General features: G+C 41.8%; 1 long non-coding RNA gene and 1 pseudogene across 1 annotated transcript; one reads left to right on the top strand and one right to left on the bottom strand.

Moving 5' to 3' along the window:
* The first annotated feature begins 9,172 nt into the window (after nt 1–9,172).
* On the top strand, nt 9,173–100,732 carry LOC110071391 (uncharacterized). The gene is made up of 3 exons (XR_013543541.1): nt 9,173–14,315; nt 90,237–90,293; nt 93,251–100,732. It is a non-coding gene; the product is annotated as an uncharacterized LOC110071391 (long non-coding RNA).
* A 22,039-nt stretch (nt 100,733–122,771) lies between these two features.
* LOC110075457 (deubiquitinase OTUD6B pseudogene) lies at nt 122,772–124,233 on the bottom strand (annotated as a pseudogene).
* Nucleotides 124,234–130,411: the final 6,178 nt, after the last annotated feature.

Here is a 130,411-nt window from a genome sequence, read left to right as displayed (position 1 = left end):
GAAAAACATTTAAAAAGCAGCAAACATAAGGAAAGAACAAAGAACAGAAAACATTCTTCTTGCGAAGCATGGCCATAGGAACATTTGTCTTGTGAGTCATCAAGGCCCCCCATTTCCAAAACCATTTGTCTTGCGAGTTTTTGTCCTGCGAGGCACCACTGTAAAATAAAAATAAAATTTAAAACTATATTAAAAACAATAGCACAGTAGCAGTGGCTAGTGGCTGTGAGAGGCAGCCAGCACAAGGTTAGACAGGCACAAGACAAAGCCTCAAATTCAAGGATTCTAAAAGCCCATGTAGCCCTCCCTCAACAGATATACAACACAGTTAAAAATGGATTAAAAGTTTTCCCAAGAGGAGGCACACACTGACCCCCAAACCACATGACCACCACAATATTTAAATCAAACTCCAAAACTATGATCCACCACCTGATTTAATTCAGTAGTGTAACCACACCCTTAGCTATGCCTGTGCTCATAACTCTCCATGGCAAATAGAGTAACAAATGGTATCATTTTGGTGGCAAACTGCCACATGTCATGAAGTCAGCATATGCTTTATCTTTTTTGGGGAGTCACGTGACTTCATAACTTGCAGTAATTTGCTGCCAAAAGTTATGCTGTTTGTGTTTTTGGCCATTAGTTTTTCATGGGGTATCTGCCCTCACCCCATGCCCTCCCCCGTGGACACATGTGGGTGTCAGGTGGGCACAAAGAGGGAGTTGGAGACTCCAGGTGAGGGGAAAGTGCATGGACCAGATGAGCCAAACCTGGGTGAGAGAACGGAAGCCAGACCCTGTCAGCATGAGCCCAGTTTAAAGGAGGAGGAAGGGGAAAGGATTTATGAACAACTACAGAGTCTGTGACATTGGAGGAGGAGGAGGGGGAGGGGCCTGAGTGTTTTGTGCCTCAGGCGAGGATAGTGTGTTGACTGTGTATTGACCCTTCCATCAATACAGTGGTGCCTCGCTAGACGGTGATAATCCGTTCCACTGAAATCACTGTTTAGCGAAATCATTGTCTAGCGAAAAGCATTTCCCCACTGGAATGCATTGAAACCTGTTTAATGCATTCCAATGGGGAAGAATCATCATTGTCTAGTGAAGATCGGCCATAGGAAAGCCGCTTTGTGAACCACCAATCAGCTGTTTAAATAGCTGTCTTGCGAAGCTTAGGTCCCGAAAACACCTGTTTGCGAGTGTGGAGGGAGCTGTTAAAATCGTCGTCTAGTGAAAATCGGTTTGTGAAGCAGGGACCAAACATTGTCCAGCGAAATTTCCTCATAGGAATCACTGTTTTGCGAATCGCTATAGCGATCGCAAAAAGCCAATGTCTAGCGAAAAAACTGTCATGCGGGGTAACTGTCTAGCGAGGAACCACTGTACGTAAACTTTTGTGTTTTATAAGAATTTCAAAAGATTATGGGATGGAAAAAAATCCTTCAAAGTAAAATGCAGTTTAGGGCTTGGAACTGATACAATGTTAGTCATCTCGAAACACTTTAAATGTACCAAAATAATTGAGTGCAGCTGAAGGTCACAAAGTTTGTAAACATTTTCTGCCTGCTAAATGTGTGTCTATCTTTCTTTGAACCTGAGTGCCATCTTTCAGAAAAGTGTAAATATTTGAACCCTGGGAATTTTGTCGAAGTGTTTACAATTAAGTATCAAAAACAAAGGTACAACTTTCCGAAGGTTAAAAGATAATCAGAATAACAATATTATGTAAACAAATTGTGGCTGACTTAAGGAAGTTGAGCAGGACCAAAATTAATGAAGATTTAAATTGGGCTAGAACATGTAGACTTTCCTACGAGTTGAAAAACCTCACTTAGTGAAACAGAGGTAAGGGGAAATGAAAACAATTGGTAAGAGTTATAAATATGTGGAAGTAGGACACACAAAACATGGTGTAGCCGGTCATAACAAGATAGCTTTGTGTTGTGCTATATATGCAGAACACTGATATCATGGGACAAAGTAGCAGAAGCAGCAGAAAATCAGCAACAGAATTGCTTTCATGGACTTTTTAATGGGTGAGATTTTTATTCAAATATTTTTGTGTGTGTGTTCTTAGAGAATAAAATGCTTTTTATTTTATGTATTCTCCTTTTAATAACTTTTTTCTATGCATGTGCAAGATGTCTCTAGACGTTTTTAAAATCAAGATGTTTTTTATTTTTAAATGATGTATTCTAGAGCAGTAGTCCCCAACCTTGGGCCTCCAGATGTTCTTGGACTTCAACGCCCAGAAATCCTGACCAGCAGAGGTGGTGGTGAAGGCTTCTGGGAGCTGTAGTCCAAGAACATCTGGAGGCCCAAGGTTGGGGACCACTGTTCTAGAGAATTGTTCTCTGCCATTATGGGCTATTAAGCTTTTTCATTTTTATAATGTAACCTGAATACTCTAATTGTTCTTTTTTTTTTACTCCAAAGGGGATGATCCTATATTTTTTCTTAATTATGTACTTACTTCTTAAGTTCAGTTCTCATATATTTTTAAGCATATGTGCCTCCAGATTTTTTTTCATAACTGTAAATCTTTTGGATTGTACAACAATTTTTGAAGTATTTTTGTGCAAATGGGACATAGAAGCAATGCACATAAATAAAGCTTGTAGCAATGATGGTATCTGGAATTATTGCAACAGTAAAAAGACTTAGATCTTGGTAGTCAGATGAACACTCATATGATTGTCTGTGATTATTTGATTATTCTTTCTGGGGGTGGCGCTGCGGGCTAAACCGCAGAAGCCTGTGCTGCAGGGTCAGAAGACCAAGCAGTCGTAAGATCGAATCCATGCAATGGAGTGAGCTCCCATCGCTTGTCCCAGCTCCCGCCAACCTAGCGGTTCGAAAGCATGTGAATGCAAGTAGATAAATAGGGACCACCTCGGTGGGAAGGTAACAGCGTTCTGTGTCTAAGTCGCACTGGCCATGTGACCACAAAAGATTGTCTTCGGACAAACGCTGGCTCTACGGCTTGGAAACGGGGATGAGCACCGCCCCCTAGAGTCGAACATGACTGGACAAAAATTGTCAAGGGGAACCTTTACCTTTTTAAGAGAAATGCCAGCTGTGATGAACAATAGGCTTCTGATCTTTGCCCAGGGGTTCTATGTATGTTTGTAGGACTCCTATGGGAGTCAAGCACCCTAATCTGAGGACCCAGACCTGGATGCAGGTCCAGGTGGATAAAGAACAAGGACACAAAGTAAGAGTGCCAATTTTCAGCCTGCCATCAAACCTGTCTCCTGGAGGCCATGCCAGGCACCTGGGCCCCACCCTCTCCTAGTGAAGCACTTTTGGTGAAGGCAAGAAGGACTTGGGAGACACAGCAATGAGTGAGCGTCCAGCAAGAACCGCTGGGTAGCTCGATGGTTTAGGTGTTTGGCTGCAGGGCTAGAGATTGGGAGTCTGAATCCCCAACTGTACCTCCTTGACAGGAGCTAGATTTGATGATTGATAGGGTCCCTTCCAGCTCTGCAGTTCTAAGGTGGTGGTGGTGGTGGTGGTGGTGGTGGGTCTTATACAAGAACTTCCTAAAGGATTTTATTTGGCTTATGTCAGTGTTTAAAACTAGAAGCCAGCCACTGACTGTGAACTCCATGAGACCAGTGAACTGAATTCAGGCTTGGGCAAGGACCGGACTTGGCTGCAGGGCAGTGAAGCCTCCTTGCAAACTGTTGAGACAGGGGGTGTCAGATGCCCAAACTTTCCTTGTGCCCCCAGACCTCTATAGTCCAGTTCCAGCAGCTCTGAGGTTCTCAGTTTTATGGAACTCATACCAAGGAAGCCCTCCCTGCTGCCCAGATCCTGGGAGGGGGCGATGATGGTCATGTGGGGATGATGATTTGCAAAGAGTAAAGGATGACTAGTGGATGCTCCATCTTTGGGGACAAAAGATAAGATGTTATGGGGCAGGAGGGATCAGAGCCTTTCCTCCTGTATTTCCCTTGTCTACTTAAAGAAGGTAGGGGTTAAAGTGTCCATGATCCTCATCCTTTTGCCCATGCAACGATAATTGCCAAGATTTCAGGAAGGAGCTATTCCTCCCTTCCTTACCTACAGATACTGAGGATTAAATATGGGACTTCTTTCATTGAAAAAAATGTGCTCTGCTACTCAGCTACAGCCCCTCCCTTTGGTGCTTCCACTTCTTACAGGACATCTGGGATGCTGTTTGGGAGAGGCAGCATCGGTGTTGCCATGGCAATGGAAGTATGATTCTTGATGCATCAACTCCTTTGCTTCACAAAAGCTTTTGTCCTAACTGCTGGACAAACTAGGCCACCATCTGCCATGGACTGTTTGTCTGTGATGTTCATGGGGTGTAATATTTCCCTCGAGATTAGTGGTCCATGGCAAGAAGCCAATAGTTAATCCCCCAAACACAGGCAGTTCATGGACTGAGAAATGGAGGGTACCTCTCCTCACCAATTCAAGATTTCGGTCCCACCCCCACCCCCAGCCACACATACACCGTCAGGACGCACAAATCCTGAGAGCTGTGAATTTCTCTTCAGCTTTTGAAATGTGGACAGATAGAACTGCAGGTGAGGTGATGTTCTTGCAGCTAAGTGGGTAAACAGCGTGAAGCCAGTTTTCCATTTTGAACTTAATGAGAAAAGATACACTAAGGATAACTGAAAGTGGAGCACCTGGAGTGTAGTTTATCTGCCTGAGAGCCTGGTGCAGGATGAGCAGCTGCTGTTCTGGTTGCTGAAGACAAGTGTTTGCCTCCACTTTGTTCTGCTTGCATATCAGTTAAATACATCACATCTTTAAAAGATAGCCTCTGAGCACTCTCTCCTCTGCAGTCAGTTCACCTGTTTGTCCCTCAAGTAGACTGGAACTTCATGTTTTATGAAGTGGGGTTATAATTCAGTTTTGAACATTGGTTTTGGTAGAGGCCCAGTCTTTTCCTCAGTGAGAAGCAAAGAGACACCTTTACATCCTGTATATATATATTCATTGGAATATTTTGGATGTCTTTCTGCAGCATAAGATGCAGGCAACATAGATATAACATTTCATTTTCTCCAGTTTGAAAAAGAAGGTTCCAGTGACCACTATATTTTGTTCCCTCCTCCATGTGCGTGCACACACTTTTTTCATGTGCCAGGTGAAAGAGTGCCACCCAATGGCGAGTCACAGTTATGCTGACCATACTGTAGTCATTTGACACAAACCCAAGCTTGCCTCCCCATCCCCAGGGTTTTTTTCCAAACTCACGCAGACTCCCACCTACGTGGCAACAGAAAGATCCCTCTGTGTGCTAGCAGCTCTCTAAGTAGCATTTCCATGGTCATAGACCCCCATCTCTAGAGTCTGATGAGTCGGTGGCAAGGAGTCGATGGAGACTTTAGCAGGTGCTCAGTCCTTCAGCCTAAAACAAGAGAAAGAGTGTCATCTATTTGTTTATTTATTTGATCATCAAGGCTAAGTTAAAATGTTTTTTAAGCTTCCATATTTCCCTGAGAGAGATGTATGGAGGTGGGGTCATTAGGAATGTAAGGCCTAGTTCTTAATGCTATAGCAATTTTTTTGTCCAAATACTGGCAAGGATTATAAAAATTGAACACTCCTCTACACAAAAACCCCTCCCAGACAGAAAACAGCCATATTAGGGAAATGTCTAGCTAGAACCTATTCCACTGATGCTTGGTTTTTGACAAAGGTGTTTTCTTGTGCAGGGAACCACAATTTTGTAATGACTCGCTTTACATCCCCCACTTTTACAACCACCTCAATATTAGCTAGTGCCCTCATCCCAAACTCTGTCATATTCCCATTGTGACTAGGACTTTAAATCTGGCACAGCTATATCATCAAGCACAAGACCCAGAGACCACAGGTAAGAGAAGAAGCAAGAAGGTTGCAGAGGTCAGAGGGGAGTGTCCAGCAGAACAGCTAGAGAGGGGAGGTGTGTGAGAGAAGATTGTTTATAAGGCATGAATAGTCTGTTGAACCTAATGGGCAATTGGGTTTTGACTTACAATGGCCTGCTTTACAAATGTTCTCAGGGAGCCAATTAGGTGGTACATGAAGAGATCTCCTAGTTCCAATCTTGTGAATCTGGCCTACAATGTGATATGGCACAACCTAAAGTGAGGTTTATTATCATTTCAAAGAGCCATAGGTCATGGACAATCCTTCAACATGGGCTTGGAAGGCAGATTTATGGATCTCTGCTGTAACCCTCCACCATTCCATTGCAAGAAGAGCAGGATCAGATTCCAAAATTCTCTCAATAGGAGAGGGATGGGCGAATTATTTAGGCCTTCTAGATATTGCCAGCCTGTCAAACTTATCAGCCCTAGCAAGCCCTCATCAATTGTGAGGGATGATGTGAGTTACAGTTCCAGCAAGTCTAAAAAGGTGACAAGTTGACTTCCTCTCTATCAACAGCCTCAAATACCTCCTTCCTCAATCCCACCAGTACTTTGCATGACTTCCAGGAGGTCTTTGTAAGACCTTATTTCCAGTCTTTTTTCAGTCTCGCCCACAAATGTTCTTCAATTTAAAAAAAACCAGTATAATCAGTGATGTGATTTCTGACTCACTCTTTTCTGTGGAAAGCAACACATACTGTGAATTATTCTAAAATACACAAGCGGGAACATGACTGCTGTGTTCATCTCAGTCAGTGTTCCCTTTCCCCTCTGGGAATACTATGCTTGCTTTAACTGGGTCCAAAAATAGACATGTTACTGAGGAACAAACTGTTACTTTGCTTGCCATGAACATATTGTCAGATTTTCCCTAGGTCAGGTACATAACGGCATTTTATGTTTCTAAAACAAATGCTGCCCCACGGTACTCCATAACATGACAAATGATGCCATTCTGACTACAGAGGGAACTCTTCTTATCAAAGGCCTCTTGTAAACTATAGCTCTGCTGATCTCTATGTAGTGTTCAGATTCAAATTAAAACCTTGCCTTGCCCTTTAATAGGCACCCTCAACCTCTATTTAGTGTACATGAACTGCCGGATAGCGCAGTGTTTTAGGCATCTGGCTGCAGAGCCAGAGGTGAGAGTTTGATTCCCCACTGGGCCTCCTTGACAGGGGCTGGACCCAGTGATCCATCGGGTCCCTTCCAGCTCTGCAGTTCTAAGATGATATTCTAGGACTGTAAAAATATCATAACAAAACAAAGTACACATAGCTCAGTACTTTAGGCTGCAGAGCCAGGGCTGAGAACTAGATTTCCCACTATCCCTCCCTAACAGGGGGTTGAACTTGATGCTCCACGGGGTCAGTTCCACTTCTGCAGTTCTAAGATGATGATGATTACAGCAAGAAAAATCTTCTGACCTTCTTAACGCTGTTGCATAGCATGCTCAATAGATGGCAGCAAGCATCATTTACTAATAATATCTCAATACCGGGACTTGTAGTCACCCCCATATAAACACTGTTGATACACCCTAAGAAGGAATTCTGAGAGATTCCTGGGAATTATTATTAGCATTAGTTCCCTCCATGGAGTACTGAAAAGAAAATACTGGGTTCATTGCAAAGATGAAATTTACTGTTAAACCACTGTTAAAGTCTCCATTGTAACACTTGTAGTGCCCCAACTGTGGGATGTCCTTTCTCTTTAGAGGCTCCACTGGTGCCAACATTGGCATTACTTCAGCACCAGGTCAAGACATGCTTATGTATTAGAGCCTTAGAGGGGTTGAGGATTGTGGCCTGTGTAGGTTTTAGTGCAATGACGTTAATGTGTTTTCAACTGGTTGATTTTAAATATCTTATGTTTTATACAGTTCTGTAACCCACCCTGATAGAAATGAGAGCTGGACCATAAAGAAAGCTGAAGAATTGATGCCTTTGAATTGTGGTGCTGGAGGAGGCTCTTGAGAATCCCCTGGACTGCAAGGAGAACAAACCTATCCATTCTAAAGGAAATCAACCCTGAGTGCTCACTGGAAGGACAGATTCTGAAGCTGAGGCTCCAGTACTTTGGCCACCTCATGAGAAGAGAAGACTCCCTGGAAAAAACCTTGATGTTGGGAAAGTGTGACGGCAAGAGGAGAAGGGGACGACAGAGAACAAGATGGTTGGACAGTGTCTGCGAAGGAACCAACATGAATTTGACACAACTACGGGAGGCAGTGGAAGATAGGAAGGCCTGGCGTGCTCTGGTCCATGGGGTCACGAAGAGTCGGACACGACTAAACGACTAAACGACGACGAACGACGAACCCACCCTGAGATCATATGATATAGGGCAAGCTATAAATGCTTTAAATAAATAAATAATAAATAAATAACAAATGAATATATATATATATATATATCACACACACACACACACACATGAATTAGTATAGTGACTTCAATTCATCCTACCTTGCCTTCCTTTTTAAAATGGTGGACAAGAGAAACTGAGTTGTGACAGTATATTCTTGTAAGCAGTTATTCACTAATGAGAAATTAAGCTTATCCCTTTGAACGAATGTTATCAATGATCATCTTGCACAGAACAGATGCACCACCTGATTTTCTATGCTGTGCTTAGGACTGAGGGTAATCCTGATGAAGCAATATCTAGGGGCCTCTCTGTGCTTCCTCAGAGATGAGCCAGCTTATGCACCCTTCAGCAGGTTGCCAAGCCTTGGGGCTCCAACAGAAGGAGGGAGTGGTAAACCACAGTGGCATACCTCATACTAGGAAACCTTGCCCAACCTCGCCACAAGATAGAATGGAATTCTTTTAGTCATCATCATCATCATCATCATCAGGTAGTAAGGCTAGTCCCTTCTGTTTCTCCCACTTTAGTACTTCACCAGTAGAAGCAGGGCTATAACCAGGGTAGAACAACAAGGGTGTCACCCTGCGGTGACAAATCTGTAGGTCATGGCTAGACTTCCAGGAATGGCCCAAGAACATGGTCTGCCATTATAGGACTGGATGGTGGTAGTCCAGCGTCCAGGGTGAAGTGCCAGTTTTTGGTAGACTATGTAGCCAATAGCTCAGGCTACTGAGAGACAGCAGAGGGTGATGGTTGGTGCACTGTGCCCCAATGAGGCAGCAAAGGGCAGGTTTATTCAGAGCTCAGTAGACCAGGCTGCTAGGCTGGACAGAAAAGTCCGTTTATCAAAATATATGGCCTATTAAACTGGATGGAAAGCTCAGTGAGTTAGGGAGTTAGGGATAGTCTGGTGAGCCGGAGTTTGGGAGTTTGATTCCCTACTGTGCCTTCCAAGGGAAGAGCCAGCCTGTATGGCCTTGACCAAGCTTATATTAAACACAAATCAGCTTATCAATATATATGGTATGTTTTTGTACATCTAATAGTGCTGCTGATCACTCATAGAGGAGGGAGAAACTGGCAAGGTGGTAAGAGCTGTAATTACTTCTGGCATTACAGTGGACCCTCTACTTACGGAATTAATCCGTATTGGAATGGTGGCTGCAGGTCGAAAAGTCTGTAGGTCGAGTCTCCATTGACCTACAATGCATTGAAAACCGATTAATCCCGTAACCGGCCGTTTTTGTTCCATTTTTGTTCCATGTTGGATTTTTTCTGGTCTGTAGGTCGATTCTCTGGCTGCAAGTCAAACCTAAATTTTGCGGCCAGAGATGTCTGTAACTCGAAAGGTCTGTAAGTCGAGCCATCTGTAAGTCGAGGGTCCACTGTATTTTCACAACAGGAGTTATACAGCTGATTTGGGTATACATTTTGTACTGCTTGCCTTGGGGCCCAAAATAGCTTTGGGTGGAAAACACATTGCTGGCAATGATCCTTCTTTTTTCTCAACAATTGAAGGTGCAAGAGATAGAACTGAACCTGCCCACTAGAAGTAGTAGTAAAATTCTGATTTATCCTGACAGAGAGTTAAGCATTTTTTTTCTACATAGAAAAAAATGATGCCTTCTGCTGTTGAGTGCAAAATCATCTTCTTTAAGAAGACTGTGAAGACTATTGCAACTATTGGTCAAGGTGGAAAATAAATTGTTTTTTAGGTTTCAGTATTCAGGTTTCAGTAGCAGGCTGCTATTGAATTTACACATTTTCAAATGTGCTTTTTCTTTCTTTTTCTCCGATGCGCCCTACCATGCAGTGAGTCACGCATTTAAAAAAACAGCTGCATGACATCTATTAATATTATAATTCAGCAACAATTGCTATAAATGGAGAAGTGCTTTACATCATTAGTACTAGCATCTAGACTTTTTATTACACACACATGAAAACTCCTTCAAGTGTTTTTTATCATTTTCCAGTTTAGAGGGTTAGAAAGTAGGGGACGAAGCCAAACTGTAAGCCAATCTAGACCAGAAGGGGGCGCTCTTAGTCTTCCATCTAAGCAATCGCTAAAAGGGTTGGTCTGGAAAATCAGGAGAGTTTCTGTGTCTTTGTTTCCTCAGACACAAGAATGTAATTTCCTCTCTGAGGTCTACTGCCTTTAAAAAGCCTACCAAAGTATATGTGTGTATACACATAAGAGACACCTCCTCACAAAAAATAAAAATAAAATAAATATTCATAGGAGACAGACTCTAGGAAAGCTATTTAATCCCTCAGGGTGGTGGAGGTGGGGCCAGTGAACGCAGCCTTCATCTCTGAGTAACATGTGAGGGAAATGCCTAAACAGGAATGAAACATCATCCATAATTTGTGTTTCCTGTTCCAGCTCATCTATGATGCATTACAAATGACCAAGTACCTTTACCAAAGTTGAATAAGTACAGACATGTAATAAAACCTATGGTAAAAAATCTGTAGCCAGTAACCATTCTACGTGAAGCTGCTCTGAGATGTAGATCACATTTGCCTTTGAATTTAAAGCAGTTTAGCTCTCAAATGTATCCAGAATACTCGGGAGGTTGAGGCAGCTCAGGTTCAAATTCCATTTCAGCCTTGGTTGTAATTGGATTTGGGCATATATCCAAATATGATATGGACATCCAGTCTATACCAACAGCTGAACCAACAGCACTGTCTGCAGTATAAAGTACACCAAAGTGAGAAAAACTGTACAGGGAAGAGTAAAAAAAATACCGGGAATGGGGAGAAGAAGAGAGAGAGAAAAGGAGAGCCATCTACTAATATTCTGGAAAGTCTAGTAGCATCAACATATGTTGTAAACCTGTTATATTTATTTAAAAGGCATTGCGTAGTCATATAACCATGAAATAACTTTTGGATACTATTACTCATTTGTGTATGCTGTGGTATCATAGTCTTTAATTCTCCCTAGAGCTAAGTAGCTCCTGACACAACTCCACCCTGTATTTACTTAGCCAAATAAGGGACTAAGTTTCTTCTAACTGTTGTCGTATACAATTACATCTCACAAATATCTAGGAGTCAAGAAACAGAGAGCCATGAAAGGTCTTGCAAGTCTGTCTTCTTGGAACAAAACTCTAGCATTTTGTCATGACTTGGATAGCTTGAGACAAGATAAAATGGAATTTCCCTAGCATGGAGGGTCTGCAGAATAGATGTTAGATTTAGAAAAGAAAATCTGTGTTTCAAATTGAGTTATCCAGCAATGTCATTGCAAGGTCTTTATGGTTCACATTAAAGTTGACAAATACATCATCAGATTTATTTATTTTTTTAAAAAATTTACACAGGAAAATATATTTACATTTTCTTCATGTTACAGGTCAAATGAGGACTATCATTTCAACACTCTTTCACTCAGATGGGACATTTTAATCTCCCAGAGACATATTTTATAGGAGAATTCAGAAAGAAAAAAACCCCTAGGCCTACTAAGTTACCTAGGTTGCCTAGGCAGGAAATTTAAGTCATTGTTACCTCAAGAGCTATAAGCAATGACTTTGACTTTCAGCCGATTGACAATTTTTTCTTTAACAGGCAAAACCCATCATGTACAATCACAGTCCCAACAACCTGGTTGCTTTTTGGCACTGCTGTACTTGTTTGTCTCAGCCACTGCAATGCATCGTTACAAAAAAAAGTTTGATGATATTATTCAGTGCATTGTAATTCTGAGCAGTAGAAATGATACACTCTGGCTGATCATAGAATGGTCCCAGGTGAGGGATATTGAAATTCTTAGTGGGTTGAGGAAATATGAGACATGTAAATGTAACCATTACCCTACTAATCACTCTCGCTATCTTAGAATCTCCATGGGATCAGAAAATGTCCCAGAGTTGTTTTTGGTTGTTGTTTTTTTTTAGACAGGTGTGTCTCAGAGCTTATACAATCTACTGCTTTGGACTATATCTCCCAGATTCAGTGGTTTTACTAGCTAGGAAGCTCTGGGAATTGCAATCCAAGCTCCCTCTGTGTGTGTGTGTGTGCATGTGTGCGCATGCGCAACATGACCAGTTGAGGCTTGTGTATTCCAGAATAAATGGAAAGCGGAGGAACTGCTGCCTTATCTCTATGCACCTCGAAGGAGCCCCACCCTGAGATATTTACAGCTGAGGCTGCCATTTTTGCAATGTCGACAGCCCCAGGCAGTTATGACTGCTATGACTATGTTAGCCTTGTGTCAGTGACACAGACAAATGTTTTGCAGCCTGTAACTTTAGATGTATATATGACCTTGCCTTTGTGGTTTTTCTGCCATCTGTTCCTCAGCGGAAACACTGGTCTCATTCTGAAAATATTCCCTTTATGCTAAGGCAAGTCAGATTTTGCCACTAGCTATGTATGGCTAAAACTGCACCCATTTGAATTTATTATTATTTTTTAAGGAGGGCTGACTGTACAGGTCCCAAGAAAAAACGAACAAACTCTGTATTGTGATAATAGGCAACCAAAAGGTTCCCTATGACGCTCTGTGAGCTTTTAAGATCATCAGAGTTCTTTGTCAGGCAAGATATTATAAAGAGGGTGGGTTGAAGTAACACCATACCTGCTTTTTGTAACACTACACCTGGTGAAAAGACTTGGTGATCTTGAAAGTTGGCATGGATTTTCCTGCCTTTTTGGTTGTTCTGTTCGTCTGTCTGTCTGTCTGTCTGTCTGCCTGCCTGCCTGCCTGCCTGCCTGCCTGCCTGCCTGCTTGTTTGTTCATTTCACTGTTATTTTTGCTTTTTGTCCAGTGAGCTCAAGGTGGCAGACATGGCTTTCCTCTTCCTCACTTTATCCTCACAACAGCCGTGTGAGGTAAGTCCGGCTAGACATCATCCAATAAGCATCATGGCCAATGATGGATTTGTACTGCTGTCTACTTATTCATGATGCTCTGACCACTATACTGCACTGGCTCTCTCATAAAGGTACTTGCACACTGGGAATTTTGAAATTCATTTTTATGGGATTTGTGCTTGACTAAATTAGGTGAGGGATAGAAGGTTATATAGATGAATATGATACAGACATAGGTTATAATCTAATGAGCGGCAGATTGTTGTGTTTAAAAAATAGGCTTTCCCCCGTTTCCCTGTCATGTCTATGAAATACTGCTTGCAGACAAACAGTGGACCAGAACAGTGACCTAGCAATTATATTAATGGAGGGCCACTTTGTAAGCATCTCTTTGTTTTAACTCTGGCTCCCAGAAAGTCAAAGCAATGTATAGACACCAATGGGAAATAAGTCAGTGATCAATGCAGCTGCCCGCAGCTGCCCCTGCTCTTGGAAGAGATCTTTGTTTCCTCCCTCCCATCAGCTCCCAGCCAGAGGATGCTCTATCTTTGTCAATATCCCCCAGGCATGCCTGATGAATCTCCATTTGAAGTATGTAGTTTATGACTCATAAATACTTGGGTGTGTTGAGGGGCGGGGGGGGGGTTTAACAGCCCTCTGGGAGAAGCAGCAGTATTTGGATGGTGGCTGTACACATCCTTCTTAAGCTCTCATCTCTGCAACACAGAAAATGGGTTTTAATGGTCATAAGCAGATGGTGTTCACGGTGGAGAACTAATATGTTGGAATATAATTCATGTTGAACAAGACAGACGAAACAAGTGGCTACGCATCACAGATTTTTACTATTCCACCTTGACTCGTTTGAGACCGTGAAAAAACATACAGCGGTAATTTTTAAACATAGGTAAACTACTGAGGGTTTAGCAAGTTAATTTGCCCATACAGAAACCAGCCACACTCTCCGAAGGTGTGTAAGTGCACCTAGGTCAGACAGACAGCATTCCAGTAAAATGGGTGGTTTAACGTTTAACTTTTTAATGAAGAAAAATGTGACATTTCAAAAGTCCAATCTCTTCTACATGCCTTTGTTTTCATTTTAAATTACACATTTATTTTCTTTGGACAGAGTTTTTTTCCATGCAAGTTAGAGATGAGAACGCCTTACCCTGACCTCCATGGATGGGCCACCTTGAGAAGCCCTGAGAGAGAAAGGCAACTTGTGAGTAGTTGGCGAAAAAGTTCTGAGGTGTCTCGCCTTCTTGATGTTTCAGCATAAATATGAGAATTGCATCCTTCTTCCCCAAGACCTCTGTGCATTCCAGAAGATGGGGAGGTGGCAGGAAACCATAAGTGGATTATGGTACATACAAATATAGTTGGCTAGTACATAAAGCCAATATGCTTGTAGCAAAAAGCAGCAGAGGAGTGGTTTTGTAGCACTTTTAAGACTAATTATGTCTGTGACTACACTGGCCCTTTTGGAGCAGGCTGGTGGGGTTTAAATAGGATTACTTGAGGTTGAGGAGAAGGAGTGATATGCAGCTTGGTGGGATCTTCACATCCAAATAGCATACTGACCTCAAGTGACATCTAGCTCTTTCCAATGTCAATTTCACATATGTGAAATGAGTTAATAAACAAGCCACTTCAGGATATCGGCAAATTGAACATTTCCCCTGGCCTTCTACAGAATGGCACAGATTGATTTTTTTTAAAAAAGTCTTGGCCCTTTGTGTAGATCTGATCAAAAAAAATGCCTGCAGCTGTGGTTTTGATCGGCACTTCACACAAAGACAAAGAAAATATGATTTTAAAATTTTAATCTAAATAGTTCATCACATCAGTGATGGCCTACCAAAGGCAAAATTTTAAAATTTAAAATGTATACTTTTAAAAAACCAGTTGCCTTACCACTTCTGAGAGGAGCAGACCAGTGTTCAATTTGTTGATATCTTGAAGTACCTCAAATATTAAGCCACTTCACAATACTGGAAACTGAGAGAGGAAGGAGCCTTGGCAAGTTGGAGAGCTAAGGCTCAAATTTGATCTGTTCCCAGTAATCACATGAGCTGGAAGTGGACCAAACTAGGATGCACCTACCCACACCAGAAAAAACAGAAGCAAAAGGTGCAGGTTTGGGTGCTCTGGAGGGCAAATTGGTCTGTTGTAGCAATCAGCTCATCTGATCACTAGGGGGAAAAAAAGAACAAACCAGTGCACAAAAAAGCAGGACAAATGTCTGTCTGATCAAGTTCGCATTCATTTTACCATGAGCTTGCATGGATCATCCATTCCAATTCACAAAAGCTCATGAGAATAAATTTGTTACCTTACAGATACAACAGAGCTCTTTTTATTTTCCTGATTATATTCTGCTGAAACAGACTGACATGATTACCTCACTGAAAATTGTTCCAATATTTGTGGAAGCTCACATGTTTTACCTCTCAACCATGAAAAGCTCCAGATCAAACAGTAGGATAGGCATGGCTTGTGCTTTTTTCTCTCCCCAGTGAGCTGCTTTTTTTAAAACTATGACTAGGTTAAATTGGGGCAACAACGGACAACAGAATCTATGATCTCCTGTTTCCTATTTTCTTGACAATTGGTTCTACAGCTGACAAAGCCCCCTTTTCTGCTGTTTATTGCTCATACTGAGAATAAGAAAAGATGGTTGAGCAAAGTTGTACTTCTTTCTGCAAGAAAGGAGAGCTGCATTACATACATTACAAGTAAGAAATTATATATTGTACAGATAATTGGTAAAATAGTTCTAATTCTTTACGTATTTCTTTTTAGTGTAAACACTAAACTTTTGTACAAGAAAGCAGATGCAAGGCCAGATATTGGCCTACTGAAGACTTAGCAAATGCAATCTTGACATTTTTGCCATTTCACAATGATTCCGTACAGCCAAATACAGTTAATTGTTGCAAGCTGGGTAGGGTGGGTGGCACATAAGTTAATAAATGAATGAATGAATGAATGAATGAATGAATGAATGAATGAATGAATGAATGAATGAATGAATGAATGAATGAATGAATGAATGAATGAATAAATAAATAAATAAATAACATTCAGCTATTAAATACTGCTGGTAAGGAAGAAGTTCCTGTTCTGACCATATGTGCAGTGAGAATTTGGAGTGTGAACAGCATTGACCTTAAATGCTCACAGTCTTTTTCAGCTAACTCAGCAACTGGTCTTTGGGGCAACATGAGTGAGGAGAATATGCTGTGACAAACCTTTAAATTAGATGCCATCCTAACTAGAAATTACAGTGGTGCCTTGCTTGATGAGGATAATCCGTTCCAGCAAAATCTCTGTAGAACGAAATCATCATCAAGCGAACGTAAAAAACCCATTGAAATGCATTGAAAACCGGTTCAATGCATTCCAGTGGGCAAAATACCTCAGTATCCAGCGAAGATCCTCCATTTTCTGATGCCTGTATAGCGAGGAATCCATCGTAAAACACAGTGGGGAGCCATTTTGCACAGTGGGTGGCCATTTTGAAAACCTGATGATCAGCTGTTTCGATAGCTGTTAAGCGAAAAATCAGTTCCGAAGCAGGGAACCGATCATCATTAAACAACAACAACAAAAACCCCCATACAAACATTGTTTTGCGATCGCTATAGCGATCAAAAAGTACTCATTGTTAAGCGATTTCCTTGTCTCATGAGGTAATCGTCAAACGGGGCACCACTGTAGTACTATAACAAACGTGTACTATAAAAACAAATCTAATATTTTAATTGGTCTTTTAAAGGAAGTTTGGCTGTATGTTATTGTAGACTACATTAATACCTACAAAAATGTGGGTGGGAGCTATGCTGGACAGTGGTTGATTTATCTTTGTAGCATAACCCAGAAAAATTGTGAGTTCATTTATGTATGTGAGAGGCAAATGGAAGCAAGCATTAAGCTGCCATAATAACGGATTCAATGAATAAGACTTCATGATAAAAGCTAATATGAAACATTGTGGTGAGGCTAGTGGTATTTCATTTTTAAAAATTTAATAGCCATGTAGGATATATACAAATGTGGCGGAAGATGATAACAAGTCCTCAAAGTGTATGTTGACATGTACACTAAAATAATTTTATGACCAACCACATCTGTCAAGGGGATGTTTTTTTTGCCTCAAATCCTTTTCTTAGTTAAATTAAGAAACAGTTACAGAATATTCCTACCCCAGAAAACATTTTGATCTACAAAGGGGCATGCATATTCATAGGGCCAGTATTTATGAAGCATGTTATAGGCTTATCCCCACGGGGTGTAATATCCGCTTTTTTGACAAGCATTTTTGTTGGGAAGAAAGAGCTACTTTCTTCCTCAAACATTCTCCTGTACCTTCAAATCATCATTAAGCTCTGTTGTGTTTTCACCCACTCTCTACTGCATAGTGAATATGTAAGATCAGTAAAGTCTTTTGGTCATGGCATCAACATTACGTCATACTGATCCCAGAGACCGTTTTTTTTAAGTGAAAGGGGAGTTACAGGTTTTTAAAGAAATGAATGAATGAGCAAATTAATCAACCAGAACAACAAGCTGCATTAACTCTCTGTGAATTGGTAAAGTATGATTCAAGTTCACATTAACAGGCCAGAAGCTTACAATTCAAGAGTTGACTTCTTGAATTAGCTGCTGGGTAACACATTAACACGTATATAAATCCCATTGATTCAGTGGCTCTACTTCAATTGAGTCCAACAGATCACCATTTTGGGGAAAGCTAGTTCAAACATTGGGAAAGGAGTACGACAAGGCTGTATATTGTCCCCCAGCTTATTTAACTTATATGCAGAATACATCATGCGGAAGGCTGGACTGGAGGAATCCCAAGCTGAAATTAAGATTGCCGGAAGAAATATCAACAGCCTCTGATATGCAGATGATACCACTCTGATGGCAGAAAGCGAGGAGGAACTAAAGAACCTTGTAATGAGGGTGAAAGAGGAGAGTGCAAAAAACGGTCTTAAACTCAACATCAAAAAAACTAAGATCATGGCCACTGGTCCCATCACCTCCTGGGAAATAGAAGGGGAAGATATGGAGGCAGTGACAGATTTTATTTTCCTGAGCTCCATGATCACTGCAGATGGAGACAGCAGCCCCGAAATTAAAAGACGCCTGCTTCTTGGGAGGAAAGCGATGACAAATCTTGACAGCATCTTAAAAAGCAGAGACATCACCTTGCCAAAAAAAGTCTGAATAGTCAAAGCTATGGTTTTGCCTGTCGTGATGTATGGAAGTGAGAGCTGGACCATAAAGAAAGCAGACTGCCAAAGAATTGATGCCTTTGAATTGTGGTGCTGGAGGAGGCTCTTGAGAATCCCCTGGACTGCAAGGAGAACAAACCTCTCAGTTCTAAAGTTAATCAACCCTGAGTGCTCACTGGAAGGACAAATCCTGAAGCTGAGGCTCCAGTACTTTGGCCATCTCATGAGAAGAGAAGACTCCTTGGAAAAAAAACCCTTGATGTTAGGAAAGTGTGAAGGCAAGAGGAGAAGGGGACGACAGAGGATGAGATGGCTGGACAGTGTCTGCGAAGTAACCAACATGAATTTGACACAACTCCGGGAGGCAGTGGAAGATAGGAGGGCCTGGCGTGCTCTGGTCCATGGGGTCACGAAGAGTCGGACACGACTAAATGACTAAACGACTAAACAACGACGACGAGTTCAAACACTCCACGTTTGTATGTAAAAATGGACTGTTTCAACCGGCTTTCCCCAATGTGGTTACACTCCAGATCTGCTAAAGTAAAATATAAGCAATCTTTTATTAATAGAACATGTAAGCATATCACCCAGTTTTATTTAAAGAAAAACTCTTCCTATCTCAGCTGATCTAGTCAGATACAAGCCCTGTAAATTAATACATAGAAATTACTAAGGCTCTACAGTATTTTTAGCAGATGTCTTCCCTTGAACTAAACACATTCCCATAAAAAGATTTTGTATCCTGTAGACCAGTGGTCCCCAACCTTTTCCGAACCACCGACCAGTAGGTGGGGTTGTGCATGGGTGAGGCACTTGCATGTCCACACATGGGCAGGCAGGGCATTCATATGTGCATGTGTAGGTGGGTGGGACATGTGCGTGGTGGGCGTAGGGCACATGGGGTGGGTGGGGCACCTGGGCACGCATGCGTGGGCTGGCAGAGACCCGTGCATGTATGCATGTGTGGGTGGGGGCACCTGTGCATGCACACGTGGGCAGGGCACCCATGCATGCTTGGGGGCCATGCATGCATGTGGGAGGGCATACATGCATAGGGGCTGGAGATCGGTCTCTGCTGCCTGGTCCTGCCAGGTCCATGGCCTGCTACTGGTCTGCGGACCGGGGGTTGGGGACCCCGGCTGTAGACCCTCTTGACTGCTGCCATTGGTTCTGTCAACATTCAGGATGCTCTTTGTTATGTAAAGCTTGGCATTCTTTTTCCTGCTGGCAATGCAGGCATGATATTGTGCAGTAATATCAGGCCATTTCCTGGACTTTTGAATCATGGATACAGAAGCAAAATATCCCACATTCATAAACCAGAGATTTTTTTTTAAAGAATTGAATAACTACTAGGGAGCCTTGAGCTTTGGGACCTCCCAGCTAAGCACGGTCTGGGACAAAGTGTGAGAAATGGAAGTCAAAACCATCTGAACCTCTTTCCGGTCTTCATCTTTCCCTTCTTTCATGATGGCTGCTAGGAAACCCATTTGACTTCTCAGTCTTGCAAGATAACTTGTGTCCTACATAATCCCATTTTACCTTATTGTAGGTTAAGTTACAAGATAATGGTTTATTAAGATCAACCAAACACAGGGAGAGTGGAAAATAATTCACAAGTAACACAAATGAAATAAAGTCATTGTTTGTGTACAGAGAAACTGCTTCTTAATGCTCAATTTCTTTTTTTTAGAAAACCATCAATGGCGCACACTTTGTAAGGTACAATGGACCACGTTTCCCCTCAAGCTGCAATTTGGGAAGGCAATTTAGGCAGCCTTGATTGAAAGAACACTACATTCAGTAGTATGAGGCGAACTGGAAAAACGTCTTCTGCTCTGCTGGGTAATCATATATTCAGAGCGTAGGCTGACTGTTATTGTCTGTCATCCAAAAGTGCATGCTGGAAGAAAATAAAAAGTGTTTCCCATAAATCTTTATAAGTCAGAACCACAAAACTGTGCAAACATTCAGACTGCTTTGGGGGTCTAAAATATAGTGTCAGATTTAAAGCACTGTTATTACGTATGACAAGGTATTTCTTCACAAAAGGAGCAATTGGTGTTCACTGCTAACTTTCTGATACCCTTTGTGATTGTGTAGTGATATGGTCTGCTCTGCCCATTCTTTCTGAACAGATCTGCTCAATTTCTTACACTGAACATTATTTTTAAAAAACCAAACAAACCACCAGCCCCAAACCAAAACAAAGAAACCCACCAAGAACCTTAGCGGTAGGTTTCATGATAAGCAAATTTCTATCATTCTCCATCTCTGTAGTTTGTGAAATGAAAAGGAAATGAAAATGAAAAGGAAAATCTGAGAATATAAATAGTAATACATACCCCAAAGGCTGAATTGTTACCAAATGTGATTCTCTGCAAGCTCCATATGTGAGTGAATGGAAATGAAAGTTAATGAAATATCATCAACAACAAAAAGAGCAGCATAAACTTCACCTCTGGATGGCAGTGAAAAAGTTAATGAAGGTCAACTTCCTCACCCAGTCAAAGGCAGCTTGTGGTTCTTTAACAGTCAGAGCATGGGCAATCCATGTTGAGTTTTTATTAAATCAAACAGTTTTTATATATTTTGTGGAACCTGAGACATTAGCTGAAATCCTGTTGCACACGATGCATGAGTTTTAGAGTAAAATGCCTCAAATGCCTCCATAAGCATCCATTATACACTGAGTTGTCTGACTTGGCTTCCAACAGATATGGATATTACTTAACTACAGGCAATTTAAATCTTTCATCTTTTGCACAACGGTGCAATAGGATTTCAGCATTCTCTGTGTATAGTACTACACACTTTAACATTCATTGCATTAATTTATTTATTATAACCAGGGAATCTGGAAGACTACAGTCCAGGTCCTCTTGAAGGAAAGTTATGATCTAATGGAATTTCCTGTGTTCGTCCAAGACTGCAATTCCCAGTATTCTTTGGGATAAATAACCAGAATAGATGGATAGGAAATCAAATCCATAGTATAGCTATTCTCTACCTGTTATAATTTTTTTTTTAAAAAAGCAACAATTTTGTAGCAGATACTCAAGCATTTTACAAGTAAGATGCTGGAATATATATATATATATATATATATATATATATATATATATATATATATATATATATATATATATATATATATATATATATTTGATACAAGTTACATTTTGATGCTACTGATGTGTCTGCACTGATTACTGTTAATCCAAACAGCAGGCAAGGGAGCAGCAAGTTCAGTTTGCGGGAAGCCATATCTGTTGGCAGGTTCATCCCTACTGCTTAGTCAAAAAAGTTCAACATGCTAGCCTTCAGAGAAAAACAGTCCCTAATCTTAAACCACTACATACAGTATTTACTTCCATAGGATAGTTGTTGCAACAAAACCACAAAAGGTCTTCCTTCACTTGAGAGACTAAAAAGTTTTATTTAGCCTAACCTTTCATAGACTGGGAGCTACTTCATCAGATTTACCTGATGAAACCTTATACCAAATAAAACTGGGTGGACTCCAGATATGCCTATCTGTGTGCAAATACAAATTGCTACCCTCAGGCCTGCTGCATGACTGTTTGGTGCTTTTGTCACCAGGCGGAATGAGACAAATGCTTCAGGCAGCCATTGCTGTTGGGGCAGGAGCGGAAGCCTGCCATTTGGAGTCCACAGCTGTCCCCTTCTGCCAAGCAACTTATCCTGGGGGGCCCAAACCCACTTGATGCCTCTGCTGTATTGGAAGACTGTCATTGACAATACTGAAGTCAGAGTGAAATACTAGTCTCTCATATTGAGGGGGTCCCATCTTCTCTTTTCCCCCATGGAAACAAAATGTCTTAGGCCAGCCTGGTCTGCAACAGCAGTGTTGGTAGAGATGGAGGAGAGCACTGTACTGATTGTCTTGTCTTCCTTTTGGCTCTCCCTCCCCCCCCCCATGCTAAATCAGCCATGATGGTAGCCTTATCGGAGCGTGAATAGATGTGGCACGCTGTTCCCTTCCTTACCGGCACTGCTGCTTTCTTCTATAATTTAGGAAGTTAGCATTGTATGATGTCTTTTCTGGTAAGGCGTGCAAAGAAAGAAGTTAACGTAAACCCATTGCTTTTTTGCTAACTGCCACAGCCTCCTCCTGTGCTTGTCAAACGTGCTGATTTAGCAGGGGGGAGACTGGGCATTTTCTAAACAGCACTTTGGCCTTGATTGCCTGCTTGAAATAAATTTGAGTTGCCACATATATTTTGGATTTTAACCCCAGAAGATGCAGGCATTCCTGCATATGACAGTGAACTAACAATGCATTTGCAGCAGAATTCAGTGTGGAAATTAACATGGTGTTTAAACCTATTCTTCCAGTTCTCTACTATTATATTTCTTACTACATAGTAGAACATCCAGGTAATTAAAAATATCAGTTATTAAATTTATGGTCAGTGGGGTAAGAGAAAATGAAGATTCTCCCCCCTATACTTTTGATCCCAGAAGAATATATGATTTACCTAATTATATGGTAGGTTAAGGACAGAAAGAAGCAAATACTTTGTATAGTTAAGGGCATCCATACTTTAGACACCTGGTATTATCCATTCAGACAGATTTGAAATAAACATAAAACCAGTATTTTGCTATGTGAAACAACTGGAGCAATGATTTTAAAAAGAAACACAGTCATATGGCCCATGTGGTAATGACTTTGAAGCAATAATATGATTTGGGGGCAATCAAATAGTCAATGTTATTCAAAATGAGTCCATATTAGGGATTGGCTTTTCATGTCTACATGAGGGACACAAACATGAAATAACATCTCTTTCATGAAATCCATGTTTTTAAGCATGTTTTCATATTCAGAGGAGAGAGCCTTTAAACATGAATGATTTCATCTTTGTGAAAGAGGGGAGTGTGAAAGTTTTGCATTTCTTCATGTTCCCTATTTCAAGTAACCTTTTGGTGTCTGTTCACCTTTTGTCTATCAAATTACCTAAGAATTTTTTCATCCAATAGGAGTGCAATGGCTGTCAGTGATAACAGCCAATCAGAACATCTGGAGAGTGTGGATTTTTTTAAAATCTGTCCAGGAACCCAGATTAAAAGACCTGGAAGAGGAGGTCACTTTCCCTTTCTTAGACCATTTTTGTTGCTGCTTGGCTTGCCTGTTGTCACGATTCCCACGTGGCCCCTGCTTGTTTCACCAAACAAAGAGCTCACACTGCATGCCCCTCAGCTGCCACCAGCTGATTACATCAACATTACCCATTATTAATGATAGATGTCCATGCCATATGTCATTTTAAAGGAACCAAACAGAAATTGTTTATTGTTACAGATAATTCAAGCAATGTTGCCAACTCTTAACAAACATTCTCCTTCATCCCCTCTCAACCACCACTTTCCCACCCAACTCCAAAACTTTCAATCTCTTCAACTCTAACACCAACACTCTGACTCCCCCTCCTCCTGCTGAGTCTCTTATATCTCATGACTCCGCCTCTCCAACACTTCCATTGGTCTATACAGATGGCATATGAATACTCATGACCTGGGCGGACGCCACACCTGTCATCACCTGATGGATTCAAAGAAGAGAAAAGGGGACATCATTTGATAATGGAAAGAGAATTCTCCGCATATTCTAGTACTTTGGTTGGGGGAGTTGACTGTATTTTTTTCCTTTTATCTGATTATTTCCTTTTGTTGGTTTCTGGGATAGGGGGCTGTGGGGGCGGGGATTAAATTGTCCCCCCCATACATGTATGTGAAGGTTGTTTTCTTGGTTTGACCACTTTTTAAAAATTGCTGTTTGGTTGATATACGATGCATTTATTCTGTTAAAGGAGTATATTTTGCTTGTCTATGTTTGTTTAGGAGTAATTTGTAGGGGTTCCTTAGGGCTTTTGGAGCACCAGAAAACACAAAGGGGGAAACACAAAAACAAAAGAGGAACCTCCAAAAAGAATCTGAAATGAACAAAATATGAAAAAATCACCATGCACATCCCTAGTCCGTATGACAAACCTCCGGCAAGGGACTTGTTCAGACTTCCTAAAGTGGCTGCTTAAAAATGGTGCTGCTACAAACCAAGGATTTCTAAGAATTCAGAGTTTTTAATTTGAGTGGGTAAGTTTTGCCCTCCCTGTGCTTTGTTAATAATTGCTCCTTGTAGTAGTAATTCAGGTATAGCCTTTTTGTTCAAATGTTTTTTTCACCATTGACTGGCTGCTGAAAAAGAGCTTTTAATGAGTAGCTGTTGTATCTCCCCCCCTGATTTTTTAATTTTTCTTATTAAACTGTGTTTTAATCTGATAATTTACTTAACTTTATTGTAATGTACCTTCCCATATTTTTAGCTACATTTGTTTTCAGTCTTGTTATGAGCTGCCATGGGTACCAGTTCTGGGAGAAAGATAGAGTACATACATGCATGCATGCATACATGCATACAGACAGAGAGACAGACAGACAGACAGACAGACAGACAGACTTCTCCCCACCTCTATATAGAATGGATAGCTAACTTATCTTTGACAATTTCCGCAGCTGAACCTTCCTGCCAAAAGGGACATTTCCCACAGGCCTCCCTCCCTCGCAGCTCTTCCCTCCTGCAACCTCCCACACCATTTTTCTGTATCCTTGCTGTCCTGAGATTGTATATATAGTCTTCTAGACAACAGGCTATGGCTTCTACTCTTTACCATAGGATTATGCATGCACATTAAGAGCTCCTGCTAGCTCTTTCTGCTTCACATGACTAAAAAAAGCAGCACTTTGATTTTAGTCCCCTGTCCTTGACCAAACCATGCTTTGCCTTTTCCAAGACTGCTTTAAATTTGATACAACAACAAACAGAGAATTTGGGATCTACAAAGTGGCAGAAAAAATACAGCAGGTGTTATAAGAAACTGGTCCCCTGATAACCAAATGAAAAAAAAAATCTTCACTCACACTTGAATGCACATTTCTAATGGCTTTCTATGGTCATTAGAAATGGGGGGGGCATAGAAGATCTGTAACAAGCTATTAGTGGCTTCTCCCCATGTTTATTGCTCAATAACAATAATGGAACACCAAGTTTTGGTTTGTTTTTAAAAGAACGGCAGGTTGCTTCCTTGCAATGGCTCCGCAGTAAAACTCTTTTAAGGTTTAACTTCTAATAGAAAAAAGACTGATTTCTTGTGTTCAATACTAGGTTTCTGTCAGAAGTGGGGAATTCTGGGAATTCTGTAGTCCAAAAGAACAGATTTGCACACCTCTAGCTTCCATATTAGGTTCTTTGCTGGTGCAGGGAGAAAAATGTGGCCTCCATACTGTCTCTTGGCCACCTTGGCAGGGCACTGCCCCATTTGGCCTAGTGTAACAGTCTACACAAATTCCAAGTAAAGCTATATTCCAAATCTTGTTAACAAAGGCAGAAAAGGGGGTGCTTTAATGTTAGTACTGTAATGCTAAGAGGTGTATGTTGGACAGAAGATGGAACAATGCATTTCAGTCTTTACTTTCTGTTTCAGACCTACTGTTTGCTTTGGTGTTCTTTATCTCCACCACCTGTTTAAAGACTGGTGGCTGGTTATTTTACAGAGAGAAAGTGTGTACTGTATCAGGATAATATGAGGAATGACCTGGTTATTTGAATAGAACACCTTCACACAGGAGATGGCAGGGAGTTGGATGGGACGACTTGTGGAGTTGTCCCATCCAACTCTTCAGTTTTGTGATTCATTAATTCACTAACCTGTTACAATTAACTGCTGTTGAGGTGCTACACTCAATATGCCTGCAAGTTTGGAAAACTCAGCAGTGGCCAGAGGATTGGAAAAGATCAATGTCCATCCCAATACCAAAGAAGGGCAGCGCCAAAGAATGCTCCAACTACCGTACAATTGCATTCATTTCACACACTAGCAAGGTTATGCTCAAAATCCTACAAGGTAGGCTTCAGCAGTATGTGGATCAAGAACTCCCAGAAGTACAAGCTGGATTGTGAAGAGGCAGAGGAACTAGAGACCAGAAAAACATTTACTTCTGCTTCATTGACTGCGCAAAAGCCTTTGACTGTGTGGAGCACAGCAAACTATGGCAAGTTCTTAAAGCAATGGAAGTGCCTGACCATCTATATGTATGTGGCACAGGAAGCAACAGTTAGAACTGAATATGGAACAAGTGATTGATACAAAATTGAGAAAGGAGTACGACAAGGCTGTATATTGTCCCCCTGCTTATTTAACTTATATGCAGAATACATCATGCAAAAGGCTGGACTGGAGGAATCCCAAACTGGAATTAAGATTGCTGGAAGAAATATCAACAACCTTAGATATGCAGATGACACCACTCTGATAGCAGAAAGTGAGGAAGAATTAAAGAACCTCTTAATGAGGGTGAAAGAGGAGAGTGCAAAAATGGTCTGAAGCTCAACATAACAAACAAAACAAAACAAAAACAACAAAAAAACTAAGATCATGGCCACTTGTTCCATCACCTCCTGGCAAATAGAATGGGGAAGATATGGAGGTAGTGACAGATTTTACCTTCTTGGGCTCCATGATCACTGCAGATGGTGATAGCAGCCATGAAATTAAGAGACGTTTGCTTCTTGGGAGGAAAGCAATGACAAACCTAGACATCATCTTAAAAAAGCAGAGACATCACCTTGCCTAGCAGTCCCCAACCATTTTGGGACCGTGGACTGGTTTGGGGGGGGGGTTGACTCAGTGCACAGGGGGCACCCCACGTTTGCGGGGGTGGTGTCATGCTTGCATGCAAGCACGACATGCCCCTGCGCAAGTGTGACATGCCTCCCCAGCGCAACACGCTCCCTGTGCAAGCACAACATGCACCCTGAGTGAGCATGACATGCCCCCTGTCAGTGTGACTTGCCCTCTTTGTGTGCATGACACCCCTATGTGAGCACGACACGCCCACTGGGCAAGTGGGTGGGGGGCAGAGATCCATCTCCTCAGCCCAGTTCTGGCAAGTCCACAGACTGGCACCAGGCTGCAGACCAGGGGTCGGGGACCCTGACCTTGCCAATAGAAGTCCGCATAGTGAATGCTATGGTTTTTCCAGCAGTGATGTATGGAAGTGAGAGCTGGACCATAAAGAAGGCTGACCACCAAAGAATTGATGCTTTTGAATTGTGGAGTTGGAGGAGACTCTTGAGAGTCCCCTGGACTGCAAGGAGAAAAAACTTATCCATTCTTAAGGAAATCAACCCTGAGTGCTCCCTGGAAGGACAGATCCTGAAGCTGAGGCTCCAATACTTTGGCCATCCCATGAGAAGAGAAGACTCCCTGGAAAAGACCCTGATGTTGAGAAAGTGTGAAGGCAAGAGGAGAAGGGGATGACAGAGGACAAAATGGTTGGGTAGTGCCATCGACACTACCAACATGAATTTGACCCAACTCCGGAGGCAGTGGAAGACAGGAGAGCCTGTCGTGCTCTGGTCCATGGGGTCACGAAGAGTTGGACATGACTTAACGACTAAACAACAACAGTAAGGTGCCACTTGCGTTCATTATCACATGCGACCAAATGACTAGGAATTCAAGTAGTGACTTGTTTATGCCACTGCACTTACAAATAACTGATAGAAACAAATTGGATGCCATCAGTTGATTACAATTTATGGAAACCCTCCTTCCTAGGGACTTCTAAGTGTAAAGTATATAATAGTGGATTATCAGTCCCATCTTTCTGGTGGTGCTCTATGAGAACGCAATTTGACATAGGCTGCACAGGTGCCAGAGCAATTAATCCCATCATCTACAAATGCTCTAGATCAGTGGTTCCCAACCTTGGGTCCCCAAATGTTCTTGGACTACAACTCCCAGAAATCCTGGCCAGAACAGCTAGTGGTGGAGGCTTCTGGGAGTTTTAATCTAAGAACATCTAGAGAACCAAAGTTGGAAACCACTGCTCTAGGTAATCTTGGGAAAAAAACTTTCCTTGGAAGTACAGTAGGGATTCAAACTCCTGGCCTCTGGTGCCTCATCCCACTGAGTTATACCTCAAAGAATAAGGCAACAGTAAATTACAAAATCCTAGCACCCGTCCCCATTCTTTCTCTCTGTACTTTTCCAGCATTTGATTTGGTTTAGTATAAAACATACCAGGAGCCAAGTTGTTAATTATCTACTTACTTTACCTTGAATTGGTCTGAGCATTTCTTTTTTCCTCCTTAGTTTCCAGAATGTATGCCTTAGTTATTGATTTTCATTCCTGTCAAAAGCACAAAATGTGCTGTAGGGACTAGAATTTACTCCCAGGCTCTCAGCTGGCGCTTGGGATTTTGAAGAATGCTTTGAACATGCATACCAGTAATCAACATGTCTTACAGGTTTGGTCCCCAGTTGCCTTCCAGGCATGTTTTGATCATTGGCAAAGGTCAAATTAAAGGTTATCTTAGCTATTTTAAGTAGCATTACCATTAGAACTAAGCAACAGTGGATGTAAAGCAATTTTACATAATAGTCAATATAATAGCAGGTAAAAAAGAATATAGCATTTCTCCCCAGTACAATTGTGGGACCATTAGAAGTAACATTCATAATAAATGGAACTAAATGTAAACCAGGAAACCAATGTTTATTATAATGGATAACCTTAGTTATTTATTCACTTTTTGCATCATAGGTAGACTTGTTTTTGTACTTGTTCCCTGCCTACCTCCTGAGGAAAATATAGAAATCTTAGCTGAAGGTCATATGTATTCCAGAATTATCACAGAGAAATGAATACAGTTGTTCAATTTGGTGTACTGTTTTGAGCAACATGAATAATATTTAATGCATGTTTTGTTGCTGGTTCAATGTTGTTGTTTTAAAACAGAAGTGACTGCCTCAGACAAGAGTTTCAGAATTCAATATTAGTACTACTACTTTCAAGCTTTGGAGAAGACACAAAATTGGAAGTCTTCTGGAATGCATGAGATCTAAACTTTTAGTGGAAAAAATTGACTTCAAATTGATTTCATGTCTACATTTTTTGATGAAACCCTTGGTAACCTTCATCTTATTCTGGAGTCCTTCACACAAGGAATAAATAACCCATCTCCTTTATGAACTTGACGATTGTTCCATTCCTAAAAATGACCAGACTATCAACTATTTACTCACAGTTTACAAGCTGTTTCCATCCATTTACAGTTTTATTCAACGTAATTACATCCTAACAGACTAAGAGAAGCTGCATTAAGAAACACTATTACTATAAGGAACTGCTCAATATTGATTCCTTCATATGAAATCATGTTTGAAAGCACTCCAAAAATTTAGCAGTTATTTACTGTATTTTGATTACCAAAAAGCATTCCATTCTGTGCCCCACTCATGGTTTGTTGAAATTTTGAGGATCTAAGGTAAAGGTAAAGGTTCCCCTTGACAATTTGTCCAGTCATGTCTTCCGTGGTCATGTGGCCAGCGTTACTAGACACGGAACACCGTTACCTTCCCACCGTGGTGGTACCTATTTATCTACTAGCATTTTGCATTTTGCATGCTTTCGAACTACTAGGTTGGTGGGAGGTGGGACAAGCAACAGGGGCTCACTCCGTCACGTGGATTCGATCTTACGATTGCAGGTCTTCTGACCTTGCAGCACAGAGGCTTCTACGGTTTAACCTGCAGCGCCACCACGTCCCCCTTATTTTTTGTTTTGAGGATCTACGCAATTGAAAATAGAATTATTACTTTATCTAAACTCATGGCAAAGTGGAGGACAAAATTAAAGTGCATAGACCTCCTCTCTGATAATGCGCTTATTAGAAGAGTTTTTTTCCAGGGTGACTCTTTAAGCCCTTTGTGGTTCTGCATGGCTATAAATTCCATGTCTAGGTCAGCAATAGTGCTAAAAGGTACAAGCCCAATTAGCAGAGAATTGGCCTTGATGTTTCACATTTAATATACATGGAACAAATGTTTGCAAGCAATCTTGTTACATTGAATGGTCTCTTCAGCATCATTGAGTCTTACATGTAGACCTCAAAATGAGTCATTTCCTTAAGGTTTGAGTATATTTATGCATGTGAGACAGCTAACTGACATTAATGTCTCGGATTTGTTTGGAAAAGTCAGAGTAACTCTAGGACTTATCTTTCTCTCTCTAACTGCTATTTTGTATTTTGTTTTACTTTTTAAAATGTCTGCTGCTGGTCATTTTTGTTGTTGTATGTATACCCTGAGTCGGTGGGCAATGGCAATATATAGCAACCCCTATTACAGGCCATATCCTTTTATTTACTACATTTTTAGCCCCACCCCCAAAACATTGAAACATACAAATATTTTCAGAAGAAGGAGATATTCTGAAAATAAATTTCATGAGGAAAGTGCAAGGGAAGTCCCGATCAGAGCAGAGAAAAATTATCATATGAGTACAGGCATCGACCAAAAAATAATCACAATACAAAGCCAGAGTCACTTCATATGTCAGTGACATGCCAAGTGGAAAATAACTTCAGAAACCTGAGAACAAATTGGTTTAATTCAAATCAAGCTGTGGCAGGTTGGCCTCAACCTGTATAGGAAATGTTCTACTATAAATAAAACTGGGCAATTTTTTGCCCACTCCAAATCTCTATCACATCCATTAGTTACTTACAAAATCAGAAGTGATCTTATCAAATATGAAAAATCAAATTTCCCATAGTCAATAAACCTAATTTGGCAAGAAGTATATGATCAGGACCAAACTAGGTCCAAGTCTGATCACTAAGACAGACAACATTAAGATGTTTCTGGTGGAGAACCCAGCTGATAATGGAAACTGGTAGAGCTCCAAAGTTCTGCAGTATATGTCAGCTGGGAGCTGATATCCTTAATCAGTTTAGGCTGGCTAAAAAGATTCCAGTCCTATGCCTAGGTAACTTCCAGGCTATCCTAGTTTAAGATTGCCAGTGCTGGCAAGCCAGAAAATAATGAGGGAAGCCAAAAGCAATCAGTGCATAGATAAAAACAGCACATGGGTACAGGACCAGGCAAATAATAATCACGGTACGAAGCAAGAGTCAGTCCCTATACTGTACCACTAATATACCAAATGGAAAATCCAAATGGAGAGTGTGCCAAAACAAGGTCTGTTCAATGTGCTACCCTTTTAAAACCTTGAAAGTCTTAAACAGCCTGGTCCCAGATGATGTAAAGGAACTACTGGTGCTCTTTGTTGTTATGTGCTGTCAAGTCAGAAATGCAACTCCAATTATAGGGCCTTCAAGGTAAGTGAGAGATATTTAAGGAGTGGTTTTACCAGTTCCACACCCCCAGTGAGTTTCCATGGCTGAGCAGGGATTCAAATCCAGGACTCCTGAGTCTTCATCTGTCACTCTATCCACTACATTGCAATGGGCATCCACTTATGCCCTTACCTCCTCAGAAAACAGAAAAGCTTGGTGAGTCACATCTTTGTCCTAAAGAAGGTTGACAGGGAGAATAGGACAAGCATTCGCAGTAGCAATGCCTCTGTTTTGAATTTTCTGTTCCTGAGAATCGCTTCAGTTTAGCTTCGCCCTCGTTTTCCCAAAATCACAGCAAATATTTTTATTACAGAAAATATTTGGAGCATGAGGCAAACTCTTATTTTAAAACCAGCTTCTTATTCTGTTGCTTTGTTCTGTAAGACTGACTGGCGTTTACAGTGATATTTTAGGACTGCTTTTGAATCTTGGAAGCTGCTCTATAATGGGAAAATGTAAATTAACAAATACAAACTGCATATAAATAGCCAGCAATTTCCTACTCAAAACACACACAGAGAGAGACACACACAGACACACACACACACGTTTTGCTTGTTACCCCTCTTTAAGAAAGTCTGAATTCTAATTTTGTAATGCAAATTGTCAATAGCTTTAATATGACCTGTGTCTTTATCAGAAAAAGCAGAAAAACGTTTTAGGCCACCATAATCCAGAAACCTGAAGCGGTTCTTCCTTTTAATTATCTTTCCCACCCTTTCATAAGCAGTCAGTAAAACCAACTTGACCCTGACAGTAATATTCTTCTCTTTTCCTGTGTTTTGATTGCAGCACAGGACTTCAAAAGCCCTTAGGTTAGACAGGTCAACAAAGCGCCTGTGACACCCTGTGGAGACTCAGCCAAAAGCCTCAGTAGAGGTCTGACCACACCCATTGTCCACCATCACTTTACTCACAAAACATTTCAAAACTTATAGCAATTGATCATGGTGGACACAATTTTGTCCTTTCTAGGTCTGAGACAGATGAACATTTACTGAAGGGAACAATAGTAAGTGTCCAGAGACCAGGGAACTGACACCATTAAATGACCTTTGAAATAAAAGTCCCCCAGTTCTCACAGGGTTTATCCTTAATGTTTGTCCTTGCCAAAAGGACCTCAGGAAGAAGCAGTTTAATCAAGCTTGAGTCCAATGTTCAGAGGATAGCCTCGGCTACAACCTCCCTAAATGGTTCACTTGAAAGGCTAAATTGTATCATTAAAATCCATTACGTATCTCCCCTATTCCAACCCAAGGGTAGAGCTGGCTTTAGAAAATATGTAGGGGTAAGCCATTTTATTGTGCCCCCTCTTCTTTTTATCAAGCAGACAATGTTCTTCCCTGACTCCTTCAGGAGACTAATCAGGTATAAAGTAACTGTTTCCACAATGTATTCATTCATACACTACTCGGTAGAAATGAATAAGCACAACTGGTGTGCTGACTGATGATCATGCACCTTTTGTGTAATTTCTTGTTATTAACAGTCTTAGAAATGGGAAACCCCTTTTTTTCAATTATAAAAAGAAAAGATAACCACTGACTGTCAATTGTTTCTGTTCATCACCATGTAAAGCAGGGCTGGGCAATTAATTTCTATAAGGGGGCCACATGAAAGATCTGAACTGTGTCCAGGGGCCAAACCAACTTTACTTAAAAATAAAATGAAACAGTGATGTTATGATTGTTTTTATTTTAAACTTGTTAATTTTCACAAATACTAAAGAGGTTTTTTGCAGTATGTTAAAGATAAGCAACTGATCAACTTTAGACAAAAAGCTATAAATGGTTTTGATGTTCAAAACTGTCCGTGGGCCGGACAGGAGAGGCTCGCGGGCCGTATGTGGCCCTTGGGCCACACTTTGCCAAGGTCTGATGTAAAGCAAAGTTTCTTAAGCATGGCGCACAAGCTTCTTTGTAGCCATGAAAACGCTCTCTTCCACATATTCAAGATACAGTACAAGTGAAAATGGGAGAAGGAGCAACTTTCTCCCACTCAACTAAGATTGAACAGTTAAATTCCATTCAGACTTACGGAGCAGTAAACCCCACTGAAGGCTCATATGCATTAAATCAATAGTTCAGAAGAAATGTCGGTGTAAATTTAAATCGACTGTGTGTCACATGACATCACATGGTGTTTGAATCATAGTTTGTATTACCTTAAAGCAAACATTTAATCCAGTGTTTTTGAAGGGATACGCTTGCCAGATGCGAGCACTCTCTTTCCAACCCAGGGCTGACATTCATAGAGGCAGGTGGGCATGCATGTCTCTCTGTGTTTGCACCCCAAGAAGAGAAGTGCAACAGGAAACAGCTGAGCAAGCCAGCACTAGAAAAGCCTTCATGCACACAGCAGCACCTTGTGAGTGCTGCTGCATGCAGGAGAGCCTGGCAGTGATGAGCGGCTGACACACGCCACAAACCTGCAAACAAAACACACACTCAGAAAGCAAGGGCGGAGGAGGCATGATCTGAAACTGGCTGGCTGGCTGGAGGGGAGAGAGAAGTGACAGTGGCGTTTTGCCTGTCTGTCTGCTTGCCTTTCAGCCACTGGTTCCAGGGCTTGTGGGTCTGCATGCCAGCTCGGTGAGGAGACACATCCTCAAATTGACCTTGGCTTATCCGTCTCCCTACACGCCACCCCAGGACTGGAAGCAGATTTTCGTGAGTGAGCAGCCCCCCCCCCTTGTAATGCATCGACAACAGGGGCAATTAGCTGATTAATGTGGACAGAGGCATTCACATAGGGGGGATCTAGATGAGTTGATTCCACATCCACATTAAAATAACCAGACCTCTGGTAGAAGAGTAAAAAAAAATTGCTGCTGCTCCAAATTCATTCACTCTTACACATTTGTCGTGTATTCACCCATTTTTATTGTGATTCAAAGGAGGCTGAACCCAAATTAAGCAATGCAGCCACCTTCTCAGCTGAATGGGACTTAATATCTGTATGAAGAATCTTAGGACTGCACTAGTGAGACTTCAAGAACCAAGAAATGGCTGACACATGTAACAAATTCATCACAGCTTTTTGGCTTCCGTGGGAAGATGAAAATGAGCAGATATAAATAGTTGTATAGGACATAGCAATAAATTGGAAGACTAATTCAATGCTGAGGGTCTCCAGAAATAAGTTTATAGTATGACTGCACTCTTATACTTAATACAGAGAGAAAGGATGAAATAGTGAATAATGGTTGTTGTGGGTTTTTCAGGCTCTTTGGCCGTGTTCTGAAGGTTGTTCTTCCTGACGTTTCGCCAGTCTCTGTGGCTGGTATCTTCAGAGGACAGCAACCTGTACTCTGGTGTAGGGATACTTAGCTTAGTAATACTCTGAGTGAGAAGAATCTTATATATCTTAACCTGAATATGAGCCAACAGTTGATGTGACTGCAAAAAAGGCAAACACTATTTTAGGCTACATTAACTGTCTTCAAATCCCGTATAGTACTAGTTCCCCTCTATTCAGCACTGGTTAGACCTCATCTTGAGTACTGTGTCCAGTTCTAGACAACACATTTTAAGAAGATGTCAACAAACCGGAGCAAATTCAGAGGAAGGCAACAAGGATGGTCATGGGACTGAAAACCAAGCTCTGTGAAGAAAGTCTGAAAGAATTGGACATGTTTAGTCCTAAGAAAAGACTGAAGGGAGATATGATAGGACTCTTCAAATACTTGAAATTTTATCATACAGAGGAGCGTCAGGATCTGTTCTTGATCATACCAGAGTGCAGGACACATAATGATGGGCTCAAGTTACAGGAAGTCAGATTTCAATTGACTATCTTAACTGTTAGAGCAGTACAAAGATTATCTTGAGAGCATTCCAATGTTGGAGGCATTAAAGAGAAAATTAGACAACCATCTATAAGATCTACTTTGATTTGAATTCCTGCATTGAACAGGGGGCTGGGCTTGATAGCTTTTAGAGGCCCCCTTCTGATTCCATTATTCTGTGATCTTATGCTTAAGCAATAAAGTAAATACGTTTTCTGATGGCTGAAAAAAGAAATCTCTGGGACTATAGTCTTTAACTTCTGCAAGATGTGGTGGTGGGAGTAAGAAATCCTTGTGCATTAAGATATAGCCCAACATCTAAAGAATCTAAAGTCATTCCTTCTGTTATGGTCAAGAATGGGATCCTCGGGATGTGGGACAACTTTGAAGCAAAGCTGTTCAACCCTGCAATGGTCAGCCTCTTAATGAGGTGAAGGTCAAACTCAGAAATAGTAGCTTTGGATTTAGAAGCAAACTAATCACAACTAATTAAAAAAGGAAACCTGTTTCCTTTTTGAAGGAAAAGTTGGTGCATATATCATTGTAGGAGTCTGAGAAAACAGAAACTGATATCAACTTAGTAAGTGTCAATTCTGCATGGTTCCCCCCAATATCATCCATTATTTCCCCACTTCTCTAAAACCAATATAAAATAGAAGGGGGGGGGGAACTGATGGCACATTGACTGCTCCAAATAAATGATGAAGATGTTGTTTGATTTTCAAAATAAGATCTTCCTGCATTCATGCCTGTCGTGTCACCTTTATTTTGAAAACCCTGTCCTTTCATGTGGATTGCTTGGGAAAGAAATAAATTGACCTCATAAACACTGAGAGTGCCGCTCTGTATTTCAGAGTTGCTTGTATAATGTATAGAGTACATGTTCGTGCCCTGCTGAGATCTACAACCAAGGTGAGTAGAGGACAAAATCTACACATGCAGATTTTAACCTGCTTTGTAAGTTATTTCCTTCTGTGTTTCCTTTCAATCCAATTGATACACACACACACACACACACACACACACACACACACACACACACACACACACACACACACACACACACACACACACACACACACACACACACACATTCAGTATTCTCAGTACCTCTCTGAGACAGGTTGGTCTGCAGGAGCATATTGGCTCAAGCTCATTCAGTGTGCTTCATGCCTGAGAGGAAATCTGGACCTGAATCTAGAAGCCCTTTTCGGCCACTACATCATATGTAGATAGGCAGAAAGAAGAGCTTTGGTGATTTGCAGTAGATCAGCCAAAATTTCTGACTTCCACTTGTTTAAAAATAGTAAGAACAAAATGAGCCCCGCCCCACTCTAAATTTTACTGAAATGAAGAAAGCTTGTAGATCAAGAAGGAATCATATTTTTATGTGGTAGGATGGGGAACTCCATTCATGTGTGGTATTTGTACGACATCTGTGAGTTGAGAATTCTTTAATTCTAAGTGTACATGTTTTGCACAGAGCAGAAACCCAAGTAAACCTCACACGCCTAAATCCTGCCCAGTCCTGTAATACACAATACTGCTCTCTCTAAGGCAAAGCTAAGAAATAGCTATATGTTTTCCCCTATGAATTCTCATTTTTCCCATTCTCTATGATGGCATGGGGTGTGCCACACGATGGGACTGTTGATACACAACAGCATAAATATGCTGTTTGTTGCTATGTGAATAGATATAGTTAAGATGATATCTGTGGGGGTGGAGATTGTTATAAGTGCTGTCCCTGAAATATTTCCCAAAGAATCATTGTTTGTATGCTTTGAGGAAGCCAAACAAAATAACACTTTTGGATCTATGAAGTCCAGTGGTTCAGTCTGATGGGCCAAAATGGCTTATAAAGGTCAATGGTGGTGGTGGGATATCAACATCTCTAGATCAGCCTCTGCACCCCATATCTTCCCCTTCTGCTGTCCATAAGCTCAGAGAAGCTCTGCCACCTAAGTTCTAAATACCAAGGGGCCCTGATTGGAGGCATACCAAAGCTGCAATAGCAAAGTCCCTTCAGCCAAACAACGAAATGAGCTTCCAAAGTTAGATCCTCTTGTGGTATGGCACAATGCATTGAGCGAGTCAATGGCAGCCAGACACACCTGGAAGAAACATAGTGGGCCCTCTCTGCAGATCAGCCTCCAATGCACAGTCACACAAGTCTGCCTTGGTTCTTGCGCAACTTCCCGATCAACTGCAAGCATGTTACATCTTACAACAGTTCTATGGGCAGCAGTCTTTTTTTTTACTGGTTCCAATTCAAAGTGCTCATCATGAATTACAGTATTTATGGAACCTTCTATAGCTTGCATGCAGTCTGTCTGAAGGACTGTATCACCTTGTATCGGCCTCCCCAGCTTTGAAGATCTTCTGGGGAGGCCCTTCCCTTGATCCCAACACCCTCCCAAACTCACTTGAAGAGAATGGGAGCCAAGCTGCCCTCCTTGCTTTCCTCATTCTCCTAGTAGGCAAAAGACTTCCTTTTAAAGCAGGCTTTTCATTGACTTTGACAGACAGGAAGCCGCCGCGGGATGTTGTATTTATTGAGCTGTACTGGATATTTCTAAAAGTGTTTTTATAAGGTGTTTTTTAATTTATTAAATTTTTTAAAAGAAAAATACAACATCTTACTGCGTTTTTAATTATATTCCTTATGTTGACTATGAGCTGCCGGGAGTTCCTTATGGGAGTAAAGACAATATATTTCAATCAATCAATCAATCAGCCACATTTGCAGAAAAATGCCTTGTGACACATCCCCCAACATAAAACCCCTGACCCGTGATTGCTCAAATCAGACTAGCAGGTGTACAGAACAGGGCACTGCATCTCTATTCCCAAGGAACACCGTTTTGCTGTCTCATGCAACAGAGCAATTTCTGCCATCATGGGGAAAAGAACAGCTTGCACATTGCTCACCAAATACAGGCACAAAAGAGTCTAAGCAATTATTTCCCACACACTCCCAGCTGAAATATAGGGGCACAAAGCATCAGAGAGAAAACAGCCTACATAGGTGAGTCCCCAAACAGATAGGGAGGAGTGTAACTTGACACATGGGTGGTACTAAGAAATCAACGCCTGCTACAGACCAAGGTCCGTCCGTCAGTCAGTCAGTATATTGTTACAATCCTTAGAGCAATCATACAGAAAAAAAATTAACAAACTTATACAAATTCCCAAAGTTCCAGATACTTTGTAAAATCATTTGGCATTAAAAGATAAGGTATCGGTATACAGATGTTATGTACTGTACCTTTTACCCACAGTTCCCAGGGAGTAAGGTAACTAAGTGGCAAATACTCTTGAGTAGACATGCATAGCATAGCGTGGTCAGCTAACTGAAATATGCTTCCCAACTACAGAAGGGGGGGTATTCGTATTCATATATGAGTACGAATATCCCCCCACAGGTGGGGGGACAGACGGTCCACTCACGATTGCGCAGCTGCCACGGCCACTGTGGAGCCTTCCAATGGCTCTGGAGATCACGGTTGGCTCGCTGCTCCTGGCAGGAGGCAGGACAACAAGCCTTTCTGCTAGGCTGAAGAGTGGCTTGTCGAATGTGGTCTCTGGAGTCATTGGAAGGTTCCATGGCTGTCATGACAGCGGTGCAATTGTGAGTGGACTGTCCAGCCCCATGGGGCGGGACCCTCATTATGTCCACCTGTGGGGAGATATTCGTATATGAATACCCCCATCTCTATTCCCAGCATGTTAGACAGGCTTGGGACCAGCCTATGGGTGTTGCCCTGGAAAGGTGCATAAGAAAGCCATACCCCCTGCTTAACTAAAATTATTCATCTGCTTTGTATGTTTAATATAATTTGGTGCTGTTTCATTCCACCACTCCCTCGCTTTTACTTTTCCCTCCACTTGCCCCTTTTCAAACATAATCTTATTTTTACATTTGCTGTCTGTTACCACATGCTCCTCTTTCATTCATGGCAATGTGGTGTCAACGGCTAGCCATAACTTCCATTAAATTGAAGTCTGCTTCTGTCCTGGTCCATGAGCCACCCCTGCATTAAATTAAAGAGAAAAGAAACCAAGAAAGAGCAGAGAAGGAGGGAAGAGGGGAGGACAAAGAAAAAATTGGAAAAGCTAAACAACATCCGCTATTGTTATGAAGGCATAAGGGTCATTGGCTTTACTGTACAATTTCATTTAGAAGTCCCAATGCTCCCCCCCCCGCAAAAAACCAGAAATGCATTCAGTTCCATTCACATATGTTACGAACTTGTGTTCACAGCTGGAAAGGTTGAGTGACTAGTTGACTAAATCTTTCAGTGAATACTCCTAATTCCCTTTGTTCCAAGTTAAAAATGTGTTTACAGTATACTGCAGGTCTAATTGGCATTCGCTTGTGCATTATGGGCCACAGACACTGGGATTCATTAACTAAGAGGATTGGCTTAGGGTAAGTAAATACTGGCACATTTTTCGCTTGGAACAGTTGGGGTGGTGTAACAGTTACCATAGAAACAAACAAAGGTCAATAATTAGAATATTACTCTCGCCATTTCCATGGCTGAATCCAAATATTGTGCAGAAGAGAAACAAATGAGCAAAAATTGATTACAGTCATTTAGCATTCATTTGTTATCCTTGTTGCTTTCTCCTTTTTGAAGAATTCATAGTTGGAAAACATGCAGATGATGTTATAGGCATAAGCAGCTCTGTCAACTGAAACTACAGAATAATGTCTCGTCAGTATTATTTTTATATTCAACTTTATCTTGGAGTCAGGCCATGAAGTTGTAAAAAAAACATTGTTTAGTGCTTTTCTTCTTCGTCTCAAAATCTATCAAGGCAATGGTAAGTTGATGCACCTGGATCTCATTTTAAATTACTTAATAAGCTCTTTGACAAAGTTTGAGACAATTAATGCCTTGGTCTGCATATCATTAGCAGAATATAGCCTAATCCAAGAGAGTGGTCCAGAAGGTCAATCCCCCAAAAGGCTAAGCAGTTACTACTCTTGCTCATAGCTTCACAGTTATACACATCAAACGGTTTAGAGTCTGCCTCAATGTCTGTGGAATTAACTGAAGGGAATCAGAAGAGCATGTAGGAAGAATAGTTCAGTGGCACAAACATATGCTTTTGGGAATGTTAACAGATCAAGCAGCACTAAGCTGCAGCTAAGTTAACTTGTTGTTTGAGTCCCTGGAAATCAATATGGGTAATGGAACACACATCCTGCCTTCTGGAAAGAAATCAAACCCACAGTTATTACTATAAGAAAATGAAACAGCTAGTGTTTTGGGTTTGAGTAATAAGTGCAGATGGATCCACTGGGAAGTCACATCTGGGAAGTCGGGTTTCCCCAGGTTGATTCACTTCAACCAACCACGCAGGAGTCAGCAGAGAGAGGAGGAAATCAGCCTTGTCTGCAGCTTGTTAGTTGTTTGATTCTTCCTCTCTCCACATCGGGTGTTTTGTTTCCTTCTTTCCTATTATTTTCTTTCTTTCTTCTTTTAAAGATTTGTCCTAGCACTAGCATAGCTAGATGTCCAAAGTGAGGAATCAGCAGAGAGATAGGAGTAAGTTTTTAGTTCAGTCTTGTTTCCAGCTTGTTAAGGTAGCTCTCCTCTTCTTTACCTGTCTAGATTTACAGGGAGGCACCGTTAGAGCAGAGCTACCTTTAAAATTCCTGTTTTCTCTCTCTACTGATTCTTTGCTCTTTTTCCCCCTTTGTTCACCTGGCTGCCCTAGTGCTAGGACAGCAAATCTTTAAAAGAAGGAAGGAAGGGGAGACAGAACTAGGTGCAGGGAGGAGAGGATTAGCAACCAGCTTTCCCACTGTCCTGCCTCTGTCACTGTTGCTAGAACAAGCTGGAATGACTTGAGATACAATGGCTACAGACACCCTTTGTATCAGCTCAAGCAATCACACAGTCTGAACTGATACAAATGCATTCAATTCCAAAAAAGTAGAAGTCCTAGTGGTGGAGGAGAAATGTGGGGAGAGAGTGGAGAAATCTGGGATGATTTGCATTGGCTTTCATGTATTGTAGACAATGGAAAATAATGGGAATCAAATCATCCCGGTCCCAGAGCATTTTCCGTAGTATTTATCACTATAGTCTCATCTTTATTCTGGAACAGCTAGAGCTGAGAAACCACCATATATTCCAGGATCTTGCTCAAGGGCAGAATATTGGAGACTGGCCAATAATTGTGCATTGTGTCCAACTGTGCTTTCCAACATGATCACAGAAATCCCATTCTGCAAAATTTAGCAGAAGTATCCTGTTTGCAGTCCCTGTCTGTTTTACTGTCTCCTGCTGAAGACAGCTATGGTAGGAATGACAATTTGTCTCTTATTTGCCTCTTTAATAAATTCTCATAATTGCCCAATTTCTACTTTGTTCCAGAGGAAATGCTAATTACCGCTTTCACTGTATTAATTTTTATTCTATTGCAAATTAGCAAAACAACAGTATTTATTTCAAATATACACACTTGATCTTAGCCAAAAGGCCAAGAAGCCTTGTTTCAAATATAAATAGGGCAAAAAAATGGGAAGAAATTGTCAATTAATATATTTCTAGAATAATTTAGAAAGTTTCTGAGGCAGTTAAGTGCCATTCAACAGACATGCACTGACTGAGCTGTGGAGTGTGTTTCTGATCCCATGGCCATTCCAAAGTACTGGAGAATTAGAAGCACATTTAAGGTTAAAGATGTGGTTGTCATTGCAATTAATGTTTCATGCACACATCTTGCATTTCCTGACTCCTTCTACTAAGAGTTACCGTATCCCCCAACCCCACACTCCCATATCAGATTACTGATAATCAGGGGACATGACTTCTGTTCAGTGGTGGCTGGTCCACTACGGTGTACAAGACATTGCCAAGCTGAAACTCAGGCTACATTCAGCCATCCCACTTCGGCGTGCATCCTTTCCGGAGATGGGGCAGGGGAATGCTCACTGTCCCACCTTCTTGCTGAATCTGTGTGAATGTATAAGGAAGACAAATGTAGAATATTGTAGCAGAGCGTAGCCCAAAAACATACCTAAATAAGGAAGGAGAAGGGGGAAGTAGTGGCAGGTAGCAGCAGGTTGTCACCTTGACCTCTTCCTGCTTGTTGTCTGCTGTGCTTTTCACTCTACAAACCGCAAAGAATATCAGTCACCACTGTTTTTGTTTCTTGGCATCGCTGGCAAAAAAACAGCATAGGAGTGACTGAATCTCAAGGTTATTAAAATTATTTAGAGGACTACATTTTAAAAGGCTTATGTCACAAATCTATTTCTACGTGGGTTCGGCAACAAAATGTGACCTTAGTAGGTCTAAAATGTTCTATCCAGATGTTTGAAGGTTAAGAGAAACTGTTGGAGCAGGGAATCAAATGTTCCCCAGCAAAGTACCGTACTGGCTTGCACCATGTCACCAGCACAGCTGATAGCCACCAAAAGGTGATTGAGTAAGTTGGAAGAGAAGACATGCAGGAGGACATATTGACAGGAATGCAAAATATCTTGGGATGATCCTAATGAAGGTGGAATTTTGTCCTTTTAACAGTTGTTGTGGAACCTTTTAGATGTTGTGATGCCAAAACACCATTTGGTACTATTTCCCGTTAAGGATAAACACTGCATTTCTGGGAGGACATAATCAAACTGAGGAAAATGCTGAGGTTATATCTAGATGGACGACTACAACTAATATTCAAAATGAATTGGACAGTTACTCTGTTCTTCTTATTTAACAGATTTTTCTCATGTAATAGTAGGGAGAAAAATATGGAAAAACTGATAAAAGAAGCAAGTTGTTTGCTGTGTAAACTGGAAACAATGCCCTCTGAATCTCTGCAAAATTCCATGTGTGAGATGTTAAACTTGCACAGCAAATGCCTTGCTTGGAAGTACAGTATCCTAAATAATCTGTGCACAAAGATTAAATCCTTTTTAACAACAACACCTTTTCTTCCAAGTTCTCAAAGAGAAACACAGTTTGAAACTGGAACAATGGCACAACAATGGTAGGTAATTGGGACAATTAATTTTACCAGGAAGAAGGATTGCAGAACAAAACTGCCCCAGTAACTAAGTTCTGCTGAAGAGCAGGATCTTCAAGCCAATGAAAGTGTTGTTTACTTTACCTATTTAAACTATGTAGAGCAAGCGCTACATATGTTTGTCATAAGTGTTTTTGCTTACAGGAAAATAATCCATGTTTAGAATCTTTACCAACTTATCCAACAATTATTTTGCCTGAATTGTTTAGGCTGAAAACCTAGGCCTGGAAAAAAATTTGATCAAATGTAAAGGAATTCAATTCTGTGTTGACACAGAATCATAAAATCATGGAGTAATGGAGTTGGAAGGGACCTTACAAGTTCATTGAGTCCAACACCCTACTCATTGCAGGAATCCAAATCAAAGTATATCTGACAGATTGCTGTTTAACATTCTCTTGAATGCCTCCAGAATTGGAGTAATCAACACTTCAGGTACAGTTGTGCCCCGCTTAATGATTACCCCGTATAACGACGAATCTGCTTCACAATGATGTTTTTGCAATTGCAATTGCCATCGCAAAACGATGTTTTAATGGGGTTTTTTCACTTTGCGACGATTGATTCCCTGCTTCAGGAACCAATTCTTCGCATTATGATGATCAAAACAGCTGATCGTCGGGTTTTCAAAATGGCCATCGGCTGCTCAAAATGGCTCCCTGCTATTTTTAGGAGGCATTTTTCACTTAAAAGGCACCCGAAAATGGCCGCCATATGGAGGATCTTCGCTAGACGAGCAGGTATTCAGCCCATTGGAATGCATTGAACGGTTTTCAATGAATTTCAATGGGCTTTTTTATTTCCCTTCACAACATTTTCACTCTACAGCGATTTCGCTGGAACGAATTAACATCGTCAAGCGAGGCACCACCTTCATTAGGCGTTTGCCCTCATGGCCCCTGCTTGTCTTTCCCTCACAAAGGCTCATGTTGCATTTTCTTCTCACCACCACCAGTGGATTACCTCAATCCACAATATAAATGACGTTTGTCAGAACACTTGTCTTGTGAACAGAAACAGAACTTACTTATTGAAGTGAAGCAGCTTGAATAATAACAGAGGTTCTTCAGATACACATTATACATAAGCAATTCATCAACAGTCCTCTCAGTACATACTTCTTTTCTCCTGCTATATAATTACTACCTTCTCTACCTATTTTCCTAACGAGCCCTATCTCTATCAGTATCTGTTCCCTCTCTCCCTGACTAACCAGCCCTATCTGACTCCTCCTTCTCCCACCAAGCTTCATGTAGCTGCTGACTTTGCCTCTCCAGTCCTCTCATAGTTCATGCAAATCAGCTCATGACTATGAATGGCATGAGTGACGTGGGTGATCACCACAATCACATATATCAGAAACCCTATTAGGATCAACAGAAATTGGAAGTGAGTTGATGGCACATAATAACAATAAACATTGACTGATAGAATTGTATCACTGGAACAGATAGAGTTCTACTGTTTGCATTAGGCTTGAAAGCACATTAGACCACACTGTGGTCTGAGCAGGAGGGTGTCTCACCCAAAAATGTTTGGAGCTTTGGTGGTTCCCTACCTGGAACAATGACTGCTGAAGGCCCATTTTTCTTCACTGATTTCATTGGTGATCTTCTACTCAAACGAATGGTCAGGTTGAAGGAGATGGAGCCTCCATCTCCTTCAATAATAAAATTATAAATAATAAAATTAACATTATGTGTTAATAATGTCTGGAAGGAAGCAGATTTGCTCAGTTCACATACACACAACCCAGAGGTAGCATCAGAGTCCTGGAATTATTCTGATAGCTAAGGCTGGCCCAGTTGAGCTACCAAAACAATGAGCTAATGGGGAACAGGGCCAATTCCACTGGGATGGGGACAGACAAGTAAACAATGCAGTGGCCTTTTGTGCAACTCTTCCTATCAGGGAGGGAATGGTGTTTCAGCTACAATGCCCATCTGTCTTAGCCAGTATAATCATGGCAGTTGCAGTCCAATAACATCTGGAGGTCCATGTGTTCCTCCGCCCTGCTTTACACTGAGAAAGCAAGTGAAGAGACTTCCAGCATCATTATCTTGCCAGTAGAAAATCATGGAGAAACGGTAATAGTGGTAATGACAAGATCCCTTAGTGTTGTGACTCACTGGAGATGACATGTGACATTTTTTGTTGCAATTGTTAGTGATATCCTGGAGAAGGAAAGGGAAGGCCGTTATTCCTTTCATTTGTCTCTACCCTGTCATAGAGAAGGCCAGTTCATAGGACAAGTGGTTGAACAGAGTGAATATTATTTGACCAAAGCTTTGAAAGATTAGTTCTTTCCTTCTTCTTTTTCCCCAGCATCTCTCATAAGCTCCCAGTCAGCATCCAGAATCCCCCAGCACCACCCATATGTTAAAAGCAGATGAACTTTCCAATCCAACAGGACACTTTTTCAGTCTGTGCATTGTAGCTCTGGAGAGAGCGGGCAGAGACAAACAGAGAAGTCCCAAAATCTGCATGTTGCAGCATCTGGAGCTGAGTTCAGCAAAGGCTGTGTGACTATGCTCATAAGCAAAACTGGAGTGATTCAGCTTTGCTGCAACTTGATTCATGGCCTATTTTACACTTTTGTTCAGATTAGGTGATCACACGGAAACTGTGGATTGTTTTGGTGCCAATGGCCACACTGGCCCTTCAGGCTGATGTGGTTTGATCTGCACCACAGCCCCCCCCTTCCTTTGATCTCACCCTCTGCCAATCCCCATCTCTCCTTTTCTGGTAAAACTGGTGGACTGTTTAAAGTGTTGCATGGCATTAGGGAAAAGGAACAGTTTCCCACGTTCTCCGCAAGTAGTTGTAGTCGATCAAAGTTGTTTCTATTTCATATCAGTTTTCTTCTGTGCCGATGTGATCTAGCGCTAAATTAATATATCAATGCAGTGAGAAGGTGATCTAGTACCAAACTCAGTAGGCTTTTCAAAAATTAAATATACTTCACAGTAACTAGGGAGAAAGATCACAGATGTGAATGTCCCTGCTGACCAAAATATTTATTTATTTATTTATTTATTTATTTATTTATTTATTTATTTATTTATTTATTTATTTATTTATTTATTTATTTATTTATTTATTTATTTATTTATTTATTACCCCATTAGTGCATATGCCCTACTCAGGGCAGTTGACAAACAGCTAAATTCAGTATACAAATACAATCAACAATAAATCAAAACAGGAATACCAAGTAAAATTAGAGCAGGGGGCACCAGAAACAACTTCTGTAAAACATCACATCGAGCTTAGTACATCACCAGAACACCATCTATAGCCATATCCTCTGTCCTTTTAGAGAACAAAACAAATGATCACATGGGAATCCATTCAAATTGTTCTGGCATGAAAACCTGGCAGAGTAAAAAAAATTGTATTGGGAGCATAAAAGGGCAGACTGATTTGAATTAGCGTCATGTGCTCAGTAGAAAAATGTGAATTTATCTGTTTTATATCTGCAACACATTCTGAAATATTTGACAATGTAGTCACAGCCTAAGACAGATGTTGCAAATGTGAAATATCAGGTTTCACTTTAGGGAATGCAGGAGCAATGGTCTTCCCCCCCCTCCCCGACTAGAAAGACAAAAGGGTGCTGATCACTTAATACAGTCTCTGTAGCGAACAGCCCTGTCCTCACCTGTCCGTCACCGCAGAGCATTGAAGCAGGAGCCAATGAGTGGACAGAAGGCGGAGCCAAGGGGGGAGGGAGCTGGGTATAAAAACGGGTGTATGGAGTCTGAGAGAGACTGTGTGTAACTTGAAAGTGTCTGGAAAGTGAGTTAGAGAACGGTAAGAAGCTAAATTGGAACAGAGAGTTAAAAGAGTTTTGAAGTTGTAATTGATTTGATTCAATTATAGGTGATTGGCAACCTGTGATTTATCTCTTGAAAATTAATCATATATTAGTTTCCCAAATAAAAGATTTAAGTTTTAAAAGCACACTTGTCTCCACACTCAATTGATATTAAAACATTAATATCAGCGAAGAATAAAGAAGAGCGAGAACCTCGTGAAGGCCTGGGGGGGGGATAGGGACTTCAGAGGGGATCGCGACAGTCTCCTTCACTTGTATTTGGCTGGGAGGGGAAGTGCACAGAAGCAAGTGTCTTACATGGCCCCCACAACTTTTAGTGGTGGAGGTAGGCAAAGGAAAGTAGTCCTAAGGTTTACTTTAAAAGCCTTTATAAAAATGGCATTTAACTCTTCAGTTTTTCAGTACCGATGCATAATAAAAATGTAGACCTACATAAATTTTTTAAAGTTCCTTGCTTCCTTTCTATATATATTCACTGCAAGGGATTCTCAGAAATGGAATTAGCTGGATTGATCCATTAATACTGTCAAATTACATGATTATGCCTTTTCTTGATATTCATTTGCATTACTTTTTGGTTGTGGAGGGACGTTACGGGGGAATTTGGTAGCCTCGTAAAACTTTCCATACCTTAATTATTACTAAAATATGCTTGCATTTCTCAATAACTCAGTTTAAAGCGCCTAATTAAGTTATCATGGGAAATGGACTGTGGAGATCTTCCATTTCCCCCATTTTGCTCTCTTTTCATATGTAAAACTGGTGGATATATTTAAAAAAAAAACGGAAAGGAAAAGGCATAAAGACACAAGTTTTCTCCTGAGAGAGAGAGAGAAAGAGAAGAGAGAGAGAGAGAGAGAGAGAGAGAGAGAGAGAGAGAGAGAGGCATCCTTAGTAGCTTAATCTTCATAAAGGGTTGACCTCTGAACTACTGTGATTGGGCATACTCCATTTCACTCTTCTTAGGGGGACCATGTGGTCCAGAAATGGATTTCCCCCCCTCCCTTATACATGGCCTCCAGCTGCAGCTTGTTCCTCTCCAAGCCACTAATCTTCTCAGGGCCAGAGTCTGCATAATTTAGCACCTGCAAAAGGCCCACATACTGTGGAAGACCCACTAACAATAGCTTCCTGTCCTTCATGCTTCTCTTCACCATTGCAACCTACAAGCCAAGCAATCTGTTGACTTCTTTGCCATCTGAGTATGCCTGACTCGGCTCCCAGGTCAGTTTTAACTCTTTATTTTATAGTACTTGGATGAGTAAAACTCGTGTCTCTTAAACATTTCAGTTTTTAGCTTCTTATGCCTCAAGGCGGTGTTCAGGCCATGGCATCCCCATGCGTCCCTGTGGGGCAAGTAATTCAACCAGGGTGAGCATCAGGATGAGAGTGAATATGGGAGCCATGTGGCTTTTTATAAACACACGATCATTTCCAAACATACAGCATCACTACTTTGGAGGCAGACACCTGCATTTCCACAGTGCACAGCACAACCATTGTACCAAATCAAGAGCAATTACAATCCAAAGTACATCAAGGAGAGCTATCTGGAGTCAACCTGCCAATTCCTCAAATCCACATATCTCTTTTCCTTCCCTTCCCTCAGCCCATATTCTAATAATGGCTCCCTCTCCATGTCTCTTTCCCTGTCTCCAAACTCCAATGAGTGTCACATTCTCAAGACTGGGGAGAAACACCAGTCTAGTCCAGACAACTCATTCCTTTCCCGATATCTCTAATTGCTCTTTATAGTCTACCATGCATGTTAGACTAGACCAGCCTGTAAGTCCTGAAAGGTTTCTAGTGGACACAGGTGTTTACACTGTACATGATGCAGCCTCTAAAGTGGAGCCCAAGATCTGATAAAAGTATAGATGTGGTCACCTGCAGTAGTTGGGGGTGGCCTAAGGCAGTGGTCCCCAACCCCTGGTCTGCGGCCCGATACCAGGCCGTGGCATTGGCAGGACTGGGCCACAGAGACAGATCTCCCCCCCCCACGCACTCCCCTCCATGCACACCCACCTGCACACCAGCCCCCTCATGGGTCCCCTCTCTACCTGCACATGCATGAGCGAGTGCCCCACCCATCTGTGAGCATACCTCACCCACCCGTGAGTGTGTGGGGTGCCCTGCCCCCCCTGTGCATGGACCCCACCCCCCATCCACTCCACAGTTTGAAAAATATTGGGGACCATTGGCCTAAAGAATATACACCAAAATGTTTTCTGTATACTATTATTATTTTTGCTTTCAAAAGTACTCCACATATTTCTCCCATCACACTATAGCTGTTATGTGCCATCAAGTTGCTTCTGACTTATGGTGACCCTATGAATGAGTGATCCCCAAAATGTCCTGTCCTCAACAGCTCTGGTCAGCTCCTTTAAACTCAAGCCTATGTCTTTTTTAGGGAGTCAATCCATCTCGTGTTGGATCTTCCTCTTTTCCTACTGCCTTCCACCTTTCCCAGCATTATTGTCTTTTCCAGAAAAACCTTTGTTCTCATGATGTGCCCAAAGTAGGACAGCTTCAGCCTCAATATTTTTGCCTCCAGAGATAGTTCAAACTCCATTTGATCTAGGATCCATTTTTTTTGGTCTTTCTGGTTGTCCAAAAAGAAAAACAACCCCCCATCCCAGTACTGCACTAAATTTTTATTTTTTAAGATTTCAATGCAAAAATGCTATTGTGTATAATTTGTATGTGTGACGGTTGGCCATAAATGGTGTAAACATCCTTAAGTCATCTATCAGGTCAGCAGTATCTCTGCCCTTTCCTCTTGTGGAGGGGCTGGTCGTGACCCCATTGTCATGGTCAGACCACTTCCTGGTCAAGTTTAGTCTATTAGCTTCTTCTTCCCTCTGCAAGGGTGGGGGATCTATTAAGATGATCCGCCCTCGGAGACTAATGGATCCAGATGGATTCCTGAATGCTCTGGGGGATTATCCATCTGATATGGTCGGCGCTCCTGTCGAAGCTCAGGTCACCCTATGGAATAAGGAGATGACCCGGGCTGTTGACACGATTGCGCCTAAGCGCCCTCTCCCTGCTCGCCGAGCCCAGACAGCCCCTTGGTATACTTCTGAACTGCGGGCGATGAAGCGAGAGGGGAGACGGCTGGAGCGCAGGTGGAGGAAATCCCGCTGGGAGTCCGACCGAACACGACTTAGAGCCCATTATCGGGCCTATTTCGTGGCAATACGGCTGGCAAAATGGCAATATTTCTCCAGCCGTATTGCTTCCTCAGAATGTCGTCCAGCCGAGCTGTTTCGGGTGGTCCAGGATCTTCTTCAACCGGGAAATCCGGTGGAGGTCCTGGACTGCTCATCAGCTCGTTGTGATGAGTTTGCCATCCATTTTGAGGAAAAAATCGCTCAGATTCGCAGTGGGTTGGACTCCACAGTTACTGCAGAGTCAGAGGATGTATCCAGCGCACCGTGCTTTGGTCAGGTATTAATGGATGAGTTTCAATTGTTGAGACCTGAGGATGTGGACAGGGTGCTTGGATCTGTCCATTCTACCACAACTCCGCTCGACCCTTGCCCATCCTGGCTAATTAGAAGATCAGCCAGGGGGGTTCGCACCTGGGTCCAGGAGGCTGTGAACGCCTCTTTGAGAGAGGGAGTGGTCCCTACCACCTTGAAAGAGGCGGTAATTCGACCACTCCTTAAAAAGCCAAACCTGGACCCAAGGCTGGTGGCTAACTACCGACCAGTAGCGAACCTCCCTTATTTGGGCAAAGTGTTGGAGCGGGTTGTGGCTGGGCAACTCCAGGCGCTGCTGGATGAAACTGATTTTCTAGATCCATTTCAATCGGGTTTCAGGCCGGGTTTTGGTACAGAGACTGCCTTGGTCGCCCTGTATGATGACCTTTGCCGGGAGAGAGACAGGGGGAGTGTGACCCTGTTGATACTCCTGGACCTCTCAGCGGCTTTCGACACCATCGACCATGGTGTCCTTTTGGATAGGCTGGCTGGGTTGGGAGTTGGGGGCACTGTTTTACGGTGGTTCCGCTCCTTCCTGGCTGACCGTGTCCAGAGGGTGGTGCTGGGGGACAGTTGCTCTGCCCCATGGCATTCATGTCATGGGGTTCCTCAGGGCTCGATACTGTCCCCCATGCTGTTTAACATCTACATGAAACGGCTGGGAGAGGTCATCAGGAGGTTTGGGCTGAGGAGTCAGCAATATGCTGACGACACTCAGCTCTACCTCTCGTTTTCCACCAATCCAGGTGAGGCGGTTTCTGTGCTGAACTCGTGTCTGGACCTGATAATGGACTGGATGAGGGTCAATAAATTGAAACTCAATCCAGACAAGACGGAAGTGCTGTTAGTGGGTGCTTCGCCAGACAGGCTGGAGGGCCATCTCCCTGCCCTGAATGGGGTTACACTCCCCCTAAGGGACAGGGTCCGCAGCTTGGGGGTGCTCCTGGACCCCAGTCTAACACTGGAAGCCCAGGTGGACTCGGTGGCCAGGGGCGCCTTCCTCCAGCTGCGGAAACTATACCAGCTACGGCCCTACCTGGACGAGCGGAGTCTCATGACAGTTACACATGCACTGGTAACATCCCGTATAGATTACTGCAATGCGCTTTACGTGGGGCTGCCTTTGAAGACGGTCCGGCGACTGCAGCTGGTCCAGAATCGAGCGGCGCGGCTGGTGAGTGGTGTGGCCGCCAGGGAACATATCAAGCCGATTCTGTATAAGTTACATTGGCTACCAGTTGCTGCCCGGGCCCAATTCAAAGTGCTTGTTTTGACATATAAAGCCCTAAACGGCTTGGGCCCTGGATACCTGAAGGACCGCCTCCTTCCATATGAGCCTACCCGGCAGTTAAGATCTAGCCAGGGGGCCCTTTTGAAAGAGCCGTCCCTCAAGGAGGTAAGAGGGATGGCTTGTAGACAAAGGGCCTTTTCGGCAGCTGCCCCCAGACTATGGAATGCCCTCCCGACTGAGATTCGTCTGGCGCCGACACTGATGACATTTCGGCGCCAGGTCAAAACCTTCCTGTTCCAGAAGGCTTTTAACTGAAATAATATTAGCTGTGGGTCCGATGGCAATTTTATATATATTTTAATTGTATTTTAATTGCTACATAATTTTATTGTATTTTAAATGCTGTAAGCCGCCCAGAGACCTTCGGGTAGTGTGGGCGGCATATAAATTAAATAAATAAATAAATAAATAAATAAATAAATAAATAAATAAATTTTTAATGGCCTGCCACTCTTCATAGCACCAGGCAGCAAGAATTGGTCACCATTTTAATTTTCCACAAAACTAAGGTAGGGAAAGGAAAGGGGTGTGGGGGTAGGCTGTTGGGGTGCCTGGCTGTGGGAGGGGGATGGCTGCCTATCAGCCTCTGATCAGCTGATCGGCGGCTGGTAGGCAGAATGGGCTTCTGTGCCATGTGGTAAACTCTTCAGGAAGGACCCAATTTGTGGGTGAATAACTCGGATGTCCAATATCCAATCTTCACCACAGTTGGCAGTCATGATGGGGAAAGACATAGGAAACTCTGTTGTGATTCTGGAGTCTCTAGGTACCTGAGGGGAGCTTTCCTGGGGTGTCCTCTTTGTGACTATATAACTCAGGAATCCATTATTTAATGTTCACCAAACCTTCCGGAATTGTAGAAAAATGTCTGAGGAAGCTTCCCTGCAACTTTGGTGTCTCTAGAGGCTTAGGGGCTAGTTTTACAGCCGTTTAAAGTGCAGGTGAATCAACAGATCGATTCATCAATTCATCAAAGAATATGCATATATTTGTATTCATTAACAAATCACGAATCAAAATGAATTACCATTTTTTTATTTGTCCCCATCTCTAATTTTGACTTTTGCTTTCACATCAGCCAGAAAATGAGACTTTTATTCTATGTATGTGTGTCCTTGGAGCAGCTGAACTCCCTGTGTCTGATGAAACCCTGATATCTTTTTTTAAAAAAAATTAATCATGGTTGAATGATGTTTGTGTACATCAACAACACTGAGCTTTTCGCTTAAGCCAAGTGCTTCCAGGCAGCAGACTCCTGAGGGATGCTGAAAGGCAGGTCTCCAGTGTAAATCTGTTCAATGTTTAATCGTTTGGTACTGTGATTTAATCATAAACGTTACTATGATCTTGCCTGCTTATAGGGACTCTAGGAAGCAAACAGAGACTTTTTTTTTGTAGCCAGTGTTCCACATTGATTTCTTATTTACTTACTCATCTGTTTTAATCCATCAAGTTCAAGTTCAGAATCAGAACTCTGTATGTGGAAGAGAGATGAAGACTTTGTCACTTGAACACAGCAAGGGTCTTTTCTGACAGTACGTTCGAGAGATAGGAACCATTGTCCAAAATCCTGCGATGCAGTTATGTAAACAGCATACTTTTTAATGGTGAATTGCTATGTTAAGAAATCTCTGTAGACATTATGTGTTGTACACCAAGATTCAATTAGCATTTATGTAGTATACAAAGTAAATGTATCCTCTACAAACCCTCATTGCGGCATGGAGGGAACCTTCAGTTCTCAAGGAAAATGGAACATTTTCTCACAATGTCCCAAAACTTTGCTAAAGCATTAGAAATAGTAATATAAATTAAAAGAATCTCAGTTATTGTGTATCAAATAATTGATACGGAGGCAGGAAGAGTTACTCTATTTTTGGACTAAATTTGCAGACTGGCTCAATGGATATGCTGGCTAAGAATTCATCAAAGTTGTGATCTAAGCAGTAATTTTCCAAGTTCCCGGCTGAAAGGAATTCAACTACTGCAATTAGCTTTACACAAACAAGAATATGCTCACACTTCAAAGAAAATTGGATGTCATACACACCCCAGCAATTTGCACTGTTGTAGCATATCCCAGTTTCATTACTGAATATCACTTCATTCACTAAACCAGTAATTAAATTATCAGCTTTGTAGTTTGGTTCAGATGGGGAAACACAAGGGCTGTTTACGTATTGTTGGACTGAACCTCCCTGCAGCCTTAGTCAGAACAAGAACAACCAAAAGTGATGGATGATGAGAATTGTAGTCCAACAGCATCTGGAGGGCCAACATTTGGCTAAGATTTTGAGTTGTGCATAGCACATGAACATGTTTTCTTCCAAGTGTTCTTTCAAAACAGAATCTCAATGACTCTGTAGACAGTTTTTAAGTTATCTCTCTTAAAATTGCAAACACAATAGTTTTGGAGTAAGCAGTGTTTTTTACAGCACCTTTTATAATGACACGCTGAGGAAAAAGTTTAGATTTGTGCACAAATACAGTGTGTACTGCAAAGTAGCCTTTGCATTTTGTAGCATAACAGAATTATTCGAAAGAAGGCAGCCACACTTTCAAGATCTGTAAACTTGATTTTATTCCAAGACATACGTAATGTTTTGCCCGCATGGTTTCCATTCATTGTAATGGGAATCAGTCAGCTATGAATTTTCACAGATGTTAGCTACAGTATTTCAGACAAAATGACTTGACAGATTTGTTAGGAGAGCAGAGAGAGCTGCGGAAAGGACCCATGCAGATCTATAGAAGGCAATCAAATGCATAGGTTGATAAATATAAAAACTGTTAAAATAAGACTACTGTAGGTCTTCTCACATGCTTTCTGTGCAAAAGGCAAATGGTTCAGTGGTCCCCATTGTCACTGTAATTCAACATCACTGGGAACTGATCCGGATGATGTGTAAACATTGAACTGAATCCAAAAGTGCCCATCTCTGAACAGAAGGAACACTCCTTTTCATAGCAGGCATCTTCCGTTCACGCAAGGGGCCTGGATCCAGGCAACAAGAGCTTCTGTTGATACAAGTGTGGGAGAGGCAATTTTAGTGAGATACCCTTTCCTCCTGTGCCAATGCCTGCATTGTACTGGAGGGTTCCAAAACTCTAGAGATTTCATAGAAGGAGGAGTGAAAGAAGATGGGGGTTTATAGCTGGAACACACTGAGTTACATTACTGGAACTCCATGGCAGAGTTCTAGCTCTGTCCTTTATCTCAGGACTAAGGTACATTCTGCTGATATCACTGGGTCTGGTCTAGGTATGTACCATGTCTGGATCCCTTCCTCCTCTTTTCCCTTTTATTTGTCTGTGTGATATTATCACAACCCACCAACAAGCAAGTCAGAATCTAGGCTCAACGTTTAAAGCTGCACTCTTGTGCAGATTCCCTTGAGATGCTTTCTAATAAATATGCATAGTAGAATATGTAGATAAGGTAGTGTCTAGTTTAATAGCCTAGTTAAAATCAGAATTATACAGCCTGTGTTTTTAAAATCATCCCATTTTCAAGCATTAAATAAACGCGGGGATTTCTTTTCCAAGTGCTAATGTGAAAGGATTCAAGAATATAAAACATTTGCTTAGAAGAATGCCAGATCAGCAGAATCCCATTCCCCGAGCTGTCATGAAAGCATGAGAACAGCGAGCTGCCACTGGGCTATCACAGGAGAAAATTCTAATGCTATCACAGGGAAGACAAGCATTAGCACAGAGGAGGGAACTGGTCCAGCTGACTGTGGAAACAGGCACAAAGCAGAACTCTCTTTGCCTTGCCAGACATTGCATGACACACATGCATCCTCTCTTTCTCCAGTCTCCTGCCTTCACTCCTGTTGGGGGGGGAGGGGTTCTCAAAGCTGCACAAATACAGGAGACAGTCGAGCACCTTTGCTCTGAGCAAGCGAGTTCTGGTGCCAGCCGGGAGCAGGTAAAGATGAAGGCTTGGGCTTTAAAACCATCTGACAGACAAAAATCAAACTCTCCCTTCCTGTAGTGTCTCTTGGCCTGAGAATCTGTCCCTCTCCTTGGACACCCAGTTCAGCAAAGCAATTCTCTAAGGTTCCAGCAGATGATCTGGCCCTATTTGCTTTATAAGAGCAAACAGAAAGCTTTTGTGTGTGTGTGTGTGTGTGTGTGTGTGTGTGTGTGTGTGTGAGAGAGAGAGAGAGAGAGAGAGAGAGAGAGAGACAGACAGAGACAGAGAGAGAGACGGAGAGACAGAGAGACAGAGAGAGAGAGTACTGTCTCTTGCACATTGCCTTCTCTTGTGCTGTGCAGTTGCTTGGGTTATGATTCTCAATGCCTGGCAATAAGATTACTGTTCGTTTTGTGCCTCCTGTGCCTTACCCTCCCCCACCTTGCCTTTTTCTCTCTTTTGGAAAGACAGAAGCTCCTGGTACTAACAACTGAAAGCTCTTCCTTTTCTCCTCCCTAACAGATTTTTTCCCCCTTGGTAAGAAAAGAAATGGATAAAAGCTGTGGGAACAAAGATCTGTTTCAGATGAATAAAATACATGCAAAAGTGTGTGTACATTATGACAATGAACTAAAAAAAATCTACCATTTAAAAATCTTCAGTCAATGGCTATATATGGACAAACATGCATGTAGTAGCAAAAGTGAGGAAATTAATTAATATACATGGGAAATATGCCTGCCCTCTAAAAAAAAAGCTGGTAAAAAAGAGAGAGAAATGTGATAGAAAGAAAAGATGGGACAATGTAGGTGGGATTTAAAGAAACACGCCAAAATCAAGACTGTGCAATTTTCCACATCCCCAACAGTGCTTGATGTATACCTTAATATGGTAAAGGAGTCCTGGTGTGTCATGGAAGCTGAGAGAAACACATGCAGAAGGCTGATCTCTCTTGGGAGGCCAAAGCCCCCACAGCCCCCACTTCCTTTGATGCCATCCTCTGCTGATCCCCAGTTCTCTTTTTATGGTTCATTGTGAAGCCAGGGGGCTGTTTAAAGTGTTCCATGGCCTTAGGGAAAAGGGATAGTATTTCAAAGCATCTCATACTGGACACTTACACACAAGCCACAGAAACATTATAGTCTGTTGTTTGTTGGAGTTGTTTCTGTTTCTTATTGATTTTTATCTCTCTTTTCAGTCCGTGCCCATGTGATCTAACACTAAACTAATGTGTCACGGTGGTTAGCACTAAACCTAGTTGTTTGTAGAAAGTTTAACAAAATACTTGGGGGCAGCAAGGGAGAAAGATAAAGGGCATGAGTGGTCCTGCTGTTCAGAACATCACACTGAGCTTAGTATATCACAAGAATACAACCCATGGCCATACCTCCCATCCTTTTGGAGAACAAAACAATGGCTCGCACGGGGAAAAACACTGTTTGAATCTCTACGACTTGAAAAAAAATGGAAGCCCCAGCAGGAGGGGAGAAAACTCCACAACAGGAGCAGAAAGGGCTGGGATGTTTCACATTGGCTTTGTGCCATGTGATCAGTTTTAAAATGTTGAAGTTCATCTGTTCTACTAGTACAGCAAATCCCACATTATTTGCCAATGTAGGTGCAGCTTGAGATGCACCCATCCTCCTCAGGTATTAATGGTCACATCAGCAGAAGAGAATTAATAATTTTTAATGGTGATGGTGGCAGAGAAATCCTTGAAGAAAGTTACTGGTAAGCAGCAGAAGTAGAAGGTGGCACCAGCGGAGATCTTTCATAGGCAGTGGCAATGATGCTCAAGCCATCTCAAGTGATGCTAAACCACTCCTGAATATTTTGTACCTTGAATATGTTTTTTGTTTGTTTGTTTGTTTATCACCCTCTAGTGAAATACACAATTCTGGATGGTGTACAACCAATGAAAACAAACATAAACAGATGACAAAAAATAAAATAAAAAAGTTGTACAGAAAAAAATTAGTCTAAATCATACCTCCAAGAAGGCATATCATTTCCATGTAAAGGCAGATGGGGGTGATGGTGATGCAAGGCAAAGAAAAATGTCAAGTATGGTTGCATTGGAAGGTCCTTCTGAAGAGCAATATTGTCAGCTCCCTCCTAAAAGTTCACAGGAAGGGAGCCAGGCAGAATTGAACTGGGAGCTGGTTCCAAAATATTGGTGCCACTGCTGAGAAGGTCCAACTTCTTGTAGATGATTTTTTTTTTGCCTCCTTCAGAGTGGCAACCCAGAAGAACAGTGCTTGGGAGGATCTGGCGATGCAGGTAGATGACCTTGTGGAAAGGTGCTCCAATAAACAATGTGGTCCCTATGATGAGACAATTCAAAATGAAACAAGAGATTGTACTGGAAGGTGAGATTTCCAGGCCAGAAGGCACCGGCGAAGGGTAAAAGATAAGTTCAAATTGTACTATCACTAATGAAGGAATTTAATATGCAAATTCTGATATGCAAAGAAGCAGAAGTACTGTCCAGTGCCACACAACACATATATTTGAGGCACAGAACATAAAAAGTACAACTCAAGATAACCTCAATATCATAGCACAAGAAACTGAGCATTTAAGTATTGTAATTTAAGTGACCATATTAAAGCAGATTGGAAAATTATCCCTTCAGATAATTAGAAAATATTTTATTATGGAAACAACAAACTCAAAAGATATAGCATGGCTCTAATATTGACTTGTGATATACCGGTATATAGGGCAATCAGTCATGGGCTATAATGTGAAATTTGACCAAATAATATAAACAAGACTTCATAAGAAGACTTATGAGGTGAGGCTAAGGAGCCTGACGCCGAGGGAGGCCCGGAGGGAGAAGACAAGAAACCGGGCCTTCTCGGTGGTGGCTCCTCGCCTTTGGAACAATCTCCCTCCTGAGATTCGTGCGGCCCCTTCGCTGGGTACATTCAAAACTCAGTTAAAAACATGGCTTTATGTCAAGGCCTTCCCTCCTGCCAGCATCTAATCTAATTTAAATTATTTCTCTCTTCCTTTTCTATTTATTATTTATGATTTTATTATGTTCTGTTAATCGATATTTTGGATTTATGTTATTATAATTGTATACTTTTTTGTGTTAGCCGCTCAGAGTGGTGCCGACTTACCAGATGGGTGGGATATAAATCAAATAAATAAATAAATAAATAAATAAATAAATAAATAAATAAATAAATCCACATAACCATCATTCAAGTCTCTGCTCCAACTACAAATGGTCATACGGTAAAACAGGATATGTTGAAAGTCATCAGTGACTGGAATGCAAAAAAAGGAATTAAGCAGAACAAAACATTGTTGGAGAATATGTCCTTGGAGTCAGAAGGGAGCCAACAACCTATTCATTTAAAATATACAGTTCAAGCAACAAAACAGACAATTGTACTCATGCACATAGTTAGATTACCACTACAGAAATCAAATAGACTACATAATTGGATGCAGAAGATGAAACAACTCTATTTTCTCTGGAAAAACAAAAACAAAAGACGGGAGAGAGAGAGAGAGAGAGAGAGAGAGAGAGAGAGAGAGAGAGAGAGATATGGATGTAATGCAGACCATTTATTAAATCAAAATTTAGGGCAAAGCTGAAGAATGATAAAACAATTGTGGGCTGAAATCCTGTTGCTTTAACTTATGCTGTGTAAAGCTGATGATGTCATCAGCTGCAGCAATTTTTCAGAAATGAAATGTCCCTACTCCCCTTCCCCCTGTCCAGAAGGTCCCGAGGCTCCAATATGATTTCTTTCATTGTGAGGACTCTGTTGACGGCCACAGGATCAGAAGTGAGGTCTTTATTTCCAAAAAGTGCTTCCAGCAAGCTGATTTTAAAACTAAAAGGAATAGCTGTGCCACTCTAACCTTCAATTGTACTCTGGACAAAAGGACAGAAGATGGAGAAATAGAATGGTTTTCTTTTGGCACAGGTGTCAGACAAGAATGTAGTTCATTTCCCTATCTGTTTGATCATTATGTAGAATGTACCATATGAAAAGCCACTTTAGTTTCAGATGGAGAAGCAAAAACTGGTGGAAGGAACGTTGCTAATTTAAGATGTGCATATTACTGATTAAACAAGGGAAGTGACTTGAAATGGCTACTGATAAAAGAGAAAAAAGAAAGTTCAAAAACAAGAAACATATTAAGAAGATTTAAATCATGATCATGGAACTACATAGCTTCAGTGCTGACAATGAAGAAATCAAAATTGTTAACATTTTTCTATACCTTGGTTCAATAATTAATCCCAGTAGAGATTGCAGCCAAGACATCTGAAGAAGACTGAGACTTGGAAAAGCGACAATGAAAAAACATAAAAAGATGTGTAAGTGTTAGGATGTGATGCTGGAGACCAGATTATTCATATGGTGATATTCTCAATTACTATGTGTGGATGTAAAAACTAGACATTGAAATACATTCATTCAATACATGGTGTTGGAGGAGAGCTTTACAGATACCACCGGCTGCCAGAAGAAGTAATAAGTGGGTTCTAGATCAAGTCAAGACTGAATTCCTAATTGACACTGAAATGACTAAACATAGGCTGTTGTACTTTGGGCACATCACAAGTAGACAATACACATTGAAAGAAGAAAAGGAAGATTGAATATGAGATGGATTAACTCAGTAAAGAAAGCCACAGCCTTGACTTTGCAAGCTCCGGGCAGGGGTGTTAATGACAGGACCTTTTAGAATTCATTAATCCATAGGGTCACCATAACTCACAAACATCTTGATGGTACATACAACATAACTATACCTCAATATGCGCCCATTTCATGTCCATTTCATGTGCACCTACCCTTGTATGTTCCTTATATAGGAGCAATACTTGTACACATATGATCTGTTTTCAGAGCCCTACACTCGAGATGGAAGATGTTGCTATGTTCCTTTTTCCATCACTACTTTACACACTACACACAATCAATCTAACCTAATGGAATGTCTACAAAATCCCTTTTAAGTTGATTAAATCATTGTTGTTTCAAGATTTTTCGTATTAAGAAAATGTAGCAAGATGGGCCTGTGCCAAGGCAATGTGGCTGGCTCTTCATCTTTGGAAGGCTGCAGCATGACTAATGGCATTCCGGTAATAGGCGAGCTCAGGAACAGATAAAAGCTTGTCCAGTGTGAGTAATTTCCAGCAATTGTGCTGAACGCTGAGCTACTGCAGCAGTTGCCTTGGACTGTCTTCTCCCACTACAGAAGCTGCATCAATGAACTATGAAATGTGAGCAAGCAGTACAATAGTCCCATATTGAATGCATACATTTGGGTGGGTTATTCTCTACTCCCATGTAGCACCAAGGGGGGGGGGAAATCTGTTCTATGAACTGTATATATTCCTATAGTACAGTGCTTCCCAACCTTGGGTCCCCAGATGTTCTTGGATCACAGCTCCCAGGAATCTTGGCCAGCACAGCTAGTGGTGAAGTTTCTGGGAGTTTTGGTCCAAGAACATTTGGGGACCCACTGATATATTGGATGGCCACTGCTGGATTGCACATTATGGAAATTATTTGAAAGCCTCTGCTCTTATCTTTGTCTAGACCCCGTCATCATCACTTCCGCCATTCTCTATTCAAGGCAGGTGGCTTTCTGAAGAGGACAGTCTCCTCAGTCTTTGGGAACCTCCACTTCCTTCTTGCCTGCTTTTTAAATAAGGTAGACCAAATACAGTGGGGTCTCTACTTAAGAACTTAATCCGTATTGGAAGGTGGTTCTCAAGTTGAAAAGTTCTTATGTTGAATCTGTATTTCCCATAGGAATGCATGGAAAACCATTTAATCCGTATCTGCTCTTTTCCGTCCATAGAAACTACAGTGGAACCTCTACTTAAGAACTTAATCCGTTTTGGAATGGTGTTCTTAAGTTGAAACGTTCTTAAGTTGAAGCAAAATTTCCCATAGGAATGGACTGAAAACCAATTAATCTGTTCTGGCTGTTTTTTTGTTATGTAGAGGTGCGTTCGTACATTGAAGCATTAGTTCCCATAGGAACTAATGCAAAGCTGGTTAATACGTACTCTACCACTAGGGGGAGAATTTTTTTTTAACCTAAGATGACCTAAGGTTAAAAAAAGAGCAGGAAAGGTTTTTTTTTCCTGTTCTTATCTTGGATTCCTGTTCTCAAGTAGAAGCAAAATTTAGCAAATGGAGCTGTTCTTAAGTTGGATTGTTCTTAAGTAGGGACGTTCTTAAGTAGAGACCCCACTGTAGGTTGCTTAAAGTGCATATGCCATGCGGATGCAAAGATTGCATCACATGGCACACTAGATCTCTACTCAATCTTGACTCAATTGAGCCTGCACTAGTCCACTCCAAATGAACCATGTAGCCAAGCCCTAACTTGGTTTTCTGGTGCTATTACATATTACAACCTAGTTTGCACAATCTAATTGGTCACATCATCTTTTTTTTCCTTATATTTGTATCATGGTTTACATACTCTTTTAGATATATTAATTTGCCTTTGGTTTATACACCCAGCATGGTGTAGTGGATAGAGTGACAGACTCTTTGAATCCCCACTCAGCCACAGAAATTCACTGGGGGAGTGGAACTGGTAAAACAACTCCTTAAATATTTCATTTACCTTGAAAGCCCTATCAGGGTTGCTATAACAGTTCCAATTCAAAATGGCACATACTAACAGCAACAATGGTTTATAAATTAATTTAACATCATAGTATGTTACAGTTTCTCATTTGGCATCCTTGTTCTGTATTATTGCTTAGGTCTATGACAACGAACTGAACTGAACTGAATGAATGAATGGGCGGGTTTTGGATTTTAATCACTTACACTCAGAACTTGGAAAAGCTGCTTCACAGGCTACAATTCCTGAAACATTCATACTAAATCAATTTAATATTTCGCATCCTAAGATACTTAAGCTTACTTGACCTCTTCATCAAGGTAATCTGCTTCAAATAATACTTTATGGCAATTTGTTCAGTGTTTAGTTTGTTGTTGACCTAGCCCACTGGAAAAGTTTCCTTAACCAAGTCCCATTTAATCACCACTGTGACTAAGCCCTCTGAAGAATTACAGAAGTCGCCTTCAGTCAGTCTTATGTACCCTTGCTTAGGAGTAAGCAACTCTGAGCTTGAACATATGGAGGAGACATCTAGCAACAGTTCTTACAGTCAAGGCTGACAGAATGCAGCAGGAGAAACAATTTACACTTCCTTGACTGTGCTGTCAGGTGTGATGATCAGGCTGCCTGGAGATTCCTCATTACAGCAGGAGGTAGTCTCGCCTGCCTTCAATTCAGTGGCATAGGAAACACCAGTCATGAGGTATTTCCGCTTAAAGAATAGTTCTCTGAGCCACAGGTGGGCTCACTTCCTGGAGGCAAGAAAATGGGGGAAGGGGTGTTTCACAGCTGTTATTTGTACTACTTGTGGTGGAATCTCACTGAAGCCATTCTTGAATGAGTAGCATCCAGGAAATATTTTTTCCCACCCCATAATTATTTCTCCTTGCAGTCTGTGTATGTTCTGGAGTTGGTTTTCTCTCAACACTTTAATGATTTTGGATACCAGTATCTTGAGAGAACTTATGATATACAGAGAAAAAGAAAGTATTGGTGTAGGAATAAGTTTTACAAGACGCTAGTCTCTCTGAAGTTTAAAATTAAACGTTTGTTCAGTTGTCAGAGTGAGAACATGAACAATCGATACAGAACCAGAAGCAGTTTTTAACCAGGATAAACCCCCAGCAAGAGTTATTAGAAACATCCCAAAAGTTGGAATGATACAGGGACTTTATATTAAGAATGACTTCAAAAACGCAGTTGCTTTTTCTTCCCTGTAAACAGATTTACATCTCTGGCATTCTCTGTCATTCATTTGGATGTGAAGTAGAGAGTGAGAGTGAGATCGCATGGGGAAACAGGTCATACTCTGGGCAGTTTACGGCGCAGCAAACTCAACCCTGAGTGGGGTTGATCCTTTGACCTTTCTGCTGGATTCCCTTCACCTCAAGCTTACGGGCTTATATACTGCATACAGTTATCTCTTGACAACATTTGTCTGCAGTCTTGTACATGCTAGCTTTTGTGGCTGTTGAGGCGACACTCTATCCATGCATGTGAAGAAATGGGCAATAGTCCATGAAAGGTAATCCCAAATTAATGTTGTTAGTTTTTATAAGATGCCACAAGACTCTTGGTTGTATCCGTTCCTTGACATTCTATTAACATATTCCCATACCTTTTGTTATATTGTTTGCAAGGGGTGCATGCGTGCGTGCGTGCGTGCGTGCGTGCGTGTGTGTGTGCGTGTGCGTGTGTGTGTGAAGAGACCTTATAACCATCTTTGCACTTACTTTACTGATTTAATGTTTGTTTCTTTGCTGTTTGTTTTGACAGATGTTTCAGAAACTCAGATATTTTATGACATAAGAAAATTTTGTGTGTCTATGTACTCTATTTAAAAAATGCATATCCCCCTCACTAATCTCTAAGCAGTGTTTCTTAAAAAAAAAAAAAGACCACAGGGCTTCCCAAAGTCAGTACTGTAACTGATTATCGCTAAGTCACTTTGGAAAAATAAATACATTTTTAAAAGAGGCAAAAGGAAGAGGAAGTCCCAACACAGCTAGCATCTTATTAGATCAAAGGCAGTTTCTGCTGTTGGTGCTCCATGCAAATACAGCCTGATCTGCCTCTGCCATTACTGCTTCCTACAACAGAATAATTGTTTGTCGTCTGAACAACTATAGCAATTTCATCTATGGAAAATTATCAGAGATCTGATTTTTAAAACTGCTGATTAAAGTGTATTTCCCCTGTTATGTAGTTATGTCCTATGGCTGGAACAACACCTTTGCTTTTCATCCTCTCTAAATTGATACCAGAAAGGGCATATTGTTCTTGGTGTCCTCACCCACAGCATCAAAGATGCTGACTGATTCAATTGACAATAGATATACTTTGCAAAAATCAGTGAATCAGCTAGCAATTCATTAATGCAATGAAGTAAGATGGAAGATATGCATAGTTCAGCTTATATCAAATCCCCCCCCCCATTCTAAAAGTCCTTTCTTTCCATAGCTTATTTAATAAGACTTATAAGATCCCAAGTATCCTTACTCCCTTATCTGTCTCAGTTCTTTCTTGCCTCATGTTTAGGAATGCAGCCAATTGGGTTAGTAGGTGATCCCTGCAGGAATGCTAATGAACCTTTCATGCAGCAAGAGAATACAAATCAGCAAGTGCAGAACTCTTTAAAAAGGCCTGTAACAAATTTTGTTGTCTTAAATTTCAGGTAGATCTTCCTTCCTTCCTTCCTTCCTTCCTTCCTTCCTTCCTTCCTTCCTTCCTTCCTTCCTTCCTTCCTTCCAGAAAACCGCAGTACAATTAATAAATGCATCAGCTATTTTTTACTGAATAACAGGCAACATCAAGAACGTTTTGGGCAGCGAACATCCAGTCTTCGGTGGTACATGTTGAAAGGCATAGAATGTGTTGACATATGTGTGACATTGTTCTTTTCCACACCCACAAAAGATTGTGTTGATGCCAAATCCCCATTTTCTTAGATTCCCTTTTGTTCTGTCAACACCAGTCCTTACCCTATTAAGCCACTTCCAAGCAATTCAGTTCCCTATGTCACCAGGAACTAGACTGGGGGGGGGGGGGACATGGAAGGCGCTTCCTTGAAGAATCTGAACACATTTGGGCATCACTTGGGTGACTGTCAGCTGATCCCTCCATTCCAGAAGTGCCAATGTGAGGTTGTACGAACACCATTGGATGAGTGACAGTATGACTTTGATTTCATGCATCAATGGTTCCCAACCTTGGGTCCCCAGATGTTCTTGGACTAAAATTCCCGGAAGTTGTCACCACTAGCTGTGCTGGACAGGATATTTCTGGGAGTAGTAGTCCAAGAACATCTGGGGATCCTAGGTTGGGAACCACTGGTACATGATATAAGCCTGTGTTGCTCAATGCTCTGCAATTTTGAGAAGGGGCAATGTTCATCTCAAACTGTAGCTTTTTCTTTATTGCAACTTCCTGCCAGCATCAGCATGAGCAGCAGTGTGCCAAGAACTCTTGGACTGGCTGCTGGTGCCTAAATTGCTGGGATAGCCTTCTGGGCTTGTGACATTTAGTCTCCAGCCATTGTTCTGACCCCCTTCACCTGCAGACGTGGAATTTGCATGAGGGTTTGCTTGAGCAATCTCTCAGCTCCCAAATGTACCACAGGTTTTTCAGTGCAGAGCAGCTGTCTAGGAATGGTGCCCTGAAATAAGTGTAGGATGGCCAGGCAATGGCAGCAGGTGGCTACACCTGGCACGTAAACCACTGCTGGGTGAACAAAAATGTCATATACACAAGCCAAAATATGATCTACTTGCTGTTAGCATTAATGTTTTATAGTTGGCAGAATGAATATCAGAGGCAGCAGTGAGGAACATGACACAAACAACAGGATAAATGTCCATCTAATTCACCCCCTCCTCTCTCATTCACAGACATATAGGCATTCAGCCAGACACTCCTTCAGTTCCACCCCATTCATTGACTTCACAATGTAGCTGAGAAAAATACACCTTGCCTCCAGAGCAGAAAAACCTATGTTCTGTTGTCCTGCTGCTGGCCTGTTGGTTTATTCATTCCCAGTCATACTCACCTTGTCTCTTCTTCCTCATTCTCTTTCTCACACATCCAGAGTGTGGAGCTGAAAGTTAAACAAGAGGGGAACAGAGATGAGGCCCTGACCCTCCTTGCTTCAGGCAAGTCAGGCAGGGAAGAGTGGACTTGTTTGTGATTTGACTTGGTGTATTCCCACCAGGGTCTTAATCATTTAAGATTTCCTGGAGCTAGCCCAACCGTGAAGGCTGGGTGTTGGCACAAGGCTTGCTAGAATGGCTGCCTAGTGAACTTCTTCAAATTGTGCAGCTGGGCAGAAGAAAATATAGGTATGAGGGAGCAAATAAATGATCCAGTAGCACATAGGCTGGTATTACATAAGGATTGGTACTCCTCCCTTTTTTCTGCAGTTTATTTTATTTATTTAATTTATTTTATTTATTTATTTAATTTATATGCCGCCCACTCTACCCAAAGGTCTCTGTGACCTCCCCCCCGCTAAGAATAATTTCATCCCCCTGAGATCTCATGGCCCAGACCTGAGAGTTAAGGGTAAGCCTTTGTGATGTCAACAAGGTCACTTCCCAGTGTTTGCAAAATGGGAAAAGTCATCCCATTTCAAAGTTACAGCAGTTTCTAGCCAACGTCCTCCTAACTCTTGCATTTTCCCCAAGAGCCTTGTTGGACTATCTCATGTCAAGCAAGAAGAGAGACAGCAGTGAATGCACAAACGATGGCTAATTCCTTTTGATGATGATGATACTTTAGAACTGCAGAGTTGGAAAGAACCCTATGGATCATCGAGTCCAGCCCGTCAAGGAGGCATGGTGGGGAAGTGAACTCCTAACCTCTAGCTCCACAGGCAGAGACCTAAATCACTGAGCTTTGATGATTCTAGTGAAGATGACTGGAAAAATGATGGTGCTTCAACTCCAGATACTTTTGGGAAGCATTGATTATCTGCAGCCAATCCAATCAGATTTTTAGCCAGCATCTTGAATTGAAGGTGCAACTAGATTGGCCAATAGTACAGGAAAATGTGGCTCTTTTGCAACAGAAGCAGCCCAGAGAATTTTGATAAACTAGGTTACACTGCCCTTCTAATGTGAGTGCAGGATTAAAAGCAGTAACTTATTGATTTTTTAGTTGCATATTCCTGGAAATCAATCAGTTACGGATGTTTTAGACCGAGGATGGAAAATAGACAAGCATAGACAGACAGACTGACACTCATTTATTTTTAACATTTCTACAATATAAGAAAATATTGCATAATTTTGATTTACAGTCTATATGACCACTGCTCAATTTCTGTAGCTTGAAAACGTTTGGAAGAATCACATGGAATTTTATGCCAAAATTTACAGCAAGCAAGATGGATTTATTCTGGGACATTTCATACCATGTTTTACATTTTCAGAAGAACATGGTGCACCATAGGCAAAACACCGAAATTAAATTACTTGAAGGAACACCTAAGCTAAATGAACCAGCAAAATGCTCTGCAGTTTATCATGTCCATCTCTCTCTCTCTTTTTGCCATAGGGTTTCTTTGCCTATTATCTCCTAGGTGCTAGTCTTAACATTATCTCTAAATGGCTTAGGTTCAGGAACCATCTGCTCCATTACGAGTCTACCCATCTGCTCAGATCAGCATTTGATAATCTGATTGCAATCCGGTTCTTGTGTAAGATAGTTGCGCCAACATCTGTGACAGGGCCTTTTCTGGTTGGTACCACAACGATGGAATACCTTCCTCTTTGAAAACCATTAGGATGGCTCTCTTTTAATGTTCCCTTATTCATTGGAAACTGTTTTGTGCTAGCCAGCCTTTGTGTTTCTGCTGTTTTCTGGCTGAAATTCTGAAGGCATAAGTGCTGGATAGCTCAGTGATTTAGATATCTGGCTGCAGAACCACAAATTGAGAGTTCAATTCCACACTGTGCCTCCCTAACAGGAGATGGACTTGATAATTTATAGAGTCCCTTACAGTTCTGCACTTCTAAGAGATAACTCGGCTTGCAGAATAGTGCTGACCTAATTGGTAAGGGATAATTTTGAGTAACTGAAAATTTCCTACTTTTGTCCCATGCCTTTCTAAATCCCAAGTAATCCCTTTCATCAGATGGAAGCCATGGGAGCTGCAGGACAAAAGGAAGAAGTATTTGATTACCAAAAAATCATCACTGTCAATGCAATGTGAGGACAGTGTTGGCAAGGGGAAGATTTTCCATAATTAAAAAATTGTTCTTTCATCTCATGGTTTAAATGGCTTCTACATGTTGAAAGAGATTACAGTGGTACCTTGACTTACGAACGTCTCTACTTATGAACATTTCGAGTTACGAATGGCTCCGTTCACAAAATTTTGCTTCGACTTGTGAACAGAGCTTCGACTTACGAATGGAAAAAAAACTTTCCTGCCCTTTTTTTTGACTAAATTCATCTTAGGTAAAAAGAAGAAGAAAAAATTCTCCCCCTAGTGGTAGAGTACAGATTAATAGGAACTAATGCCTCTACAGTGGTACCTCGCAAGATGATGACCCCTCAAAAATGATGAATCTGCATGATGATGAGGTTTTGCGACCGCCATTGCGCTTCGCAAAACAGTGTTTCCTATGGGGGAATTTCGCTATACGACGTTTCGGTCCATGCTTAGGAAGATGCTTTTTTGGGGGGGACCGATGGTTAGCAAGAGGATGATTCTAACAGCTGATTGGCGGCTCCGCAAAAGGGCTTCCCTAGGGTGTTTTCAGCACCGAGACCGATGCTTAGCAAGAGGACAATTCTAACAGCTGATCGGCGGCTCCGCAAAATGGCTTCCCTAGGGTGTTTTCGGCACTGATGCTTCGGAAGATAGCAATTTAAAATGGCTTCCCTATGGGCGATCTTCGCAAAACGATGACTATTTTCCCTATTGGAACGCATTAAATGGGTTTCAATGCATTCCAATGGGGAAACGCTTTTCACAAGACAATGATTTCGTTAAACAATTATTTCAATGGAACGCATGATCATCGTCTTGCGGGGCACCACTGTACTTGCGAACAGCGCCTCAACATAAGAACGAAAAACAGCCGGAACGAATTAAATAGTTTTCAGAAAAGCCACATGTCAGAGTTAGGAAGTTTTCAATGACTGAGAACTGCCCCCTCCCCATGACACGATCATCTGTCCTCAGGAATAAGTTATACAACAGATTCTGTGTATAGGTTTTTAATTTGCTTGTCTGGAACTCACTTGTATTTCCTGCTGTCTTAAAAATTTTTATTTCTATGTCTCTCTTTTCGATTCAAATTTTTAAAGCCACTTTATATTTCTGTAAGCAACAAAATTGACTTGTACTGATTTCTGGGATAGCCTGATTGTAACTGCCAGTGAGCTGTGAAACTCAATTGGTGTCCTTGGGCTAGTCCTTTCTCTGCTTGATCTACCTCACTGTTGTTATGAGGTTAAAGGAAGGAGGAGGGGAGTTATATATGCCCTTCCTAAGTTTACTGGAGGAAAGACAGGATAAAAACATTGCTAATACATAATAATACATAACTAATGAATACAAATAAATCATCTTCCATTTATTCATTTGTGACTGATTTATAGATGCAGACAGAAAACATGAAAGCTACTTGAAAATATAGCTTTTTCATTTGAAAATGCAAGGGGAAAAGTGCTACAAAGCACACAGTCATGAAATATTGCTCATGTATTCATCCCAAAGTGCAGCAGCATATGGGAGTAATTAATACAACAATATATGGGGAAAATCAAAATAAATAAACACGAGCAATGAGCGGGTGAGGTAAACACAACAGTATCTAAGCAGAGTGACAGAATTCAGGATAGATCCCTGTTCTGAGGCCTTTTTCAGACTCCAGCTCTCACAAATGGCATTTGTTTTTCCAGAATATCTTGGGTGTATTGCTCAAACTCTGTGGCATTCCTGGAATGTTTGTCAGATTGCTTCACATCAGAGAGTATCTCCAAGGCCAGGAAATGCATTTGAGAGCTGATTTCATTTTAAGGATTTCCGCAGTGCTGTTGTATTTGCCCTGCTTGCTCACAGTTTGTGTTTTATGCATTCTGACCTCGCCCATATACTGTCTGTAGTTATGCTTTCCTTCGTTGTTGTTATGTGTCATCAAGCTGCTTACAATTGATAGGGTGAGTTTCCATTGCTGAGCTGGGATTTGAACCCCCTTCTCCTGAGTCCTAGTCCAACACTCTCCATTGCACCACATTGGTTTGCAAAAGCCTTTTGTACTTTGTACATTTACCTATATTTCATGACGGTGTAATTTCTAGCTCTCTTTTGTAGTATCTTTGTAATTGTTGCCTTCAGTTTATACTCTGGTACTTGAAAAGGTGCTCATGTGGAAATTTTTCTCTGTGGCCAGTGGTCTGCCTGAAATAGCCCCCCTCAATGTTCAAGCTATTTTCAAACACTCTTGCAAACCTCCATTATTTTCCTTTTGTATCCATATGACAGAAATCAGCAGAACTGGGTATGTAACCACTAATACAAACAATGTGCCTTGTGGGATACTCCCCATATAGTTCTTTCAAATGGCTCTTGGGTGGTTGTTCCCATATGTGAAATATACATTTATGGGTATTCAGGGGATGGAGCAGCCAGAGAGAGGTGTTCTCCTGGAATCATAAATCTACTGATTACTTTCACGGACCCAAACAAACATGCCATGCTGTAGTGGTACATGCTATGTGTGTGAACTATATTAACATACTACTACAGAGCTCCCCCCCCAAAAAAAATACCTTCAAACACTCTTGTCTGTACAGGAAAGCCATAATCCTTAAACAGTGGTCTCATCTAAAACATGAGTGTAGAATCTCCTTCATCCCAGGGCCAAATTTCAGTGTTAGGAGAGTACTAAGGGGCATGTTCTATCATTAGGCAGAGCTAAGGGCATAGGGTACAGCCAAAACAAAAATGGGCAAGGCCAGATAGAATTATGATCGGGTGGTCTAGTAGGTTAGCCCTAAAAAGGGTGGCATTACAAACAGAACATTCTAACTTAAAAACTGAGCTTCAGATCAGTACCAAGTTTGGCACTGAAGTAGCAGAAAGTCTGTTCTTGCTCTGTGCCAAACCGGGGGGGGGGGGGGGGTTGGGCAAAGGGTTTTTGAGTCATGATTTTTTAAAAAGTAATACTGTTTTTACCTTGTGCAGAATCAAGCAACCTGGAGCAATACTCTTGTTTAAAATACTCTGTTTTTCATAAGAAAAAATTGCATACCTGGGGGGGGGAACCTGTCCCTGGGTCCCGCTTTAAAAAAAATTATTCACAGGAATTCAGCCATTCATGGCTCAAATACACCACTTACAATTACAGTGGTGCCTCGCTTAACGGGGGCTCCGTTTAGCGACGAAAACGCTTAGCGATGACTTTTTTGGAGTGTTTTTGCGCTTCATTTAGCAATGGTCCCTATGGGCGATTTTCACTTAGCGATCGTTGGGACCATGCTTCGCCTAGTGATTAAATTTTGGGTCCCCCGTTTCGCTTAACAATGGTTTAAACAGCCTCATGTTTGCTGTTTTTTAAATGTTTTCCTGTTATTTATAAAGTTAAAGTTTACTGTTTAAAATGTTTGAAATCATAAAGTGCACTTAATAAACCCTTTGTTAACCAAATTTGACTTTGTTCTGACTCTTTTTAAATTTGTTGTTGTATTTCCTCCCCCCCCCCCATTAAGATGCATTGAATAAGTTTCAATGCATTGCAATTGGGGAACCGCGTTTTGCTTAGTGATGTTTCCTATGGTGATTTTCGCTTAAGGATGGCAATTCGTTCCTATTGGAACGGATAATCCGGTTTTCAATGCATTTCAATGGGAAACCGCATTTCGCTTAGCGAAGAAATCGCTTAGCAGCGATTTTTTTTGGAACGAATTAACATCGCTAAGCGAGGCACCACTGTAATGCTTTTCAGAGATTGAGCTTTTGACCCTGCCACTCTGAGGCAATTCAATGACTGTGGGAAAAAAAGCAGTTAACTCCTTCCTGGCCATTTTTAACTTCTTTCTGTGAAATTATTTTAAAAGATATTTTAAAGACTAAAGAATAATATTCAGCAGCTCACTCATTTAAGCTGTGAAATTACTAGCTTTTTGCTTTGTGGCTGGGGATGATCTCAAAGCAAGTTTTACCCAGTTTACTTGTGAATAAGGAAACAGCAACATTAGTTCTGGCTTCCCACCAGCTTTTCCAAACTGGAAGCATGAAGAAGGCACTGTTTGGTTATAAAAGGATATCCACAGTGGCATTACAGACTGCTCTCTCTCTCTCTCTCTGGCTGACTGTCCTGCTCTTCTTAAAGATGCATGTATGCAATTTAAATACAGTATATGGTTATACTTACATAATTATTAATAATAATAACTATGACAGAGTCCCTGGATGGCAGTTTTTTTCTGGTTTGCTTTTAAAGTTCTAAATGCTTTTGATTAATTAATAGATTTTTAATTATTATTGCAGTTTAATTTCTTTTTAATTGTAATTTATTAGATTTTGAGTATTCCTTATTTTACAACTGTGAGTCACCTTGGATTTCTTCACAGGGAGAAAAACAGCCTACCAGTGATTAAAAATAAATACTTGAATAAATAAAGTGAAAGCTATATCAGGCAGAAACAAAAGAAGAATTTTAAAAAGATGACAAAAATGTCATGGGACTTTAGAGGCTAACTGCTGTATTTTAATGTGAGCTTTTGGGGACAAAAAAACCCTACAAGAACCATTGGATTTTGGCTGTGAAAGCCTTTGAGAATACAGCTCTCAATTCCTTCATTCTTTCAGCACTGTCTCTTCCCCCAATGAAAAACCTGAGGAATTCTAAGTAGATCCCACTCTGCCTCTTGGCCTCCATGATCCTTGCTCTTCCTCTGAGTGCTCTGCAGCATTGTCTCCTGTGAGTCTAACCACAATTGACCTTTGTGACTCAGAAGATGAAGGTTCAAGGGTACCAGAAGACCTGCCATCAGATGCTGTTGTCAGAGCCCAATGCCTCTAGTGGCCCAAAATCAATACTTAAGTGACAATCATCCATGAGGATTTCAAAAAAGTTGGGAGAGGGGACAAAGAGCAGCCACTGATGTTGGGCAGAAAGGCACATGGGACTCTGGCAAGGAAAAAAATATTGTGGTTCCAAGGGCCAGCCTGTGAAAAGAAGGTCCTGGAGGGCTCTGCAACCACAACCCAGTGGAGAGGGATCCCTCCCAAGAAAGGCATAAGAGATATAATCAAGGATACCACATGAACCTAAATGGCCTAACAACACAAAGAAAACAAATATCACACTGAGAGAAGGGGAACCACTAAAAAGGTTGCTAGGATTAACTTCAACTCATATGCCACTTCAGTGACAAATGGTCCTGTGGGGATCAACCACAGTGGGGGTGGAGAAAAGCCATGGTGGATCCCTCAAAATGTGAAAAACAAAACAAAACAAACAATTGCAATCACACACCCAGCAAGACTGCAAAGGGGGCTGAGAGAAATGGGAGCATGAATGCTCGCAGCCTCTTCATGACCTCCAAAGATCAAAAAAAAAATCTCACCCTGACCAGAACGCTGAAAGAAGTGGCATTAATGAAAGAGTAGATGACGAACTCAATGGCAGCTCTGAAGGGACAGAAGAAAGTAGATCATCTAGTTCAGGCAAGAGTCATAAAAATGAAAACAAAAGCCCTTCCCCCCCCCAAAAAAACCATCAGATTTAAGATAACAACATTCTCTTGACCACTGAAGTTTCAAATCATGAGAGCAGTTGTCTTTAGATATTTTTATATGCTAGGTATCAGTTAATATTGTAAAATAGATGTCTTGAGTACTTTAGTATTTTAGTATTTTAGTCTTGAGTACTTCAATGGAGATTTTACGAAGTACGTTACCTTACTCTTTCAACCAAGGAGGGTGTGAGGCAATTAAAAAACTTATTTTTAGATATTATTTAGACATAAATGCTTTTGGTACTGTTTGATACTGCTTTGGTATCTTCCATGTTTGGTAGACTGAACTTTTCTGGAGAGGAGTTTATTCTGAGATTAATCACAGCCTGGTTAAGACCATTTACTTGTGTAAAGCTCTGGGGGATTCCTTATGGGCCCCAAGACCAATTGATGGAATAGCACAAAACAAAGCAAATGCAAATCTAAGAAAAAGGAAACAACCTAGGCAGTTAAAGTTAGATACAGTAAATATAGCAAATAATCAAAACAAACCTAACAGAATAGCTGAATCTCATCACCACCTTGACTCCTCTCATGGCCTTTAGAAATAGTTCCCCACTATGTACAATTTAATTTTTTGCTGGCTGGTACAGATTATTTCCTTTGGGACTGCCAAACATTTTAAGCAAGGCATGGAAAGATGGAAATCACTGCCTGCTTCACAAATCTTAATATGTTAATCTTACAGTCTGATGGTCGTGTGAGAATGGTTATTTTATCCCCTTGCTGATTGTGCATACTCAGAGATTCGATATTAACCGTCAGTTTTTAAGAGTGTTTTTAAATTTCTGTTTATGCATAGAGCCTTGCTATAGAGCAATTAAAAAAAAAGTATTTATATACATGATACACAAGTGTGTGTGTGTGTGTGTGTGTGTGTGTGTGTGTGTGTGTGTGTGTGAGTGTGTGAGTGTGTATGTGTGTGTGTGTGTGAGAGAGAGAGAGGGGGGGAGGTATTAGTTTAGTTCATGGAGTATATTACAGTATTATAATGTGATGCACTTTTTGTACATAGTTAATAAATTACAGTGGTGCCTCGCTTAGCGAATGCTTCGTTTAACGATGAATTCGCATAGCGAGGGGGTTTCTGGGGGAAACTACTGCCTCGTATAGCGAGGCAGTCTATGGAGGAAACTCGCATAGCGATGTTTCCCCCATAGGCCCCCGGCGGGCGCTTCGGAGCGGCCGCGGGGAGACCTCTCCCGCGGCCGCTCCAAAGCGCCTGCCCTGAGAATGCCGGCTGGCTGGCCGGCGCTTTGGAGCAGCCGCGGGAGAGGTCTCCCCGCAGCCGCTCTGAATCGCCGGCCAGCCTGCAGGCATTCTCCGGGCGGGCGATTCAGAGCGGCTGCGGGGAGACCTCTCCCGCGGCTGCTCCGAAGCGCCTGCCCCGAGAATGCCGGCCGGCTGGCCGGCGCTTCGGAGGGGCCGCGGGGAGGCCTCTCCCCGCGGCTCCTCCGAAGCGTCAGCCAGCCCCAGCTGGTAGCCTGCCCGGGCCGCCTACCCGAGCCGTTCTCGGACGCCTGGACGTCCGAGAACGGCTGGGGTAGGCGGCCCGGGCAGGCTACCAGCAGCGGGGACAGAGGGGGGGGTATCCGGAAGGTTTCCAGGTGAAAGCCTGGAAACCTTCCGGACACCCCCCCACCCTGCAGCCGCCGCTTGAAGCCTGCCCAGGCTGCCTACCCGAGCTGTTCTCGGACGCCTGGACGTCCGAGAACGGCTGGGGTAGGCGGCCCGGGCAGGCTACCAGCAGCGGGGACAGAGGGGGGGGGTATCCGGAAGGTTTCCAGGTGAAAGCCTGGAAACCTTCCGGACACCCCCCCACCCTGCAGCCGCCGCTTGAAGCCTGCCCGGGCCGCCTACCCGAGCCGTTCTCGGACGCCTGGACGTCCGAGAATGGCTGGGGAAAGCAGCGCGGGGAGGCTTCAAGCGGCGGCTGCAGGGTGGGGGGGTGTCCGCTCCCAGCGACCCCCCACGGCTTGGATCCAAGCTGTGGGGGCAGGCTGAGAGGGTGGTGGGATTGGGATGCCTTTCAGGCATCCCGGGTTTGGATCCCACCCGCCGCCGGTTACCCTAACCGGCGGCGGGTGGGATCCAAGCCCGGGATGCCTGAAAGGCATTCCAATCCCACCACCCTCCCCCCGCGGCTTGGATCCGAGCCACGGCGGCTACCCCAGCCATGGCCGGACTCTAGGGAGTCAAGCCATGGCTGAGTTAGCCGCCGTGGGTCAGATCCAAGCCACGGGGGGAGGGAAAAAACCGGATAATCCATTCCTATTGGAACGGATTAACCGGTTTCCAATGCATTCCTATGGGAAATGGTGCTTCACATAACGATGTTTTCACATAACGATGTTTTGTTTGGAACCAATTAACATCGTTATGTGAGGCACCACTGTATATCGCATTTGCTATGTTTACCATCTGATGCCTTGGTCACTATCTTAAAATTTAGCACAAAGAGCACTGATATCATCAAGCAATCTGTGTTATTCCCTCTTTGACCCTCCAGTGTCACCAACCCTAGCATCAACTCCATGCAGACCTCAACATTTGATGGGATACCTGGTCACCATCCTAACTCAACAACAGTATTTAGGCACTAATGTCCAAAGGTGTACCAGAAGTGGCAGCAAAAGGGAGCAGGGACCTGTCTCTATTTTTGAGTAGCCAGCACTACAAGTCCTCCATGAAGGGCAGAGGATGGCTTGGGGCTGTTTACTGAATGCCCAACACCACACAAAGTCTGTGAGCCATCCGATCCCAGTGATGAAAACTCAAGGTTGGGAAGAGACAGGACTGGCTAAGGAGCTAGTGGTGGAAAGTCAGTTCCCAGGTGGACTGTGGGAATGAGGTGTGGCTGGTGCCTATCAGTAGTTTGTAATTAAATGGCATATTTCATCCCTTATAGATTCTAGGGTAAAATTGGTAAGAGGGACTGGGTGATTACACACTGGAGCTTGAGAGACTGAGAGAAGTGTCTCCTGGAAGATCTTAAAAACCAAATGGAGTTGGGTGTCATTTACACACTGGTGATACTAGACCACAAAATTCTGAACAGACTCTTTCCGGATTTTAATGTATATGTGAAACAGTATGGGGAATCATGGAACCTGGGACACTTGGTGGGCTAATTAATGGTCAAGGTGTTGAAGAGAAGCCACCCCACACCACTACAATTCACAAAGTGATGCCACACAAGGGAAATGCCCAAAAGCTGACTCTTTTTTTCATCAGTTAATCACTTCTCACCCAAACACAAAGCAATTGTCAGGACTGTTTTTCAACAAGTGTGAATAGTAGTGAGCAGAAGAGGGTATCCTGTAGACCATCTTGACTGCTTCCACTGGTGTTGTCAACATTCAGGCTGCCCTTTGCTGTGTACAGCTTGGTATCTTTTCTCCTGCTGGCAATGCAGGCATGATACTGTGCAGCAATTTTGGGCCATTTCCTGGTTTTCTGAATTGTGTGTACAGAAACACAATATTCCATACTATTCATAAACCAGAGGTTTTTTGAAGAACGGAATTCTTATAAATTTGAACAATTTCCTGAGAAGCTAAATTTTATGTTTATCTACACCAAGTAAGCCCCTGTGCACCAAATTTTAGGCAAACAAAGCAGAGCTTAGTGTATATTATCTGACTGCTTATAAACATATGGGATGAAACAACAACATCAACATCTAGGAACTAAAATGCTATTTGAAAATGAATTGATAGAGTTTTTCCTTGATACAGAATGTGCAACACTTTTGAACAGGAGATGCCCTGCTCTTTAAATATACTTCTCTAAATAAAGATAGAGTTGGCTGAATGGCTCAGTGGTTTAGGGATCTGCCTGCAGAACCAGAGGTTGAGCGTTTGATTCCCCATTCTCCTTCCTGGGAGAAGAGTCAGCCTGTGTGGCCTTGGACAAGCTGCACCCTAATACCAGGGCGCCCCTGGAAGAAGGGAACAGTAAAGCACTTCTGAATATTCTCTACCTGGAGACCCCTGGAAAGGGTTGCCATAAGTCAGAATTGACTCAATGGCAGATGATGATGATTAAATGCAGATATGTGGTGTAGTACAGTGGTCCCCAACGTTGGGCCTCCAGATGTTCTTGGACTACAACTCCCAGAACTTTCACCACCACCTCTGCTGGCCAGGATTTCTCGGGGTTGAAGTCCAAGAACATCTGGAGGCCCAAGGTTGGGGACCATTTGTACAGTAGATAGGAGAGATGTAGGTGACCTTGGTCCAAAACTATGCTTGTCCATGGTAGCACTCGTAAAACCTTAAATATCTCACACACCTTGAAAAAAGGGTCACTATAAATCAAATCCAATTTTATGGCATGTAACATGCAACAAGAAAATCAGAAGTCATGATTGACATAAGGTGAACTGAAATTCACAGCTGGGAAAGTCACTTATGCTGAATTATATATGATTGTGTGCAAAGGCCTTTAAAGAATAAACTGGTTAATCTAGTGTTTACAGTGTATTGGAGGCATTTAAGATACTTCTTTTAAGAACAAGTCTCTATATTTAAAAAAATCATAATACTATATATTATTAAAGCACAGATTTTGTATAATTTTACTGTTCTGCATATCTACATCCTTCTGCAAATAATTCTCTATGCCCTGGTCTTTTTCTTCCTGGTGCATTGTTTCCCTGCCTTCCACATCTACTCTCTTCCAGGGTGACCTACAAATCTATCTTTATTATTATCACAACCAAGACAAGTTTATATGATCTAAGTGCAAAGCACTGCCCTCCTGGAAAGTCAATAGTTCTTTAAAAATCATTTGCTTGCTAAACCATCGATCTGAGACAGAGTGATATTGATTCTAATCCAGTTACAACTCTGTGTGCACCTGTCTGACATTTTTTCTTGATGGAAGCAAATTCTTGCTTTCCTTCACTAAGAAGGGTCATTGAGGAAGCTGTTCAAAATATAATGAAATTACACTTTCTTTGCAACCTAAATGGCAACTGCACCAATTGAAATATATTTTTTTCATTTGTCTTTAAAGTTAAAAAGTAATATGCCAGTCATTGGTAGTAGATTGGAAGTCCAAAAGGAACACAGTAATGAAACAATAACAAATACAAATGAGTATTGTGCAGACTTTAAGAGTAACATATTTATTTCCTTGTTTGCTTTTATGGATTATAATTAGAGATGGGGATGAAGCACCAAAATGGCACTTCATCTTGATTGGTAGGTTGTCAAACTCAACGACCCACGAACCACAAATTTCCCCCCCCCCCCCCATGACGTGATGAAAAACAAATCAATTCATCATTCATCGGGTCTTTTTATTTATTTTATTTTTTTTGCTTTTCCTCCTCTTGCTATACCCCGTAGGGGAGGGTAAGCAGGGATCAAAGTGATCCCCCAGCCTCCCTGCCTTACTCCTCTTGCATAGAGGAAGGGAAAAACAAGGATCAAAGCAATCCTCAGGCTCGGGGATCTCTTTGATCCCTCTTTGATTCCTTCCCTCCTCTTGTTCTGCGTGAGCATAGGAAGAGAAGGAAAGGGGAACCAAGCCACCCCCAGCCCCAGGGGTGGGATTCCCTTTGGGCAGGCTTTAGCAAGCCACCCAAAGGGAAAACCCCTCTGCTTATGCCCCCAAGGAGCAGCTGATCCGTGGGGTCATAAACAGATAGGGAATGAAGGGACAAATATAAAAGGGTTATATGCATTGTTTTGTATTCGTTGGGGTCTCTTGACCCTAAGAATACGAAGCAACGAATATCTGACAAATCAGGGATATTCAATAAATATCCTGATTCATTTTTATATTCGTCCCATTGTCTAATTATAATCCACTACTCTGACACATGGAGGTGAAATTCAGCATCATAATTTACAAGACATAGCCTTGTAGATTTTTCAGAATTTCAGCCATGGAGTACAATATTTAGCCTGATGCTGCAAAGCTGGGTGAAGACCAAGGGAAACCACTATAGACAAAGAACTGGCAAAGTAACAAGAGCACAAGTAATAAATCTCAGTTATACTTGTCAGAAAATACTACCATGGCTGCTTCTTTGAAAAAAAGAAATGTAGGTGTTCAATTACCTATTGCATCATTTGGAAAATGCTGTACAGTGCAAGTCTCTAGTCTCTGGGACAGTGTCCTACAGCTCATGGAAGAGATCAAAACTCCGCTTTTGAGACTGAAGATGGAGATCCAGTCTTAAAGGTGATCTGATCCTTGACCCTGTCTTCCTGCCTCCATGGAAAGCCCTGTGCCCCTACAATGCTGGAGCTTTTCATATGGAGTTGGAGGAAGATTGGCAGTGGCTCAGGATTGGTAGGATCCAGTATTTTCCCAGTCCTTGATCATGCTAGTAACTGTAATGTTTTGAATCCCACAGGGATGGTACCTGATGTCTCTCCTCCTCCTCCTCCTCCTCCTTTCCGTACTGCTAGCAGATTCTTGACAAGATGTTTCATGCCTTGGATGCTGTAATCTTGTTTGCACAGCCCACCTGGTTTTCAAAAACTCTTAACACTCTGTAGGTGCAACTTGAGATGCCAAGATGTGTGAAAATCTGAATGTTATGGTGTATATTATGTGCTGCCAACTCATTTCTGACTTACGGCGACCTTGATAGGAGTTTCAAGTTTGTGAAATGTTCAAGGAGTGGTTTACCCCTGCCACCCTGCAGGAAATTCCGTACCTAGTATGAATTTGAACCCAGGTCTCCTGAGTCCTAATCTGACTCTCTGTCTTCTACACTATGCTGCTTCTCTTTCTTACATTTAAATGCCAATATTGAGGAAAGATGAGATTGGGAATTTTGCCAAAGTCTAGAAGATAAGCAAGTGAAGAGATAAAAGACTGTTGTTATCTGACTACACTGATCAGCTTATTCTGTTCTCAGGCTATTAACCATTATCATACAATTCTGTAGGCTTTGGAAAGACGTCTGGTTGTAGCTTAGCCAAACTGATTGGAACACAACCTATAACACAGATTCTGTTGTCTAACCTGAAAATTCAATCTCATAGCTACTGAAAGAAAGTTGGAAAAAAAAGTATTAGCACTCCTCAGTAAAAGTATGTTAGAAAACAGTGTGGCTAGCATTCAGCGGCCAGTTACCAGGGAGGATTTCAAATGTAACTATAAGAGATTAATTTAATTGCAGCTGTCCCAATTAATGATGTGAACACCTTCCGTGTCCTAGCCTCACAGGAATCAAATTCAGTGATTTTCTAGCTTGAATGTAGTTAAAAGAGACACACATCTGCTCTTCAGCTGTATGCCTTCAAATTATGAAGAGTTAAAAATAAAGCATTTAAGGGACATTCTCATATTTTGGTGTGTGTGTGTGCCATGAATACAAAGTAGTCTATCATAAGGGCTTGTTCTTATTGATTGTTGTTCTTCATTCCAGACCAAGAAAAGTCTAAGATCTGTACAATTGCTATTATGTTTCCTAATATTCAGTTTGAAGGAGAACCCTTGGCTTAGGACTCAAGAAGAGTCATGCTAGATCTCTCCAAAGTGGCCTCTTACTGAAGGGCTGGTTGTTCCAGTCTGTTCCAAGCAACCATTGGTGGCTGGCCCATTAGAACAAGTGGGGCACTGCCATTCTGTCTGGTATCTAGAAAGGCCATGATTTTTCTCCTAGCAGAGAATCAAGTCCTATAGCATGGAAACCCAGTACTGAAGCAAAATAATAAACTATTATTCAGTTCAGCTAGAGATTAAAAGTAAAAAGTAAGAAAACCGTAATTATTGTTTTTAGCCACAGATGTTTTCTTTTAATGATGGGAAATGAACGAACGAACGAACGAACGAATGAATGAATGAATGAATGAATGAATGAATGAATGAATGAATGAATAAATAAATAAATAAATAAATAAATAAATAAATAAATAAATAAATAAATAAATAAATAAATAAATAAATAAATAAATAAATAAATAGAGATAAAGGTTCCCCTTGACAATTTTTGTCCAGTCATGTTCGACTCTAGGGGGCGGTGCTCATCCCCGTTTCCAAGCCATAGAGCCAGCGTTTTGTCCAAAGACAATCTTCCGTGGTCACATGGCCAGTGCGACTTAGACACGGAATGCTGTTACCTTCCCACCGAAGTAGTCCCTATTTATCTACTTGCATTTGCATGCTTTCAAACCGCTAGGTTGGCGGGAGCTGGGACAAGCGACGGGAGCTCACTCCATCATGTGGATTCGATCTTATGACTGCTTGGTCTTCTGACCCTGCAGCACAGGCTTCTGCGGTTTTGCCCGCAGTGCCACCACGTCCCCAAAATAATAAATAAATAGCAACAACAAAAAGCTATACAGTCCTTGGGTAAAATCTTGAATCAGGGTGGCTTAATTCCTTTACTGAATCATTAAAATATTTAGTTTTGTGATCCAGTAAAGGCGCTACCCAACATGGTTTCCGAATGAGTCAGCCCCTCTTAGATTTTACGTGGACTTCCCTTGCACTGGCAGTCCAGCCATGCCTGTCTTACTGATTGCCAGCCAGCACTGCAAAAAGAAGAAATGCGGGAGGCCCGAACTTGCTCTACAAGATGTACAGGTCAATAGGTCACAAAATCTTCTCTACTATGGCAAGTGCAATTTAATTTTATGGATTTTTAAATCTGAAACTATGCACAAAGCAAATGCAAGTATTGCACATGAAGATAGAATAATACTTCTCTTTCTGACCTCGACCTGTGACAATAATATGTAAGCTACATCATCTGTTGCAGATGGATGCCATGTTATAATGTGTCTGCAGATTACATTATTTTATACTGTACTTGGAAGGGTGGGGTTCTTCTACAAAGTGATTATGTGGTCTCAAGCCCATATCACTCACCTTTTAAACCTTACCTTTAATATGAGGACAGTGACCTATTTCAGGAATAGTGAGACACTGTATTCTTTGAACACTTGAAAGGCAACATATTAATGCTTAATATTATTGTTCGTTATGAATTCATTGTATTCTTTCAAGATTTATTAGAATCTCAGTATGTGTAATTTCACACTACTGTATTCGAAACTGTGAGTATCAAGGGAGTTATGACAGGGATTTATTTAGGCTCAGACTTCATGTCATGACTCTTCATAATGAAGAATAAATTAATTAGCACAGACCTCTGGCAAAGACAGTTGGGCAGGTGATCTGCAGCATGCAATCCTTTCTGGGCTTGGAGAGACCTACTTAGAATTTTCATTTTAACAACTGCACCATTTGACATAGCTGAATTTTCAGACACATGACATCATCCTAGAGCTATTTAGGAAACATTAGAGAAACTGGAAGAATTGTGCTTTTGAGATATAACCCACACAGAAGCTCCCAGAAAGCATGGTCAGTGTTGGATTCTGGGAGTTATAATCTCCCAAAAGTAACTTTTCTTAATTTTAGCAAAGTAATAGATAATCCAGTAATGAGCAATAGAAAAGGCAACATAATGTGGAAAAGGATCAATCCACCACCAGGGGGATTGGGTGTAGACCTGCTGGATAGTTCAGTGGTTTAAGCCTTGGGCTGTGGAGGTTGGGAGTTTGATTCCCCACTGTGCCCCTTGGCAGATGCTTGACTCGATGATCTATAGGGCCCCTTGCAGCTCTACAGTTCTGGGGTTATTCTGGGGTTATTATTTTGCATGCCTCTGTAGTACGTTTTCCTTGTGTATTTTATGAAGAGGCACAAAGCATAGAAAGGGGCTGTATAGCCACAATGCTAGCCTGCTCCCAAAGCTTCGTGGTTCCTTGGCCTCTTCTGAATACCCAAATACTACCTGTGGAGTGCAGGTATCCCTAAGGAAAAGCCCACTAGAGTAGAACTGTGTGTGCATAAACTTTGCCCATGTTTCTGATCTAGACTGACCACCTACACCTCACCAAAATAAGAGTACATTCTTTGCCAAATATATACTAATACTGTTCCTCTTACTAGAGTGGTGAAGACAGTGATCTCTGGGCTTCCTGATTCTGTTGTCCAGCTATTCACTGTGAAAAGGAAACTTCAGGATCCTGATTATGGCTCCTTGTCTTTCAATCAAACTTGGACTGGATAACCTTTGATTACCTTGGATGCAGGGTATCCCTGAAAGAAGGATTGTTCTCTGTCAGTCCTTCACATGGAGGTCTGTCCTCCCTAAAAGGCACACGGACACCCTACCATGATTATTCAGGGCTCCTGAGTGCATAATTCATGTACATAGCTTTTCTCCTGAGGACATCTCTGTACAATGCATGGGTATCAGGTGTAGGGCCAAAAATTCAAGGCCTCAAAACTAACTTTATATGCCATGCCAGAAAGAAGTTTATGATGGCCTGCTATCTGCTCCTGCACTGAAACTGCAGTAACAAACTTTGCAAAAGTGAAATTAACTGATTCTAAGAGCCCATCCTTTCCCCCTCCCTTCTTCCATATGCCACAGTTGGGCTGTGACCATGATAAGGTGTAAGATATCAACATCTATAACACAAATTTTACAGAACATCGAAGCAACAAAACCATTTATCTCATGTGACTGCTAATCCCAAATGTCCAGTCTTAACAGAAGGGATATTATCATAAGCAATAAATGAGGGGATTGGGCATGTTGTAAAACAAGCCCAGCAATTTCCTTAGGGATGGTTAAAAGAGTACATACTTCTCCCCTTCCTAGGCACAGCATGTTCAAATAACTTCTACTCAATAAATTTCTTGGTTGGTGGGCAGGCCATTAAAAAGAAAAGGATGTGTATGCTTCACAAACAAAAACAAATGAGTGTACAAAATCTTATGCAATCATCTGCTCAACATTTTGTTGAAGTATAATTTCCTGTCATACTGTAGTAGGAAATAATTTTTTTAATGCTGGTGAGCTACAGAATCACTGCTGGAAATCCTGGAAGGGAGATACTCATTTTTAGTTGTTGAGCAAACACCTTTTGACTATCATAGTAATCCCAGTGGCTTTGTATTATATTTCTAAGGGACTCCACTCCCATCCTGAATGCCAGGAAGCTCAAGCTATCCTTGCAATGCATGCTTCCTTTGAAAAAGAGAGGAGTGGAGATATGCATTGTCAGCCTTGGCAAGATACCAACTTCTGACACCAGCTCTGCTAATGTGTTCATTTATTCAGTCATCTGTTCATTTCATGACACTGTTCTAAACCAAAGGTTCTTAGACTAGCTCTGAAATTAATAATAATAATAATAATAATAATAATAATAATAATAATAATAATAATAATAATAATAATAATAATAATAATAATAATAATAATAATAATAATAATAATAATAATAATAAAAAACAGGTTAAAATAACATCAATTCATGAAGTAATAATAAAATGGCAAAAACAATAAAACAAAGGCTAGAGCTGGAATTGTGAAATAATTTGTTTGAAGAAGGGTGAATTTGAAGATTTCCACTTGTTGCCAAAGAGCATTGGCATCTGATGAGCATCTTTGCCAAAACCAGGTGAAAGATTTGGTGCTACTGCTGAAATAGATCTTAATGTATGTCATTATGGGCTCGTCTACACTGGTCCTTTTGGAGCTGCCATGTGCAGGCTACGTAGGGTTGCTTGGAGTGAGTTAGAGGTGTGATATGTCATCTGGTGTAATTTGGTCCAGCTCTTTCCATTTTGAATTTCCAGTGTCATGAAATGGTTTAATAAGAGAGCCATTTGAGGATACTGGAAAATTGAACACTTCCTCTGTTCCTTGGTGGGGGGGGGGGCAGAGGAAGTGACTTTTAAAAGACTGTAGTAGACCATCACTGATGCACCACATCACTTAATTTTTTTAAAAAAAACTTTACCTTATCTGAAGTGCCGTTTTGAAGGAGTAGAGCCCTATTCTAAGCAATTGTCTCTATTGCATTACCAGAATGATGTGGATATATATTTTATGCTCAGCATCTTAAGTAGGAAATTAAATAATAAAATAAACATAAACCCCATAATCCAGAATGCTAACCCTTCCCTGCCCCACTGCTTTCCTTATTGTACTCCATGTGGGAGAAAATAACACTTGATTTTCCTCTCTCTCATGAGTATTATGAGAAGTAATAATGTTGAGAAAGTTTTCTGTGGTTGATAATCCATGTGAGGCTTGGGTTTTTCTTTTTCTTTTCTTCAGTTTTTGGCCAGTTCTTAGAGAATTATCATTCATTAGAAGTTACTCACAGAACAAACATTTTTAGGAATGAACTATTAGCATCTTCTTCCCATTTAAAAAAAAGATATGGATCAAACTCAGTGGCTTGAGAACCATAACTTTGAATTGTGATGAAGTTCAAAACACTGATGACCTATTAAATGTTACAGTTGTTTTCAGAGAAAATTGAAAACAGAAGCAGCAAACTAAGTACAATGGCCAGTATCCTATTGCATTACATGAATTTAAAAAGACAAACATGTAAACAGTTCCTTTGCTTCAGTAAGCTCTTCTGTGAGTGCCTGATCTAAAACTGCCTGAGATTGGTCGCACAGCTGGTTGCATAATAGGGGAGGGCCTGCAAGATTGTATGCAACTGCCCTTATACTCCAAACAGGATGCTGGTCAATGTAGTTTTAAACTGAATGAAGATTCCCCTCATCATATGACTTCCTGGATCTAGTGGACTACTTTTTTCATTGCTTTTGAAATTCCTTTACAAATCTATTGTGTTAATGCTAGAGCATATTAATCTTCTTTTGCTAGAAACCACAGCTGGTTCTCCTGACATAAGGAAACTGTGACGTTCACCTCCATGAAGCACCTACTTTTTGTGCCCTCACAAAGGTTCCTGTCTTTGTTTCTCTCACTGCCACCAGTGGATTACTTCGGTCCACAAGATAAAAAACGTTTATCCAAACACTTGTCTGGTAAATGCAAACAGAACTTATTTATTGAAGTGTAGCAAAGTTAATAATAATCACAGATGTTCTTCAGTTGTTCATTCTACACAAGCAAATCATTCACAGGTCTCTCTATACATACTTTCTTCATGCCGTATAATTAATTATCACTTTATCTATTTATCTTACCCAGTCTTTAACTCAATCTCTAATTCTTCTGCCTCTGACTCTGACTAACACACTCCTGACTGACTCTTGGCTGACTTTTTCTCTCAGGCTCCGCCTTTAACCTCTCTCTCTCTCTCTCTCGGCTCCACCTCTCCACCACAAGAGCATAGACACAAATAATACATGACTTATTTTGCCATAACAAGGAGTGGACGCTACATTCTAGTCACTGATGGACATCAGCCCATTTACCATCAACTTTACATTCCAGTAAGACTTTTAGAGTGAGCGCTTACTGGAAGGACAGATTCTGAAGCTGAGGCTCCAATACTTTGGCCATCTCATGAGAAGAGAAGACTCCCTGGAAAAGACCCTGATGTTGGGAAAGTGTGAAGGCAAGAGGAGAAGGGAATGACAGAGGATGAGATGGTCGGACAGTGTCGCTGAAACTACCAACATGATTTTGACCCAACTTCAGGAGGCAGTGGAAGACAGGAGGGCCTGGCGTGCTCTAGTCCATGGGGTCACAAAGAGTCGGACACGACTTAACAACTAAACAACAACAAGAAGAAGACTTTTAGAAACATCTTCTCAGTGGAAGAGAACTAACACTGTGGGTATCCCCTCCACCACAACAAAGAAGAACCACATTTCCATACCCCTGCTCTAAGCATTATACTACACTGGATTAACCTTTGCCTCCCATTCAATTTCTCTGGTCTAGATTCCACTCTCTAAAATCAGATTGCCCCAGGATAATGAAGGACAGCATGTGGCTTTCCAGCTGTTCTTGCACTGCAATTCCAATGGCTATATATGTATTGTTAGACAGTTTGCTTGGAAAAGATTTTCAGCTGCAGCAAGGGATATAAGGAATCGGTGTTTTCCTGTTTCAGGGAATTTGAAGTGTTCATTTTGTGAAATAAATCTAAGAACTTCTAAACTTCTTGGTTTCAGAAATGGCTTTTCAATTTATTTTTCAACTTCTTTAATACAAGAATTTAGTTTTGGTTTACATCTTCTTGGATGTGCTAGTGGGGAGAAAAATCAATTAATAAATACCCAAAATGCCTAGTGTAATGACTACTACTACTGCTACTGCTACTGCTACTGCTACTGCTACTGCTACTACTAATACTACTACTAATAACACTAATAACACTAATAACACTAGTAATAACACTAGTAATAATAATAATAATAATAATAATAATAATAATAATAATAATAATAATAATAATAATAATAATAATAATAATAATAATAATAAGAACAAGAACAAGAACAAGAACAAGAACAAGAACAAGAACAACAAGAACAACAAGAACAACAAGAACAACAAGAACAACAACAACAACAACAACAACAACAACAACAACAACAACAACAACAACAACAATAATAATAATAATAATAATAATAATAATAATAATAATAATAATAATAATAATAATAATAATAATAATAATAATAATAATAATAATAATAATAATAATAATAATAATAATAATAATAAATGTGCCATGAAGTTAATTCTGGCTCATGGGGGCCCTTTTCAAGATTTTCTAGATAGAGAGTAGTCAGAAGTGGTTTACCATTCCCTTCTTCTGGAGGCATCCTGGGACTGTGCAGCTTGTCCAAGGCCACACAGGCTTTCTGGGGTTCACAATGGGGAATTGAATTCCCAACCTCTGGCTCTGGAACCAAACACCTAACTCACTGAGCTATCCAGCCCATCTATAATCTAGGCCTGCCTGAAGCTCTGCAGGGAAGTTGCAGCTTAGTTGCATCAACATCTCCATCTCTGTTCAGGGGTACTGGCATGCACTCATTCCTCAGGGCAGGAAATACATCCTCCATATTTGTGAGTTATTCTCAGAGAATGGTATGGAATGAAATGGTTAACTGTGTTTTCTCAGAGCTACTTCTTCAATTAAATCAGTAGCAGCTGCCTAGAAAGTACAAAAGAACAGTAGCAAAACTCAAAGGAAATGTTTTATACAAAAATCAGCCATGTTCTTTGCCCACAAGATGCCCTGCTTTGAATTACATCCAGCTCTCAAATGCTTTGGACAAACATCCAATATGTTCTTCTGGCCTGAAAAATAATTGCAGCTATTTTTTGCCATGTAAAGACACCATCTGAAATTGTTTTATGGCTTCCCTTTCCCCGCCAGTTCTATTGATTTTTGTTTATTGATTTCTGTACACACATTGCTGTATTCAGGACAAACAAAACCCATTCCATGTGAGTGAAAATCTTTTAAGCTGCAGATCCAGCCCCTTATCCCCTCCAGCACAAACATATTCACTTTGCTTAAAAACAAAACACTGGTATCATAGGATTTATTTCTTCTAGTGTTTCCACTCACACCCAAAACTTTGTCCTTTGATTGCACAAATGGGGAAAAAATATTTAATATTGATTGTATCTCTAGTCGGAGGAACTGTTCTCCATTTTGTCTCTCCATTTTGTGCTCAGCAAATTTAGAACCAATCTAATCCCTGGATGAGGCTTCTAGCAAGTTTGGAGCTGGGAAGGATAAGGAGTCAACCCTGACCAGTGGAGATTTGGAACTGAGAGGAAACATCAGCCCCATCTTCCTTTCTAGCAGCTGGCTGAGCAGTCACCATGGCAACAGTAGCAACCGAGTCTGCTGGGCCTTGCACATTTCAAAGAAACTGGCTATTGCACTGGTATGCCATTACATGGGTTTGATCTGAGAAGCCTAAAGATTTTTCTAAGCAGTTTATTTTGGTGATAATATGTATTTGGACCTATAGCTTTGACTGACAAATTGGTTCCAGTTATGGAATCTGTGCATTGTGTTGCTAAGTAAAAGGACCTGGTGAAATAAGAGTGCTGTTCTCCAGAGGTCAGATGAAAAACATATGTAAATAATACATGAAATTTTACACCAATGTTTATACTTTCTTAATTTCTCCACAGAGGCAGCAAGAAGAAGGACCCTTCCTAAAGCACATAATCATGCCAGGCAGTTTTGAGGTACACGTATTGATCATGCAGCAGTTTTGTGACTCATTTCCTCTTAAGAAGTAATCGATAGTCATTCCTTCAACATGACACAAATCAGTTCCAGGCCCTTTCCCTCTCCCCCTCCTTCTTCATGCATCTGCTTAGCAGCAAAACCTTAGACACAGCTACTCAGAGGTAGTATAGATTGTTATGAGCCTTAGTCTAAGATAAGTCAATTAACAACAATAACAACAACGCGAGAACTGCAGAGCTTGAAGGGAAGACACACACACCCTGCCAGCAATGGCTTTATACCCCATTAATTTATGCTTACATATTTATTAATTTAATATAACTCATGAAAAAAACCCTCAAAATGTGTCTTCCACACTTGCTCTTTTTCCTCATTCAGCCAAGTCTTTTCCACCAAGAAGTCTTCCATTTAGTTCACTTTATCTTCTTTTCATATCATTGTCCATTTGTCCAAAAAACTACTCCTTTTTCTTATTTTCTTGTTTTTAAAAAGATGACCAGATCTGTTCCCCTTGCTTAATAATGCTGACCATTAGAAAGCAATTAAAGACATAAATAATAATAGTGACGTGCCATCAAGTCAATTCTGACTTATGGCAACCCTTTCCAGGATTTTCTAGATATATGGTATTCAGAAGTATTTATCCTTCCATTCTTTTAGGTTCTTTTAGGCTATACAGGCTTTCCTCTTGAGAAGTGCAGTAAGGGATCACCTCCTCCTAACTCACCTCCTCTTAATTTACTAAGCCATTTAGCCAGCTTATTGAGGACATTGCATGCAACCAAAAACTACTAACTGTTGGCTTTTAGCTATAAATAAAGAATGCATAACCTCTAATTTGTAGTCTGCACACAGCAGCTTGCAGCATATACATTAAAAAACACTCTAGAAAGTAAAAAATGATGTTCTCCCTTATGTGTATTTGCACCACCAAAATGATAGCAAATCATCACTTTCTGCTTTTGGTTAAAACATTAAATAAAATTTACTCTTTATAAACATATGAAAATATAACATAACTCATAGTGCTTAGACATTTAGTATTGGCATACATATTCGTTCTTGACTTATTAACAGACATATTCTCTAGTAAATGACCAACTCTCTCATCATAATACTATCACATTTGTAAGCGCTATCTGGCCCTATCAAATACTGTCAGTTACACATTGAACCTTGTCAGCCCTATCAGACCACTTTTATATATTTTAGTCCCTGTCACATTTTGGACCCTGTCCTGATCTGCGACCCCGTCACTGTCACATGTTTGTACAGTGGGGTCTTGACTTGAGAACTTAATCCGTATTGGAAGGTGGTTCTCAAGTCAAAAAGTCTGTAAATCAAGTCTCCATTGACCTACAGTGCATTGAAAACCGATTAATCCCGTAACAGGCCGTTTTTGTTCCATTTTGGTTTTTTTCTGGTCTGTAAGTCAAATCTCAGTCTGCAAGTCAAACCTAAATTTTGCGGCCAGAGAAGTCTGTAACTCAAAAAGTCTGTAAGTCAAGCCGTCTGTAAGTCAAGGGTCCACTGTACATAATCCTCATCATTGTCCCTATGTTAGTCGGACCTATTACATGTTTGCACATGTCCCTATCACTGTGTCTTAGTCACATATCATTTAACAGACTTCTGACACTTACCTTATTTAGCTGCCTGGCTGACTCCATACACGTCCTGATTGGTCAGGATGCGATGTTATGCAAATACAACATGCTGGTCTTTCGCAGCAAATACATTTTAACCTACAGATACACATATATTGTGTTTTTTAATTATTACAGATGGAGATCTGTAATAATTAATTTTTCATATTCATACGATTAATTAATATTATAAACCTCCTTAATACTGGTGCAAAAAAATAAAATAAAAAAGGCATTCGTACAATTACTAAAACTTAATATCGCAAAGTCTGAGCATATATATGTATTTAATTGTTAAGATGCCTGATCTGATAGATACCTACAAGACTTGAATAGATATGGCAGGGACGCTTATGTATGGATTAGTCCAAAAGGGCAGGGCAGGCAAGAAATTCTAGATATGGTATCCCTCCATGAAACATACCCTGCCTATGGACATTACTGCTCATGAATGTTTGTGCTGTGTTGTATGTTAATGCCTAGTAATAACAGTGAGCACACTTAACAAACATGTGTGCATGACTTTTAAATGTGTTGCATGTACTGAACATTTTAAAATATTTTTTTCTATTTCCCTGCCATATCTATTCAAGTTAAATTATAAAGATGTCAGGTATTGAATAGCAAAACAAAAATAAAATCAGGCACCAGTGAAGGTCATATGCGCAAGTAGTCTTTTACCTGCACCTATGGACACTGATGAAATGTGACAGTTGTTTTTAAAAAGAGGGGAAGGGTCTTAATTTCCTAACCTAACGTTTCTGAATAATGTCCACAAGGTTAAAAGGCTCTGCTGTCTAGCACCCATATTTGGATTTTAGCAGCAAATGCAACAATTTATTATAAAGCTCTTTCGATCCTCCCTCTGAAATGTGACAGTGGAAAGAGTTAGGATGGAAATACAACATAGCTAAACAAAAGGAGCTGACACCTTCTTTAACCCTACAAGATTTGTTGTTTCCTGACAGGACTTGCATGGATGGTGCTTTCAGTATTAATAAAACCCAGTGTTCTCACTTTCGCATTACTAAATTGGTGTAATATGTTAAAAACAGATGTTATTGCAACTGCCTCTTTAAAAATGCTGCATAGTGGGTTTTTTTATATATACACACACCCAAATCATATCAATCTTCTTTTAAAATGTATGGTAATACATGTTTATACATTTACTTAAGAGCCTCATGGCGCAGTGGTTAAACCGCTGTACTGCAGCCAAAACTGCGTTCACGACCTGAGGTTCAATCCCAGGTAGCTGCTCAAAGTTGACTCTTGCTTTGTTTTACTTCCACCCTTTTCCCTATTAGAAGTTAAATGGCCATTGTGTTGATTTCTTACACATTGGAGGAAGAGGAAGAGGAGGAAACACATCTCCAAAATGGGACAAAAGAAGATACAGGTTTAGATAAATTGTGCAGGTGCTAATATATAGGAACTGATATGACTGTAGAAATAACTGATGCAATTTAAAGAGGAATACAATATCTATCAACACAGTTGGAAGATTTTAAACTGGTTGCTTGGTCTGATTTCCAGATGCCCTCTGTTAAATAGAACACATACAACCCCTTTTCTTACCTCACTTGACTTAATGCCTGCCCAACAGTGAAGGCTCTTAGGCTAAAAGGCTTGTGCAAATAAAGATCTGCAGGAAGACTTGAAGAAGAGGGTGAGTGGGGGGGTCCTGCTTGCATAGTTGTTCTACTGTCTGTCTCAGTCTCTCCAATAATAAGGGGTATTTTCAGAACAGATATTGAGATCATCATGGAAAAAAAGTCATAGAAGGATTAGAAAAGCCTGTAAAACTGAAATTCAACCATGGGCTTAGCATGATGTGTGTGTATAAACGAAAATTTATCTTGATAATTTTGTTTAGACGTTTGATCCAAAATTACCCATGAATTCTAAATAAATTGTCTGAAAACACTTAAAAAATTTCCTAAACAAACACTTCCTGCTATTTTCAATATGCACAAACATTCCATCCTGGTTCAAGTTTATAAGGATGTGGAATTCCTAAAAATGTTTTATGAAAAAGTAATCCTTCTTGGTTGCAGTATAATTTATTTTTAAGTCAAGAATGATGACTGCTTGCAAACAGGGTTGGAAAGGAAAGTTTCCCTTCTTTCCTTCCATTCACAGTCATCTTCCTGTACCCCAGAAAATGCATCTCCAGAGGATGGGGAATACCCCCCCCAATCAATGTGGGGAGTACATGTGGGGCAGACATATATCCAAAGGCACACAATGTTACTCCATGGGTCTGAGGAAATGGTTTTTCCATCTGTGAAAGTTCAGTCTATAATAAACCTGTAAATCTTGTTAGTTTCAAGATAGTTACCCTGTTGAGAGAAGCAACCCAATTTTAGAGGGCATCTACCCAACCTGACATGACTATTTCCTCTCCCAATAGTCCCCAAGGACCACCCAGCATTCTTCAGAATGGTCCCTGACCTTCGAGAGAAGTGATTCCCAAACTTGGCTCCCCATGTGTTCTTGGACTAAAACTCCCAGAAGCCTTCACCATTAGCTGTGATGGTCAGGATTTTTGGGAGTTCTAGTCCAAGAACATCCGAAAACCCACAGCTGGGAACCACTGCAGAGTAATGCACCTCTATAGGGAAGTGGCTATACGAAGAAAAACAGAACATTTTTTTTCCTGTGAACATCTTTATGTTCTTTGTTGACTTCAGTAGCCATGCTGTTTAATACCATTTCACATGACTATTTTTTGTCCTCATTCTGTGGTAAAATTGATTTCACTACAACGTATTTCTAAAAAGAATGTATGTTCATAACACCAGTTTGGAGAGAAAATTTTAAAAGGCAGTTTGGTTAAACATTGATTGACTAGGAATGTTGATACATTTCATCTCTCTCAGAAAATCTGGTTCTGCTTATAGAGAGTGGTAACACAGGTCAAACTCAGCACCTGAAACATAAACAATATGCTGCAAAAAAAGTATTATGGGAGCATTTTTATCAGGACTTTTTCCCTCTCTTAGTGTTTTCCAAATGTAATTCTTTATTTCATCCTGCCAACTCCCCACCTAATTCCTGCTTCTAATGTGGCCTAGCTAAATGGTTAACCAGAGTTCCTTTTGGAATACCTTTTCCTATAAGTGGAGTTCCATTTTCTGTGGGAATGTATGATCCCTTTTCCCATTAGCTCTACTTGTATCATATGAATAGTTTCCAAGTAAAGAATTGGATAGTACGAGGAGAGAAAGAGTCAAACATCTGGAGATGATGTTCATTCCACAGAAAAACTGAAAATTATAAAGTGATATGAAGTCACACTTTCGTCCCACATTTCCACGAGAGGCACATTTTTATCTCACACTACCACTGGGGAAAAATAGTGCCTAAGGCAGCTAAAGAACACAATAGGGAAAGAACACATTAAGGAACTATGTAGTAGAAGTCAATATTAATATACAGATGGACTTCAGCTCAGAAATAGGGTTCTTGAGGACCAGTTACCCCCGCCCATCTTCATGTAGGGCTGGGAATTTCCTGGAGAGTGACTGCCAGTCACTGTGTACCATGGCAGAGCAAAATTCAAGCTTTTTATTTTTGTTGAACTGCACCTTCTATCAACCTTAACCTGCATAGTGAAGGGTGAAAAATACTAGGAGTAGTAGTCCAATGATGGGACGTGGTGGCGCTGTGGGCTAAACCGCAGAAGCCTGTGCTGCAGGGTCAGAAGACCAGCAGTCGTAAGATCGAATCCACGCAACGGAGTGAGCTCCCGTCGCTTTGTCCCAGCTCCTCGCCAACCTAGCAGTTCGAAAGCATGTAAATGAGAGTAGATAAATAGAAACCACCTTGGTGGGAAGGTAAAACAGTGCTCCCTAGTCACGCTGGCCACGTGATAATGGAAAATGTCTTCAGACAAGCGCTGGCTCTACGGCTTGAAAAATGGGATGAGCACCACCGCCCCCTAGAGTCAGACACGACTGGACTAAAAATGTCAAGGGGAACCTTTACCTTAGTAGCCCAATGATACTTGGAAGGCTGCACTTTGCCCATGCCTGCAGTAGACAATTCTAGGCTAGATGCCCCCAAAAGAATGCTATATATATTCAACGCTATAGACCAGTGGTTCCCAACCTTGGGTAACTCAGGACTGCAACTCCCAGAAATTCCAGCCAGCACAGCTAATAGTGAAGGCTTCTGGGAGTTGCAGTTTAAAAACACTTAGATTACCCAAATTTGGGAGTCATCACTATAGAGGAAACACAAACAGCATCTAAAAACAAGCCAGAATGTAAGCAACTGCTATTTCCCAATCACTACTGCTTATGCCCCACAGCCTGGAAGTGGGCTTTGGTGATCACCTGACAAATGCTGGACATGTATTGTTAATAGTCAACTAACTGCTAGACATCCAAGGAGATTTGTCCATTAAGTGGGGTTGATTGTAACAAAAGCAGAACAGAAAAACAAAACATTCTTCTGCACCAATGAGTGACCATATTATTTTCATTCCTTGTTTGGATCTTTTGCTATCAAGAAAGTGACACTTCTTTAAAAAGCAGAACTTAAGTCATGCTGTTTAAATGCCGAGAATGGCTGTAAGAGTTTTCAGTCAGCTATCTGAAATGTTGGTTTTCCAAATAAGGCATACTCCGCATAGTTCAGCTTCTACCCCCACCCTGAATTCCTCCTGTTAGCAGTGCTTTTTTTTTCTTGAGGCATTTGTCTGGTTTCCAGCCATTAAATGAGGCCTTATGATTTAAACCAGCTGTGATCTCATTCAGTACTGATAGAGCTACATTCTTCTTTTAAATGACTCCAAGCAGCTCTAGTTGTTCAGAGAACAGAGTGGTTAAATCGTAAGAGTGGCTAATCTTTGTTATATGATCTGAAGTATGTGCCCAATAAAGTCATAGGCGCTGAAATACTACACAGTTCTTTTGGAAGAGAATCATCACAGAATAAAATAAAAATGAAAAGATCAATGTGCAGAGTTTTAAAAAGTTATTATTTTCCAACACAGCTCCCAGAATTCTGCTGCCAGGATGGTTCTAGAAGCTATCGTCCAGAAAGTAACATTTACAATTTCCGATAGTGTTTTAGAATTATTAATAAGTATAGTTTATCTCTAAAGCTGTGAAATATTCATCTTCCACCAGCAAACTTTAACACTAACTTCTCAAGTTGCTGATTATTGTGGTATAGTGGATAGCATGCCAAAGACTTGGCGTTTAAATCTCTGCTTGATCCTGGAAACTCAATTGGGGGTGGAATCTAAATCACCCCTTGAACATCTAACATACACTGAAAATCCCAGTAAGGTTGCCAACATTGGGCACATTACAAAAACATAAGACTCTTAAGTGAGGAAGAGTTCAAACCCAAAATTTGTGAGCATTAATTTTATTCAGAAATGTGTGGGTAAGGATGCTCTGGGGACAGGCTTGTTTACTCCAATGATTCCGTCGTGTGATCACCAGAACAAGAAGCATCCCCACAGCAGACCAAACAGTGGGCTAGATGCCTGTTTGATCACACCCCAGTGTAAGAAAATAAACACAGGCCTTCTAGGTCATACCAAAGGCTTATCAAGTCTAGCATTCTGTTCACATAGTGGCCAGTCAGTTGGAATCAAACAGGCACATATTTTCGTGGATGCCAACAAGGTGTTAGGACAGTTTCTGGCGCCAAGGGAATAACGGAGAGCAAGAAAGGATCCATTGCAAACATTAGCAGGCAGCAAAAGTGAATTGATCTTGAGTGATCGGGAAGGTGCAGCCAGTCCCAGTTCAGAGAAACATTTAACAGTTTTACCTTTCTGCTTCCAAACATATATTTGTTGCTTTCCTATTTTTACATTTCAAGCCGGACACCTATAAATTCTGCGTCATTAAGAACGCAGTGTAAGAAATGAAGTATAGAACTTAGCGGAACTAAAATAGTAGCTGAGAAAAAAGTGGCCCAGGAACAGAAACAGCTCAAAAACTGACCAATTGGCTGAGCCTCGATGGCAGCTGCTAGAAGTAAACAGTGGTATGCCTATAGCTAGCAAAAAAAGGACTGCAATATTTGACAGAACAGATGTGTTCTGCAGTTTCCTAGCTTGCCTATAAAGAAACCTCTGTCCTGGATGAAGCAAGACTGTTAGCCTAGACTATCATGAACAAGCTTAAAAATAATGGGAACTGTATTTTATAGTCCCCTTTTGTTGCTTAAATCCATTCTTTTGTGGGAAATGTTTGAAATTTTGAAAGTGAATTAAATCCGTTTAAATTGATTTTGGATATACAGTATATTGCCTTTTATTTACTGGTTTTATGGCTTTCTTGTCACTGTGCAATCTTCACAATTGCCAAAATTCTACTGATGCTTGCATAAAGTTTGCATATCCTGGTGTGCCTAGTTGCAGCTAATTGATGAGGTGCCATGATATATCTTGGCCACAGTCATGAACCTAATTGCGCAATGGAGATTTGAGCTGGCACCCCATCAATTAGCAGCAACTAGCTCCAGCAAGTTATGCAAGCACAAGTAGAATTTCACCCAGTATTTTTATTGTGTGCATATATGTATAAGTGGTGCCTCGCTTAGCGATGTTAATTGGTTCCAAAAAAAACATCGCTATGGGAAAACATCGCTAAGTGAAACACCATTTCCCATAGGAATGCATTGAAAACCGGATAATCCGTTCCAATGGGAACAGATTACCATCCTTAAGTGAAAATCGCCATAGGAAACATCGCTAAGCGAAACGCGGTTCCCCCATTGGAACCTATTCAATGCATTTCAATGGTTTTGACAGGTCCGTTTTCGCTATTTTTAAAGTGTCTTAAAATGTTCAAAAACTGTTTAAAATGCTTGGAATCGTTAGTGCACCTTGTAAAACCTTTGCAAACTTAATTTGGCTTTGTTCTGAGTCTTCGTTAATTTTTGGTGAATTCCCCCCCCCCATTGGAATGCATTGAACTGTAGGGCACTGGAATGCTAAAGTAGGGAGTCAAGAGAGAAAAGGAAAAACAGGTAAGTTTGGCCTTGGAGTTCAAATGGAAGCAGGGCAAGAACTAATAGAGTTTTGTCAAGAGAATAAGCTGGTCATCACAAACACTCTTTTCCAGCAACACAAGAGGCGACTTTACACATGGACATGACCGGATGGGCAGTACCAAAATCAGACTGATTATATTCTATGGAGCCAAAGATGGAGAAGATCTATACAGTCAGCAAAAACAAGACCAGGAGCTCATTGTGGCTCTGATCATCAGCTTCTTATAGCAAAACCCAAGCTTAAACTGGAGAAAGTAGGAAAAACCATTGGGCTAGTCAGGGAAACAAAATGCAAGGGAGATAGGGAAAGCTACAGTAAATTGAATGCAGACTTCCAAAGAATAGTAAGGAGAGAGAAGAGGGCCTTCTTAAATGAACAGTGCAAAGATATAGAGGAAAAGAATAGAAAAGGAAAACACAGAAAGTTGGAATTATCAAAGGATCATTTTGTGCAAAGATGGACATGATAAAGGACAAAAATGGGCATTAGAAAGCATGGCTAACAACAAGGCCAGTGGAGGCTATGGCATTCCAGTGGAACTATTTAAAATCTTAAAAGATGATGCTGTTAAGGTGCTACACTCAATATGCCTGCAAGTTTGGAAAACCCAGCAGTGGCCAGAGGATTGGAAAAGATCAGTCTCCATCCCAATCCCAAAGAAGGGCAATGCTAAAGAATGCTCCAACTACTGTACAATTGCACTCATTTCACACGCTAGCAAGGCTATGCTCAAAATCCTACGTTAGATTCAGCAGTATGTGGACCGACAACTCTCAGAAGTACAAGCTGGATTTCATAGGGGCAGAGGAACTCGAGACCAAATTGCTAACATGAGCTTGATTATGGAGAAAGCCAAAGAATTCCATCCACTTCTGCTTCATTGATTATGCAAAAGCCTTTGACTGTGTGTACCACAGCAAACTATGGCAAGTCCTTAAAGAAATGGGCGTGCCTGACCACCTTATCCATCTCCTGAGAAACCTATATGTGAGACAGGAAACAACAGTTAGAACTGGATATGGAACAACTGATTGGTTCAAAATTGGGAAAGGAGTACGACAAGGCTGTATATTGTCCCCCTGCTTATTCAATTTATATGCAGAATACATCATGCGGAAGGCTGGACTGGAGGAATCCCAAGCTGGAATTAAGATCGCCGGAAGAAATATCAACAACCTCCGATATGCAGATGATACCACTTTGATGGCAGAAAGTGAGGAGGAACTAAAGAACCTTGTAATGAGGGTGAAAGAGGAGAGTGCAAAAAACGGTTTGAAACTCAACATAAAAAAAACTAAGATCATGGCCACTGGCCCCATCACCTCCTGGGAAATAGAAGGGGAAGATATGGAGGCAGTGACAGATTTTACTTTCTTGGGCTCCATAATCACTGCAGATGGAGACAGCAGCCACGAAATTAAAAGACGCCTGCTTCTTGGGAGGAAAGCGATGAAAAACCTTGACAGCATCTTAAAAAGCAGAGATATCACCTTGCCAACAAAAGTCCGAATAGTCAAAGCTATGGTTTTTCCTGTCGTGATGTATGGAAGTGAGAGCTGGACCATAAAGAAAGCTGACCGCCGTAGAATTGATGCCTTTGAATTGTGGTGCTGGAGGAGACTCTTGAGAGTCCCTGGACTGCAAGGAGAACAAACCTATCAATTCTAAAGGAAATCAACCCCAAGTGCTCACTGGAAGGACAGATGTTGAAGCTGAGGCTCCAATACTTTGGCCATCTCATGAGAAGAGAGGACTCCCTGGAAAAGACCTTGATATTGGGAAAATGTGAAGGGAAGAGGAGAAGGGGACAACAGATGACAAGATTGGTGGACATTCTCATTGAAGCGACCGGCATGAATTTGACCCAACTCCGGGAGGCAGTGGAAGATAGAAGGGCCTGGCGTGCTCTGGTCCATGGGGTCACGAAGAGTCGGGCACGACTAAACGACTAAACGAAACGAATGTATGGAAGTGAGAGCTGGACCATAAAGAAAGCTGACCACCGAAGAATCGATGCTTTTGAATTTTGTTGCTGGAGGAGACTCTTGAGAGTCCCCTGGACTGCAAAGAGAACAAATCTATCCATTTTAAAGGAAATCAACCCTGAGTGCTCCCTGGAAGGACAGATCCTGAAGCTGATGCTCCAATACTTTGGCCATCTCATGAGAAGAGAAAACTCCCTGGAAAAAACCCTGATGCTGGGAAAGAGTGAAGGCAAGAGGAGAAGGGAATGACAAAGAATGAGATGGTTGGACAGTGTCATCGAAGCTACCAACATGAATTTGACCCAACTCCGGGAGGCAGTGGAAGACAGGAGTGCCTGGCGTGCTCTGGTCCATGGGGTCACGAAAAGTTGGACATGACTAAATAACAACAACAAATCAAACTCCCAGCCTCTGGCTCTGAAGCCAGAGGCCTAAACCACTGAGCTATCAGCTAGCTGGTTATAGAAAACACTATTTATCTGGGCAGCTAAGTGGTTTAGCTGACTGGCTACGGAACCAGAAGTTGGGAGTTTGATTCCCACTGTGCCTCTTGGGAGAAGAGCCAGCCTTTTTTACCTTGGGCAAGCTGCACCATCCAGAGCTGCCCCCAGAAGAAGGGAATGATAAACCACTTCTGAGCAGTCTCTACCTATAAAACCCTGCAAAGGGCTGCCACAAGTCAGAATTATTATTATTACAGAAATAACAAAAACACATGAAGCAAAAAAAAATAAAAATCCAAGAATTTTGCTTAAGCAAACGCCCAGTCAAGCTATACTGAATTAAATTTTTATCCGAGACATAATCTATTTGTAACCAGTTCTACACATCTAATTAGTGCTCCCTGCTATTTACATGTTCGTATGTAAATGCACCATGATTTCATTCAAAACAGCTTGTCTTCTAAGCTCTCCCTGTGTAGGCCTTCTCTGTAGGATACAAGGAAACATTCCTTGGGATGCTGTGAGGCAGAGTTGTAGAGCCTAAGCCCCCAAAGGAAAAGAAATGTCAACATCTGTCTGTTATTGCCCAGCAAGTGGACAATTATGAATCCCCCTCCTTCTGCAGGGCCTGCTTAAACAATGGCCTGGCAGTTGCATCCTTTGTTGCTTGTGAGGGTTCCCACCACAGTTTTACTCTGATATGCTAATAAAGAAGCCATCGTTTTTTGTCTTCTTGAAAGGATCCTTGCTGTATTCATTGAGCCAACAATCCAAAGTTCGGCATGGCAGCTCAGCCTGCTGTGTGAGAAGCACAGCTCCCAGGAGGAGTTTCCCCAGAGCTTTTATAGAAAAGGAATGGAATTAACCATCTGCCCATTTGGGTCTCTGAAAAGAAAAGGGATGAACAAATTACAACTTGACACAATGAGCTTAGCTGTCTTTTTGCCTGACAAGGGGTAAGCCAGCACTGCTCTTCATTGCTACCAGGTTCCTCACCACTCTGCCCCACGTAAATGAAGTTTGTAAACTGGGTTGGAAGATTTTCAGATGAAATATGAATGGGAGTGTGTGTGTGTGTGTGTGCGTGTGTGTATATGTGTGTGTGAGAGAGAGGGAGGGAGGGAGGGAGGGAGAGAGAGGGAGGGAAGGAGGGATTTCTATGACTTTGAAAAAGAAAGTGAAGTAGTATATTCTAACTATGAGAGAAAATACAGTTTCAGGTTGGTATTTGTTTATGACAGATGTGAAACCCAATTCTAGTTGTTCTTTTGGCCCCTTTTGAGATTTTGTCTATCTTTTGAATGAAAGAGTTCTGTGTGAATCATATGACATCAGATTGTAATGCATAATCTTATGCTATTTGCATAAACTGTATGATTCCAGAGAAATTTACGGTACTTTCTAATTATGTGCCCGAAGTAGAACAGCCTCAGTTTCAACATTTTGCCTCCAAAGATAGTTCAGGCTTGATTTGTTCTAGGGCCCACTGTCTTTCTGACAGCTCAAGGTATCTCTCCTCCAGCACCACATTTCAAAAAATCATTTCTTTTTTCCTGTCAGCTTTCTTTACTGTCCAGCTTTCACACCCATAGGGAAATACAAGAGTATGGATGACCTTGATCATGGTCTCCAGTGACACATCCTTACACTTGATGGTCTCTTCTAATTCCTTCACTGCTGCCCTTCCAAGTCTCAGACCTCTTCTGATTTCTTGGCTGTAGTCTCCATTTGGATTGATAACTGAACTAAGGTATACCAAATCTTCAACTATTTCAGTGTCTTCATTTTTGTCATTAAAGTTGTGCAGTTCTTCTGTATCTCTTTCTGAAGGAGAAACCACTGTTACCTTATTAGTTAGCTAATCTGGTGGAGCTGTGTTCAGACCAAATTAAAGATCTAATGTAGACCAAAAACCCTCACCTCCGAAGAAGCCCATAAAACTCAGGCCAAAATGAGCTGGACATTTTAAATTGACATAAAGAGATATTTATTTTCTTACATCCTGAGACTCCGGTTTCTCCTTCAATATTATTTTCATTGGATGTCCTAGTTCCTTTGGTAGTTCTTCTATAGTTGTGATTTTTGTCTTAATTTTCAACTGCTTTGGGACTTCTTCTTTCAGTTTCACTAAAAGTTATTTCAAGAGCTGTTTCCTGCCAGGAAGACTTGCAGTTATCTGCATATCTTAAATTATTGGTATTTCTTCCACCAGTTGATGGAGTTTACCCCTAAGAAAACATATGTAAGACTGTAGTTCCCCACAGACGTGGTGGCGCTGAGGGACGTGGTGGCACTGAGGGATGTAGTGGCGCTGGTGGATGTAGTGGCGCTGAAGAACGTGGTGGCGCTGAGGGACGTGGTGGCGCTGCGGGCTAAACCACAGAAGCCATTGTGTGCTGCAGGGTCAGAAGACCAGCAGTCGTAAGATCGAATCCATGTGATGGAGTGAGCTCCCATCGCTTTGTCCCAGCTCCTCGCCAACCTAGCAGTTCGAAAGCATGTAAATGCGAGTAGATAAATAGGTACCATCTCGGTGGGAAGGTAAACAGTGTTCCGTGTATAGCCGCGCTGGCCACGTGACAACGGAAACTGTCTTTGGACAAACGCTGGCTCTACAGCTTGGAAACGGGGATGAGCACCGCCCCCTAGAGTCGAACATGACTGACTAAAATGTCAAGGGGAACCTTTACCTTTAGTTCCCCACAGTGGTGTAGCATGGGTTGCCAGAACCCGGGACAAGGCAAGTATTGCATCCCCAAAACCCATGGACCTGCCACTCTTGCCGCCACCACTTTCTACAGCACCCCCCTCTTCCCTCCATCTCCGAAAGAAGCGCCCCAAGGCATCCTCCTCCATCATCATCCCTTCTTCTCCCATCTTCCCCCCCCCCCCCGGCTCCTCCTTGCCTACCTCACACTTGGCTCACCAGGGCATGGAGGGCCCCCCGCTGCACTTCCAGCTCTTGCCCCCTCCTGCAGCACCCACACTGGCACACTCAGCTCCCACCAGCAGCCCAGCTTTGAAACCAAGAAACAGAAGGAAACAACAGGTGGCAAGAATATTTCTAATTCTATGGCAGGGTTGCAAAGTGCATGAATGGGTTGAGACTGAGATTGTGTCTGTGTGGATGCCTGCCTGCCTGCCTTTCTATGTGTATACAAATTAGTTTGTGTGTGTGCATGTATGCTTGTATGTATGTGTGAAACAAGTACCTAATTTTGGCCCTATTTTGCTTGTCACTCCAATTCTACATATCACTGGCTTCTTCCCACTCCGCCAGGCGCAATGGGGGACTAGCTGCCACTGGAAGAATTACCAAAAAGGTGACACAATGGGCTGCTTTTACCCCACATATTGGGGTGCATTTACCTACTCTTGAGGCTCCTGTTACAGGGGCATGAGATTTTTCAGTGCTAATGTGAAAGCTGTAACATTGGGGGGAGTGGAGAGCAAAATGAGTGAGAAACGAGTATTTGTCTTCTCCAAGATGCTCTGCCATAGGACCATTCTGACTCTTCAGTTTTTAAAAATACACATGCAGAAGGCCTGGTGAAATAATGTATGAACTCATTTTTCTCGGTTGGACAGTGTCGTCGAAGCTACCAACTTGAATCTGACCCAACTCCAGGAGGCAGGCTGGTGTGCTTTGGTCCATGGGGTCACGAAGAGTTGAACACGACTTAACAATTAAACAACAACAAAAAGTACTCTGTGTAAATAAATTCCATGAACAAAACTGATAAAAAAAGAAGCAGATCGCAGTTCAGGAAACAGATTGAATGTTGAGAACTGTGTGATGAATTCAGGTCAAATTAAAAGAGGGTTTTAGAAGGTGATGATGCAGGAGCTGCCCATAATAGCTCTCTTCAGTCATGTTTTCTTTATTTAATTACAGTAGTACCTCAGTTTATGTAATTTCCAGTTTACGAACAGAAATCCGTTCAGAATAATACCTTGGTTTATGGGTTTTTTTTCTGGTTTCCTTCTGTTTGCAAAGGAAGTTTCCCTGCACCTGGAGGTTTGTAATGCCTCTGCAGTTGCTACGGCAATCTGCATTCTGGTTTACAAATTTTTCGCATGACGTAATGTCCTGGAGGATGCATGGATTTCATAAACTGAGGTACAGTAGTGCCTTGATTTATGAGCTTTATCCATATTGGAATGATGTTCATAAATCAAAATGTTCGTAGGTCAAAGCACCATTTCCCATTGAAATGCATGGGAACGGGATTAATCCATTCCAGCATTTCAAAAACATACCTAAAAAATAAACAGAGCAAGTCCCACGCTGGGACTGCAAAACAAACAAACAAACAAACACAAATCCTAAAACAAAACAACAGCACAGAAAATAACACCCCCCCCAGTCCAAACCCACCCTCCAAACCCTGCCCAAAACAATTTTTTAAAAAGGAAAAGGACCTTATCTCCACAGCTGCCCAGCCCGGGCGCCAGCTGCCGCTGCCCGGCCGAGATGGGTCTTTGCCTCCCAGCTGGGCTCTTGCTCCTGGCATGGGGCCGTCTGTGCTGCTCACTTCCCAGCTGGGCTCTGCTTCCTGGAGCCCAGCCGGAAAGCAAGCAGCATGGACAGACCCCCATGCCGGGAGGCAGGAGCCCAGGAAATTCAAATGGCCTCCGGCCTTCCGACACGGGGTCCGTCCATGCTGCTCGCTCCCCGGACAGGCTCTGCCTCCCAGGGGACCAGAGGTGGGGTGGGGGATAAATGTTAAAGCCCTACTTTTTTAAAATGCCATTCCATCTCGTCTAGCTTAGCTCTGAATCCTCTCAACAATCAGGAGCTAAGAAAAGCAGTAATGGATTATAGCAGCCAGGAGGCAGGAGCCCAGGAAATTCAAATGGCCTCCTGGCCGGGCTCACGCCTCCCGATGCTGGGCCGCCCCCTCTGCCACCGCATCCCTTTTCCAAACCGTTGGGGTGAAATAGCTACAAAGAAGCAGCCTCTTTGCCACCAACGGTTTGAATTTCCCGACCTTTTCCCCTGCCTTTTTTGTTTGTAGGTCAAAGCTCTGTTTGCAAGTCAAAGCAAAATTTTGTGAACGGAGCTGTTCGTAAGTCAAAATGTTCATAGGTCAGGGTGTTCATAAGTCAAGGCACCATTGTACTATTGTACTATCATATTAGAGCAGTGGTTCCCAGCCTTGGGTAACCCAGTTTTTCTTGCACGCCTTCAGTGTGAACTGTACTGGTCTAGGTTTCTGGGAGTTGCAGTCCAAGAACACTTGGGTTACCGCAGGTTGAAAACCACTGCATTAGAGGAATAAAGGGATTCCACTAGTCTGCCCCACCCATCTCATTATGTCCCACCAGATCTTTCTCGCACCATACACATGATGCAGGAGCTGTGCAGTAGGAAGCCTGCTACTGTAACCATAACATAACCCTTCCACAGATGAAAATAAAGGCACCTGTGCTCACTGATCCTGAAGCTGAGGCTCCAATACTTTGGCCATCTCATGAGAAGCGGCTTCCTTGAAAAGACCTTGATGTTGGGAAAGTGTGCGGGCAAGAGGAGAATGGGACAACAGAAGAAGAGATAGTTGGACAGTGTCATCAAAGCTACCAACATGAATTTGACCCAACTCTGGGAGGCAGTGGAAGACAGGAGGGCCTGGCATGCTCTGCCCCTGCCCATTTGATCAACTGAGCTGCCCATGACTGTTGTTGGGCAAGAAATGCTTTGTGAAAGACCCTTACATCACTTTTTCTGAAACTACCGAGAAAAGTTAATTCAGGAGTTACAAGGGATAATGCCATTCCCTTTTACAAGGCCTAAGGCATTTAATGACTGGCTTGTGAACCAAGTGGTTAAGCAGGGTGTAGCCAGATTGTAAAATATAAAAAGCTCTGATTAGAATTTATCACCATGTTTACAACTGCAATATTACTGATGCTTATTTAAAATTTTACTCCACATTTCCGAAGAGGAGGCCATTCTAGTTCAGCATGATTTCAAAAAGGGGAGGGGAGAAGGGAGAAGGGTATGATACTCTAAAATCAAACAAATTTGTTTCTGTGTGAGTTTTTGTGGATCAAAGTCCACTGCCTGAGAATTCTGCCTAATGATAAGGCTGTCTACACCAAGTGTTCTCTGAATTCAATAGGGCACAATCCCCAAGAAATTAAAGAAATGAATAAGTAAAGCAGTTAAATAACTCAATGAGCCACTACAGAGTTCAGTGAAACTCTGCAATCCTGTGCAAACCCCATGAATTCAGTTGAATTTATTTCTAAGCAAATGTCCTTAGGATTGTGCTGCACAAGGCTAAAAATTCTAGACAACAGAATAGCTAGATAACACTTATACAAAGCACACTATTGTTCAAGTAATAATTGACTATATTCTTTTGTGATATATAGCAAACTTCTCTTTCCTAGTGCCAGCTCTTGTTCTTTCTAGATATACTACCGAAGCATTCATTGGCAGAGATGGATTCTAAAATTTCAGAAGATCCCAAGAGCGATGAAGGAAAGATGAAAAACATACCAATTCAATGTCTTGTCTAGAATACTACAGGAATTGTCTTAAAAGAAGTCACAATCAAATATCTTTAATTGGTTTGCCGTTTGTACATAATCCTTCAGTTCCTGGGTTCTGTCATCTTATGTAATTGACATCACTATCTAAATGTGAGAATTAGTTTGCATGTTGACAAGCTCTTAATCTTTCCAGCTCACACAACAATCTGAATTTAACAGCCACATACAATGAAGCATTAAATCTATGAAACATTTAATGATACAGACCATCCCAACCTAGACAAACAGCTTAAGAACAGCAATATTTGGACACAAGTGTTGTCCAAATATAGCTGTTCTTAATTACTGTGATTTATTTTTATATTCAGTAACATTAACTGTGGGACAAAAGCTTGTATCATCTCCTTGTTATTCAGAATGACTAACCTCTCTCCTAACATTTTGCCCTCTCATTTCCTCCTGATGATGCTCTAATTCTGGGGGAAAGTGTACCACAAAATTCATTGTGAGCTGAATAGGGCACTGAATAATGCATGATAATGCTCCTTTAAAAGCATGGCTTCAGGGAGAAGCTAATAAAAGAGTAAGGGCTGTTTAGAAATTAGCATTTACTCCCACATCATTCTTAGTTGAGTCTTCCCTCATATTTACTCCTAGGAAGCAGTACTCTTCTCCACCCCTACATGCCTGGAAGCAGCAGCTTTACTTATTTTATAACCCAAACTGAGAAAATGGGTGTAACAGAATGTTAACATCACAGATTTCCTATGAGCCACTCTAGATAATGCATTGAGAAATAAATATTCAGTTACTCCTCATTTTAAACACAGGATCCAAGAGTGTTGGAGGCAAAGGGCAAGTATTATTACCATTCCACTGGATTTTGAAAGCTATAGAGTCACTGTTGACTGATTTTTTCCCACGTATCAGTGACATACTGACCAAATCCTGTTGGTTAGTTTTGTTTGCAGGAGGCAAACAGAATACTTTCCAATGGCTTTTCCCCGACAGCTAATGAGTCCCTACTTGAATCTCCCAACCTGAATGGAGCTAGCTGGCATACACATACCTGAAAATTCAAGCAGAGATGTATTTGTTGCCAACAAGAACTTGTTGGAAATTGCATTATCTTGGTGACCTGATTATTAAAATTCTCCTTGCTCGTGCTCATCACTGCCTTACCAAGACTTCTCAGAAGGATTTATGACCTAGATCAGTGGTCAGGGAACAGGGGTAAAATACCCCAAATGGGATAAAAATGAAAATCCTGGGGGTAATGAGGACACGACCCTAACCCCTCCCCCCTCCTCCTCCTCTTCTGCACAGAGGGGGTCCCTGGCTGCCTGATTGCCCCCTTCCTGCCACAGCAGATGGAGGCTGGCGATGGGCCCTGGTTGGCGGCGTACAGCAGCCGAGGCGGCAGCGGGGCCAGCCATGGCAGAGGGTGAGGCCGGGGCGAGTGGCCGGAGCACCCAAGCTAGGAGGAGCCTCTCCTTCCAGTACCTGGAGAGGTGGACCGTGGCAGAGGTGGGTGAACGTGGCTATGATGGCTGCCTGGGCCAGGCTCAGCCCGGCCATGCAGCTTTCTTCAGCAGTGCCTCCATGCTGGCCAGTCGGGCCTGGCAGAGCCTCTCGCCCTCTGTGTGGCAGCAGTCACGGCGTTTCAACAGCGAAGCCCCCGGAGCCCTGACGCCGAGGCCCAATGTGACTGCCCCAGTGAGCAGCTGCCAGAGACAGTGCTGGTGCGGGAGGCAGCATTGGGTGACCCTGGCAGGCGAGCCACCTGCTGCTCTTCAACGGCTGCCCAGGAGCCGCTCGCTGATGCTCAACTGGCTGCGCATGACCTGAGATCCTTCTTTTCAAATCAAGGGGGTAATGTGGGCATATATAACATTTTTAGGGGGTAAAAGATAAAAAAAGTTCCCTGATCCATGACCTAGATTGACTGACAGTGTGTTTCTGCCTGCTCCCTGCACTTCAAAAGTGGCACATTATTTGAAGCAAACTTTTTGGCTTGACTCATGAATGTTGATACCTGCTCTTTTTGGAATTGGCCTAGCCTTGAGGATGCAACTTAGCACTTGCTGTCTAGAAACATGAATGTTTGTCTCCCACTGTAGCATTCACCATTGTGGCACCTGTGTGTTTTGCCCTCACAAAGGCTCACATCACATTTTCCTCTGCCACCAGTGGATTACCTCAATCCACAATATAAATGAGGTTTGTCAGAACACTTCTCTCTCTCTCTCTCTCTCTCTCTCCGTCTCTCACCCACCAACTAAATATCTTTCCTAAATTCCTTTCCAATTAGTTATCAAGAGACCTTGGGACTCTGACTTTGCTTTTGTTCGGAGCTTCTGTCTCTGCCTTTCTTTCAGGCAAATGAGCCTCACATCTCGTTGTCCAAAGTCTCAGTTTGAAAAACTTAATTTGTCAATATCCTAAAGTGGCTCACTGATTAAGCCACTTTGTCATATTGGCAGGAATGATTTCCATGTGAACCATTGGGCGTGGTTAGATCACTCTAATCTAGCCTGACATTCTGAAGTGGCCCCCATTATGTCAGCTTGCTCCCTGACACTAAGTATACCTGTACCCTAAGGTAAGTGAGAGACTGTGATGGGGCCAGAATCACACACTGTTGTTGAACAGAGAGCTATTTCAGCCAGTGGGTTGGACTGGCATAATTTTTTTGAAGAGCCTGTGGAGTATGAAAGCATGTTTCAGCTGTGTAATTTTAGCTCTGTTGTGTAAGTCTAACTCCATGAAAATTTGATCACACTCAGCTATGGAATCCTGGGGGACAGGGTGGAACACTCATTATAACAAACATGGTGTTGCTGTAGGAGTGCCCCCACTATGGCACAGAATCCCTCCCCAGTCCATAACAATTAGAAAAATGGGCTGCCTTTAGAAACATGTCTTTACCATCACATGGCAAGCCTCCATGGCCCCTGAGCAACATTAGGCAGGAGCAACAAGATATGAGAACAGCCTTGTCAGGAAATGGTTCCCATGGCAAGGCTGTTTTCAGGATTAGTTTTGTGTAGACTGTAAAATATGTTCCAGCCTTAGTCACAGGGTGGAAGCAAGATTCTGGATTCCTTTTTTAGCTGTGCTGGAGACGGAGAATATTTAATTTTTGTATATGAGTCTGGACACCCATTCCTACCCATTCACAGAGAGCACCAGAGATCACTGGACTGTCATGAAAGTGTTTATCTGTGTTGTTTCTGCAGAATTTTGAGTAAGGAGAGAAAACTGTGGGAGGGCTGGTGCGAGTGTGCATTTTTTGACCTGTCATGGGGTTGCTATTTCCAGTTCTCCAAAGCTGGAAAGAATATTTTTGCATACTATGTAAATTTGATAACTTTATTGGCGTATTATGCAAATATGCAACATGTGGAAATCGAGTATATACATGTTTAGTTTGTTTTTCTACCATGATTAATAATTACAAATATGAAAAGGACAGTAGAGTGTAATGGTTAGAAAGCTAGATGTGGAATAGAGAGACCCAACTTCAAAATGTTGCTTAGCAACTAATATTATTCAGTCTCCTTAGACCAGTCAGTACCACTCAGCCAAACCTACTTGCAGTGTTGTTTTCAGGGGAAAATAGGGAGAGGAGAACCATTTAAAGCAGCTATATATTTTGCTGGTGCAGATAAATAAATAAATATCATTTTTGTCATGCACAAAGGCTCTGATACAATTCTCATTTAATGGCTTTCGGTTTTTGCTACCAACTTTTACTCAATTGCAGCGGAGGAAGAGGAATGCAGGGAAAAGACAGATCAAACTGCAGAAATCAAGGTGGAAGAACAAAGCATGATTTCCTTGACATACATAGATAAGCTTTTTTTAAAATAATTAGTGACAAAGATGAGTCCATGGCACCTCAAATACAAACATTTTATTATAGTACTAGTAGTATTTACCCTGCTTTGCATGGCTACTGAGTTTTGTTGTACCTCATTCCCATGGCTTCCTTGCTGTCTATGCACTGTTACAGGCAGGTCTACAAAGAAAGGTGATCTCTTTTGGGTAACGACCCAAGAGCAATGTCTCCAAGAATTTCTCATGCAGAATTAGGAATCAGCAGCCTACAAACACAAATTGGCAGACCTCTAGATTTGCCCCCACTAAGAAGAGCTTTCAAGTTATTTACCTCCAACACTGCCAGTATCAAAAAGGAAACCTGCTGTGCTGCTTCCTGGGAGTAGTAGCTACTCAGGAGGTGTCATCTATAGAGCCTGATAGTGAGCGAGACCACAATTCTCAGGATTCTCCAAAACAAGGAGAGCCTGGTCCTTGCTTATCAGTCACATGTATTCTGAAACCTATTAGTATTGGCACAGCTATTACAGTATATGCATTCAGCTACTTACTAGTTAACATTTGTAAAGTGCTCCCACTTTGAATGGTTCCAGTTTGTGAGTATTAACATATTCTCTTAGGAGATGGATAAATGTTTGAATAGACGTTTGTCTGGTAACTTAATAGCTTAGATAAGAATTGAATGAGTAACCTTCAGATTTGTAGTTCAGTTATCTTGGCCATGTTCTCCTTTTTTACAGTGTAAGGCTATACAATACACATCTATACATTAAATTAGTTCTACCCTTCATAAATACAAACCTAATTGTGATTTTTGTCTTCTTGGACAAGTCTGAATCTATGGAGTGCCCCAGTGTCCAGGGTATGTTTGCTCTTTAGTCATTAAGTCGTGTTCAACTCTTTGTGACCCCATGGACCAGAGCATGCCAGGCCCTCCTGTCTTCCACTGCCTCCCGGAGTTGGGTCAAATTCATGTTGGTCGCTTCAATGAGACTGTCCAACAATCTTGTCATCTGTTGTCCCCTTCTCCTCTTCCCTTCACATTTTCCCAACATCAGGGTCTTTTCCAGGGAGTCTTCTCTTCTCATGAGTTGGCCAAGTATTGGAGCCTCAGCTTCAGGATCTGTCCTTCCAGTAAGCACTCAGGGTTGATTTCCTTCAGTACAGATAGGTTTGATCTCCTTGCAGTCCAGGGGACTCTCAAGAGTCTCCTCCAGCACCACAATTCAAAAGCACCAATTCTTCAGTAGTCAGCTTTCTTTATGGTCCAGCTTTCACTTCCATACATCACTACTGGAAAAACCATAGCTTTAACTATTTGGACTTTTGTTGGCAAGGTGATGTCTCTGCTTTTTAAGATGCTGTCTAGGTTTGTTGTCACTTTCCTCCCTGAAAGCAAGTATATTTTAATTTTGTGGCTGCTGTCACCATCTGCAGTGATCATGGAGCCCAAAAAAGTAAAATCTGTCACTGCTTCCATGTATTCCCCTTCTATTTGCCAGAAGGTGATGGGATCAGTGGCCATGATCTTGGTTTTTTATGTTGGGCTTCACACCGTTTTTTTTTTTTTTTTTTTTTGTGCTCTCCTCTTTCACCCTCATTAAGAGGTTCTTTTATTCCTCCTCACTTTCTGCCATCAGAGTAGTATCATCTGCATATCGGAGGTTGTTGATATTTCTTCTGGCAATCTTACTTCTGACTTGGGATTCCTCCAGTCCAGCCTTCCACATGATGTATTCTGCATATAAGTTAAATAAGCTGGGGGACATTATACAGTCTTGTCGTACTCCTTTCCCAATTTTCAACTAATCAGTTCTTCCATATCCAGTTTTAACTGTTGCTTCCTCTCCCACCAATAGATTACTCAGGAGACAGATAAGGTGGTCAGGCACTCCCATTCCTTTAAGAACTTGCCATAGTTTGTTGTGATCGACACAGTCAAAGGCTTTTGCATAGTCAAGGAAGCAGAAGTAGATGTTTTTCTGGAACTCTCTGCTTTCTCCATAACCCAGCGCATGTTAGCAATTAGGTCTCTAGTTCCTCCGCCCAGCTTGTACTTCTCGGAATTTTTGGTCCATATACTGCTGAAGCCTGCCTTGTAGGATTTTGTGCATAACATTGCTAGCGTGTGAAATTAGTGCAATTGTATGGTAGTTGGAGCATTCTTTAGCACTGCCCTTCTTTGGTATTGGGAAGTTAGACTGATCTTTTCCAATCCTCTGACCACTGTTGAGTTTTCCAAACTTGCTGGCATATTGAGTGTAGCACCTTAACAGCATCATCTTTTAAGATTGTAAATAGTTCAACTGGAAAGCACGGCATGGAGGTGCCTCCAGACCCCACTCTGGATCCACTGCCAGCACCAGCTGCTCTGGATCCACCTGCCAAAGCACCAGCACCGCGGCTGATGCCACCTTCTCAGTTTGCCTGTGCGGGGGGCGGGGAGTAACGATCTGGCAACTTATGGCTTATGTGCCAGCAGAACAGGCTCCACATAATCAATCTGATTTCGGTATTGCCCATCCAGTGATTTCCATGTATAGAGTCGCCTCTTATGTTGTTGGAAAAGACTGTTTGTGATGACCAGCTTGTTCTCTTGACAAAACTCTATTAGCCTTTGCCCTGCTTCCTTTTGAACTCTAAGGCCAAACTCACCTGTTGTTCTTTTTATCTCTTGACTCCCTACTTTAGCATTCCAGTCCCCTAGAATGAGAAGAACATCTTTCTTTGGTGTCAGTTCTAGAAGGTGTTGTAAGTCTTCATAGAATTGGTCAATTTCAGCCTCTTCAGCATCAGTGGCTGGTTCATAAACTTGGATTACTGTGATGTTGAAAGGTCTGCCTTTGATTCGTATTGAAATCATTCCATCATTTTTGAGATTGTATCCCAGTACAGTTTTTCCCACTCTTTTGTTGACTATCAGGGCTACTCCATTTCTTCTATGGGATTGTTCCCCACAATAGTAGATGTGATAATCATCTGGATCGAATTCGCCCATTTCCATTCATTTTAGTTCACTGACGCCCAGGATGTCAATGTTTATTCTTGCCATCTCCTGTTTGACCACATACAATTTACTAAGGTTCATTGGTCTTGCATTCCAGGTTCCTATGCAGTATTTTTCTTTGCAAAATCGGACTTTCCTTTCACTTCCAGGTGCGTCCGCAGCTGAGCGTCCTTTCGGCTTTCGCCCAACCACTTCATTAGCTCTGGAGCTACTTGTACTTGTCCTCTGCTATTCCTCAGTAGCATGTTGGACGATTTCCGACCTGAGGGGCTCATCTTCCAACTTCATATGAAACCTGGATACCTGAAGGACCTCCTCCTTCCATATGAGCTTACTTGGCAGTTAAGATCTAACCGGGGGGGCCTTTTGAAAGAGTCATCCCTAAGAGGAATGGCTTGCAGACAAAGGGCCTTTTCGGCAGCTGTCCCCAGACTAAGGAATGCCCTCCCAACTGAGATTCATCCGGCGCCGATGCTGATGACATTTCAGCGCGAGGTCAAAACGTTCCTGTTCCAGAAGGCTTTTAACTGAAATAATATCAACCTTGGGTCCTGATGTCAATTTTTAGTGTATCTATTTTAACTGTATTTTAATTAGTTTATCTTTTTATTATGTTTTTATTTTATTTTAATTATTGTAAGCCAGAGACCTTTGGGTAAAGGGGGTAGCATATAAGTTAAATAAGTAAATAAATAAATAACATGAATATCTTTAAGCCTTTTGTTTCTGTCGTGTTTAGTCAGAATTCTCCACTATGACTTTGTTGACCCTGCATGACATAGCCCATAGCTTCTCTGAATTACTTAAGCCCCTTTGCCATGACAAAGCAGCAATCCATGAAAGGCGTGTCTATAGTTACTTTGCTTAGACCATACAATCACATTTCGCAGGAAAGACAAAGAGGTCAATAAACATTCATGCCAAGATTACATTCATCCTTCTGGAACCAATGTCCAAACATTCATGTACTGTAATTATCTCATTCTCACCTCATAAAACTCTGTTACTGTACGCTGAGTTTTAGAACACACTATCTCTTTTGTGTACATTCATTTATAAGCTCTATTCTCTGTGAGTATACAGGGAAGTAAGGGCCTCTTAATATGACTAAAGTAAGATAAACTTTTGGGGAGGGGTCAAATCTGTGTGGACTTTCAGGCACATCAGCACAGGGGAAGGAAGATCCTAGTGTCATAAAGCACATTAAGTCAGCCTTTCTGATGGTGCCCAATGATCAAGAATGATGGACTTTGTACTCTAACAAGTCAAGGGTCCCATGCTGGGAACATGCTAATAGTATTAGGCTAATTATAGAATTAGAATATGCTTTCCCCCCCTCTGTTTTGGTAAACAGTAGCTGAAGTATAATCATGTAGGATCTTACTGTTTGGGGGAGGAAGGATGATCTGCCACAAGATAGGCTTGGATTCTAATTCCATCTATTATTTAGCAAAGGGGAAAACGCCTAGTAAGAATAGCAGATTTCAGACTGATTGTTATGTGTTTAAGATATCATTTGACCTTACCCTATAGACTGCAGCCCAATTTACTTGAGCCCAAGAGCTATGTCTATGTCATGCTGTATTTTACCTCTGAGTGAATCCCTAAGGGATTTGGTGATGTGAGCATCCTACAGTAGCTCTTTATTCCCAGGAAAGAAAAGGTTAGACAGAAGAGCATATACTGTATTAGATATAAGGAAAGCCCACTGATGAGGCACAGACATAACATGATACAAAAGCTTGTTTAATGTTTAACTAAACAATGCTGAAGGGTACACCACCATGCTCGTTTCGTCGTTTCGTTGTGTCCAACTCGTCCTGACCCCATGGACCACCATGCTAAACCATCCTAAATGATTTTGCTGCTAAATCATTGTTTTGTTGAATGTGTTAACTACAATCTGTTAATGTTTCGCCTGTTGTATATTTGAAATCTGGAATGCTGGTTTGCATTTCAGGATTTGTAGACCCACTGCCTCCAGAGTAAATATTGCCAGCTTTGTTCTCACCCCATGCTTTAATGATAGAATTATCTTTTTTTAAAAAAGACAACTGCTGGATGTGCACGTGTACGCACACACACACGTGTATGTGTGAAGGCAAGTAATCTAATATGTAAACTAATATAGTTATATATATATTTTCTATAAACCATATACAGTAAGCTACAGGATTTATAACTGTAGCTATGTGTGTCTGTTTGCATGTGTGTGCAAGTGTTTTTTGTTTATATAAATCCAGATAAATTTGATGATGAACATGTTGTTATTCAGTGAAATTTCAGACCTAAGACCATCTGCAGGAAACCAGGAAGCAGATTTACAGGGGACACTGGCTCAGGGCCTAATGGCATACACAACCATTTTTCCTTCAAAAGGTACTCTGTGTAGCAAAGCAATTCTCTGGCAATGGTAAAATTAAAGACTACAGAAGTCCTTTCTTTGCAGAAGCCAAAATTGGCACACTGACCAAAGTGTGAGACTATCAAATATCAAAGGGATCATATATGCTGGGAAGGAGGCACCCTGCGGTCACCAAATGTGGTGCTGAACTGAGGTCATGTGGAACCCCACAGTCATTAGCAGAGAATCCCTTTTACATATTCACTATTTCTTCCTCCCTCTTATCAGAGATGACACAGAACATATTGTTGCTTTCCCTCTGCAACACTTTTGTTCCAGAGACTTGGTGTTTTTTTTAAATGGGATATGAAAAGGAAATTGACAACAAAAACCAGAATAAGCAACTGCCTTTTTGCACTATACACTAATGGCAAAGGTCACATCATATATTAACAACAATATATTCGATGCCTTATTTTATTTTTTTAAAGGAACTAAAATATATGGAAGTTGGAGAGAGAAAAATAAGCCTGGCAAATTCACATTCTTGCTAAAACCACATGACACAGTTCTGGAGGCAGTTCAGATCACTATTAATATAAGTGTGTGTGTGTGTGGGGGGAGATTTTTGGAGAAGATTTTTGTTGTTTGTCAATAAAAATGAGATGTGTTGGGAGGCAAAATGTGCACCACCTCATGAATTTCAGAGAATTAAATTTTTTAACATGTGAACCGGATAAAATCCTGAAAGTGGCAAAATATTTTGTTTATTTAATTTGTATCTCACTCCCATTAGTGTCACAGCACTACTCTGGGCAGATTACAACTCGTAATCTGCAAAACAAGACAAAAATGTAAATAGATTTATTAAAAGTGACAACAATAACCCTTAAAAACCCAACAGGTGGCACCGACTAATCTCTGAGTGGATGGAGGAAAAGAGAGGAGAGAAGAAGAGGAGGGGAGAGGGGAAAAAAGGGAGGATGGTGATCAGTTGGGGTCGGTGGGGGAAAGCCTCCCTGAAAACCAATGTCTTTAATTGCTTCCTAAAAGTCCACAAGGAGGGAGCTAGGCGGAGCTCCTCCAGAAGCTGGTTCCATAGAGTTGGAGCCACCGCAAAGAAGGCCCTGTCTCTTGTAGAGGATTTATGGGCCTCCCTCGGGGTGACCACCGGAGGAGCCTAGACTAGGATGAACTTATAGGCTGGGCAGATGACATTAAGGAGAGACGCTCTGACAAATAACATGGGCCCAAACCATGGAGGGCATTGTAGTAGGCATCCTTCAGTCTCGAAAGACTATGGTATCGTGCTCTGTATGGAGGACTTGGAACAGCGTCTAGTGTGGCTGAGGAGGCCAATTCGAGAGTGACAATCCCTTCCACACTGGAGACAAATCCAATCTGTCCCCTGTCCAGCTCCCTGGTTTTGCTTCCTTTGTGACTTCCTCTTTGCCTCAGCCTGCTGGACAAGGGTCTCTTCAAATTGGGAGAGGCCGTGATGCACTGCCTGCCTCCAGGCTGAACGATCAGATGTCAGAGTTTCCCATCTGTTGAGGTCTATTCCTAAGGCCTTCAGATCCCGCTTGCAGATATCCTTGTATCGCAGCTGTGGTCTCCCTCTGGGGCGATTTCCCTGCACTAATTCTCCATATAGGAGATCCTTTGGAATCCGACCATCAGCCATTCTCACAACGTGCCCAAGCCAGCGTAGACGTCGCTGTTTCAGTAATGTATGCATGCTGAAAATTCCAGCTCGTTCTAGGACTACTCTATTTGGAACTCTGTCCTGCCAGGTGATACCAAAAATCCGTCGTAGGCAACGCATATGGAAGGTGTTCAGCTTCCTCTCCTGCCGGGCACAAAGGGTCCAGGACTCGCTGCAGTACAGGAGTGTGCTCAGGACACAGGCTCTATAGACCTGGATCTTGGTATGTGTTGTCAGTTTCTTATTGAGCCATACTCTCTTTGTGAGTCTAGAGAACATGGTGGCTGCTTTCCCAATGCGTTTATCCAGCTCGACATCTAGAGAGAGGGTGTCAGAGATGGTTGAGCCAAGGTACACAAAGTCATGAACAACCTCCAATTCTTGTGTGGAGATGGTAATAGAGGGAGGTGAGTCCACACCCTGGCCCATGACTTGTGTTTTCTTCAGGCTGATTGTTAGTCCAAAGTCTTGGCAGGCCTTGCTGAAACGGTTCATGAGTTGTTGGAGGTCTTCAGCAGAGTGGGCAACAATGGCTGCATCGTCTGCAAAGAGGAAGTCCCTCATGCATTTCAGCTGGACTTTGGTCTTTGCTCTCAATCTAGAGAGATTAAAGAGCTTTCCATCTGATCTAGTCCGGAGATAGACACCTTCTGTTGCAGTTCCAAAGGCATGCTTCAGCATGACAGCAAAAAAGATCCCAAAAAGTGTTGGTGCGAGGACACAGCCCTGTTTCACTCCGCTTCGGATGTCAAAGGGATCTGATGTTGAGCCGTCAAAAACTACAGTGCCTTTCATTCCATCGTGGAAGGACCTGATGATGTTAAGGAGACGAGGTGGACATCCAATCTTGGGAAGTATTTTGAAAAGGCCATCCCTGCTAACCAAGTCAAATGCTTTTGTAAGGTCTATGAAGGCCACTAAGAGTGGCTGTTGTTGTTCCCTGCATTTCTCCTGCAACTGTCGGAGGGAGAATACCATGTCAGTGGTGGATCTATTTGCTCGAAATCCGCACTGTGATTCCGGATAGACTCTGTCTGCAAGCACCTGGAGCCTCTTCAGCACAACACGGGCAAGCAGCTTCCCTACAACGCTAAGAAGAGAGATACCACGGTAGTTATTGCAGTCACCCCTGTCACCTTTGTTCTTGTACAACGTGACAATGTTTGCATCCTTCATGTCCTGTGGTACTCCACCTTCCCTCCAGCAGAGACAAAAGATTTCATACAGTTCGGTGATGATGATCTCCTTACCGCATTTCAGCACTTCAACAGGGATGTTGTCCCTTCCAGGTGCCTTGCCAGAGGTGAGGGAATCCAAGGCCGCATTTATTTCTGCTAGGGTTGGTTCGCTGTCCAGCTCTTCCAAGACAGGCAGGCACTCAATGTTATTTAATGCTTCTTCGGTTACTACATTCTTTCTGGAATATAGCTCGGAGTAGTGCTGCACCCAGCGTTCCATCTGCTGTGCTCGGTCCTGGATGATCACACCTGTAGTAGACTTCAAGGGAGCAGATTTCTTCTGTAATGGACCTAAGGCCTGCTTGATACCATCATACATTCCTTTGATGTTACCTGTGTCCGCTGCTATCTGTATCTGAGAGGAAAGCTGAAGCCAGTAGTCATTGGAGCATCTCCTGGCAGCCTGTTGGACTTGGCTACGAGCGGCTCGAAGAGCTTGCAGGTTGTACTCGCTAGGACAGGCTTTGTATGCTGCTAGAGCTCTTCTCTTATCCTCAATGGCTGGCATTAACTCCTCCGAATGGGCTTCGAACCAGTCAGCCATCTTTCTGGTCTTCTTGCCGAAGGTGGACAAGGCAGTGTTGTAGACAGTGTTCTTGAAGTGTTCCCATCGTTCAGGTGCATTTACATTAGCTGGACCTGGAAGGGTTTCCTCGAGTGCTTGGGCAAATTCCTTCACTTTTCTTTGATCGCGAGTCTTGTTGATGTCAATACGTGGTCTTCCTTCCTTTTTCATGTGATACAATTTCTTTGTTCGCAGTTTTACTCTACTACACACCAGGGAGTGATCAGTATCGCAATCAGCACTCTGGTAGCTGCGTGTGATCGTAACACTAGGAAGGCTAGAACGTCTAGTGAGGATCAAATCGAGCTGATGCCAATGCTTGGATCTTGGATGTCTCCAGGAAACTCTGTGTTGCAGCTTCGTATTAAAGAATGTGTTGCTGACACAGAGACCATAGTAACAGCAAAACTCCAGTAAGCGTTGGCCATTTTCGTTCATCTTTCCAATGCCAAAACGGCCTAGACAAGTGGGCCAAGAATTGTGATCAGCACCAACTCTAGCATTAAAGTCTCCAAGAATGAACAGTGACTCTCTTTCAGGGACTTTTTGATAGTAGCTGCCAGATCGTCGTAGAATTTGTCTTTCACTTCTGTGAGTGTTAAAACATTGAACCTGATCCAGGATGCCACAGGAAACCAGTGGAGATAGGCCAGAACTGGAGTGATGTGGTCAAATTTACTTGCACCAACCACCATTCTGTATGCCACATTCTGGACCTGCTGAAGTTTCCAGATCAGGTTCAAGGTGAGCCCCATGTAGAGGGTATTGCAGTAGTCGATCCGGGAGATGACCAGGGCCTGCACCAAAGTCCTGAAGGAGTCCTTGTCTAGATAGGGGCAAAGTTGGGCAATTAGCCTAAGCAATGGACACGGCTGCAATCTGGGACTCCCAAGAAAGAACCAGGTCCAGAGGTAGACCCAAATTATGTGCTTGGTCTCTAAACTGGAGGGGCATGACATATCTGAGGTTGTTGATATTTCTTCCGGCAATCTTAATTCTGGCTTGGGATTCCTCCAGTCCGGCCTTTTGTATGATGTATTCTACATGTAAGTTAAATAAGAAGGGAGACAATATACAGCCTTGTCGTACTCCTTTCCCAATTTTGAACCAATCAGTTGTTCCATATCCAGTTCTAACTGTTGCTTCCTGTCCCACATATAGGTTTCTCACAAACACAATCCAGTCAATCAAAAACCTGTGTACAAACAGTACTTACATTGAAATATAAGTATAAAAATGTGTGCAGTTTAAAAATGTGTAGCCAGGGCGGAATATATGTGGACTCCAGTCTAAGAAAAAAAAAGTTTTACAATTCAAATGAACAATGGGCATAAGAAGAATGCAGGTGGGATTTGGAAAATGCAATGAAATGGAGACTAATGCCCTATATAGGTGTTTGAAAAAAGAGGTTAGTTTACAAAAGTGAGCAAACTTCTAGCCCATCTGTGCTGCTGTGTCCATGAGAAGGAGGACAATCTGGAGAAGAGGCAGCCAGCTATGCTCTCCTAAGTGACTGGGGAATCTTGAAAAATCTGGGTTCCTGACCCGATGGGGAAGCTACACATGTAACTGGTCCCTCTTCAAACTGTCTTTTGCATAGAAACAGTATCAAGGAGGAGGGTGGAGGCTGATTCCTTTTCTCACTCATGCTTTTGGATTAACCCCTTTAAAACACCTGAATAGGGTCTAAATGGTGTTCACACCTCTAGTACTAAGCAGAAGAATGCTCCAGGGGTAGCTATCAGACACAGTTCCCAGAAGAGCAGAAAATATAAGAGATTTATGGGATTTATTTCCTTTGAAGGGAGATAAAGTGCTTATTTAAACATGTACAAGTGGACAGGTCGAAGCCATTGGACACACATTTCCAAAAACATCCTCTGTACAATGTCAACAGCTGCTGCCCTCCCCCTGCCTAACAACTGCATCTTACTCAGCCACAACAGAAGTCCCTTCCTCCAGGCAAATACAAAATTGCCTCTTGTCTCCTCCTCTCTTGCATACACATCCAGGCAGAACACTTGGAATGTGACCTGCATTCTTAGATGACCTCCATTAAATGGCATTCATTGTTTGTGGATTCTTTGAAAGAGATTACTAAACAAAGTGCCCATTCAGTAATACCTTTTACCGGAACCACTTAAATGCCACAATGTCTTCTGATGAATCATGCTTCGTCTTAGCTATCATTTTCTGTAGTCTTATCCAGCAGTGGTTTTACAGAATTATAATGTTCTTCTAATCAATATGCACGTCTCATATATACAAGTACTGTATTACTGGCTTCTCGTTGTATTCTGCACCAACAATATTAGGACATGAATACATCTGAACTACTTCAATTGGCTTTTGTAAGATAGGTGACAAAGCTCTTAGTTCTAACTGTCCACCCTACGCAGCTGTGTTTGTGATGTCGTAACAGTATTTTTCAAATTCCCCTCTACTGTGCAAATCTCTTGTACTTGTGTCAATCAGAAATGAGAGGAAGTCACCCATATTCTGCAGAGTTGCTAGAATCAATGAGTTTTGTTGTTCCTTGAGCTGATCCTCAATAACTCTCTACATGCAGTGAGCATGAGATGGGATCTGCTTAGTTTCCAATTACCTTGTGGTCAAAATTTGCAAAATTTTGGTTTTCAAGATGCCAAGTTCCTGTTTCAATTTCAGCTTATACTCTTCTTTCCTCTATTTCTCTTCTTCTACAAGGTTTCCTTTTTTAAATGCCACATTTTCTGTATTTTTGATATTCTAGGAGGCTGACTCTTTTCTTTGTCCTCAAGCTCCAAATATTCAATATTTATAGTTGCTGAATATTCTTTATTCTGTGCAGCTAATATCTCCTTTAGCTTTTTTTCATTCTTTGTGTTTCTGTTTCAACTCAGCTTCCAGCTTGGAAGCATCTTCTAAGAGCCGTTTTCTTCACTTTTTATCGTACTGTACTTTGGGACAATGTTTTTCCTTGTGTTGTCTCCTGGTGAGCAACTCCAGCTGGTCTCCTTCATCTTCCTCTCTGGCCATCACCAGTGGCAGATCCTCTTCTCCACACGGCCTGACTATGATGGCTGTGAGGGCTATAGAGGTGCAAAAAGGTGCAAACTCAAAAGCTTTTGTAATTGATATTGAAAGGCATCGGTCATCCACATTTTGAAGCTGAAATTTTAAAACAGGACCTCATAAACACAAGATGAGATGATAAACCTGCATGCCGACGGACCCATATCGGACTGCTCAAGTGACAAACGCTGTTCAGTATGAATAAAATAAAATAAAATCCCTAAACAAAGACATTTTCCTTAGCATGGGAAAGAGTCACAGCCAACTGTATTTGCTCACCTGTTAAGCTTTTTATGTGTAGAGATCTCCTCCTCTCTCATAGACACAAAGATCACCAGATTATTCCTGGGCTTTGATAGCAGTGAGGAAGGTACTACTTATAGAACATTTTTTCCTCCTTTTACCAAAATTAGGTGACTGTAAGCCATCCTTCAAAATTAGAGATAAGGTATTCATATTCATATCCTGAAGGATATGAATATGGATATCGGTACCAGAGGTGCCTGGGGAAACTGGACCCTCCCCCTAGAGCCAGCTGGTCCACTTACTTCCCGGCGTGTGGCACTCAGGGCTATTGTCATTCGCATTGCACCAATCACGGAAGTTGCCCAGCCTGTGCTTTCCTGCCTCTACACACAGCCAACCACTCCGGTGAGGAGGCGGGATGATGAGTTCTCCTGCTCAGCTGCTAAGCGGTTGGCTGTGTGGAGAGGTGAGGAAGCACTGGCCAGGCTATTTCCACGATTGGCATGACATGAACAGTGATGGCTGAGCCTGCTGCATGGTGAGTAATAAATGGACCGGCCGGTTCTAGGGGGAAGTGCATCTCTAGTGCTGATATTTGTGTTCATATTCCTTGGGATACGAATATGAATATCCCATCTCTACTCAAGATGAAAGACCTTTTTGCACATGACATTTATTATCTTGGGTGAGGCCGTCTGGTCAATTTACACATGTTATAAAGCTCATTCTCAAAGCTTCTCTCTCATGACAACACTAATCTCTGATAAATGTTTGCCATTGGCTGGATATATTATGTTGCTCCTTAATCTTTGTCAAATGCCAAAAATCTGTCCGTGAGGAAGAGATAATGCTTATGGTAATTACCTGTTATTATTATTTGTTGCTTTTTTTTCTATTGATGTGGGAGCCAAATTGAAAAAGCATTCCCATCTGCAGATGAAACTTATCCACAGAGTTTCTCCAGCTGTGCCTGGACAGGTGCACTAGCTGGAAGCAGACACACCACCAGTGACTACATCTTTGTAGAGCAGAGATGATGGATCTTTTGTTCTGAAACTTCCAGATGTTTTATACAAAAACTACCACAACCCCTAATCAGACCATATTGTCTGGGGCTTCCGGGACTTGAAGTCCCTAGTAAAAGTTTCTGTAAGCCTGCTGTGGCCTGTGACTTCATGCTTTTAAGCTTGTATTTATCCATTGAGGTACACTGATATAGACATTGCAGCAATATGCTGAAAAATGAATTAAGATATTCTTGATGACACAGGAACAGATATGCTGGTTTTTACAACCTGTTATGACAGACGATGGAGGCCACCAAATGGGCCATAAATAGGACATTCTTTTTAACATCCTCCATTTTTAGATGTTTCAACACATCCTGTTTATGTTTTGATCATTTTCTCTTAGCAACATATTTGACAAAATTTCTTCTGGGCATCCATTCAACCAACTGAACACAAACTGTTGCTTAGTCTGTGAGCCCTTTTAATCCTCACTGCATGTTTCTCTCTGTGATTGGGTTCATTAAAGATCTGAAGCAGTTCCTCCTTTTTGGCGGGAAATGACAACTGAGTCTCTTTTTGAATGTTAACAGATTTATTTAGTTTAACATTAGATGAGTCTACAACAACTTCTATTGGTTCAAAACAACTAAGATCTGGTAACTGTCCAAATTGTGAGGATGATAACTCTGTCTGGAAATTGACAGGATTCATTGAGGGGCTGCCCAAAATGTTCCCAATCGGTAGGCTTCCTCGGCGGAGCCCTCCAGACCACGCGTATTGTCCCACAACAAGGGTGTCTGGCCCAATCTCCCTCCGGTGGTGGATGGTTGAAGGAAGGGTCCGGCCGAATCGCCTTCCTCAAGTGCCTTGTCCCTACAGAAAGACCACGACCGTCCATTCTAGAGCTTCTGCTGATGTCCCCTTTTCTTTAGACTTGTCTGGGTCAGGTAGCAACCCTCCTACCTTCAGATTAGGGAAGTCCTCCAACAACCCACACATTCTATCATATTCATATTCTCTTTTCCCACCCCTCTTTTCCTCCCCTTTCTTCTTTTTCTCTCTCCTCAGTACACTGAACTGTCTCCTCCCACTTTGCTATATCCTCCTCCCACATGGGCAAAATTAACTCCTCCTCCCCTTCTCCCTCTCTCTCTTCCACTAGACAGATTTCAATCTTCTCCTCTTTCCCCTTTGATTCCCTTCTTTTCTCTTCCTCCACATTCAACTCCTCACTTTCCACTGTCTTCCCTACTTCTATATCTCTCTGCCGCTCAGACGTCTCTAGCTGAGGGGACGGCTCACTCTGTTCTTTCTCCTTTGGGTCTACCGCTCCTTCACACTCTCATAGTAAAAGAATAACCATGTGCTGATAAATTTATTTACCAGAAGAATAAAACTTTTGTTATGCATTTGGAAGTTACCCTTGTTTTAAGCCACTCCTGCACACATTCCAAATACAGCCCATGCACCCTTGAGTCAAATTTTACAACAGGTTCAATGAAAACATAATGAGTACAGAATCCTGAGAAACTTAATAAACCCTAAACACAGTTTACACAGTGTTACACAGATGGTATACTTTCCTCTCAAGCCATGTTTCTGGACTTTTCCTGATGCCTTAGCTTTAACTATGGTAGCTAGGCCCAATGAAATCCAGATGACCTTATGTTCCTTAACTCTGCAGTGCTGTGTAGGGGGCAGAATGTTGCTAAACTGGATAATTCTTTCTGGGCCATGAAGATCCTTGAGTGATCTTACTTAGAGTTATTCTGGATTCTTAGCCTAGTGCACAGAATTATGATGAGGACCAAATTAAAAATCCTCCCATTTGCATCCTCTAGTATCTAATGGTTCCCCTGCCATCTATGACCTTCTAAAAGCTTTCTGAAGAAAACAGTATTTGGGGATGAGGTGGAGGTTCAGCGTATCATATTTCTTTCCCTAGTTTGGTTAAAGAAACCCCAAAGGATGTACTATGGCCATCAAAAATTCTAGCCAAATTCTCAGTAGGAGCTATCTTTGATTTTCATTCATTCTTAATCAACTGGATGTAGAAAAAGTCAGTGGAGTTATCCATTTGTAGTTTGCAACCTTCATACTTGCCCTCAAGTACGATTGTAGTTTGCAACCTTCATACTTGCCCTCAAGTACGATTTTCAGAAGGCGTTTGTAGGCAGTCCCTCACCAAAGGCTGCTGAGAAAACTCCATAGTCAGGGGATAAGAAGGCAGATCCTCTTATAGACTGAGAATTGGTTGAGAACCAGGGAACAGAGAGTAGGTGTCAATGGGCAGTTTTCACAATGGAGAGAGGTGAAAAGTGGTGTGTCCAGGGACCTGTCCTATGACCAGTGCTTTTTAACCTGTTCATAAATGACCTGGAGACAGGGATAAGCAGTGAGGTGGCCAAGTTTGCAGATGACACAAAGTGTTTCTGGTTGGTGAAGACCAGAAGGGATTGTGAAGAGCTCCAGAAGGATCTCTCCAGACTGGGAGAATGGGTGGCAAAATAGCAAATGTGTTTCAATATAGGAAAATGTAAAGTAATGCACATTGGGGCAAAAAATCTAAACTTTAGTTATCAGTTAATGGGTTCTGAGCTGTCCGTGATGGATCAGGAAAGAGATCTTGGTGTGCTGGTAGACAGCTTGATGAAAGTGTCAACCCAGTGTGTGGCGACAGTAAAGAAAGCCAATTCCATGCTAGGTATCATTAAAAAGAGGATTGAAAATAAAATAGCCAACATTATAATGCCATTGTACAAAACGTTGGTAAGCACCTCAAAAAAGACGTAGTGGAACTGGAAAAGATGCAGAAGAGAGCAATTAAAATGATGACTGCACTGGGGCACCTTCCTGTGCTGGGGCACCTCCACCGACCTTTTTTCTGGCTCATGAGGAAAAGCTACTGCGTTTGGGGCTCTTTAGTCTAGAGAAGAGGCACCTGAAAAGGGACATGATTGAGATGTATAAAATTATGCAGGGGGTGGATAAAGTGGACAGTGGGAAGCTCTTTTCCCTCTCACACAATACCAGAACCATGGGGCATCAACTCAAATTGAGTGTTGGGAGAGTAAGAACAGACAAAAGAAAATATTTCTTCACCCAGTGTGCTGCTAGTCTGTGGAACTCCGTGTCACAGGATGTGGTGATGGCATCTGGCCTAGATGCCTTTAAAAAGGGGATTGGACAGATTCCTGGAGGAAAAGTCCATCGCAGGTTACAAGCCATGATGGGGATGTACGATCTCCAGGCTTAGAAGGAAGGTACCTCAAAACACCAGATGCAGGGGAGGGGTATCAGGAGACAGCTATCAAGTTGTCTCATGTGCTCCCAGAGGCATCTGGTGGGGCCACTGTGAGATACAGGAAGCTGGACTAGATTGGCCCTTGGTCTGATCCGGGACTCTTCTTATGTTCTTATGTTTAATGAAATTGCTATAGGTTTTTTACATTCTGCATCAGCGTTGTGGTTTTTTTTAAATATATATATATTTTAGCTTGTAAACAGCTCTTTTTATATTGCTTCTAAAAGTTCTCTGGAGATTTCCTAACATTTGGCAGCTATATGGGGATGCAATAAGTTAAATGAGTCTAAAGGAAGCAGATGTTTGATGCCAAGACCTCACAAATTAATTAGACACTTCCAGTCTACATTTTTCTTAGAACTTGGAATATGTTTCTTTTTGATGCATCTCTTGTCAAAGGCAGTACTATATGAGTCAGGTTTCTAAAGTGGTAGTTGTGAACTGGCAGTTCCCATGCTAAGGGAGCTAAGGGAACAGCCCTCCTAAGGGATGTTTTCAGGCTGCTCAGTTGCCAAACCATTCTTTCCACCTTCTCGTGTATATATTTGTAAAAAGCAAAGGGTGTCAAAGAAAGAGAAGAGGTAGACAAAGAATTATTTCTTGATCCATGCCCTTCCATGAACACATACAAAACCCAAAACCCAAACCTTTCATTTCTGGGTCTTTCAGGAGGGCAGCCCTTTTGTTCTCATATTTTTCGAGCACCAGTCCTTTTGTTTTCCATGAAAGGGGAAGCCTCTTTGTGGTTCTTTAATCGGCTGTGTGTGTGTGTGTGTGTGTGTGTGTGTGTTCTTATTTGTGTAGCATTCCAAAAGCTCAATTGGCCCTTAAAAGGTACACCAGAAAACGAGAGACAAGCCAATAGAGAAGCAAACTACACCAAAAGAAGGCACCAGTCTATGAGAAAGAAACTAATCAAAAAGTATCCCCCCCCCCCAATATATAGAGAGTGCAACTGGAGACAGGAACCAACGGAATAAGAAAGCTGTCAGGATCGCAACTAACCACTACCTTGCTAAGGTGAGGGCTGCTAGACGATCACACTTCACTAACCGGATAAGCGAAGCTTCAAATCAGCAGGCGGAACTCTTCCGTATAGTTCATGATCTATCCGGAATTGGTCTAGGTGATGGGCCTCCTACTAATATCTCACCTGACCAAATTGCAGCATTTTTAAAATCTAAAGTGGAGGCCATCTGCCGGGACCTCTCTCCTTTTTTAAATACAGTGGATCAAGCAGAGATGTCCAGTGCTCTGCCTTGCTGAATTCTTTCAGCCTGTGACACCAAATATGGTGGACAAAGTGCATAATCGCTGCCGGGCCACCACTTCCTCTCTTGACCCTGGCCTGGCCTGGCTAATCAAGGAGACACTCATTAGGCCCATTAGGAAGAAACCAAATTTGGCAGTGGACAATATTGGCAATTCTAGGCCCGTTGCCAATGTTTCCTTCCTCAGTAAAGTGGTGGAGAGGGTAGTGGCTGATCAGCTTCAGGCTCTTGGGGATGAAACCAATGCCCTGGATCCATTCCAGTTGCTCTAGGCCACGCCATGGCACACAAACGGCATTGGTCGCACTGTTGGATGACATCCTGAAGGAGGCTGACAGGGCAAAATGTCCTTGTTGGTCCTCCTCAATATCTCAGCCGCCTTTGATATCGTTGACCTGGGGAGTCTCTCTGAGTTGGGAATCGGTGACCTGGCTTTGGCCTGGCTCCGTTCCTTCTTGGAGGACCGCCCTCAGAGAGTACAGGTTGGGGAGTGTGTCTTGGCCCCATGGAGTCTCAATTGTGGGGTTCTGTGGGGCTCGATCATCTCCCCAATGCTGTTTAATATCTACATGAGGCCGCTGGGTGGGGTCATCAGGGGGTGTGGGGCCTTGTGCCATCAGTATGCTGATGACACTCAGCTCTAAATCTCCTTTTCACCTGCCTCAGTGGATGCCATTCTGTCCCTTCAGCGCTATCTGGAGGCTGTACTGCAATGGATGCAGGAGAATGGGTTGAGGCTGAACCTGGACAAGATGGAGGTGCTAAGGATGGGCAGTCCCTCCATCAGTGGTTTGGGAAACTCCCTCTCTTTTGGGGGAGTGACTCTCACCGCAAAGAGTGAGGTTCGCAGCTTGGGGGTTCATCTGTAAGCCGCCCAGAGTAGACGTTGTCTAGATGAGTGGGACACAAATCAAATCAAATCAAATCAAATCAA

The sequence above is a fragment of the Pogona vitticeps genome, chromosome 3 (assembly GCF_051106095.1).
Source record: "Pogona vitticeps strain Pit_001003342236 chromosome 3, PviZW2.1, whole genome shotgun sequence".
NCBI classification, from domain to species: domain Eukaryota; kingdom Metazoa; phylum Chordata; class Lepidosauria; order Squamata; family Agamidae; genus Pogona; species Pogona vitticeps.
The sequence above is the reverse complement of the archived record's forward strand: the minus strand, read 5'-3'. Positions and strand labels throughout refer to the sequence as shown.